We start from the raw sequence: 124,494 nt of genomic DNA on the forward strand, positions 1-124,494 counted from the left end.
CCGATTCCTAGTTCCTCCTAAGCAGCTATCAGAGGGAACACCGTGGAGAATGTTTGTATGAACCCTGCAGTGCGGGAGACCGGGATGAAAACCTGAGGGCTTTCCCAGACATAAATTAAAATATTCATTTTTTCTTACTTTCCGCTTTTAGAATAGGCAATATTTTTAATAAAACCCTTTTAGATAAGAGAAGAATTACTCTTCCTATTGAAATTTTCTATTCATTTGTGGTCTGCCGATGGAGCACCAGCTTAGATCTGAGGATTACCTACGTGGGTCAGATGTGAGTACCCAGCGTAGTTCTCCTGAGTCCCAGCACAAAAATATGTTTTTCCTGCATTTGCCAGCTTTATTTTCTGCCGAAATCCCTTTAATTTGCGCTGGCTGTCCACACGGTCGGTACTTCATTTAATTCACCAGCTCCTGCGAAGAACGTATTTCCATAAAAAGAGATAAAGCCAGCCCTCCGAAGACGGTTTCCTGTCATCGCCTGGCTGATTTGCCTTCTCTGTTCATGTGCTATTTATAGGGAGGGGAGATTATTCAGCGTTAGTGGTCTGCGTTTCCAAACCTGCTTTCTTTGCTGGGTCGGGGATCATTTTGTCTTTTTTTCTGTCTGTTTGCTTTGTCCCCCTGCCATCCATCCACGTGTGGGCTATGGTATAATGTTCTCAGCGCGCTCATGTGTTATTTCAAAGGCAAATTAGGCTTCGCCCAAAATAAAAACAGAAAGAAAAGGCCCGAGGCCTGGCGGAAGCCTGGCGCTCCGACCGGGCAGCAGGTCAGCAGGCCTGGGACTCCGGTGTTTGCCACACCGAGGCTGTTCCCCTCGGACCCGCTGGCTTCTCAGCCACACTCCCTGGGTCTGATCGGCTGCACCCACTTCTACACCTGCTGGGCCCCGTCTCTCTGACCGGGGTGGGAAAACGCGGAATGGGGACCTTGGAGAAGCAGGCGGCCCCGGGCGCAGGCTCACAGAGGCGCAGACCAGGCTAACGCAGCACGTCTCTCCGGTTCTCGTCTCACACGCAGGTTCACGGGCAGAGCTGGGCAGCGTCAGCGCCGCCGCTCTGAGCGTCTCTGAGCGACTGGCACAAGGCCATCTCAGGACACTTGAAGTAAGTTTCACGTGGTGGTAGTGGTGAGGAATTAGGAAGAGGAGGGGAGCAGTAGCAAAGACACCTGGGAATGTGGCCCCATTCACAATGACCTGACTTGTCACCAGCCTTGGAACGCGCAGTTCCTGAGTCTCAATGTCATGGCCATGGGCACTGGACTCAGCCCAAGGTCAAGCAGAGAGAGTCGATGGAAAAGAGCCTGCAGACCTCCCCGAGGCTTCTCGTGGGCGGCTCCCACAGGGCCCTTGGGTGGGTGAGGGCTTCGGAAGGAAGATGAGGTCCATTGTCCCCCAATTGTCCCTTGCTGGCGGTTGATCCGGGTGGTCACAGGTTTTTTCCATGGTCATGGGCCACCCGAAGGGCCTGCAAAGTAAAGCTTGTGCAGATATTCCAGTTACCATTTAATCAACAAAACGGAGGCAGGACAGAAAGAAGTTTGGGAAGAGGCCTGACGAGGGGAATGAGGAAATAGTGACGGACTTCACAGGCCTTGTGGGCCATCACAGGCTGATAAGGTGCAAGGTCCCCTCCACGCAGGAGCAGAGGGTGGTCGCAGAAGTCAGCAGCAGCAAGGGCCACCGCCAGGCGGCTCCGCTGGTTGGAGCACCGTCCTGTGCACCCAAATGCTGGGGGTTTGATTCCCGGTCAGAGCATATACCTAAGTTGAGGGTCCAATCCCTTGTTGGGGTGTGTACAGGAGGCAACTGGTGGATGGTTCTCACTCACGAAGATGTCTCTCTCTCATTCCTTTCTCTCTCTAAAATCAATAAACACATTTTTAAAAATTAAAACAATAAGAACAACAAGGACTGGCCAAAACCAGACCGATCCAAGATGGAGGAAAAGTTGACCAGAGAATGACTCCAAAGCTCATCATGCTATTATGACAATGAAAAGTGATGCCACAAGTGGAAGGGGCTGGGGAGTGATGGCCATGACCCTTCTGGAAGGGACCGCAGCAGGAACACGACCCTCCCCCAAACAAAGGTAGAGTCAGAATTTGGCACCAATGAGTTCAGAAACAACCCACCGTCGGAAACACATAAAACCCCAAGAACTGACTGACGGCGGGTAAACCTCACTCGTGAGCTCGCCCAAGTTCACGCAGATGCTTCTCTCACAGTGGGATGCCCTAGCTGTTCGTCCTCACCTGACTGGAACTGGCTTTCACTCTCACTTGGACTTGCTCTTGAATTCTTTCCTGCGTGAGCCAAGAGCCAGGTGGTTGGGGACCGGCCCAGGGCAGGGCCAGTGCCCAGCGTGAAACAAGTCCAGTTGCAAAACAGCTACTTTGCAGAACATGATGTTAAGAAAGAATGTTATCTTCGTACATTCTTTTCTTTAAGGATTCCGTTGGGTTAATTTCAAGTACGATATTTTATTGGAAGCAAGGAGTCACAGTCAGGCCTCTAAGATCAAGTTCTTCCAGTCAAAATAAAGTCCAGGGTTACCCCTATACTGTCTCAGACTTACTCTGTTTCTTTAGTCGGACATTCCATAAGTAACAAATAATTGATGAAAATACAAAGTGCTGGGTGCTCAGTATATATAAGGTGTGTCTGGAAAAAGTCCAGCCATTGTTAATATAACGAGAATGGTTTGTGTGACATAATGTAACCTGGCAGCCAAGGAGAGGGGACTGGAATGCACATGCGTGAACAATGACGACTTCACTGTACTAGTCAGTGGGGGTGTAGACAGCACTGAGTGGGCACATGCACTGTGTGGCCGTCGCATTCAAAATGACTGAGTGAGCAGAGAAATGAATCTGCATCCCATTTTGCGTGAAGCTTGAACATTCATTCCTCCGTGGAAATTATTTGGCTGATTCAGAAGGCGTAGCTGTGGGCAGCTGGTGACTGGCAGCTGCATCGTAACACCATTCCTGCTCACGTACCACGTCTCATGCAGAGCTTCTTGGTGAAACATCAGATCCCCCAGGTGACTCAGCCCCCCCACAGCACCGATTTGGTGCCCCCGCAACTTCTGGCTTTTCCCAAAACTAAAATCATTTTGAAAGGGAACAGATTTCAGACCGTCCATGAGATTCAGGAAAACCTGACAGGCAGCTGATGGCGACTGGGAGAACTGGGAGGTCCCAAGGTGCCCAATTTGAAGGGGACCGAGGTGTCATCGTCCTGTGTACAGTGCTCCTTGGACCCTGCACCTTCATCAGTAAATGTCTCTGTTTGTCACAGGTCGTGGCTGGATACTTTCTGGACAGGCCTCACACGCCTTCGTCGCCTCTAACCTGCCATCAGGAAGCTTTATCCCACTGATCCTGTGCAAACTGCCCTGGTGACTAACTCGCTCCTTGCAGCACATTAAGGGGTTGCGGAACGCAGAACAGGACCTTTTCCGGCCGAGACCCCAGAAGAGGGAACTTAGTTTGTGTGCCTACTTAACCCTTCCTTGGAAACCGAGGCATGAACTGAACGCCGATTCTGCATAACCACGTGGGCCGTGTGGACAAAAACATGAGCCGCGCACCAAACTTGATGGGCTCAGGAGAGCCGGCACGCAGCTCTTTCAAAGGCAGAGACTGAAGACGTACAGAGCAAGTGCAGATCGAATGTCTGGGACACCTTAAACAGTCGGCTATGGAGTCACTGTCAGCCGTGACAATCATGCCAAGTGCTAGGTCAAGACTGAGGAAATGGGGTGTTACGGGAATACCCTGAGGAGGGGCTGGGGACACCCACACGTGTGAACCCTTGGGTGAGGACGCCATCCGGACACCCATAGGAGTGGGACCTCCACCCCTGGTGGGCTGCAAGAACTCAGACTCTGGCCCCCTACCCTCGCGCTTGGCTGCAGCATGAGCCACACCGGGAGCCCCCCGGACTTCACCTCACTGCCCGCGGGCCACCGCTGCAGCCACCTGCCGAGGGGCCGGTGACGGGGACTCTGCCGGAATGCTCGCTCTCCTCGCTTCTGCCATGCAAGCTCCCTGCTCTGTGGGTAGCCTGCGTGGGCCGCTGCGGGCTTAGTGGCGAGGGGAAGGTCTTCCCGAGTGAACCTGGCATCGTGGGAAGATACAAACGTGTGTGAGTGACTCCTTTTGGGGAGGCAGCCTTGCTCACGACGGAGAGTAACCACATGACATGGTCTGAGACGAGAACCTCTTTACTGCAAGTGAGTCATGGTGGGCAGTTGTGTCCCGGGTCAGCTTCTTTCTTGACAAAGATTAGTCTGTCACCTGAATGCGCTCGTCTGGGGAGTTTTCTCCATTTCTGTAACTTTTTAGTCTCATACAATGATTTCACCCATTTTTTGGGGGGGGGGTGGAAATCCTTTCAAGATACTTTTAATGAATGCACTATTATTGATGAGCATTTCAGAGATAAAATGGGAATGTTTATATGAGGGATCATTTGCCAAATAGAAATTTTTCAAATTATTTTGATTCCCAACTAATTTGGTTGCTGCGGTTGCAGATTTACAGCCCGAGGACTGCGTCCTCTGAGAACAAGGTCGGGACGACACGGGGCTGTGCCTTCATGTCCTGTTTGCTTGTGCTCACGAGATCACGCTCGTTTGCTTAGGGACTGGAAGTGTCACAGGTCACTTTGTGTGTGCGTTTGTTTTGTTCTTCTCCAAACACAACCAAAAACCACTTTTATGGATTGTTCTACAAACCCTCCTAAGTCCAAATGCCAAGTCTTATGCCTAAAATATAGGTCCAACTAAGTCAATTGGCTTTAGCCTTCCTTATAGTCTTTGGTGAAAACTTTTAATTTTCGCTTTCTTTTAATTAGTTACTATTGACTACTTAGTAAGGGCTTAGAGCTCCGTCATGTTTTTAGAGTGTACAAAATGATTTTTCTTTATTTCATACAAATATTTTTGAGCTTTGGGTCCGTTAGAGCTCCTGCTGGACTTCTGTCTTAGTGATTGATTGAACACAAATTGCTTCTCTTGAGTTGTACATTTAAAAATTTTTATGTTTTTTTCTTTCATTCTTGTTGAGTGATTATCACTGAGAGCTGGTCAGCAGCTTGTTTTTTCTAGTACCACATTTTAAAAACTATTTTTTAAAAGGAGGTTTAGCCTCAATCTGATAACTTTCTTTCTCTAGTAAGAAGACACATCACTCCACTTGATGATCACAAATGTAAAAAACCTTTTCTGTGTTTATTTCTCCTCATTTACAGGAGAAAAACTATCATCAAGGCAAGCTCACAATTAATTAAATGCTCTTCTTTTAGTGAAATTATCTTTCAACTGACGAGCAAATCCTTTTTTTTCTCCAAAGAGCCTGATACTCTTGTTCTCCAAGTTAATTATAGTCTGTACTAGGGAAACATCATTCCAAATTTCCACTGGGACCACCCACCTGTGGTATAATTCCAGGATTATTGCTCCTAAACCCCTTCCCCAAGGAGTCTGTCGTCCAGATGTTGGAGTTACGACCTGGAATCTGAGACCACGCGTAGGGATGTGCTCCTTAAACCCAGCACCTCTGGAAAATCAATGCCGTATTGATCAAGACATATTGCAGAACTGGCCCAGGAAAGAAGATAACAAAGGACCGATAATTTCACTCAAGCCTTCCTCTCTCGTTCATCCAACCTGCTGGCCTCTGACCCCGCTTTTGCGGCGACCTGCGGCAGCAGCGGCTGTCAGCGCCGGAGCTTCCCTGCACACTCAGCTCACCGCCTCCCTCTTGTTTAATCAGCACTGACGTAAACTTTCTGTTCACACTTTAAAGCCGATCTCTAGCCCTGGCTGGTGTGGCTCAGTGGGCTGGAGCATCATCTCATAACCGAAAGGTCGTGGGTTCGATCCCCGGTTAGGGTGCGTACAAGAAGGAACCAATCAGGCCTCTCTCGCACATCGATGTTTCTCTCTGTCCCTCCTCTCTCTCTAAAAGCAATAAAAAATGTCCTTGGGTCAGGTTAAAAAACAAACAAACAACAAGCACCTGACCTCTAAGAGCAAACGGGCTCCCTCCACTTCCTCAGAGAGGCCTTCTCAGACTGCCTCACGGAAAGGCATCTCGTACGCGCCACGGGGGCCCCGGTCCCTGGGCCCACGCGGCCTTCACAGTGCTTGTAATGTTAAAGAATGATTTTACACCTGTGTTTACGTGCATATTTCCGTCTACCCCACGGGACAGGAAGTTCAACGAAAACAAGAATTGTATCTGCTTAGTTCCTCGTGTGACTCCGGGGCTGGAATAGTGCTTAGTACACAGTTAAAAACTCAATAAATATTTGTAAAATGAATTCACAGTCACCTCCTCACCCAGGACCAGTGGTTTGAGAGTTTTCCATAGAACTTTAAAAAGTGCCATTAGTCTTCTGTCCTGCTAAAAGATAAATCATACGAAGAAGTACTAGATTTTTATGTTTATTACCCATAAACGTCTTTCATGTTGGTTTACTTTCTTTACCACTGTTTCTTCCCAGAAATGAGCAAATTTCATCCTATGATGCTCTGTATATTTAATCTGACTCCAGCAGGTCAAGGCCTTGCTATTTAATTTAGATTTTTTTTTTTTCCTAAAGGAATAGACTATTTGCTTGATCCAACACCAATAATGTCAAGCTGCGATTTCCTTTCTGTTTGCGCTCACTCTGTGGACACTGGGTCTAGGGCAGTAGCTTAAATGTCACCGCTGGTGCTGACAGTGGCAGTTGAGTGGACTTTGGGGCCTTGGCTGGGATCCTGTCCCTGGAGATGTCACTGTGTCTCTGCTCTGAGGTAGGATGCCACCTAAGGCCGTGCAGAGCAGAGCTCGGCTTCTATTTTTACTCTCTTCAACGTTTCACAACATTTCCCCATAGGTTTTGCTAATTTCTTTTAAATTGTATTCCTATATATTTCACCATTTTTGTTCATACGAATGATCCTCAACTTAGGATGGGGTTATGTCCTGACAAAACCATCATAAGTTGAAAATACCAAGTTGAAAATGCATTTAACGCACCGAGCCTGCAGAACGCCATCGCACGGCCCGGTCTGCCCTGTGCGTTCCCAGAACACTTCTGCTGGCCTGCGTCGGGCAAGTCCACCTACCACGAGGCCTACTTTATAATAAGGCGTCAACTGTCTTGTGTTATGTATTATATTTACTTCTTTTGCATCATCATGAAGTTGAAAAATCGTAAGTTGAGCCATCGAAGGTCGAGGCTGCCTGTATTTGAAACGGTCTTGTCTTTCATGATACGTTCAATATAGATTTTTTTTACATGAATACTATAAATTACTGCATATCAATTGTGTACCTTTCTAATTCACTGAATTCTCTTTTTAAATAGCTCTTAACAGCTTCATTTTTATTGTTTCTCCGACAACATTCGTATCCCGTGCAAGCTGTAATACCTTGCCTTCTTATTTTCATTTCCTACACTTTGACTTTTTTCCTCCGCCAGGATAGCAGCGCCCACCACAGGGGCCGATGAGAGAACAGTCCCACCACTGAGGGTGGCTGCTGTGGAGCAGGGAACTGCTTTTTCCTTTGTCACTTGCTCTGCCAGCCGCTGTCCTTCCTTCCTTGTCAGGACTTCCACTTCATCCGTAGGAAATCCTCGGGCTCTCCTTAGAATTCTTCACTTAGTGCTTGCTGCGCACCGGCCCCTGTGATACGTTCCTCGGAGGCGTGTTACCGTGAACCACAGCGGCCTTCACGGAACGTGCGACCTGGCAGAGGACGCAGACGCCTGTCCCAGTCACGTCTTCATCGACCACGTCTCCCGCGTCGGCCACCCGTGTTCTTAATCAGATACTGGACCCATCGACGTATTTCTAGAAACTTAAGAGATTTCTGTCCTTTTCCTCCACAAACCTCCTGCTGCCACAACGTATTATCCAGCAACACCCTTCTTATTTTGCGCAGTGGGGGGTCAGGTTACCCAGACCCCTTTTTGTGTCGGAGAAGGAGACGCCTTCCAGCCTTCCTCGCGTCTGAGAGGTCCCTCTGCCTGGGCGGAAGGGGACCCTCCGCCTGCACACGGAGATGTGGCAGGAGCGGGTTTGTTATTCATCGCTTTTGTGCCCACGTGGTGTTGGGCGCTATTGGTACACGGTTCGGCTTCTGTGGTCGTGTTGATGGACTCCTTGATTTGTAAGTAAATGCCAGGTCGTCTATACATTAAAATCGAATGACCTGATCATCTCTCCGCCTTCCCCACAGCCGGCAATTATATTATTCTGCTTTTCATTGCATTTTTATTCCCAGTAGAATATGGCTCAACCTAGATTTGTTTTTTTGTCCTTTTCATTCGAGCACTCTGAATAATAAAGTAAAAAACGGTATAAAACAATCTTTAGATTCTTAGAGTCAGGTACCCTTCGTTTCTCAGGCAGAAAACCCGACCGCTTTAAAAGCAGCCTTGGCGAGAAGGGCCACCGAGCAATGACCACGACGCTCCCCCCGAGTGTCTTCCGGAGCAAAGGCCCCCGAACCCCGGCGCCCAGGCTTCACCGACTCGGTTCGCACGCCGCCCGTCGCAGGTGGGGTCCTGTCAGGTGAGCTTTTTTCCTCTTCTTACTTCAAGCCCCCGAGCAGGGGACGCTGACCCGCGGGCCGCTGTTCTGCGCAGAGGAGCCGCCAGCAGACGCTCCGGGGCCCGAAGAACCGCGCTGGGCACCGAGCGCCTCGCTGCGCGGCTGGGGGCCCCGACGGCTCCCGGGGCGGCGGAGCCTCAGGGGCCCGGCGTGTCCCTGAAGTGCGGGTGGGCGCACCCACCTGTGGGGCTTCTCCCAAAGACACGGGTGCCCAGCGTCTGCAGAGGCCTCGGCGCTGACAAGGCCCCTGGGCGCTCCAGGGCGCGCGCCGGGCTGGGGAAGGTCAAGGGCGCGCGCGCTTCGGGTCCCTCGTCGGGAAGGAAGAAAGGTCTTTTCTGTAAAAGCGATTTCCTTAATGTCCCAGAACTGGAACGTGAGTTCGCATCAATCTGACTGCATTTTTCCGCAAGTCACAGGAGAGAGAGGCTTGTTTCCTCTTCTCGTTCATCTCCAGCTGTCAGGATCCCTGGGACGGGCGATCGTTGGCAACAGTTTCTGGTCTTAAGCGCGTGACCGGACGTTAAGAGCCTCAGACTGTATGACTAACACGTAGTGTGACTTTGAAACACTCAACTTTCTTCTATGTCTTGGTTTCCTCATCATAGTCAATAAAAGCTATCCCCCCCCGCCCCCCCCAGAAGTGTATGTAAGTTTTTGAAGCATTCAGTGCTTAGACTGAGGGAAAATAAGACATAACACCCTCTGTACACAAGGAACTTAAAACTGAGATAATTGATGTCGTTGTACCATTAAGTGAAATAATAATAATAATCAACTACACGCTAGAAAAAAGTAACAACCTGTAGGTGGCACTGAAGCCTACCACGGCCCACACTGACCAGCTACTGACAGATTTTCAGTTTCGCTTATTAAAATGAGCTCCAATCATTGTTTCACATTTTATTGCAGTTTCTGGGGTACGTGTTGTTTTCCCGTGGAAGCTTGTCTTAACCAGCATTGTGTTCGACAGCTCACTTCAGGGTACAGAACATTCATTTGCTGAGACCGGTGTTGACATTTTCTGCGTCACCGAGACGCTGCCCAAGCACTGTTTAGAAGCGTCCCGCTTTTCCGAGTGAGCTCCTTAGGTAAGGGGCGTGCTGTGCCGTCGTCCAGACAAGAAATCGTCCAGAGTGATGAACGCCAGCGATGTGCCTGTAGGTCCGCCTGGCGTTCTGCCTCGCGAATCCCGTTTTGTTTCACGTCGCACAAACGGGTATCGTCCTCGAGCCGTCACGGGGGCGCTGACCGAGAAACGCTGAAAAGGGGAAACACTGGAATCCAGAGACACACTTGAAAGGAAGGTAGACCCATTAGCAACCTTGTCCCCCGCCCCCCAACCCCGTTCTCTTCTGCTTTCCTCGCCCTTTCCAGACCACCAAATGGAAAAAGCAAAACAGTCCTTCCCTCTTAAAAGCCTTGGAGAAGAACAGGAAGGAAGGCCCAGCTGGGGCCCAGGCAGGCTCCTCCGAGGAAACGGCTGATCACTCAGCCTCCTGCTTTATTGCAGTCATTAAACCATTAACAACTCAGTAACATGACAGGTGAAATCCAATCCCGGCCCATCACAGATGTCACTTTCTCCAGGTTCATAAAAAAGACTAATAGTTGGTTTGTGACACACACCCAGGAACACCTGGCAAACACCCGCCCACTTGATTCATTTGGCGTATTAAGCATTAATAGAAACCATCAGTAATGCTACAAAAAAAAGTCTTATTTAAAAAAAAAACTAGAAGAAAACTATATTCTGCATTAAATATCACAAAAATAATGTGGATCAGAATAGAAAAGAAAATGGGAGGAGGAGCCAGGCTTTATTTGGAGTTCTGACAGTGGGGCTCCACGCTCATTTTCTTAAAGAGGATCCAGAAGCGCCAAGTCCCTGGGGTCGGTCCCTGCTGGAGCGCGTATGAGAGGCAACTGACCGCTATTTCTCTCCCTCCTCCCTTCCTCTTCTGCTTTCTCTTAAAAAAAAAAAAAAAAAATCAATACACATATCCTCTGGTGTGGATTAAAAAAAATAACAACAAAACCTGCAAAAAAAAAAAAAAAATCCAATAACGTTTTTGAGGGTTTGTTGGCTTGAGAGGCTCGGCATGATTAAGGGAAAAGGAAAAGGAGGAAGTTTGTTCAACATGGGGACAGTCGGTTGGGCCAGAGGCTTCCCAGGGTCACCGTTCCCGAGACAGACAATGACGTCGCACCACGAAGCGTGTCTCCGAGGCCGCCAGAGGCACTGCAGCCATCAGTCACTTGTCCTTGGTCCTCTGCTGGACTCCATCTCTGGGCAGACTTTCCAGTCCAATTCAGGACAATTAGACACTCCCTCCCTCCTTCTCGTCACATCTGCCTCTCCAGGAATTCCAGGAGACAGTTTTCATTCCCATTTTACTGATAATTGACTGACGTGGAGGCAGAATGCGTCACTTCAGCAACATCGCCCAGTCAGGAACTGAGGCTGGAACGGGCTGCGAGTCCTCACACGCTTTCTCCCACCACACCCTGCTCTCTCGGGTGGTGAGGACTTCGGTTTGTTAGGGGAGAGGACCCCCATCTCAACATGGTCTCACAGAAGACAGAGACCCAAACAAACATCAAAAGCAAAATGCACTGCATCCCCTGAAGAGGACGGGCAGGTGCGAAGCTGCTCTCCTTCATGCGGATGTGGCTGCTGTCTCTAGAAATCTCTTTCTGGATGTTCATTTATCCCTCTGCTGTTATACACCTCCGTCTCCCTCTGTCTCTCCTCCCGAGGTCACGGAGACCGCTCATCCTACCGGAGAGTCACGGCTTCCCCCACCGGCCAGGGGACACCGCTCACAGCAGCTCTTGGCTTACATGATCTGACCCTGGAAGCTTCACAAGACAGGGAGACTTCCTCACTTTTCATTACATGTAAATTCTAGGGAATCGATTGCCGAGCCGGGGTCAACGGCGCATCCCTGGGACCCATCCCTAAGGCCAGGGGACAAGTGTCCTTCTCTGTGTTGGTAGTGGTGGGTTTGGGGGAGTTTCTAGAGCCTGTGAAAAGGAACAGTGGCTTCCATTGGAAGAAAACCATACGTTGAGAAAGTAGAACAGGACCATTGAATCTAGCCCTTCACTTTAATTCAATCGCCAGAGCTAAAGACAGAAATTACATTAAAAAATAGTTATTAGACAGGTTTTCCTTAGCCCAGCAAAAATGTTCTTGCTGTCCATGGGCACAACCAAATTGCAGCAATTATCTAGAAAATGCAGTAAAAAGGTACCGAATAGCATCCTACTCCAGGAAAAAGCTGTTTTGCTGAAACTCTAGTGAGAAAATCTTCTCGCCTCTGGCTTCCAGCTTGCCCTTTACATTCCATAAGCTGTCTAGACTGTAAAAATGACTCACCGTGGGTAGAAATCCCTTTTAGAAAAAGGGAACGTTTGATTCATTGTAGTCATTGCAAGAGTGAGAGGGGGTTAGCGGGGGAACTGCGTGGTTTTCCGCTTACAGAGCTTCCAGCAATGACTGCGCTGGCCTGCGTCCCCCTCACCACCCCGTCCGCGCCCTCATTCCCGCTGGGCCCTCTGTCCTTTCTCCTTTTTCTGGATACTTTTTATCTCCTTACCGAGTGCTCGTCTCTCTTCTTTTTCCTGTGATGCCTGAAGTGAGTTAAGATCTCAGGCGGGCCCTGGCCGGGTAGCTTCGTTGGTTTGAGCATCGTCCTGATGCCTCGAGATTGAGAATTCCGTCCCGGGTCGGGGCACCTGCAAGAAGCAACCAATGAGCGCACAGATAAGTGGCACGACAAATATATTCCTCTCTTTCTTTTCCGCTCTCTCACTAAAATCAATAAATAAACAGTTAAAAAGAAGATCTCGTGTGATTTATCTTGGTTAAGAAACAATTAGGAAGTAGTCTGTGTCCTTATGGATGGTTTGGCAGACATTTATTAGAATGGAAATTTAGATTCCAAAAGAAAGATGTATAAGTATTTGGCGTCTTAGAAGGGAAAAAAATGTAGGTTGAAGAACCTAGAAAAAATACTGATTTGCTACATTTAGCTGCTGGCGTTCTAGGGGAGGAAAACACAGTTTAATGCGTGACGGGTGACATTTTAACAAACTCTACTTATCGGGTGCCTCTTCGCTGTGATTTTTTTCCTATCTTTTAATTTTCGTGGAAAGGCCGCTCAGAGCTGAGAGAGTGAGACATTTCAGGTCACTCTGGGGAGGGGTCTGGAACAGGCAGGAGAAAAGCTTTGGGACCTGGGTGCAGAGTGGGGGCTGCGTGCCCCGGGCAAAGCCATCAGCGACTGAACAGTCACACTGCACAGCTGGGACGCTGGACGCCAGTGTCACATTTACATGAGGTCCTTCCAGTCGGATCTGCTAAGCAGCTGCTGCTGGGATGCCAGGCGGGCGATGGAGCCTGGTCTTCTCTTCCTGCAGCCGGGAGAAGCAGGAAGGCTCCCCGACACAGTGCCGCCATCTTCCCCTCACTCCCCAGCTTCGTCTCAATATAAACCGTGATTTAATAATCTGCTCCCTCCCACTACATAATTCATTACCCAGCTATTGCCACTCTTTTTCTATAGCAGATCCTTGCATACAGATCTTACGCTTCCTTTTCCTTTCATTAATGAGCATTAAATAGTCATACTATGAAAGGTTCATCATCTAAAACAATACAAGCTCTTTCTCTACATTTATGAAAAAAACCCTTTGAAATAGTTCGCTACACATGGTTCATCACCTTTACACAAAACATGTGCAGTAAAAGGTTTGCAGACTTAAATAAGTGCAATTAATAGCATGTAAGACAGACAGGCATGAGATGGTGTAGTTCTTTCTGTTTCGTAAGAATGTTTTACTGATTAAAAGGTTGTAGATTTTGTGAGACTGTCACACAAGATGCCATGACGTCTAAGTTACAGAGGAGAGACCTGAGATTCATGAAACCGAGCAAACTCGCTGAGACCACACAGGTCCCCGTGCAGGGCACAGACTGAACTTTGTCTGGGCCTTGACTTTATAGAAATAAGAGCTTGTTTTCTTCATACGGACACCTTTCAGCTCTCTAACAGGTACATACATTCTTTAGAAAGTCAACTGTTTACCTGAACTTTAAAATATTTCACCGATAAAATATATTCAAAACATGCTAACGCGCAATTTGTGGGTGGCATTCAGTCAACATCGGGAAGGACACAGCTCCTTTTGAAGAACAATTCTTTTGGTTATTCGCACATATACGAGGGGTGACCCCCCCCAAAATGGAATTCTCTCCTGAAGGGTGGGCCCCCTGTTCTTTCTCAGCAAGAAGCATCCCCCGGCCAGCACCAGGCTATGGTAAGACATGGCAGGGCAGCTTGAACTTGACACCAGGGACCTCCGGCACGAAACTGGCCCCACTGGTCTGAATCCACCATTAATTACATGGCCAAAGAATAATTAAAAGGAAAGATATTTCTATTACGTTCTTAAGGAGTTCAGGGAGTTAGCCTCACCAGTCAGGACTAAACAACCCCCAGGGCCTACAGACTGACCGACCAGGTTTTTCTCTCCCTCCTTCCCTCCTTCCCTGCCATCCTCTCTCCTCCTCTCCCCCTCTTCTGTCCTTTTCTCTCCCTCTCGTCCTTAGACGCAACCAATAACTGCTACGTTTTCTTCCAGATGAGAGACTGGCGCAATCAGAATAACTAAACAAACACCGGACAACAGCTACTTTGCCTTTGAATGCGGCTTTCGGCCCCACTACTCATACTGTGTAATTCAATTGAATCTTTGTTTTATTTTCATTTGCATTTCTCAACTTATAACTCAGAAAAGAAATAATGACCCCTCTCAGTCTTCAGCTAGCTTTTCATATTATACAGCATTAGGATTGAGTCTTCTTAATGACCTCGTTCTGATTAATGAAACGTAAAGTAATGTCTAGCTGCTCGGTCTTAACTTCAATCAGTGCAGGTCACGGGGCCAGAGCTCAGCAGTGAGATAGTCGTCAGTGAAAAAGAAGACAAAGAAATACAATGCAGGGTAGTCATTTTCTCCAGGGACACCTGCTTATAACCCATGCCCAGTAGCAGTGTAGATTAGTCTTAGCTTATTAAAAAGCATTACATGTTTTATTTCTGTTGTGGTGAGTCACTGCATACATACATGAGACAAAGAAATTTTTCTACTGTTATGTGAATGGGTTCTTGAGGCATAAGACAAGCTTTGAAAGCTTTTCCTCTAAGATCAGGAACAGGACAAGGATGCCCACGCTCACCACGCTTATTCCACACAGCCCTGGGAGTCCCAGACAGAGCCATCAGACAAAAGAGAGAAATAGAAGGCATCCAAATTGGGAATAAGAAGTGAAGTGTTACTTTTTACAGGTGACAAGATTCTTTACATAGAAAACCCTGAAGACTCCACCAAAAAACAATTAGAAGCAATAAACAAGTATAATAAAGTTACAGGCTATAAAAACAACATTCAAAAATCCATTACATTCCTATACGTTAACAATAAAATTTCTGAAATCAAAGTGAAAAAATTCCTTTTGTAATTGCAACAAAAAGAATAAAATATGTAGGACTAAAATACCTAGGATGTGAAGGACCATTATTCTGAAAATTATAAGACATTATTTTAAAAAAACTGAAGAAAACACACAAAAATAATGTGTAGGCTGATTGGAAGAATCAGCCTAGCTACAATGGACGTATTGCCCAAAGCAATATACAGATTTAATGCAATCTTCATCAAAACACCAATGGCATTTTTTAGAAAAAAATAAAACAAAAGTATCATCAGGATTTTACAGAATCACAAGAACCCCCAATATCCAAAGCAGTCCTGAGAAACAAACAAAAACTGGAGCTACCACCTTCCCTGACTTCAAATGATACCACAAAGGAATAATAATCAAAACAGTGGGTGTTGGCAGAATCACAGGCACACAGGCCAACGGAACAGAATTGACAGCTCAGAAATAACCGGACAGATATATGGGCAAATAATTTTTGACAGAGGAGACAAAAGCATACGATAGAGAAAAGAAAGCCTCTCCAACAAATGGTCTGGGAGACTTGGAAAGCCACCTGCAAAAAATAAATATGTAAATAAAATAAAAATGGGCTCTTATTTGTCCTCATACACAAATATTAACTAAAAAGTGGGTCAAAGTTCTAAATGTAAGATCTGAATCAATAAAATACATTAAAGAAAAAATAGGTACTAAGCTTACGGACCTTGGTCTTCGAGAGGATCTTATGAATTTGACATCAAAGACAAGGGAGGTAAAAGCAAAAATAAATAAACAGCACGATATCAAACTAAAAAGCTTCTGTGCAGCAAGTGAAACCAACAGCAAAACAAAAAAGCATCCAACCAAATGGGAGAAGATATTGGAAGCAATAGTTTGACAAGGGGGTTCATATCCAAAATATATAAAGAACTCATACAACTCAACACCAAACAGATAAGCCATCCAATTAAAAAGTGGGCAGAGGAGCTGAACAGACATGTCTTCCAAGGAGACATCCAAGGGGTCAACAGATAGATGAAAAGATTCTCAACTTCAGCAGCTACGAGGGAAATGCCAATCAAAACCACAAAGAGATGCCACCTCCTACCTGCTAGGATGTCTGCTATCAACAAGCAAGAAATAAAAGGGGTTGAAGAAACAGACAGAAAAAGGAACCCCCTTCTCTTCTGGTGGGAACATAAATGGTGCAGCTGCTGTGGAAAGCAGTCTGGGGGCTCCTCAAAAATTAAGAACGGAGTTGCCATATGACCCGGCAATCCCGCTTCTGGATAACTGCCCCCAAATTGAGAACATTTCTTTGCAAAGATCTATGCACCCTCATGTTCATTGCAGCGACCAAGACACGGGAACAACCCGTGTCCTTTGAGAGATGATGCATAAAGGCGACGTGGGGCGTGCGTGCCACGGAGCACCACTCGGCCGTCAGAAAACACAAGATGCTGCCACTCGCGACAGCAGGGAGGGACCTGGAGAATATCATGCTGCGCAGAAGAAGTCAGATGGATACAGTCGAGACCCATTTCACTCATATGTGGGATGTAAAACTGGAAGCAACAAACGGACAAAGAAGACAAAGAAACAGAAGTTCAGAGGCAGAGACCACGGTGTGGTGCGTGCCAGAGGGCAGGAGACAGGGGTGGACAGAAAGGGGCAGAGGGGGCCACACACATGTTTGCAGAGGGTATTTGACTTTGGGTGGTGAACGCACAGACAACATAAGAGGACATATCAGAGAACCGTACAACTGAAACCTGTATACTCTCATTAACCAGTGTCACTGCGATAAATACAAAATTTAACAAAGTTGATCCTTTTTAAAAACAAATAACATTGTCTAAAATTTTAACAATAAATAAAAATGAGCAGTATCTTCTATAAATATGGTGAGGGATTAATGTTCTTAATATATTAAGACCTATTGTGAATCGAATAGGGAAAAAAAAAGCCCCATTAGTATTGAAAAGGTCTATAACTCACAAGAAAATAGAGAAATAACAAAGCATAAAAAACATATTTTAGATTTTTTAATAATACAACTTATTACATTGAGATGCTATTTCTTAAAAATAAGAAGTCAGCAGAAACATAAAAAGAAAAGGGGGAAGAACCATGTATCCCCAGGTAACGAGCGCGCGGTGAAACAGAGTAACGTACATCATGAGTTGTAAGATCTTCCCGAGTTCGGATGCAGCGGCTTTGTTTCTAAGGGTCTGTTCTGAGGAGCTAATCGGAGGCAAAGACAAAGGTGTGTGTGCAAAGGCTCTCCCCCGAGTCTTACACCTGAGAACAATCCCATCTGCAAGATGAGGAGGACGTAAGTATTTCATAGAGATGTTTCTGAAGAAAACTTGGTACCATTGAAAATATTAAAATTTTTACGCATGCAGGCCAAACGCCGTGTTGGCAGTGCGGCTCAGGGAGATGGGACCAAAGCCTGGTCACGGCCGATGGTACATCAGGGGACGCAGACACTGGGACGCTGTCTATGGGACGAGCTGAGCAGGCGTCCCCGACCCCCAACCGCTACCGTCACCTTCAGGGAAAGGCCCGGGTGAGACTTGGTGCAGAAAAAGGGAAAGTTCGGGTCACAGAAGCAGAACACAGGTCACTCGGGCCTCCAGGACAGTGCTACCCTGTTTCCCAGATTTGCCTCATTGAACACAAAGTACTGCCGTCACCAAAGGGTAGCAGCGATGCGTGTGCCCAATACTTTCCCCTCCAGTTCCCTTAAGTCTGAGATAGCGCAGCTTTGGAATTCCTCACACGTTACTGATCAGCTCCCAGGTGTAAGAATAATACTGAGAAATAAGTTGCAAACTGAGTTCCTAAAACGACTATAATCTCACGTCCGTGGTATATTTTAGCCATGAATGAGTGTTATAGAGAATCCTCTTACCGCTCTCATTTCTTGGGCCGATTGTGTCTTGCTAATTTCAAAACAAGCATCTGACTAAGACACTAAAAGAAACTTTTCATCTGCATATAACATTTTACTATAAATTACTTTGACTTCAGTGAGTGGCATTTTAAGCAGAATGCAGGTTTGAGGAATAATACCACATTTGTATTTTAAAATTATAAACAAAGACAAGCCTTCCTCCTTCTGTTGCTAATGACCGTGGTACGTGCGGTTCACTGTGTTTTTAAATGTATTTCAAATAATTTTCCTCTAATTGCTAATAATTTTGTAGATGGCATAAGGTTAGCAATCAATAATCACATGAAACTGTTGGAAACACGGCTCCCCGATCAATAGAACAGTCTTCTTCCCATGGTAACAATCTGCTCAGACGGCTGCCCTCTGTTCCTTTCTGTTCTGTATTTATGGTACATGCACAGGCATATTTCCTCCTGGAAAAATAACAAGTTAGGGAAATAGATAAAAATGCCCCTCCCCAGTGTCGTGGCAGAGCTAGCATCTGTTGAAAAGAACGAAAGAACATAACCCTAAAAGGGGCGGGAGGGTGCGTGTAATGTGCTACAGCTGCTAAAGTTGCCAAGTGACATTCCTAGTCCCTCATCACTGGGCATGGCGCTCACCGTTCCACTTTCTTCTGAATGTACTTCAGAATGCGTTATGAAGAAGAATGCACATCTCAGTATGCGGCATTCTCTGGGGGGGGGCAAAAAGGAAAAAGGACTCAGGGGCATGGACGACCGTGTGGTGATGGGGGAGGGGCTACAAGGGGACAAAATGGTAATGGAAAAATACAGCAAAAAATAAAGACATTCGAACAGAATACGCAGAATAGTGCTTCTCAGAGCAAGACAAAACATTACATCAGTGCACGTAAGCTGCACTTGGGTCTCGTAGGGAAGAAAACAGTTCAGTTACCGATGATGAGTGAGAATACGTTGTTTCATGAAAAAATACAAAAATAGAGTCGCATAGCATGAAACAGATATGCGTGTATGTTGTCGCCCCTCCCTTGTTAGAAGGTGGGTTTACATGTGTTCCAAAGTTCACTGCTCTGTCTACAGAGAGCTATGTTCTTTCATATTCCATCAAAGCCACGTGTACCACTAAGCACACGTAAGAACAGTTGGGAGAGGTGGCTGCTCTCCGGTGGTGAAGAGTGAAAAGGGATTTGGGGGAAGGAAGAAAATCTTCTGTGGTTCTCCCTTCGGTTGTTTTTTGGGGAGATCTCATAGGAGCCAGCGTGGCTTCATGCACCTCGCTATTTGGAAGAAGACGGCCTAGAGGCCGTGCGCACGGTGAGAGCCGGGGTCAGAGCCGGGGTCCAGGCTGGGCTGGAGATGAACCCAGAAGGAGAGCCGTAGGCTGGAGAGAAAGGGAAACTCAGAACTAAGCCAAGCGGTTTGCAAAAAAAAAAAAACAAAGCACACGGCGCATCCACCAGCGAGCTCTGCTGCCATCCTCTTGAATCGTGTAAATACTCCCTGAACCCGCCACCCCTGTGACACGAGGAGGGGAAAAGATCATGGGGGGGGGGGAATTCATTAACCCTGCGCTCAGGGGTGGCGCGTGGGCGCCGGCTGGACGCCTCCCTGCCTCCCTCGGGGAATGAATGTTCCCGGGGAAGACGATGGTCCTGCTCGCAGCCGGCGGAGCGCCGCTTCCCAGAAGGTGCAGTGACGCCGGGCCCAGACGCCGGAGCCGCCGCCGCTCATCTGTTGCACCGGCGCGACGCTGGGGCCGCTGGCACCTGCTCAAGATGCCACGGGTGGCTCACTGCGTCCCGGGCGTTAGGAAAATAAAGAAAACCCAGCGGAACCCGAAGGGTCTTGAGCCGGAGAATCGCTAGCGAAGATGACGCGTGGGCGCCACTCTCTGCTGCACAATGGACGCAGGTCGGAGGATGGGGACCCGCCAAGCCCCTGGGAGTGACAAGCTGGGATCGGCGCGTCGCAGGTGCAGCGAGTGAGTTAGCGCCAACTTTGCCATCCCTGTAGCTCTGCCTCTCGGCTCTTGCGTCTCATTTTCATGCGTGAGCACCGGAGATGGGCCAGAAGGAGACCACTTTTATCCTGAAAGCCCAGGACGCGGTGCCAGCACCCACCCGGCCCCCCCGCGCGCGCGCGCACACATGCGCGCACGCAACACACACGCACGCGCGCACAACACACACACACAATACACACACACACGCACACACACACACACACGCACGCACACACCACTGGAAGCCACCGAGCCTCGTCTTCCTGGGCTGGTGCGCGCTGTGGGCTGTATTTAACGTTTGGAAACTTACTGATTTCCTCTGCCTTCTGGAAAGACCCGGCGGGCGGGGCCGGGAGGGACGCGGCGCCCCGCGTTTGTGCATTGCGACCGCCTCTATCGTGGGCTCCCGCGACAAGCCGCAGAACCCCGCGCTCGCAAGGGAAGCCCGACACCTGGAGGACTGCAGAGGGGGTGCGGGAGCCCCGAGGCGCAGGGCTGGGAGCAGCGGCGAGAGTTGCGGAGCGGGGGCGGGGGCGGGGTGACTTTTCCGCTCGGGCGACCTGCCTCCCGCGTGCCTGTTTACCGGGGTGGGAGCGGGGACCCAGCAGCGCCCCGGCGCGAACCGAGTCGGGGTCTCCGCAGAGCTCGCCGAAGCCTGGAGGGGTGTCTGGCTTGCTCCCAGGGCCACAGCACGGCTTCTGGCCACCGGCCCGCCTGGGCTGCGCTGGCCTGGGCTGCGCTGGCCCGCGCAACGGGCTGACCGCGAGGGGCGTCCAGACGCCTCCGGGACAGCGAGCCGGCGGGCCCCGCCAGCGCCACGCAGAGCTGGGCGTGGGACGCGCATCTTCGGGGACTGTCCCTTCCAAGCCGGGTCTGTGCGCACACGGAGTCGAACTGCCGCCCGGGACCGAGGGCGGGGCTGCTTCCTGCGGGCTCACCCCCTGTCATCCGTGGGAACGCTAACTTTCCCCAGAGGGACCGGTGGGGGCGGGGGTGGCGAGTCCCCCGCCCCCGGGGCTGCCCCTCCCCCTGCACGGCGCGTGGAGCATCTTCTCCCCGCCCAGTCGGTGCCAGCTGCGTGGGCTCCAGCTTCGTGCGTCTTCCTCGGACGCTTCGGAACTCGGCGCAGACGAAGGCCACCCGCTGGAATCCACCCGCTGCCGGAATCCTCGGACCGACCCCGCTTCAGCCAGAAGGTCGCAACTTTGCAGGTAAGGAGGGGGTCGCCGCCGCCAGCGTCCTGCGCCCCGAGCTGCGCCGCGCGCCCTTGCCGGGACCTCGGCGAAGTTTCTCCGGCTGCCTCGGAAGCCGGCTCGTTCCCGGGAGGCAAACCGGGTCCCCGGGGCTCGGGAGTTCCGAAGGCCCCGCCGCGCGGCTCCTCTTTGAGGCTCGACCGGCTCCGCGAAGCTCTCTGTGGATGCGTCTCGGCCTCTCGGCGCCCCCGGCGCGGGGCGAGGGCCTGGGGCGAACCCCGGTGTGACTTATATGGTAAACAGAGCGGCTGCAGCCGCGCCGCGGGGCCCGGAGCCGGGCTGCGTTCAGCCTTTTCAGCGCTGGGAGGAAACGGGCACCTCGGTGGCTGCTGGGGATGTGTAAGTGAGCCCTGCCTGTCCGCTCTGGGGACCTAACCTGGGGGACCGAGGAAAGGGCGGCCATCAGGGGAGCCTGTCGATCGATGACACTCTGCGTCACTTTCATTGTCTCTCAAGAAACAGAAACACTTCTCCCCGTGCGGCTGGAGCCACGCTAGGGCTTCCTGGTGCGCTTGGCAACCGAGGTGCCAGTGACTGTTTACTACCGGGCAGAGCGCTGGACGAGGGCGCAGCGTGTTCCGGCTGCGAGCTCGGCTGTCTTCTGTCGCTAGCGAGTGCCGGAGGGGGCAGGGAGCGTCAGGATGAGAGAAGGGGAGCCCTTACCTTGCCTGTACGCACTGTGCTGTAGCCCCGTGCACGGGGAGCTGGGGGGCCCCCCAGCGCAGTCCCGCACCCCCAGAACGCAGCAGGTGGCTCGCCGCGGAGCACCAAACCAGGGCGTGAGAGGGGCAGAAGCAGGACTTCCTCGTTGTAGGAAAAAGCAGTTCAGAACAGTCCGGTGACACGGAGAACACGATGCTCAGGTCTCTCGTCCTTTTGTACTTTCCTATCATATTACACGTTCTTTAAGAAAGAAAGGTTAACTGCAGTTTGTTTTTTTTTAAGTAAAACTTTGACTTAGTGGGAATATGAGTGGGTGGATGCATCAAAGCGTTGCGGCTGTCGCCCCTGCGGTGCGGTTTTCTTTAATCTGACGTCTGTGCTATCCGTAATGCCTGCTTCTGTTCACCCGCACGGCAGACCAGGAATCACCCTTCTCCCCACTAAGCATTTAAGGCAGAAAAGCCAGTAAGATTTAGGGCTAACTGGTACTTCAGGCATTAGAGTCCACATTGAATGACATTGTCAAAGGAGCCCTTAAAAACCATAGGAATTACTGTAGTGAATGCAAATCAGCACCTCAGTAGACACTAAATGGACTTTATCAAAGTAATTGCTGCAAACGCCTTGATTCATGATGCTGAGTACAGACGGAAAGAAAGCTCTTCCATTGCTGATGAGTAACAGACCACAGAGCTGGGGAGCCTTTCAACGGACCTCTGACCTCAGCTCAGCTGCTCTGCTCAGCTCCTGGTTGTGGACCGAAGAGCTCACAGATTCATGCCAAGACAGCGATGCAGAGAGAAACATGAACAGGTCGGAGAGATTGATACCTAAGAGGTGCTTAGTAGTCACTGAGTGAAGGGAGAGAGGGAGGGAGGGAGGGAGGAGAGAGAGAGAGAGAGAGAGAGAGAGAGAGAGAGAGAGAGAGAGAGAGAGAGAGAGAGATTAAAACAAGGCATAGAGAGATTTATAATTGCAAATTGAGAACATTTCTTCCTCTTAAGTAAGAACTTGAATATGGGCGTTCATCACAGGATAAAGTGTCCAACTCCACAGATACAACAACCTTGTCTCTTTAATAAAACCTATAAAACATTAACATGTTTCTAAAAAAATCTCTGATCTTGAAAAGTAAGACAAGTTTTAATTTATTTGCTTAATGGTCCTTCTCCAAGATTTGTAAATGGTGGAATGCGTTTCCCTTACTTAAAACCTTTAACATTCTGTCATTTCTGTGTCCTTTATTTCTCTGTTGTAGTTACTCTTGCAAGGTCAAGATCAAAGTGCACAGAGGAAACGATGAGAAAAATGAAAGTTTTCTATGAATAACTTTGTATACAAGAGAACCTTAATTAATTCAAACTTTACATAAATAGGAAACGCCAGAAACATTGCTTTTATTCTTTCTAATTCGGGAAGATTTGAATATCTTGTTCAGTACACACATATTAAACTTTTAAGTCCTGTTATTAACACGATTAAATATCTATGAAAGTAATAGCCATCAGGATGTGTGCTGATTAAACATACTGAATTAAAAAATAGTTTCACAAATATATGGTTGAAAACATTGTCATGTTTTTCTACTTGCACGTTTAACTGCCAGGATAATTGATGGTAATTCAGATAATCAACATTACATCTAGCAGCTGAAAACTGAAATAATCTACCTTTTCTACTTACTGCATATCTTGGAACAAAAATAAAGACATGCACACATTGGTTTACTATCCAATAATGTAAATAGCAATGCTGAAGAGAGGATGAGTTTTGCAAATGAAGACGGGTCCATAACAGGATGCTAAACAATACCTCAGAGAGTAAAACAGTGGAATACTTCCTTGTAAAAATGTGATTGTTTCATTTTTTAAAGTAAGCTAGATGAAGGAAAATAAGATAAGCTCTACGTCCTCCCCCCCCCAATCATTATTGCCAGGCATTCTACGAGCTTGGATTCTAAGGTGCATCTGCCTTGCCTTTCCACGCTGTCTTGTCTGGGCTGAAGTGAAACCAGTGGGACTCACCTCCTTAGTATCAGCAGAAAGCCCACCATCACCGCGGGGTGCTCCTTGCCTTTGAGGTCGGGGAGGCAGATCGCAATAAAAACCTTGCCTTTTCACCTGATCTGTGCCCTATCACCTCTCTACACCAAAGAAACATGACAACTAGTTCATTCAGCCCCGCTCAGTTGGACATTTACTTCTATCTAGTTGTGATTTTAAACAATTGCTGCGGAGCGCTTTCGTCTCCTTCTATTTTCTAATTCTCTCAGCGGCATCGAGACCTCAGTGTTTGAGGAGATTTGAGGACATTTGGATCAGGGACATACGTCATATCATGGACATGCCTGTTTAATCAGCACAGACAATGACCGGGTCTCTGAGAGCGTTCGTACGGCTGAACAACGTGGTGATGACAGGGCATCGAGGAAAAGACGCCGGCCGTCTGTGAAGTGAACACTGGACACCTGCACTGAAAACGTATCAGTTTACAGCTACATTGTTCTGCGAACTGTTTGGGAGATTAAGTGATCTATTTACATTTCTAAGAAGTGTAATGATCCTTCTGAAAGACCTGTTGCACTTAAATAGGATATGAGAGGACAGTTTCAGTGCTTGGTCTGCTCTGACCAGCTGTCCGTGACGTCTCATTAATATGAGTGTGGGTTTTCCCTGAAACACAGCGGTGTCACGGAATCACTGAGTGGTGACAGCGGACAGACACGTGGACGTGCTTTTACACTTCATGCTAGGAGTGGGTATAAACGTTAATGGAAAAGTGCGCCTCCATAGCTTTATCTAGCTCTGCATCGCTTCTGCGAACTGGTGGCCGCGAGGAAATGAACCAGATGTGCCTTCATTACCTTCAGCTGGAAGCCTGCTGTTACAATCTTGAAACATGTTGAAAAGGGCCCCATAAGTCCTTTGCTTGAACAGATTACCATTAAGAGTCAAAACTGACTCAAGACAGGAAAACAGGAGTGATTACGAAAAAGAGAAAAGAAGGATGAGAGGAGGGCCCGGGGTCTGTGGGCGGTGACTGGTGCCAGGCACTATGCTAGAGACAAGCCAACAAAAATTCACGTCCGTCTTCACATCCATTAAAACAGAAGTATTTGTAATAGAAAAACGATAAATAGATTTTAAAAAAACTGAAGTATCACTACCACCTTTAAAATAATTTGAAAAGGTTAATTTTCTAAAAATTCACAAAGGTGCTCTGTAGGAGGGTCAGGATCTGAACCCACGTCACTTGCGTCTAAAGCCAATACTCTTTGTACTTAATTCTTATAATTTCAAAGACAAGATTAGTAAGCTTTTAACATGATTCATTGGATTCTTGCAGCTATTAATTTCTTTACCTTTTAAGCTAATGTAACGTTGGGACAGAAACCCATTATGAGACCGGAACTGGAAACAATGCTACATTAACTAAACTCCGTAGGTTTTGAAGCAGAGAAAGTTGTTCTCAAAACGACTCCCTTTCTTACTCTTGACTGTAAATGTAACAGATGTGGAAAAGGAGAAAAGTTTTACTTTCATGGACAAAATTCAAGGTTATATATTTTACTTTAAATAATCATGATATAATGTCTAAATAAATACTTCCGTTCAAACCTAAAACACCTGTAGGCTCTTAATAAAATGTCTTTGATCGTAGAAATAGCAGTCATATCAAGACATGTTAGCTTTATATCGCACCATATCAATATCACATAAAATTCCTACACCGGTGGTTTTGGCTTAGTTTTATCTGAAATCAGTTGCCTGTTTATTTTTAGCATCCCTTGGTATTTAATGAAGGTAACTCCCATTTATACATCCCTGAAGACATCTATTACCTGATACACATTTTAAGAAATTTGCCATTAAAAAAAAACTTATACCTGCAGTTAAAACCAACATCAAGTGCTTAGGACCAAAGACTTGTTGATATTGAAGTTGAATACAGTCTTCAAATAAATTCCATTACAAAAATTGTCACTGAAGTAGGATCCATTCCGTAAACAACTGCTGACTGTTGGTAAATGAATAATTGAATAAGTAGATTAATGACACCTGACTTAGCGCTTCATCTTCACGTTTTCTGGTGAAGCTCCTCTGTGTTTCTTCCTGTCACAGTGTTCTCCCGCCCCTGCGCAGAGCTCAGCATTGCTGTCTCCTTGAAAATTTCCTTCCCGTCTCCACATGTCACCAGTAAAATAGGCAAAACCCTTGTTATGTGCGGCCTTGCAGGTGGGCAGATGTCTGCTCCTGAACGAGACAGTAAGTCCCTTTAAGAAACCCAGAGGATGCTCAAAAAATGCATAGTTTTCAACTGAATTAGATTGCCATCGATATTATGCTTTTGTAATTGACATAATTAATCTATTTCACAGTTTTGTAATATCATAGTTGGTGGAATTGGAGCATATTTATTTACATAATGAAACCAGGTATAATAACAACATTGCGCCTACGTGATACAGTGAGTACCATATTATCCTATGGATTGCACAAGGAATTAACCCCCAGTCACTCAGTGGCCGTAAGTTCCAGTCAACCAGTGACTCCACGGAGCTCGTTTCCACAGGATTACAGAGCCGGTTATTACTGTGCTTGAGTTAAGTGGTGCTGAGCTGGAAATCTTAAGGGAGAGCTTCGGTTCCGTTACATGGTGAGGAGTGTGGGCAGAGGAGGGATACGAGTATTTCTCAGAATGCCTGCTGGAGTAACGAGAGTAGAGACTTCTTTGGAGTGATTAGATTTGGCAAATTAGGCTGCGAATTGATGTCAAAGACTTGGCAGCCCCTGATGCCCAATTGTGGGTGGGACGAGCGTTTTCTGTTAAAATCTCTTCATGCCGCTTCATTGAGAGTAGAATCGTGAGTGAAGCTTTCTGAGAAGCGTGGAGACATTCCACTATGTTGTATACGTACTGTGGCTCTCGGTGACAGCGGAAAGCCAGCCCGCTGTGTAGGCGAGCGCTCTGTGTCCACCAGGCTCGTAGTCCGCGGCGCGTTGCGGTGTAAGTTTTAGTTTACAGAATCAGGGTAATTAGTGCCCCGTATGTGCTTTCTGAATGGATGAGTGGAACAAATGAACGCCTGGGTGATTGGTCTGCTGTCATTTAACTCCTTTATCTTAACACGCTGTTCTTTCAAGGAACAACAGCAGTCCCCCGGAACGCAGCGAGAGGACAGGCAGGACGCACAGCGCAGGCGGCCTGAAGAATGGAGAGTCTGCGTGTTTCCTCTGTAGTTGTCCCCCTACTCTGTGACACCACGGGTATCATTTAACAAGTTCCTCATGCTAAGTGCGGCACAACGGCCTACCCGGAAGGTCACACTGAAGGTTAAACTTGGACTGAATGCCCTTCCCCAGTAGCTGTAGTTTGGTAAGCACAGTTGGGCCTTGTTTAATTTCACCTACAGTCATGTACATATGTACATAGATTGCTGTGTAAGCAACACAGAATATTGAAGAGTGGAAGACTCCTCCTGGGTGATTAGCTCTCAGGTAGTGCCTGCAGGTCAGTACCAGCAACAGTGAGATACGAATTGTTAGCCAAGAGCCTAGAGTAGCCCATAAAGGACAGTAGAAGTTCTTTGTCAACACTTGTACCTACAGGATGGTTGGATGTAGACTAAACGGCCTAGAAGGTCATGTAGCTCAAAAGTCTGTTTTTAAGCAAGACTCATATCTTACTAAATGATTTTTATAATATATGATATACCTATATTATACACACACACACACACACAAGATGCTTTATTAAAGGTTTATTTAGCAGTCGCTAGTCTAGATGCTAAGAACACAGAGAGCTACATGCTTTCCTTTTTCGTTAAGATTTCAAACAAAGAACTCATAACCTCTTAGTATCGTGTCTCAGTATCCCATGTTGTTTTACAGGCATTTTGTTCTTTTGTTCCCTACCTTTTCTCACAGAAGTAGAGAACTCATTGAGGAAATAACGCAATTGTATTAAAATAAATTAAATGAAATTAGTCTGTACATGGATTTAAAAGAAAAAAACCAAAACATTGGGTCGTGTGGGAAGACATTAAAATACATCCTTATTGCCTCAAACTGTAGCTTCCTGTAAGAGCAGGACTTACGTTTTCCCGCTGCTACATAAATATCTATGTGTAATTTAAATAGCATTATTGGAATTATCAATGATGGTGGCTGGGATCCTCACATCCTACACTGTCACCTTGGGACAGGAAACATGTCGACTCAAGACATTCTCGGAAGGGTGAATCCACGCTGCAGCGTCTGGAGGTGTCGGTTTCCACTGTTTGCGTTAGTCAGTTCCTTGTAGAGCTGAGCATGTACCGAAGACCCAGAAATAAGCCCTCTTTTCATGGCGTTAAATATAGTGAACAAAGAAAGGACTGGCCTTGGTTGGTGTGGCTCAGTGGATTTGGCCTGTGAACCAAAGGGTCGCCGGTTCGATTCCCAGTCAGGGCACAGGCCTGGGTTGTGGGCTGGGTTCCCAGTTGAGGGCGTGTGAGAGCCAACCACACACTGATGTTTCTCCTCCTCTCTTCCTCCCTCCCTTCCCCTCTCTCTAAATGTAAGTAAAAACTTTAAAGAAAGAATAAAAAAAAGGGACTGAACCAGCAACATTCATCTTCTTAAAAATCATTTTTGGGACCTACGTTCCTAGGACTACCACCCACTCTGCCAGATTGTTGCTTTCTGAGAGTCATGATGTGAAATTATTAGAATGCCAACCTCTGGGAACCTTGACAATTAAGAAGAAAGAAATATTTCTAAATAAAATTCAAATTTTAGGGCTATTGTTGCTCTGTAGGATATTAAATAGTGTTGTATGTTAAAAACAAAGCTATGTCCTTCTCAGGCACTGTTTAAGAAGAAAATGTTGGCGGAGGTTAGACCTGTCTGCTTATCTGGTTTATTTTAACCTCACACAGCTTAACAGTTTGATTTGCAATGAGTGAGCTCAGAGAGCCGAACCGCAGATTTTCACGGGCACTTCGGCCCGTTCTCAGAACAAAGAGAACCAGCAAATGATTTTGCCCTTTCATGAGTGAAAGGAGCTTTAATGAAAAAGTATGTCATTCTAATAGTGGTTACAATAAAGAATTTTTCCTACATATAAAATATCAACAATTTTAACTTGAAGAATGAAAACTGTTTTGTATTCTGTTGTACTGAGCAGTGAACCATTAAAACCTGAACTTAAAGCCTAACTTTCTAATATACTTGAAGATTTTCTTACCAGTTACCACATGACTGTAACTGAAATATTAGATACAATTAAATATTGAAAACTCCCTCTTTCAACATAATAGTTCATGGTAATTTTTGGCAACAAAAAATGCAAAGGGTCTTTTTAATAGTACAATGTTTTAGCTCCTGATTTTTTAGAAATATGGATATCTAGAAAATAAAAATAGAGGCAGGAGACAGAATGATTGAGGAGATGTAAACCAGCTCAGTATTTGTAATGAGGCCGGCTAACCTAGATATGTCTGAGACATAACTTGTGTCCATTTCAGTCTCTTTAACAAACGTCGTTTGAAAGGTGAGCTCCATTACTATACTGCTATTGGTCTCGCGGGTCCGAATAAGACTCCATCTATAAAAATATACAAGGGTCATGTATCAAAATTAATGTGACTAAAGAGAATCTCTACTCATAAAATGAATTGTATTCCTGAGCTTTTAGAAGCGTTTCAGGATCTTTCAGGATTTAGTCTGATTATCTTCACCATAATGAGATGGATGTACAAGTAAAAAAAGTGGCTGCCCAAAGGGTGCCCCCTCCCTTGTGTCATTTCCAACGCAACATTCAGTAACATCTGCTGCTCACACCCCGTCAGTCCTCTGCCCACAGGCGGACGCCTTCTGGTGTCTACACGGGTCCTGAATTCAAGGCTCCTCTCTCGTGACCTGTGGCAGCAGATGCCTTGTAAACACCCACATTCTCTGCTGCCCCAACCAGAGCGGGGCACTTCCCCGGGATGACGGCCGGCATGATGAATATTTACTTTTTCTGAACATCGATAAAATTGTGCTAGGATGCTGTGTTCATGCTGCAATTTAATTGCCATCTATTATATTATGACCTGTAAAATACCATTGCTGGGTTCTTTTCTCTAGGTTAGAAATAGAAGGTTTTTTTCTTACCATATTTAAGAAAAATTAAGCCAAGAAGGGCTTAAGGGGAAGACTTGAAGAAAGGAGGCTTCATGTTGTTACACGTCCCTCGTGTACGGGAAGGACGCTGTGAATTTAATCTGTTGTGTTGAAGAAAAAGGGTCACTGCCCTCTCTGTTCCATGACAAGGAAAAAAATAATTACAGGACTGCTGCTGGGAGTTCTGGCCACTTTTGTGTTTGAAATAAATGAGTGCTCACTATAATCATAGGGACAAATACTAAAAATATCACTACATATATAGGTATTTTCAAATATCTTTTCTGAAACAGTAAAATACTTAAGATATAGTCCTGATTTATCAACCAGAGCTAACTATTTTAAAAAGAGTTTAAAATTTTACTGTTAAAAACTTTATTTTTCTCAAATTTTTAGCAGCACTTTAAAATTGCCAATTATTTGAAAAATAAATTAGTTGGCTGTAAGACCAACTAATACACAATATTTATCTAACTTTTGAAGAGTTATTTTTGCCTTTATTTCTTACTTTACAGCAGGTTGAATTAAATTTGAGGGATAGTATATTCATCTTTCAGAAGAATAAGATTTTATTCATGCCCACATGCATGCATTTTGGGGGACAGTGGGCTGAACTGGATAGATTTAGTTTTTAATTTTTTTCAAGAACAAGTGTATCTGCTTTATTTCTATGTTAGTATTCTTTTTCGATTATAATTGCAGATACCGCAATTGCTGTGCTTAGGTGCCTGTGCTCCCTCTAACCCAGCCTTACCTCTGTGGGAAGCCAAGAGTTAATATTACTCTATTTCATGTTAGTGGATTTTGTCCGTGGCCATGGATTTTCTAAGTTTTTGTTTAACTTGAAGTTTTGATTTTCACCTCACTTTTAAAGCTATTTTCATTGGGCAGCATATTTTAGGTTGGACATGATCTTCTTTAGTAAATAGGTCACTCAATTGACGTCTGCATTCCATCATTTCTGCTGAGAGGTCAGCCGTCAGTCTGCTCGTTGCTCCTTAGAGGGCGCTGTGCTTTTGCTGTGGGCTGCACCTACATTTTCTTTTAGTCTTTTGTTTTCAGTGGTTTTACAGTCATGTACCTAGCTGACCTCTTCGGATTTCCACTGCTTGACATTTGGAATGTTTCTTAAATTCGGCTTGATATCTTTCATAGGTTTTAGAAAATTCCTGGTCGTTATCCCTTCAGAGATAGTTTGGCACTTTCCCCCATGAGTCCTCCTATTAACATGTTTTTACCTTTTCACTCCGGGCCATATTTCTCTGTTAGTCTTTGAATTCTTTTTAAAATGTATTTTCCATTCAGTTTGCTCCCTCTGCTATAATCTAGATACTTTTAATAGCCTTTTCTTTCCATTCATGAATCCTTTTTATTTACCATGTCCTGGATGCTCTTAAACTTATTTAAGTTATAGCTTTTAGTTGTTGCACTTTTCAATTTAAGGTTTTCAACTTTATTATTTTTCATAGGTTTTAGATTCCTAATAAAAGTTTTAATTTTCCTGTCTAAATGCTGAATATCCTGGAATATTTACTTTGAAGCGTGAGACTGATAACTGATGACGGAGTTATGTGTTGGTCTGTCTTTTCTTTCTCTTGTTTGGAATGTCTCACACTTTTTCACTTAAAGGTAAATGAAAGGTGTATCAGAAGCTGTAGGAACTTTGCCACCCTTTCGCAGAGAGAGGATGCACCCTGTCCTGCAGCAGAAAGGCAGGGTGAGTAGATATGTTAATCCAGTTACAAGCTGCGCTGAAGAGAGGCTCCTTTAAGACTTTGTAAGGTTCTAGGAACCCCTGGTCGACCCTGTTGATACCTTAAACGCCCCCAAGCTGAGAACCCAGGCTGTTCAATGAGAGCACGTCTCCTTGCGGGATCCTGAAGAGTGAATTTTGTCTTGATTGATGAGGACTGTGCTCCAATGTTCAGCAGCTTTCTGATCAGTGTCTTACCTATTTTCCTGCAAAGCCTAGGGCTTTAACAAGTGTCTCAGGAGAAGAGCCGCTGAATGCGATGCTCACTTTCATCTGTCTTCCTTCTTACTGGGCCCAGGGACCTTGAGTTCCGGTGCCCGGGCCAAAGCCTCGAGGGGAGCAATGGTTTGTAGATCAATTCATCTTTCTCCAGCTGTTTTTCTCTCTCGGATCCAGCCTCCCTCTAAGCCCTAGTTAGCCTTGCAACTCCCCTTAGACAGAAGGTTGTTTATGGGATTGTTTGCTTATATTTGCTCACCTTTTCTGATCGTTACCAAAAGGAATTTTAGTCCCATACATGGTATTGCATAACAGTCAGAAATGAAAGTCCTTCGTGTTTTATTTTTTGACTTTAATGCTAAAACATTTAGGCAAAATTTTTTTGGAAGAAATTATACTCATGTTGTACAGGATAGGTACCTAATCATACCCATGGAGGTATAAATACAGCAACTATAAAAACAGTTTTGGAATCTTTAACCTGATTGTTTTATTAGCACCTAAGTAACATTATTCTTGCAAAATTACCAAGTCTTTGACATTGGAAACTCCATAACCACTTTAATGCTATTTCGTGTTAAATAATACATTCTAAATGAAACCCTATTAACCTGGCACAAATCAACTGTAATTAAGTTCTAGCTGACAGCTCTTCTGTATTGAACAGTAAACACACTATAAACCAGACAGAAGGCAGAGGCATCGCAATGCGGTGGCAGTTTGACCTGCCATCGAGGGGACATACTTTCCAGGATTGCAGCGTTTCTGAGCGCCCTTCCTCTCTTCCACGGGAGTCCGTCACAAACGGTGGCCAGTGGCCTGACTGCCGCTCGCCACACGGGTTGCTGAGCGCGCCGCAGGCCCCAGAGGACGCGTTTCCGTGGTGCTGCCCTGCGGCCGCGCCTCTCGCCCGTGTGGCGCTGGCTCCTGTCACTCAGGACACCATCTGAACCCACCAGTGAGAGAGGGCGGCTCTGGTTTTACCGTCTGCGTCCCAGCGGTGGCGGATGACCGTGTCTGCTGGTGGTTCTGCGTAACCCAAGTCAGACTTGTCTGCCCTGGTGTGCGCACGATGTGCCCTTTAAAATTACCCGCGTGGTAGTTTTTTAATCAGTGCAAAGGGATGCGGAAGTGGAGGGGGGCTGTCTCCCCAGTCCTGACCTGGCCAACGAGCATGCCCAGTCCCAGCCCCGCACGGTGAGTTAGGTTGTCAGCGCTGAACCTTTGGGGGCGGCAGAGGCCACGCTTCCCCGACAGCCCTTCCCGCTTCAACGTTGGCTTCACGTGCCCGGCAGCCCTTTTGGGTTCCATCAAAAGCCAGTGAGGAGTTCCATCAAATTCTAGACTCAGTGCTGGTTGGCCGTGTCCCAGACGAGAGAGCCACGTTCCTCTTTCGGGCTGACGTTCCTAACCTGTATAGCTGTGCAAAACCTGGTGTCATGGCGGAACCACGGCTCTCAGCACCACATCTGCCACCGTGGGGACAGGCCCATCTCATGGCCAACAGCAGCACGCCATCTCTGGGCTTCCGAGAAACCTGCCCTAAAGCGACGCTTCCCTCCCAGGGGGCCTCTTGGCTTCCAACCCCGAGACTCACCCAAGTGCCCTGTGCAGTAATCGCTGGTCCCTCTCGTAGTTCTCAGGACCGCTTCACGGTGCAGAGGAAACACAGTTTCCATGTCAGCGGGGACAGCAACACGGACAGGCTGGGAGGCCTGGTGACCCAGAATGTCACGGCACCCCTCCCAGAGCCACCTCTCCGTCAGGGGCCCAGGCCTCCGTAACTGCACACCCCGCCTCCAGTCCAGGAAGCTTGTAGATTTTGTCTAATTACGGGACACAGGCTTGTCAGTGGCTGGGGTGGCCAATCTCCGGGTGCGTCTGGAGGGAGGTAACCGTGCTCCCCTGGAGCTGTGAGGTGCCATTGTGGGCATCTGGGGGATCCTGGACACCCGAGATGTTTGGGGCTTCTCGATCCCCATCCGAAGAGCCATCTCATTTTTACTCCAAAGACTTGCGTCCTTCGTTCTTCCTGACTTGAGTGCTGGTTTCTTTTCCACACACCATGTCGATTTGCCAGAAGGACATCATGCCGCTCTTTTGTTTCTGGTCCTAAGGGCCACGTGCCCCTTTCCAGGGGTGTCCCTGGCTGCTTGGAGGCCCTCGGGGGTGATGAGGTCACTAAACTTTCAGCCACCTCCTCCCTGGATCTGTTTGTCCCCAGAGGATGGGTTGGGGCGATGGTAATATTGCAACTGCCTAAACATTGTCCCACTAACTGAGCTATAACTGACAAATAAATTGTAAGTTACCTGAGATGTACTTGTAACGATTTGCTATAAGTCTATGCCGTGAAAAGTTAGTTCTGGAACATCCCCATTACCTCATATATGTGTCATGTGTGATGAGAACATTTAGATTCTACTCTTTTAGCAAAATTCAATTTGCAGCACATTTTACCAACTCTCGTCATCATGTTATCCAGTAGATCCTCAGAACTTATACATCTGTTTAACTTTATTTTTATTGTTGACATCAATACAGATGTCCCCATGTCTCTCCACTTTGCCCACCTCCACCCAGTCCACCTGGCCATCACCATACGGTGTCTCTGGACCTGCCAGAATGTCTGTCATCAATACATTCACAAATAACACGTGCTGGCGAGGATGTGGGTGGGAATGCAGACGGGGCAGCCACTGTGGAGTTTCCTCAAAAAGACTTAAAATGGAGCTGCCTTTGACCCACTTCTGGGAATTTATCCTAAAATCAGAAAAACACCAATTTGAAAAAAATATATGCACCCCTATATTGATAGCAGTGTTACTTACAATCGCCAAGATCTGGAAGCGGCCCAGGTGCCCACCCGTAGGTGAGGGGACAGCAGAGCGGTGGCACATTCGCACGACGGAGTACTACGCAGCCGTGGCAAAGAAGGACACCTTCCCCTCGTGAGGGCATGGCCGGGCCTGCGGAGCATTGTGCCGAGTGAGCGAAGCCGGCCGGTGAGAGGCTGAAAGTTTGTGCCCCTTTTGCCGACATCTCCCCGTTTGCCCTGCCCTTACCCCCGGCTCCTGGCCACCACTTTTATTCTCTCTACCTCTGCGAGCTCGGCTTTTCTGTGAACTCACGCGTAAGTGACAGCCGGCAGCGGCTGCCGCGGCCTCTCTCCCTCGGGTCAGTTGACTCAGCGTAGCCCCTGCGCCTGCCTGGGCTGTCTCCCACGGCAGCACCTCCTTCTTTCTCGTGGGTGACACTCACTGCGGACCGTCGTACGTAGCCATTCCTCCACTAACAGACGCGTAGGGAGTCCTGTCGGGTGCGAATGCCTCTTCATGTCCTTTAAATGGGCACCAGAGCAGGATCGCACGGGGGTTCCATTTTTAGTATCTTTAGATGATGCTTATATATTTTTGAATATACACTTCTGACATCTTTCTAGAATAATAATTCCATCAAACATTTCTCCTTGTTAATAATCCTCTTTATTTGAAGCGCTGCCTTTCACACAAAGGGCCGTGCCTGAAAGGGCTAAAATATTTTTTCCCGGAGTAGCAGGTACCCGACAACAGGATCAGCGAGAGAGGAGAATTAAATAATTTATGTGTTGTTTTCTGGGGCCAGCCTCTCTTTTGTGGGCTTGATTTATATTCCCAGCGTCATAACTGGTATAATCTGTCAACCGAGCTGTGCCGCAAAACATAATATTAACACTCAAGGAAATACATATTCCTTCCTGCTTGCAAAATTTCCACTTAGGTAAAATTTGTGTCTGAAAATTAATTATTGATGAGCTGACTAATAAAAAGATCCCATTTCAGAGTCACATGGGATTGTTTTTACAGCAAATCACAGTCGATTACTCCAGGGGAGGGACTGTTCTGTCTGAAGGAATATTCTAGGTTCGCAGTTGAAAACGCTAGCACGCGACGCACCCTTTCATGTGGTCTGGCATTTGAATTGGGCGAAGTTGCTCCCGTCGCTTGGGAGGCCTCGAAGAAAAGCCTCAGGTTTGATGTTACCGAGACCTTAGTCTGGATGGGACCCTCACGTTTCCCAGCCGATGACCTTGAGTACATGACTTAGCATCTCTCACCGTCAGGCACGGTCCTCACAAGCAGGGCAGTTGGTAAGGCATATGATACATCACAGTGCTGGGAACGTCATAACCCCTCACACAGTGGGAGGATCATCGCTAATCATTCATTCCTGAAACGCTCTGAAAATCGCACTATAGTTCCAGGTTATTTCTAAGGCCAGTGATTGTAACCTTCGTACTGAAATCACGCTCTCTGTCTCGAGTGGGCAGAAGTGTAGGCTAACCCTGGCCATGCCTGCGCCGTAAAACAAGGAAGTAATGCCCTGGACTCTAAGAGCTGAGCAGGTAGTAGGTGAGAGGATGGTGCCAGCCTTACAGGGGTTTCCGGCTCTGCTCAGCCGCTGTGTCTCGTAAGACACGTTACGTGCTGAACTGAAGCCTCTGTTTCTCGTCCTGTAAACGGGAGCACCTTGGGTGATCCTTCTTATGGCTGAGGCTGTACAGAACGTATGTGCGCGTCTGGAATATGCGTCTTAGCATGTACACTTGTGCCCTCCTGTCAATACTTCTCTAAGAATAAAGGTGGAATTAAAACGGGGCACAGAGAAGTGCGCCTTGTCCTGTACGCATGACTGCATCGGGGCAAACGAAAGGTAGAGGCGCACTGAGTCATTTGCTACTTCTTCTCTTCAAACACGTAAGAATTCTGAACTTTCGCTAACAAGCAACAAGGGGGCAACACGTGGTCTGAGTTACTTCATTCCACTGGCATCTATTTGAGTAATTACTGAGCGCAAGAGAGTATTTATCTAGACCGTGTAAGCCGCGATCACTTAGTCAGGAAAAAGATATCTAGGCTCAAATTTAACTGCTGCTCTGACTTTGCAATTCAGTGTCTTAAAAAAAAATTGGGTAGTGCCCTGGCCGGTGTGGCTCAGGTGGTGAGAGCACCATCCCGTATGCGAAAAAGGTAGTGGGTTCGATCCCAGGGCAGGGCCCATGCCCAGGCTGTAGGTTCAATCCCCGATGTAGTGAAGGAAGAAAGGGGGGAGATAAGCCAGGGACGAGCCTCTTTAGTCCCTGTCATGGGAGAATCTATGTCTCTTCCTATTGACCAAAAGTGTGCCCAAGTCTCTTCTGAACATAGTAAAAGTCACATTTTGAAGTCAACAATTTACAAAAGTAGATTTATGACATTAATTGCAGATCTCAAAATATGATATACTTAAAAGACTTTTTCAGTCTTAGGCTGGATGTTTTTTCCTACTTTAAAAGTTTGTCATTTATTTAGAGACAGAATTGATACAAATGAGAGCAACAGTGCTCATGGTTCATCACGGAGGGAGGGAGAGATATTTTAAATCTGTTTCTCCCTGGATGTGCGGCGCAGTGGACATCGGCTGCGCGGCAGAAACCGATCGGTCCCCTGACGGTTTACATTTTACAGCGGTCCAGGCGGAGCCTTTTCCACAACAGCGGACGGCGGCAGAGAAAGAGGAACCCAAATATCTCGTTCTCCAGTAGCTCCTAATGTTTCCCATGTTATACGGCTGACTTGTTTTTCTCAAAAAAGACACTGAAATTATTGTGATTATGACTCAGGTGGAATTAGATGGAGGTCTTAATTGTCCACAAATTAAAGAACACTCCTGCTAACACTGATGATGTGGTGATGATGCTGACGATGATGATGGTTTTGCTGACAGAGACTGAAAGGGGAGCATGATACTGAAACAGTCACGTTTTAGGGGACCGTTTGCTTCGGATCAGCTCCCAGTCCCAGTGGCCAAATGCACTGTGTGTGCAAGAGCAGCAGCGCTCCTCTGCAGAGAGTGGTTACGAGCCCTACGGCAACCAGAGAGGCAGGGTTTTCGGGTCTAGTCGGCAGCCGTCCGTCTCGAGAGACGATGGTGTAGCTTCTTAAGAGTCTCTCTGCACCGCCGAGAATGGCTGTGCAGTCCGACTCGGGAGTGATACGGTATCTGTCTCCTCCCGTGTTGAATCGTCATCTTGCGATGGCGCTGGAGTGTCCTCTCCAGTGAAGCTGAAGCTACAGAGCCTGGGCAAGGTGATATGGAGGGTCTGCTGTTGCCCATGCAGCAGACCCCCCCTCTCTTCACAGCTGAAGGGTCCAAGGGAAAGACGGAGTCAATACAGCTTGGCTTCAGGTGCGCCGCAGGAGTTGCCGGTGTTGACTACAACGTCAAACCGCCTTAGGGACTCCGGCTCCGGATTTTCTGTCGGGGTTTACTTCCCTAGCCTTTCCCCTGAAGAGGTATGCCGCAAGGCAGCGGAGGTTTTTTGGAGTCAGAGTTTTCCTTCTCTGATGTGCCCTGACCGGAAGATCGAACCAGCGACACTTAGCTCGCAGGCCGACGCTCAATCCACTGAGCCAAACCAGCCAGGGTCTAGAGAAGTCGTTATGGCGTACTGACGAACTCTGCGCATGGAGAGAGGGGGAGGGGAGAGGACGGGGAGTGCGTGGCCCAGTTTGAAGAAGCTACAGCACCTGTAACAGCTACCACAGAACACCTGAGTACCTCAGATGCCCTGGAAATAACTTTTCTAGAAACTGATTTAGGGAATTTTCTTTTGTCTTCTTCATGAACACGATGGATATTGGGATTTTGATTAGACAGTTCTTCTGGAAGAGAGACCTAAAGTGCTAGCTCTCCTGCAGTAAGAGTGGTGCGTTGGCATGACCTCCTGCCGCCGAGTCAGAGAGGTGAGCGGGGACAGCCAGAGGGCCGCGGGCCAAGAGGCCGGAGTCTGCCGGGCAGCACGTGAGAGGGAGGCACAAGAGGTGTAGGTCTGGACTCGACATTGGCACAAGGACAGACTCCCCTTGTCCCCCTTCCATGATCAATCGGGAAAGAGTGGGAAGAGGGCAATGATTCTGAGTGTCTTACTGACCTCACACTTTGGCTCTGAAGACCACTCAGCCTAAATAAATCTCTTCATGCCCCAAACACAAAAGCGTTCATGGTTTATATACGCCACGTAGAGAGGTTCATGGAGACCCGAGTAAGCATTTTTAGTTACGTGACTCCCATTGCAGCTGCCCGAGGAATTGTTCACTTTTTGTGCTCTGAATGCCCCGTATAAGCGGCCGCAGCAGTGAATCTCAGCTTTGCTGGTATCACTAAAGGTTTGGTGAAGTGCCAACTAAGGCACGGGGGATGATGACAACAACCGCCTCGGATTTTACATCATGGCTTCTTTAGTTACACTCAATAGTTTTCTGCTCTGTCAAGTAATTGAGAGGCCACCTTTGGATCTGTGCTCACACTGAAGTTAGCATATAAATATCACGCTCTGTACAACACAGCTGTCGGCCACTAAAAGTGCTCCAGGAACTCAGTGGGGACTTCAACAGAGAGCGAGCAAGCGTAAAAGAGGGCATAGAGACCATGAAGAAGAGTCAGAAGTGAGGAATAAAATATCTGAAATGAAGAATACACTAGGGAAAAAATCAACAGAGAAGTAGAGGATTGAGTCAGTGATTTAGAACACAAGGTAGCAGAAAACACCCAATGAGAGTAGCAAAGAGGAAAAGGAATTTGAAAAAATGAGAATAGTTTGAGGGGTCCCTGGGACATCAGGGGTGACAACATCCACATCTTAAGGGTGCCAGAAGGGGAAGAGAGAGAGCAAGAGGTTGTGAACCTACTGGGAAAGGGAGTAACTGAAACCCTTCCTCACCTGGTGAAGGTAAAAGACCCACAAGTCCAGGAAGCACAAGAGTCCCAAACAAGATGGACCCAAAGAGGACCACACTAAGACACAGTATAATTAAAATGGCAAAGGTTAAAGATAAAGAGAGACTCTTAAGAGTTAATTAGTTATAAGGGAGCTTCCAGAAGACTATCAGCTGATTTATCAACAGACGCTTTTCAGGGCAGAAGGGATTGGTACAAAATATTCAAAGGGATGTAAAACGAGTACCTACAAACAAGAAGACTCTATCCAGCAAGGCTATCATTTAAAGTTAAAGGCGAGAGAAAGAGCTTCCCAGATAAGAAAAAGCTAAAGTAGTTCATCACCACCAAACCACTATTATAAGAAATGTTAAGGCGACTTCTTTAAGAAGAAGAAAAGAAAAAAAGAAATATAAGTATGAATTAAAAATGGCAATAATTCCACACCCATCAACAATCACTTTAAATGTAAATTAAGTGCTCCAATCAAAATGCACAGAGTAGCTGAGCGACTAAGAAAAGAAGACGCATGTATGTGCCGTTGACAAGAGACCCACTGCAGATTGAGAGACACACAGACTGAAAGTAAAGCGATAGGAAAAGATATTTGAGGTAAAAAATAAATAAAAAGGCGGAGGTACAATAATTATATCAGACAAAGCAGACTTCAAAACAAAGGCTTTAATAAGAGACAGAGGCCATTATATAATGAATAATGATAAAAATAACCATCAGACAAGAGGATATAAATCTTATGAACATTAATGCACAAAACCTAGGTGCACTGAAGTATGCAAAGTAAATATTGCTGAACATAAAGGGAGAGACTGATAGTAATACAGTCATAGTCGGGGACTTTAACACCATTGGTATCGATGGGTGGGTCTTCCAGGCAGCAAATCGACGGGAAAACGGTGGCCTGAAATGACCCACTAGACCAGGTGGGTTCCACGGACAGTTCTGAGCATTAGTTCCTGAACCCGGACCGCAGGGTAAGTCTGACCTGCTCGATGACTGAAATTACTGTTGAACTCGGGGAGCCTGCCTTGCCCTCTGTCAAGGAACTTCTCAAAATAACTTGCAAATACGAACCTCTTTTTACTCCTCTTAGATTAGGACATTGTAACTGTGTTTGCAGATACCTGAATAATCATTAAATCCTCGTCCATGGTTTAAGGAAAAGAAACTTCACTAGCTTTACTTAATAACAATGCCATGGTTATTGTTACGGATGTGATTGTGAGTTGTGTGATGCGTAATAATTAAAAAGTGTGCTAACGCTGATCCTTATGGTTCTTTCCTTCCCTTCTCTTCTCTCTTCTTCCTCTCCTCCTCCTTCTCCTCCTCCCCCTCCTCCTCCTTCTTCTCTCCCTCCTCCTCCTCCTCTTCCTTCTCCTTCTCTCCCTCCGTCCCCCTCCCTCCCCTCCTCCCCCTCCCCATCCCCCTCCCCATCCCCCTCCCCCTCCCTCCCCCCTCCCCCTCCCCCTCGCCCGCGCTCGCAGGGACGAGGGGCACTAGCATGGCATGAAGCATGGCCCAGTTCTACTACAAGAGGAACGTCAGCGCCCCCCACAGAGACCGCATCCCCCTGAGGATAGTGCGCGCCGAGTCCGAGCTCTCGCCCGCGGAGAAGGCCTACCTGAGCGCGGTGGAGAAGGGCGACTACGCGAGCGTCAAGAAGTCCCTCGAGGAGGCGGAGATCTACTTTAAAATCAACATCAACTGCGTCGACCCCCTGGGCAGAACGGCCCTCCTGATCGCCATCGAGAACGAGAACCTGGAGCTCATCGAGCTGCTGCTGAGCTTCGGCGTGCACGTGGGCGACGCGCTGCTGCACGCCATCCGCAAGGAGGTGCTGGGCGCCGTGGAGCTGCTGCTCAGCCACAAGAAGCCCAGCGGCGAGAAGCAGGTGCGCGCGCGCCGGGCTCCCTGCGGCCCACGCGCGGGGGTGTCCGTCCCCGCGTCCCCGCGTGTCCCCGGGGGCGCCGAGACCGGGCGGCTGTGCCGGAAGGCTCAGGGCGAGCTCAGGGCCTGCCCCGGGGGCGCACACCTGCGGCGGGACCACGCGCCCCGGGCGCACGTGTTGGCTTCCTGCCCGTGGGCGCGGTTCTCTGTCTCGCTCAGCGCAGCCGGTCGGTCGGGACTCACTGGGTCCGCGTGAGTCTTTTCCTCTTGCTTTTCTTTCTTTCTTCTTTTTCTAAAGATTTCATTTACTTTTAGAGCGCTAGGAAGGGAGGAAGAAAGAGAGGGAGAGAAACACCCCCAAGCGGGGACCCGGCCTGCAACCCAGGCAGCTGCCCCGACTGGGAATCGAACCAGTGACCCTCTGGTTTTCGGGCCGGTGCTTAGTCCACTGAGCCACACCAGCCTGGGCTGCCTTCCGTTTCCTAAAGGTCTCTGGGAGCAGGGCCGAGTTCTTGGCTGTTTTTCTGTTGAAACTGCTTTCCGTTTGGAGATTCTGTATCTAACTGCAGAAGAGAACGGTGCCATCAAATCTTGATACTGTTCTTTAGCAAACTCAAGGGGAGTCTCTTAAATTGAGACTGAACTTTTTAAAAAGATTGCTAGAAAATAACTAAACTCTGACTGTAAACTGAATATCCAATTTATTAATGACAAAATTGTAAGCTACATCTTATCATCGGTAGAAAGTAAACCAGAATGGCACACAATATGGTTTTTTTCCTTTGTAATCTCCCTGTTTTTACTGCTAATGAGGCAGAGAAATCACAGGCACAAATGAATAGGGAATCTGACTTTGTCTTTCTCGATCCTTCCCTTTGTTCCTGCCTGTAACTAAAGTGTCTATTTGATCTCTTTTCCTTCCACACTGAGCTCCTCACATCCTTGCGTCATGTCTATTTGACTGATTGCGAAGACATTGAATGTACTGCGGTGGCTCAGAATTTGTCTCCTAAAGTAAAATCTTATTAAGTGTGAGGGCTGTTATAGCCCTAGCAATTTCTGTTCTCTTCGATAATGCGTAGATCTCTATTTCTGCAAATGATGTTCTCTCAGGAAACATTGTATTCCTTTGAAGCAACAATTTTCAACCTGTGTGCCACAAGAATTTTGAAAACATGCAATACCCAACTATTTAGTCAGGGGCACTGACCTCTTTTCTCTTAGATTGTCACATAAAGAAATGACACCAGCCAACAGGGCAGTAGCTGTCTGGTGGGAATGCCCTCTCTTGAACCATAAGTACCTGGGTCATATAATAGAGCTGCATCTTACTGGTCATGTTGCATAATAAAGTTGCACCTGATTGGTTAATTTTTGGTACCAGAAAACCTTATGTGCAGGTATAAGCACCCGACTTTTTAAAAAGTCACTTAGGAGCAAAATGGGTAGGCAGTTACTATTATTATCTTTTTGTAAATCAATCAAAATTATACCCATTTTGTTGTTAGATCAACAAAATATATTTTTTGGTGTGCTGCAGAATTTTAGTAATTAGGATTTTTGTGCCATGAGGTTGAAGATCGCTCATTTAAAGCAAGCTCCGCTGAAGCTACTGCTGTTTTTTCTTTACTGGAGGGGGTGCATCAGACTCCTGGCCATTGTTAGGGGACGGAATTTGTGGCTGTGTGTCTCCTGGGAAACTGTCGCTGTTCTCAGAAGCCGGTGTTCTCTGCTCCGTTCCTGTTTCCCCTCCATACACCCTCCCCTTCCCTGACCCCGAACTGTGATAAAACAGCCCTCCGCAATAGCTGTCCTTCTCTGTTCGTTGCTTTGCTGGCCTTTCGTTGTTTGATTCCTTCCTCTCCAGGTGTGTGTGCATTCCCTTCCTATCATGTTGCTAAAATTTACTGAAAGAAAAACATCTTTGTTTTATTTGTCCTTTCAAAGTTGCACAAACCTGGACAGGGGTGGACAGGTGATGGTAATTCTAAGGACATACGTAACGTTCTATCCCAGTTTTCCAGCACGCAGGAACGGGCGGGCACTACGGAGTGACCGGGTGTCTGTTGCGATGGGTGGAAGTTCAGGGGCTACTCCCGCAGCTGGGGATTTTGAAATTCCTTCCACTGTTAACCCCTGAAGAACTGCGTTTTATACCAACAATGACCTTAAACTGTACGCCCTCTTATTTTGTGTCTCTCTGGGCAGCGCTGAGACAGGTGCTGTGCCTAGAGCCTCAATCATTTTAGATCGCAGCAAGTCCACCAAATTGCTACTAAATGTGTTTTCCTCATTTATTACAAAAGAGAGCCCTCTCGGTCCTGTTCTCTAGAGGACATTGGCCAGACACTTCACTGTGTCTTCCGTCAGGGGGCTTGGTGCCGGCGGGAGTGGTTCGCTGTCTGGAGAAGATATCCGTTATTATTGGCGTGTTTGTTGGAAGACGTTAAAGTTTCGAGCTCAACCCTCGTCTCCCAAGTGGGTCCTGGCTCCTTCGAAGCACTTGATCTAAACTGCGATCATTAATAAAAGGCAGTAAAGGCTGGAAACCTGCCGAGAGTCTGAAATATCCCAGGCCACGCGTTGCTGGAAGATTTCTCCTGTGTCAGTTGTCTGGCAAAGATTTTCCTTTTCTCTTGGTACATTTTAGGATTCCTCGTCTGGGCAGGCACTGACAACGCACAGAAATTGTATCTTTCTGTTTGAATTTTATAATTTTGAAAGAGCAGATCGAATCTCCCTACCTCTGAGAGCTTGGTCCGCTGCACGGTGAGCCGGGCTTGTGACAGCGTGACAGGTATACGGTGTCCAGCACACAAAAGGTGTCCTCGCGACTCAGAGGGACAAACCCATTAAAGCCTGGCTGCTGGTCTGTGATCTGCCTGAGAGACATGGCTCCTGAGTACAGCCAGCGTCTTCTGGGGCAGACCCCCATAAATCAGCGTGGTGCGGGCCGCGAGCATGCTGCAGGCAGGAATCTTTTCTCCCGGAAACTGCTCGTTGAAAGCCATCTTGCATATGATTATAATGGCCTGCCTCTCAGACTCATGCAGTGTCTCTCAAAGACTCTGGGACACATCGCCATGAATTTTGACGAGGTCATTGAAGCCAAGTGTCAAAACCCAACAGCAATGATATCCAAGTGGACAAAATACGCATAACCTGTCTTAAAATGAGTCAAGCAAGCGGGTCTAATAGAAAAACCATACCAACCTGATATTACCACACTTAGATCTTAAAATGTGACGCATGCAGATTAGCATATCTGTGCCTCTTTTACAAATTTGTCACATAATAGTGTCCTTCTCTGGAAAAAGATTCAGTGCTCGATGGCAGTCTGGGGACACAGGGCTCTGAGGTTTCCGTCAGCGTGCATGTGTTCTCGTCTGGTACGTTCGCCGGCGAAAAATCCGACCCCGCCCCTGTCCTCTGGAGTCTTAGGTCTAGTTATGAAGAGGGACCGGACAGATGCCCTGGGGGTGGGAACAAAGGCATGTCAGTGGGAAAGTGAAAGCGAAATAGGTCCTCAGGGACCTGGGAATGTAAACAGCCTGGACTCGGTAAGGACAGAATGCCACTGGGCAGAGGGTAGGAGGGAACAGAAGGAAAGGAACCTGAGGAAGAAGGAGAGAGAAAGTGGAAGGGTTTCTACCTGGGAAACGTTAACACCATTGACTGGCACAGATCCTGGGAGAAAAGGTTCAGGGACCTGATTGGATATCCTCACGTTTTGAGTTACTGAACTTCAGCAGGAGGGACTTAGGCATTTGGGACTTAAGAAATGGGTCTGAAATGGATATATAAATGATCGTGAGGATAGTGAAGCAAATGCGATCAGTTGTCTTCCTATCATTCTGACATTGTCTCTTCTTAGATGGTGTTGAAATGTTTGTGATCGTCAGTATGTTAAAAGACTTTCTCAGTGGAAAGTTTAATGAAGGTGTTTAGGTTTTGCGTGTTGGGCCCAGATCAGTAACTATTTCCTTCCATATTTAATACAGATCTTCAGATCGAAGTATCTTTATTTTCACTATCAGAAACGGAGAAGGAAGGGGTTAATTCAGTTCATGTCTAGGCAGCGTAGAGAACATGCTTCTGTACCCCAAGCAGGAGAAGGAAACACTGTGTTTTTACTGGGACTGCTCCCTAGAGAATCTCGGATCATTTCCCTGAGCTTTCCTTTCACATTTTTTGTACCTTATGTCTCTACAGGGAATAACCGAGGGACTTTTTAGCCTTTCTTTTTTCCCCAGTCAACAGACTGCTTACTTGACTTTTACTTATTCCTGGCAGGCCTTTCTCCTGGAGGTCTTCTAAGGCCAGACCCAATTCCCATTAGGGCTGCTTCGGTCAGTGCTGGTCAGACACAACGTCCCTTTCCTTTCTTCACTCAGACGGTGGTTCTCAGTCCTCAGCTCCGTCCCCGTCCCCGAGGGCTGGTGCACATACAGGTGCTCTGTCCCGCCCGGAGGGGCTGACCCCGCGGGTGGGGACGGGACCCTGGGACTTGCATTTCTGACCAGCCCCGGGTAACAGGAATGCCGCTCTGGTCTGCAGACTGCACTCTGGGGACAGCCGCCTTCGAGGACGTCGCCAGCTGTGGGGCAGGTGTGGTGGGACGGTGCTGGGACTTTGCAGTCACAGAGCCACCCTGGCGCTGCCTGGCTCTTGCCGCCGCGCCAACGCAAATGGCAGTCGTTTGCCTGATTGGTTAATTGTCCTCATGTAGGGTCCCAGGTAGGTGGATTTCCATGCTCAGGCAGTGTCTCTGTCTGGGTCACTGCACTGCCATTTACAATTGAGTTGCTCAGTGAATCCTAAGGAAGAGCGGCATCGTTAGAAGCCGCAGAGCCGAGGGGTGGAAATGCCGACTCCTGGCTGTTCGCCGTCGCGCGGCGGGACAGGTCTCTGCGTTGCTCTCAGCCTTCGTCTGGGGCAGTCAGTTAGGACTGCGGTGTTACAGGCCTGCTTTTCAAAGTCTGTCGGGGGTCAGGTTCTGTAGGAGTGCTTTGTAAGGAAACGTAAGGCCAGCCTAATCACTGTTATGACTCATTGCGCCAGAATCGCTTCCTGTCATCAAGCAAATGCCCTAACGATGTCCTATATGCTGAAAAGATACAGTTAAGCACCGGCGATTTACCCATCAGACGCATGATTCTTCTATTTTTTATTTCAAAAATGCCATCATTGGCAATAGAGACCCTACTGAGCTCTTAGAGAGTTATGGAGAATTTAATTCAGTTTACTCTGAAAAAAAATGTCAGTGCCCATAGGGGATCTTTAAAAAAAGATAGTTTCAATATATTTGCTAATATAGTTTGTGGCTCTAGAAATAGTATCTATTAAGTGATCAGACTATCAAAGAGTCTAAAATGGGAGGTTGGCATCAGCCTGTTAATGCAAATATGCCATCAACCCAAAATAGACTCTGCTGACTAAAAATAAAGAACATCATTTAATTGCTATGGATGCTAATAAATATAGCTCTGGCTACTGGCAAATAACTATGCTCTTCAGACAACCTAACATTTTCAGATTGAATCCAATTACTTTCTGCTCTAAAACTCAGATAACGCCCCAAATATTTACTCTGAAGTCCTGCGTTCCTTTGGTTTCTCTCATTGGGCTTCGGAAAAGATACCGTGCCTCTGCGTCCCGTGAGCTACGGCAGCCCTGCAGTGTCTGGTAAACTGCACTGGGCGCTCTGGACTTCAGGGGGGCCTCTGCAGACTGAAAACACTTCAACTTTCCTTAGTTGTGAACCCAAACTGGGGTTACCACTTTCTATTTGCTTTTATTCCAGCCTGGCCACGTACATTAGGTGACCTCAATATATGTGTAATTTTAGGTACTATAACAAATTCAGGGCAGAGAGAGAGAGAGAGAGAGAGAGAGAGAATTATAATAAAATATTAAGGATGTTCACCTCCCCAAAAGCTTATCTTATAGTTGAGACATAACTAGATAAATGATCCGTTTATTTTTTTACATTTTTTATATAAATTATCAATAGAAGAGTTATTTACAATATTGTCTAAGTCTCCCATTACTATGAAAAAGCGGAAATTATCTCCAAATATGATCTTTGTAGCATAAAGTAGCAACCAATGTATTTTTATTAATAAGTTCTTTGAATGTCCCCAAATTAAATCATCTTCCTACGTCACAACAGGAAGTTTAAAAGCTATTACAACATCGCATAGACTGTATTTAGTCAGTAGGAAAATGGCAACCAAAGATCTGAATGAATCTGTCCTAAATGGAAAAAATTTTTAAAGATGGACTATGTTGCACAATTTAAATGATAAAGTGGCTTGAGCTAAATGATCGTTCTGACTCATAAAATAATGCACCACTTAATGTCCTGAGTCACTTTGACATTTCGTCCTCTTGCAGGACATTTGGTCCTGCCCAGATGTCCACAAAGACATTTGGTCCACGCCAAATGGTCCTTGGTATTTGGTCTTGTCCAGAACACCCGTGGTCCACGCTGACTCATCCGCCTTGCCCCACGTGCCGTGACGGGCAAAGCTGGGGAGGCAAGAAGGGCCCCTTGCGGTAACACAGCCGTGGCACCAGAGCCGGGCCAATGAAACACAGCAGCGCCTCTCATGTACTCATTCTGTGGACCTGAAGTATATGTTAGCTTATAAATTACAGGCTGCGTGAACCCAGGGTCATTCTCCAAGTGTAGACGTGCTTGGGCAGGGCCGGGTATCAAGGACCATTGGACATGAACCCAATATGCTCAGGGACGTTTTCGTAGGACAGATTTCAAGGACCTTTTCGGGTGGGTCAGACGTTTCTCTGGGTGTTTGGGACAGAGCTAAGTGTCCGCTCATGTTTTATTCTTCTTGAAGATCAATAAATTATAGAAAAAAAGGAGTTTCTCTAAAATATGTTCTCTTGCTCATTCCTCTCAGCGTACCATACTTATGAAATTTTAAAAGTATATCATTAAATATGTTTGGACTCCATAGAGTAAAAGGTTATTATTCTCTTCTGAAAATCAAATGAAAAAAAACAAAAAACAAAAAAAACCCTCAAGCAGTAAGACAAAACCTCCGAGAACTGAGTCATTTTCATCCCACAATAAGAAAATACTGGCCAGGGCCCTGTGCTCTGGGTTTTTATTTTTCATTCCTCACTCTAGGCTGTGCTCATTGATTCTAGGGAGAGAGGAAAGGAGGGAAGGAAGGGGAGAGAGAGATAAAGAGACATCTGTGTGTGTGTGTGTGTGTGTGCGCACATGTGTGTGTGTGAGCGAGAGACACACATACATCAGCGCGCGAGAGAGACATCAGTCAGTTGCCTCCTGTCTGCGCCCCAGCAGGGATTGAACCCTAACCCTGTGGTGTGTTGGACGATGCTCCAACCAGCGGAGCCATGCGGCCAGGGCGAGGCATGTGGGTTTAGACTGAAGTCAAGCTGCACAGTGAAGAAGGTTGAGAGAGAGAGAAAGACGTCGCTCTAACTCCCGTTTGGTTTTATAATCTCAGTCTCTGGAGCCTGACTTTCTCTCAGATAAGAGGGGGATCATAGTCCCTGCTCACGAGGGAGATTCAAGATGGAACAGTTGACAGACTAAAGTGCCTGCCATTGAGAAAGCTCAATTCATGGACGTCCCTCCGCCTCGATCCCATCTGAGCATTTCACATTTATTAATTTTAACTTAATTTAAAAGGCATATGTGCTTGGAAGAGGCTAAATAGTCCTCAAACAAATGCATTGTGATGTGTCAGTGCTGTTTGGAGGGGTGATTTGTGTTAAAGAGAGTGAAATGAGTCTTTCAAACGTGAACTTTGGTGAAAGTGTTTTTGGGGCCATATTTATTAAAATCCCCTAATCCATTATCGATGTTGGGATTAAATAAAAATAACAATAACGTGACAGTAAGCAATAGACTAATTGAACTCCCTTAAATATATTAGTACTTAAGTAAATAATAATTAAGGAGTAACAATGAGCCATGTGATCATTGTAATTAATAGTAGGTAAGGTGTTAATATCATTGGGAATCTGAAAGCATATACGTTATAGTTAGAATGTCTCATAACCTAGGGAACGGGGGCAGCAGGAGGCAGAAGAGGGTAAAGATTCTGTGTTATAGATTGTACCCCCGAAACCTATATACTTTTATTAACTGAGGTCAGCCCAATAAATTAACTAAAAATTAAAAAAATTTAAGAAATGCCCTCTTCCTTTAGCTTACTCTATTTACTTATTCTCTGGTTAGAAGTAAAATAAGTAAAGCTTTACTGCATCTGAACACAAGGAAACAAGGATTTATGAAGCATCGCATTTTAAATGTTTTCAAGAACAATTTTGCAAGCATTTAGAAAGGAAGTGTTCTCTCTTTTATCTTTCTGCAGTAAAAATTCTCCAGATCAATTCGCTTCTAGATATGTCAATGTGCCAAGTTGCTATTGTCTGAATCATGCGTTAGACACACTTAACATTTCCAAACTGCGGAACTTAAGCCAACATAGCATGCAGCCTGTTGAGAAAATGGTCCCACCCACCCAGGAGTGGGTGGTTTTCGGAGGGTAAGAGAATATTCTAGTTGCCAATTTATCAACGGGATGCATAACTCTTTTCCCTTAAACGAGATCGTAACGGTGAGTGTTGAGGGTTTAGCTTCGCATTAGCCTCACCCCTCAGCTGTGTGCTGTCTCATTGTAACAGCCCTTAGTCTCTGGAATCTCCGAGGGAAAGTACATAGATTCGTTAGAATTTGAGAAAAAGGCTAAATTGTTAAACAACACTAGGGCCATCAGATATAAGTGTGATTTTTTACTACAAGAATATCACAATGGATAAAGTAGAAATTAGAAATAATTATTTGGACATTTGTTGAGGCTTCATATTACGTGCATTGCCCACTGTCCAAAATATCAGAAAATCCTCACGTAGCAGCATGTTGAATAATTTTCCTCAGAAACCACACCTAACTTGAGAAAAGCAAGTAGGTTGGCGTGCATTGTAAACTTCTGTTCCATTCGCCGGAGTGTGGTTGTAGCTTGAGGGACGTTAATAAAAATGGTTAACAAAGAGGGAGCGTTACAATGTACCCGGCATCCTTCTGAGACTGCTCTGTGGTCCCATTCAAACCTCATACCAGCCTTTGGGGTGAGTCCTTTCCTGTTCCCTCGCCCTAACCCTCCTCAGCCCCCGAGGCCGTCGGTCGCCTGTCTTCCCTCCCGCGACCCCGTGGACACCACCCGCAACGGCAGAGTCCCCTCTTATGGAGCTTGAGAGCGGCCTTGGGTCTTTGTCTAACGTTTGTCTAAGCTGTCGCTGCTAAATGCTAGGGCTTGAGCGAGGAATAACTGCATGAATACATGAGTGGGGAACACAGCACCCCTTCTCAGTGTGATTGTCCAGTGTAGTTTTCCGTTTGTCTCACTGATTCCTCCCAGTGGCCCCCAAGGCCTGTAGGTAAGGACACGAAAGCCAGGAAATGGAATAACGCCCGGGGAGGGTGGAGTTGCCACCTCGGTTTCCAGGGCCTTTATTAGCCGGTGGCCAAACTTCCTGCTGCTTCCGCCATCGGGTCAAGCAACCTCAATCCTTCAGAACAGGTGACGTGACCCGGAAAGCCTGGCCCTCGAGCAGGAGAGGAAGATCTCAGTGTGACTGTGCACAGGCGCAGCTGCCTGCGCAGCGGACGCCAGGAAGAAGGTTTGTTCCAGGGCCCGTCCCCTGGGGAGACAAGGGACTCCTGCCCCGAAGCCTTCCCCACCTCCCAGCGCAGGCGGAGGGGCTTGTGAGGACGGAGGGGGAGCAGGACAAGGAGATCGGGGGAGGGGCTCGGAGCAGCCCCCACATGCAAACCAGCACCCCGCTTCCGATAAGGCCAGTGACGGTCGGTGTGCGTCATCCTGGTCTAGTCACCTGGCTCCATGGCCTCCCAGCTTCACAGCTGAAGGTCAACAAATCTCCCGGAGCTGGGATGCCTTCGGGTCAGTGAGTTCCTAGGATTCGTATACAGACGTGCTATTTACCTGCAGCCTGCACACCAGTCAGTCGGAGCTTACAGACACCGTGTCCGAGGCGTGCCGGGTGGGTCCGGGTTCCCACGGCTGCAGCAGCACTCCCGTGACTCTGCAGGAGCCTCGTGAGACTCCTTCCGCCCGAGGCTCCCGGCCAGGTCTTAAGTGCTTCCAAGTTGCTGATGTATCTGAACTGCTCACTCTCTGTCCTCAGTGCCCCTGGGACTGCGGTAGGAAGAGATTGGCGACATGAAGGACACGGTCCTGACGTGTTGAGATGTTGCTACGAAGAGGGAGCGATGGAGCATGGGGCAGAAGGGGCAGGAGGTTACGCGCCTCGCAAAACACAGCTCAGTGTCTTCCTGTGGCCGGGCCTGACGCTCTTGGCTGAGGGACTCAGGGAGAAACTTGCCTCTGAACTTGGATCTGATGGCTGACAGTCTGCCGGGACAGACCCTGCTTCCCAGGCTGGAGGGGGCTATTTTGCAAACAGCACAAATCCTTTTCCTCACTTCTGTGTGGGATAAAGTATGGAATCCTGATGGAAGGAAATGTCCCTCCTCGTCGCCACCATCGTCATCTGTACCCCTTGGAATACACGCACACACACACACACACACACACACACACATGCACACATGCGTCTGTGTGTCTTACTAACCTATGCACTCCCGTGGGCACAGACTTGAGTTATAGGAGAACTTCAATTACGCGTTTTTGTCCGTATATACTCTTTAAAGGTTACTCACTGGTGGACCCGGCCATACACGCCTCTAGCTTTTAGGTTATAAACATAGTGGCCAACTCAGTGTTGCCTCCTTCTTCCCTCGGGATACGAACGGTGCTGTGTGCGTGCGTAATTTGGGGAGGGGCGGAGGGAGGGGAGAGGTCAAGGTGCGAGAGCACACGAGGCACCCGCTCATGATCGTCACCAGCTGCTGCGGGAGCCTCCGCGTGTCAGGGGCCCCATTAAAGCACCGGTGCCTGATGGGAGGAAACTTCTCTCTGCGGGCTTGGGTCAGAGGTAGCTCCCAGCCCAACTTCACTTTTCTACGAAGAAATCCTCCTCAGTGTAGGTATCGGCTCTCTCCAACGTCTCCATCCTTCCTGTTCTGCAAGTAGGTCAGAGACCTCTGCACGAGCCCAAGAGTTCTGAAGTAGGGACCGCTCCTGTACTGTGACGTACCCACGGAGACGTCCGCATCTACACCCCGTTACCGATATTAAACCAGCTCTCAGCTCGGGTACCGTTAGGTCCCTTCCCTGCTCCTACATGTCTGTACCCAATGGAGCTCCTAACACGTAGCATGTGTTCAATAAATGTTGGTTAAATTCTTGCTGATGTCTATTAGTAATTTTTCTCCTCCATATGTTATAAAATGAATCTTACTAACCCAAGCTGACTTTTTTGTACATCTGCCATCTTTCTAAACACACACACACACACACAATTGTGCATGTACCCACCCCCCTCGTAATAAAAGTAATGGAAAATTGAATTATTTTCCATGAAAGTGTAGGTAGTTTCTTAGGTTTGAAAGAGATTCTAAAGGCTGTTGGGCAGTCACACATGCAGAATCACGGTGTTCTCCTCGACTCAGAAGCCTGGCCTCAGCTCCACTTCCACGTGTCAGAGCAGCCAGGCCAGTCAGGCTGGAGAGACAGGTGGCAGAGTGGGCGGAACGGTTGGGGTGAGCAAAGCCTCATTTCTTCCCTGTATTTCGTCATCTTTAGAATATCCTTGGCTGCCTATGGCGACCAAAAGATTGTTAGAATACAATCACAAAGAAGCTCTTGACCTCAAGGAATGCAACCTAGCAATAAATTGCAACTTTCAGACAAATAAAGGTCGTCATCTATAACACACGCCCTTGTGGGTTCTGTTTTCTCTACAACATCGATATCCCAATTACACTGACCCCTGTACCTCTGGGGGAGTGGGGACTGGTGCCGGAGGTGTAAGAAGTACTCTGATTAGATTAAGCAAGACACAAAAATTGGAGAAACTCAACACCAATAGAGGAAGAGAGACCAGATCATTGTGTTTCTGTGAAGATGATGAAAGTGTATGAAAATAGGCATTCGGTGGATTTGGGGAAAGTGTAATATATTTGCATATTAGATGAATTTTTCATCTGCAATAATACGATATATACGCCTCACTCTAAAGGGAATCGATATGAAATATGTTTGCTTTACAGATGTATAACTCGTAGCTCCGGTTATAAAAATGCTACATAAATTAAATATATATTAGATGCTGCTAATTCATACCTTCTTTGCAAATTTTATCCTAGGGTGTCAGAACCCACTAATCCTTTACCTGAGGAGCTTTTGAGTCTTCTGCCTTGCCCTGAAATTAGTGGCCTTAGGGAAGGACATTTCAAGTGCACCCCATTTAGTGACTTTCCTGCCTAAAGTGAATCCCTGACTTACAGGTGGTGTTCCTGAACCCTGTGTGCCAAAAGGGCCGATTTCGGCTGAATTTTATATCATCATAGCTCGTTCGGCTCAACCCTGACCTAGGCTGCCTGGTTGGCTCCAGGACTCAATTAAAAAAGCAAAGGGCGGGGCGATAAGATGAGAAAATGGAAGTTTGGGGGGTTGGGGAATGAAGACTGTTTCCGAAGCACCCATGTTGGTGAGACCGTCACTATTTGAGCCCAGACACTACCAGGCATGAAACTTCGTCCTGGAGTTGAAGGCCTGTAACTTTTAAGAGGGGGACGGTGGTACACACTGGGGAGTCAAATTAGAAACAGAATCACCAGTCAGAATCAATATTTAATTCTTATAAAATTAGCTGGAAACTTGGCCCATTAGCTACGTTCCAATAAATAAAAGATTTTGCTTTGATGCCATTTAATAGATTTTCCTTCAATGTAACAGATATAAAGAGAGATCGTTTTAAAAATAAAGGTGATGTCCGTGACCCAAAGAATCTGAGAGTCGGGGATGATAACCCTCTGCTTGCTTGAGGAGGAAACCCAGCCCGAGCTGCTGGTGGTTTAAACCTGCTCTTTATCTGGTGTCTCCCAGGCATTGAATAGACGCTTTCGGTTCTTTATCCACGACACAGATACAACTGAATAGCTGTTATTTGTGACATACCTGTTGCCGTCCACAGTGAAAGACACGTGCAGCTTGAATTTTCGGTCACAAAAAGTACACGTCCAAAGGTTGACACCTCCACTTGCAAAACTGGCCCAGCAGGAAATCATTGTTCCGCCCTTCCCGTGAAGCGAGCCCTGTGATTGGGGGTGTCGCTGTGAGAATCGTCCGATGGATCTGGCAGAAGCAAAGGAGACCGTCCTCTGCTCTTTGTCCTACCAACCTCGGGCTTGTCACCAGCCCCAGGCACCTCCCTGTCACTGCGTTATTTTAAGATTCCCACACACGTTCCCGTTTAATCTTCACCAAAACCCTGGGGGAATTAACCCGGAGAAGCCTTGGGTATCTATTTCTCCGGTTCTTATTCCACAATGAGAAGTGTCTTGAATAAATGTCCACATGTCAAAACAGGAAAATGGAAAAGCAGAAAAGGGAACGGGCTTTGTCATTTTCACACAAATAAAACTGGTTTGGGCAGAACTTAGTGTCTGTGTTCTTGCCCTTGATGCTGAGCCGTTTCCACAGGAGACAGTCTGTTAATTCAGAATTCAGACTCTGGCGTCACGCTGCATGTGTTTCTCTGAGGCCAAGACAAGCAACTCAGGTTGTCCACGGTCATTCCCCTCATGGCAAAAAAGGGCTAAAAACAACAGCCACTTCCAAAAACGATTCTGAGGATAAAGCGAGGTGAGCTGGGGGGAGAACTAAGACATTTCCAGCTCCTAGCGTGGGCGGGCCCATGGCTAAGGGCCACACACGTGTAGTTACTGCTGCTGTCACTGTTGTCAGAGTCAAAGCCTGTTCTGTTGACAGTGTCAGTGAGACGAAGTGACCTTTGCCAGGTCTTTGTTGCTTTGGTTCAAGTGTGTATCATCCGTCTCAAATAAATTTGTCTCCCTAGTCATCATAGAGTGATATTTGCTATGTGCCTCGTGACGCCTGCTCGCCTCAATACAGACTAAATCTATTTCTGCCATTTTTACTTCAACGTCAACTTTAAATAGGATTACAAGACAAGACGTGATTTAGCTAATGCAACTTAAAGTGGTTACCTTTAAAAAGTTAAAAGTTATTGGTCTATTATTCATATTTACGCTGGCCGTATCGCTGACCCCCGTTGAGGCAAGTGGTGGGTAGTTTGTATGAGAGCCCTCCAAGGAGACGGGTGAATCGGGACCCGTGTGATACGCACGCCCCCTCCTTGCTGCCCTCCCAGGCTCCTTTCTGGGGAGCACTGGCTCCTTGTCTCTTCTTGTGTTAAAAAAACAAAAGAAAGCCTCCCTTTACCCCACCTCCACCTGAAGAGGAAAGGGAGTTTAACGACTCCGTTTATTCGAGGATGGCACAGGAATGATAAGACCTGAGCTGGGTTCCCAGCGCTTGGTACGCTGGCTCCGCGCGAGGAATAGCTCGGACTGAGAAGAAAACCACCGACGAGGAGTTTGGTGCCGGAGGGGCTGGGCTGCAGAGTTGATGTCGAGAGGGAGTAGGAAGCAGATTTTACTGCACGGGTGGGCCCGAGTATACAGGTCTTTGCGTATCAAACGAAGCAGTTAAGATACAGCTGTGTGATGCCAAGAGCAGTGTCTGGTCACAGAGTAGATTCTGGACTCAAGGACGGAGCCGTGATGTAAATAACCAGACTAACTCTCTGACGGGACGGGTCAAAGCCTCAGGACGTGTCTCCAGACGGATACACACGGCATTCGTTCTAAGTCAGATCCTCAGCAGCATCGCAATATTCCATATTAGTGATATGGCTTCATCCATTCGACTTTGCTATTTTAAAAATGTCCCGACGCACCCGCATTCTGTCATAGTGAATATAAGTAACAGTGACGAGAAGAGGCGTGGAGAGGCGTCCTCGGGGTGCCCGCTGTTCTGCGGGCAGGGCCGGCCCAGGGGAGGCTGCGGCCCTCGGAGTCGCTGCGCGCGCCAGGTGCGCCCAGGCGAGGCCGTGGAGCTCACGTCCCTCCGGCTCCCGAGTCGGCAGGGGCTCGTCTCCCTCCAGCGCTCCTGACGCTTGACAGTGCGATGGACGAAAATATTGTCGTTAATTTTTGTTTTAATTTGCCTTTCCTCGATTATTGATGTTCCTGCTTTTTTATTTTGTTCTGTGAAACACTGGTTTATAATTGTCCATTTGTCCACTGGGTGGTTTATAATTTTTCTTTCAGTTTATTAGTTCTTCATGTGATGTGGATATTAAGTGCGTTTTGTAGGCTGTAAATGTGTTTTACTGTAGTTTATTTATCTTATGACTTTATATTATCTTTGCAGATTCTACTTAAGAATTTTATCAAAAAATTGTAGTTTTCCGTTCTTTGTTTCCAAAATTGTGGTAAGAGTTCTCCCCAATCCTGGCTATTTTTAAAATGCTTTTCTAAAATGTATTGCTTTTTCTTTTTACATTTAAATATTTACTCCATCTCAAATTTATTACTATGAAATAAGATAGGAGCTAATTTTGTTTAGTTCTTTTGGGTAGAAAATTGTTTTAGTGCTAGTTGATAAGTGAACCACTTTTTTCAATTGAAAAGAAATTCTACTTTTTTCATATATGACATAAAGTCAGTAAAATAAAAGATAGTTATTTATTGACCTACAAAATATTATTAAGTATATTTTTGGTCTTATAAAATAGTTTCATTTAACAGTTATTTTCAAAAATTAAGGTTCTTATAAAAAATAAAATTAGAAATGTTCATATATTAAAATTATAAACTCACAATGACTTATTTACCATTAAGAATCATAAACAGAATATTTATTCTTGGTATATTATCATATATTTTAATCAATTATTTAATCTTATCCTTAATATTATGACCCTTTTTTTCTGAAAAAGTATGCTTTTCAATATGGTCATATTATAATGATTATTTTCATATAACTTCCTAAAAATTATTCAAAGTTGCATTTAATGGTTAATAAATTGTTAGCACTTTAAAGAAGTACAGAAACCAAAGATGAAATTATACTGAATCCAGAAAACCCCATTAAATTACGTCTGTCACTTAAATGTACTATTACTATGGGAACTTATTTACTTATAGTTACGTTTTCCCTAAATGTCTGCCATAGAAAATACTTAAAGATGACCTCTTGTTTGGTGTTGTTCAACGCATTTTTTTCTCTTTGTAATAGATGCGTAATTAAATTTTCAGTTAACGTTAGCTTAAAACAACAGATCACTTAAGACATAATGAAATATGTCTTGACCCCACGATCTCAAAAGACAGTGTGGTGTCCCTGATAAACACATTTTAAAAATCGTGGTTGTTAGTATCTTTTTCATCAACCGATTGCGTGTATGTCAAACAGATAATCTCATCCTTCTGACCATCACACAGTGTCTGTTATAAAACAGGTGGAGACGCCGCATTAAGAACATACAGGTTTAACTGCTCCTGTACCAGGCTTGTACCTCCCTGTGAACGCAGTGACGTGAACTTTCATGTCCGTATCGGCTTCCCCTGCTGGGGGTTTTCGTTTGATCCTGCTGCCGTTTCCCCCACATTTTACCAGCACCGCATTTTAATGTGACGTTTCGTTATTTTTTCCGCCACGCCTGCTTCACTCCTCCTTCTGTAGCTTTGGTTTTCATAGACGCCACGGGACGGTTTGCCAGCGGGGAGAAACGTCAAGCCAACACTCGCAGAGTGGCGTGGGCTGGGGTGAGCGGCGCAGGCTCGGCCGCGGGGGCCCTGTCTCGGAGGGCGGCTGCCCACCTGCTTGCCGAGGGTGCCCCCCCTCCCCCGTGGGAATGACGGGCAGTGAGGGCATCTGCGCCCCGCAGGTGCTTACGAGGGAGCGCCTGTTCATTATTCTCGTCACTGCCTTTCCTAGAGTCTAGCCCAAAGGGAATTATTCGCAGACACACTAGTGACCCGATTCACGAGGGAGCGTTTGCTTATTTCTGATAAAACAATGACAGGAGCAAAGGAGCCCCTGCCGCCGTCTGGAAAATGTGCCCAGAGGGTCAGGCACAAACAGAAGGTGAGCCGCTGCCTCTCCTCACTGGTTGGATGTTAGCACGCAGAAGACCAAAGACAAATTTTTAAAAACCTGAGAATTCAAGTACTTCTATACAGGGGAAAACTTGGTTTTAATGTAAATCAGTAACTATTTTTCAAATACCTTTCATCATTATTTAGGGAGTCAAGGTCTCTGGGACAGAAAGTCCAAGACTGTCAGCTAGGAAATAAGCTGGGAGCAAGAAAGTCTGTAATCAGAGAGTTTCCACAGCCCCTGATTCGAAGATTTCATAACGCGCCGTAATTCGGATTAAAGAAAGAATCGTGTTATTACATTGGAAAGTTATTTTTTTTCTGCGATTTCCTCTTTTGGGGACAAACAGCCATATATCGCCCGTGTAAAACCGGCCAAGGATTTAGGAACCTGCTCCGCCCGGCTCTGGCTGGCTGGCTGGCTGAGAGGTCTGGGCTCGAACGCACTCACCACCTCTCGTTCCTCTTTCTCGCAGGTGCCCCCCATCCTCCTGGACAAGCAGTTCTCTGAGTTCACCCCGGACATCACGCCCATCATCCTGGCAGCCCACACCAATAACTACGAGATCATCAAACTGCTGGTTCAGAAGGGCGTCTCGGTGCCCAGGCCGCACGAGGTCCGCTGCAGCTGTGTCGAGTGTGTGTCCAGCTCCGACGTGGACAGCCTGCGCCACTCGCGCTCCCGGCTCAACATCTACAAGGCCTTGGCCAGCCCCTCCCTCATCGCCCTGTCCAGCGAGGACCCCTTCCTCACCGCCTTCCAGCTCAGCTGGGAGCTGCAGGAACTGAGCAAGGTGGAGAACGAGTTCAAGTCCGAGTACGAGGAGCTGTCGCGACAGTGCAAGCAGTTCGCCAAAGACCTCCTGGACCAGACGAGGAGCTCCCGAGAGCTAGAGATCATCCTGAATTACCGCGATGACAGCAGCCTCATAGAGGAGCAGAGCGGCAATGACCTTGCAAGACTAAAACTGGCCATTAAGTACCGTCAGAAAGAGGTGAGTGTCGCCAGACCTAAAGCTGAATCACAGTGCAGTGAACTCGTACTTCGGAATTAGGTGTGAGCACTTCCTATTGAGCTGGATGTGGGTGACGCTTATCACTTGGTTTCTAGTCATTTGTCAGATTAATAACTGTGAAATACACCGAACAGTAACTGGTTTCGTAGTTGGTGACGGTTTTGGTATCTATTAGAATGGACACACTCACTTGGGCGTAACGACGAAACGCATGAATTTTAGAATTTTCAGACTGAGTGTGCTGCTTCTGTCCTTTACGAGTCTTGCTGCTGTAGAGAGTCCCACGGACCTCGGAGCTTTGGTTTTCGCATCTGCGTGATGGACTTAGTATTTATAACATTTGATCACATATGTGTTTATACATGAATGGACTTACTGGAACATTTGATTTTATATGTATTTATATCTATAAAAGATGTCCCTCAAGTTTTGTGTTTATCTGGGTATTTGCTTTAATTTCTGTTTTTCGTCCCGTGTGGACGATCTGGGTTTTCCTCTGGTACCATTTCCTTTTGACTAGGAGAGTCGCATTTCTTAGTTTTCTCTTATCTGAAAATGTCCCCGGTCCGCCTTTATTCTTGCAGAATGTTTTTGCTGGGAATAGAATTCTGGGGTGACAGCTTTTTTCTTTTCTTTATCAGCCTTTTAAGATATTGTCTCACTCTCTCTGGACTTTATAATTTCTAATGAAAAGGCGGCAATCATTTTAATTGTCATTTCCCTCTATGTAATATGCCATTTTTTCCTCAGGCTACTTTTAAGATCTTTTTCTTCATTCTTAGATTTTTAGAAATTCGACTGGTATGTGTCTTAACATTTGGGTGTCCTCATTTTTATCCTGATTGGAGTTTTCCTGAGCTTCTTAAATCTATAAATTTATTTTCTTCAACAGTTTGGGAAAAATTTAGGCTGTTATTTCTTCGAGTATTTTTTCTGACTCATTCTTTTTCTTTCATTCTTCTGAGACCAGTTATACCTCTTGATTTTGTTCCACAGATATTTGAGGTCCTGTTAATTTATTTCAAATTTTTTAGTTCTTTCTTCAAGTACAATAATTTTTATTGATTTATCTTCAAGTCAACTTACACTTTTCTCTGCTTTTCCATTATACTGTGAAGTTAATTCAGTATTTTTTTTTGCAATCAACACTTATTGAATACCTTCTTCTCTTTCTCATAGTGATATTTTTAAGTTTTAGATGTTTTATGTTCAGTTCTAGATTTTTATGTTTTTTTCTATAGTTTCTATTTCTTTGCTGAGCTTTCTAATGTTTGTATTTATTATCCCATATTTTTCTTTGTCACTTTGAGTATAGTTGTAACAGCTGCGCTGAAGTCCTTGTGTGCTACCTGTGTCATCTGGGTCACCGAGGCTTCAGCCATCATCGGCTGTCTCTTCTTTTGAGAATGGCTCACATGTCCCTGGTTCTCTCTCTAGGAAGGGATTTTGCATTACAGCCTGGATATTGTAAAAATTATGTTGTAGAGACTCTAGATGGTTATGATCATCTCAAGTATTTTCTTTTTTTAAAGTTGAAGCCAGTTTACTTAAAATCTCAGTTCAGCTCTTCCCCAGACCCCATTTAGATAGACAATCTACCCTACAACGACCTGGTTTAGGATCCAGTGCAGAATTCAGGAATCCTGACTTCTGACCTGCCCTGCTGGAGTTCTTTCTTCACTTTCCACCAGCTCTGGGATCCCTAAGGACCATCTCTGCTTCTGAAGACCAGAGTTCCTTACATTCTTCAGCCTTTGCCACCACATATTATAATATAGTATAGTATAGTCTCTTCTATTTTCCAGAATCTGCCTGTAAATTTCTTTTTTAGAACTATATAACAGTTTTTAATTTTATATAAAGGTACAGTTGGTCTTTTCAGGAGGTTTGATCTATGTATTAGTCTGCCGTGGCTGCCACAACAAGGTACCACAGGCCGGTGGAAACATACATTTAATTTCCCTCCGTGCGGAAGGCTAGGAGTCAGAGCAAGGGGTCCGCAGGCTTGTTCTTTCTTTCTGAGACCGGGGTCCTCAGCTTGTAGAGGGCTGTCTTCTTTCTCCTCCCTCTAAACCCAAGTTAACTTTGTTACCTCGTTAAAAAACGTACCGACAAACACAGTCACCTTTTGAGATATTGGGGGTGAAGACTCTAACAGGTGAATCTTGAGACAGCACCGTCTAGCCCAGAGCAGCGTAGAAGGACACTTAAGGCCGTGCCACACTGAGGCGCAGGCCATGAAAATGGGAGGCGCCGGACGGGATGCACCCCACCCCGGCTTCTAATTTGGTCTCAGCCTTCTCTTCGTGTCTGTTCCCAGCAATCTGTCACCCATCGGCTCATGCTGGCGTGCGAGAGGAAGCACACTTTGCACCCCCGCTCCTGTGCATCGGCAGTACCTGTAACGTCAGGTACAGCGCTCACATAGAATTAAGTCCGCATGGCTGCCTAAATGCAACCTGCCCTAGTGAACAGCAGCATCACAGCCGTGAGTGCGTTCTCTCCATTGTGCCTGATGTCCCATAACCAGCTGGGGTTGAGTTCATCTTCAAAATATTTCTTGGGTCTGCTTGGCCTCTGAGCCAAAGCCCATGGAACATAATAATGTCCTTGCTCAGTGTCCTAACGCATCCCCGTGGCTCTTGATTTCTCTCTGATGGGAGCCCAGACCCTAACAGTGCTCTTCAAGTCTGTAAACCCACGTTACAGAATTTGATTAACTCTATCCCATACTTGTGCATTATGTGTTCACTTTATTTAGTTGCCTGTGATCCCCAAATGGAAAGTAAACTACACTAAGACCTCTTCTGTTCATTGCAAGATCTGCGGCTCTAAAACGCAATGCAGAACCGGACGGACGGTTCAGCACAGTTGCCGCCTTAACCGCTAGGAGCACATGGAGTCACGGGAAAACGGCAGCTCAGAATAAAACACTAACCAGAAACACTGACGAGTTTTTAAAGGGGTACTCCTGCATGTTTAGAAGCCCTTTTAAAAGCACGTACGAGTCTTTGTATTAGTGGCAATGTTTTATATTCCATGATTACGGGCAACATTTTAACTGAATTATTTTAGCATTTTTAAATATAATATTAATGAACCAATAGTACTTAAAACATAGGTTTAAATACTTTAAGTTTGTAAAACAGAAGTAGTGCTCTGTTCTACAACTATTTTCTAAAGTCTTCATCTGTTAGTATTTCCTTTTCGTGAAACACTCAGTAAAAACGATCTTAAAACTCTAAGCCATGACAATTCGTTGATGATAAGTAAATGCTTTTATCAGTTTGAAAAATTTTTTTGAACGTATTTCTCCCTCTTTTCACTCCCTGTAAACTGTCGTGATTATGAACTGTCACCACGGAAACAAGCAGCTCCCTCCTGGGCAGCCGCAGTGGGGATGTTGGGGTTTTCTGCCCACACCTGCTAGCACGCCGTGCTCATCAGTCTCCGCCTCAAAGAGTAAAACTAGCCCGTGGGTGTGCGTATAAGCCCGTGGGCTCTCCGCGGCAGGTGGCCGTTCTCTCTCGCTGTATTCTTCTCCATGAACCTATTAAAAACCCCACAAAACCACGAAACCCAAGAGAAGCAGCTCCGAGGAAAATAAACTCACAGAGGACAGTTTAAAAATAAAATTTTCCAGCTTCCTAGTTTAAAAATACCCTGCTTCTTGGGACTTGCAATGATTAAAAATAGACCCGAAGTAGAAAGATTATGTTTTTTTAAGATCTGTTTATCTGAGATTTTATGTCCAAAATATTTGAGAATCAAAGTTTATATTTCATCAGTGATGTCTTACAAGCCCGCAGAGTAAACCACCCCCTCGCCCTCCCCTCGCCGTGTACACACAGTATTAATCACTTCCTGAATAAGCTATGCAGGTTCAGAGTTCAGCTTTATCTTGGAAAAGGATAAGTCAGTTTAGAAGTTTCTCTGTAAAACCCTTGGCTGGAAACTCAAAGCCAGTGTTCTTTTCCTAAACTGCCCCCGATTGGGGAAAGTATGGTAAAGGTCCCACACTCCTCACGTAACACAGTCTTTGTTATTTTTTGGTATTTATTTATTTATTTTCATTGCCAAGATTTTAAAAAATTGTCTTTACGTTTTTTCGATTACACTTTACAGTCAATATTATTCTGTATTCGTTTCAGCGTAGTAATTAGACAATCATGTATGTGTACTTTACATAATGACCAGCCCGGTATTCCCAGTCCCCACCGGGCACCACACAGCTCCCACAGCGTCACCGACTCTGTTCCCTGGGCCGGACGTCACGCCCTGTGGCCGCTCTGTAGCTACCAGTCTGTCCTCCTCAGTCCCTCTCCTTTCTCACCACCTCCACCTCCCCTCCCCTCTGGCAATCGACAGTCTGTTCTCTGTGTCCGTGAGTCCGTTCCTCACTTGCTCATTCACTTTGTTCGTTAGATGCCACAGATGCATGAAGCGATGTGGTCTTTGCCGTTCTCTGACGGGTCTGTGTCACTCAGCCTGCTACGCCCTTGGCCCATCCGTGCTGTCATGGATGGTTTTATATCAGGTGTCATGACACCTCCGATTTTGTTCTTCTTCCTCAAGATTGCTGTGGCTATTTGGGGTCTTTTGTGCTTTCATATACATTTTTAGATCATTTGTTCTAGCTCTGTGAAATATATTACTGGTATTTAAAAAAATGTATTGGGGTGATCTTGGATAATAAGATCGTATAGGTTTCAAGTGTGCATGTCTGCGACACGTGACCGGGGTATCACACTGTGTGTCCTCCACCCAAAGTCACCGCTTCCCCCATCACCATGTGTTCGGCTCCCTCCCCTCCCCCTTTTCCCTGGTAACCCCCACACTGTGGCGCGACGCAACAAAGCAGGCTTAGGAACTGCACAACTGTAATGGACGTCTACCAAAAACCACAGACGTTTTAACAGAAGATGGGTCGTGCTGTTGCACCGAAATCATGTCTATGTGACATTTTAGACCACTAACTTGAGAATTAATACATTCACAACCTCCTTTGTTTTACGGTTATTTTGTGAGGAGAATTTTTAAATAAAATCTCCATTTAGTAGAGTATAAAATCTACCTTTACTTGGTATAAGAGAGAACAGCCAATTACATGTTTTAGAGCATAGTACAGTCCTAGAAAGTGACTTCTCACAACATTACCTTGATGTGAAAGTCATAGTCTATCTTTTTCTTAAGAAATTCTTTGTTCACTTTTTCCTGCTGTAGGCTGAATATTTTGTCCCTCCCCGCCTGACAGTCCCTGTGTGGGACCCCAATGTGAAGCTGTCTGGGGGCTGGGCCTTTGCGGGGATCGGACATGCGGGTGGAGTCCTCCGGAATGAGCAGGTGGCCCTTAGAAGAAGAGACCCCTTCTGCCATGTGAGAACACAGGGACAACTGCTGTCTGAATCAGAACCGGGGGTCTTCGATCTGCTGGTAGCTTGGACTTGGACTTCTCAGCCTCCAGATTGTAAAAGATCAGTGCTCGTTGTGTATGAATCCACGGGTTCTGCCATGGCAGCAGGCCAGATGAGCTAAGACGGCTTCCTTACTGACAGAAAAATCCGTAACTTACACTGGAAACCTATTTAATTTTATTAACCAATATAACACAATAAATTCAACAAAAATTGTTTAAAAGAAACTCTACAACTAACGGAATCCATAGCCAGGTATCTCTGTCATACAAGTCTCTACTTTAGACGTAAGAGAAATTCAAGACCCATAATGAAGGTTAGTCAGCAGCTGACAAGTAATGGGATTGATAAGTAGAAAGTATAGTTAATAGTATATTTAGGTAGGAAACAATCATTTGATACTTATAGTTCCAAGCTGTATCTTTCTCTTTAACGCAAAAAACCATACCAAAGCTATAAAATTAATTTTACCATAGTTAAAAAATAGAAATGAGAGTATTTATGAACTACATTTTCTTGGGGGTGGGAGTAGTAACTAATCCCCTCAAAATCTGAAAAACATAAATAAAGGGCTTCTTTTAAAACTAAAACCAGCAACCAAAAAAAAAAAAAAAAGAAAGAAAAGAAAAGAAAAAGGTTTTGTGCATATGTATTTACTTTATTGCTTCAGCATTGCCTATTAAAACACATCCCAATCAATACTTATTTTGTTGATACACCAAGCCTTATACAGTCGGGGATGAGTACTTTATCTCAACGTTTATATAAATCAGCAAAGTGAGTCTAGTAATCCAGCAGGAGTAAGAAATCAGTATTAATTTGCAGCAAAATGAGAGTTGTTTTCCCATATGGAGTGGTCATGCTTATTTATTGAGAAAATCGTTCTCTTCCTCACACTCTGGATGCAGCCGCAAAGCCAGTTAAACATCTCTGACTCCCTCGGAAAGAATATCTCATCGTTGGCACGTCTTTCTTTAGCCGTCGGCCATCTGTTTAGACAGGGCCTCTTCTTCCTGCTGCGGAGCAGCGTTCAAGCCAGACAGTAACGGGGCCGCGGTTTTGAAGGTAGTAAAGTGTGTATTTCTGACGTTGCTATTCATATCTTATTTATCTGTTCTAAAAATATTTTCCACAATCTTCTTTGACCAGAAAGTATGCAAAGCATCGTAGAGGCAGAGATAAATAATGGCAAATGGGAGGTATAAATCTCTGTATGGAGGTAGAGATGAATATATTAACGAAGAGTTCTTGATTCTAACTGATGCTGATGTATGTTTCTCTAGAGCAAACCTACCACCGGGAAAGGTGTTTCTGTCCTGGAAGGAATGCTGGCCAGAGAAGCAGGGCGTGGGGACTGGGGTGGCGAGTGAGGAGGGGACAGCGTTGGGACGGGCTGCAGAGCTTAGAACACAAGCTTGAAGAGAGAAGAAATAATTTCACATTTTCTAGTCGCTTCACATGCAAGGTTTTGCCTTTCTCCATTAACTAGGGATCCTACAGCAATTCCTAATTAATAATAATGGTATTTTAAATATTAATTCTAAACTTTTGCAAGACAAGGTTATCTGCGTTTCCTACTTACTTGGCACCTCTCTGAGGTATCCAGCAGACCCTTCTGAGGTTTTATATTCTTTTCAAATCTGGGCATTGGGCAGCACTAGGTTGTGACATTTATACTAGGAGGTGCTGTCACCTCTTAGATAATGAGTGAATGAATGTCCCAAATCCTCAACTCAGGATTCTCAATCTTTAAACATTTAACTACACCCTGGCTGCTGTGGCTCAGTGGATTGGACGTTGGCCTGCAAACCAAAGGGTCGCCGGTTCGATTCCTGGTCAGGGCACAGGCCTGGGTTGTGGGCCAGGTCCCCAGTTGGGGGCACGTGAGAGGCAGCCACACATTGATGTTTCTCTCCCTCTCTTTCTCCTTCCGTTCTCCTCTCGCTAAAGTTAAGTAAATAAATCTTAAAAAACAAAACAAAACAAAACTCACTTAGCTACATATCGAGGTCAGTATTGCAGAGGAGACTCCCCATGTGTCCCTGCCCAGTGTGTCCTCCCCCCAGGTCCTGGGCTGGAGCATTGCCTCTTGGACAGGCTGCCATTAGAGGACATTTCCTGCTCTGCAGAGACTCGTAACTTGTACATATTAACAGAAGATGATTGTGGTAAAAATGAAATTGAGAGAATACGTCAATCCCAAGAAATTTTAATACAGAGTCTTCTTCAGCCTTTACTAAATGCTATTTTCAGTATGCTGAGGAGGGAGAGGCTACTTGGTTGCTATTTATTTTTACAGAGAAGGAAGAAGAAGTTCCTTTGCCATTGTTTTGACCTTCAGGTTTTTAATTTTCAGCTAACTTGATAAATGAAGTGATGCGCTGGAAATTAAGACTTCCAACTTTACTGTGATTAAATTCTGGGACTAGATATGAAAATACCCCCCTTTTGGAACTCCTGTTGTGACTTTTGAATCACTTGGAAACTTGGGAGTGAGGGACCTGTCGCAGGACTGAGAGTAGGATCATGGTCTTACTGAATTTAGGAACAGCAGAAGAGTGCAGACTGTCTTCAGCTTTCCACAATGTTTTGCGCAAAGTAAAATTATCCTGACGAAAATATAAGTAAACATCCTGACTACATTTCTCATACGTGTGACGGACCCAGACCCGCCCCGGGAATGCCTGCTGGCGGCTCCCCGACGCTGGCCATCACACGTCCCGACGAGATGAAGCAGACAGCTTCTGTTTGCTGTCAGGTGGACTTTCCACCCCGAGAGGAGAATTTAGCAAGACATTCACGAGCCTTTGTAAACGTCCTCATAGCTTTCCTTTGTTTTTACTGAAAGTCTAGGTACTAAAAAAAGGCATCCTGTATAATTACCACTATCTCTGTTTTGCTAAGACGGTGGCTTTGTTGACTACCAAGTATGGAAGCCTCCTGTCGGAACCGAAACCTGCATCCCTGTCTTAGGGCAGAGGAAGCACCGGCTCCGCGGGGCGAGGAGGACAGGAGGCTGCTTGCCCTTCTCCTCCTGGATCAGGAGACGCAGAGCAGAGGCCAGCGTTGTGGGAAGCCCCCGGGGGAACGCGTAGTTCCTTCAGTGCCGGCACCTACGTGTCTGTCATTCACTAATGCACGTGAAAGACCAAGACGGATCCAGGGAGCTGCGATTTTGTCTGACTTATTTTCATCTCATCATCAAACCGTTCCCCGTTAAGTACACGCAGCTCTCAAGGGGCAGCATTGCTTCTGCTGCTAAGAAAACAGGTGCAGTTTGGGTCCCAGAGGAGCAGAGGATGAAGTCACGCTGTGGTAGCTTGTCTGGGGGCGGAGGGCGGGGGTAAGAACGGCTACCGGTGCTGGCCTAGAAAACGTAACAAAAACTGAACTCTTTCTATATATTCGAATCCTGGGCTTATTAAAGAGTTTGCCTTGGACTTTGTAATCCGATGATATATGCATAACCGACTCTAAGCATTATGCTCACATCCTGTGATATTTAAAGAGAACCACTGAAAATTTTCTGAAGCAATCCCTAATCTACAGACAGATTGTGTTACAGAAATTTATAAATTGATAAAATGTGCTTTGGCTATCGTTTAGAACAGAGTGATATTAAGAATTGAATATTTAAGCCAAAACATATAAGTTGCTTTAGCCTGTCAGGATGTGTTGTCTGATTAATACCACCTGTTCAAAATGACGTAAGAGAACAAAACTTTGGATCCATTTTTAAACTGTTTCAATTTTATATGAGTAATAATCCTGACCCTCTGTATAGAGACTGAAAGGGATTTTTAAAAATATGAGTATTTTATGTGTATGTGCTTTAACGGTGATGTTTTCTTGCATGAGCCCAACATTGGTCCTTTCTTCCCAATGTTTGGACATCATCAACAGTTTTAAATTTAAGGAAACATGTTCCTTGGGATTGATTTATCATTTTCTTACATTTCCCATCAGACACGCATACTCTGATTGCACAAAAGAACAAGGCAGAGGGAAGAATACCATCGCCATCTTCCTGTGAGGCCATATTAAGGGGACAAGAGGGGACTGAACCCCCCATTTCCCTCTTTCCTGGTCCCGCTTTCACTGATTCAAGTGGGATTGGACCATGTTTCCACAAAATGCTTTTCCTTGGTGACCCCTTGAAATACTCCGCCTCTGCGCTCCTTGTATAAAGATGGATTTCCCAAGACAAACCCGATTTTTAGTAGTTTCTGAACACTGACGTCTAACCGGGCCTGAGACAGCTTTCTCCACCTCCACACAGACAACACGGGGGGACTCCGGGCCTGCCCGGCCTCACACACATCAAGACACTGATTTTCAACCTGTGCGCCCCAAGAATCTCTAAAGCACACAGCACCTGACTCTTTACTCAGGGGCACTGACCCTCTTCCCTGAGACTGTCAAATAAGAAGAGTGACACCAGCCAACACAACAATAACCGTCCAATGTGAAGGAATCGAAATTATACCTTTTTTTTGGTCAGATCAGCAAAAAATATATTTCGGGGTGTGCTGCAGAATTTTAGCAATTAGTTCATATGTGCCAGGAGATGAGAAATGTTGACAATCGCTGCATTAAGAAGGAACAGGAGCGGCTAATTTTGTGATTCCTGGAAATGAGGTCAAGAATGGAAAGTGTCCTTACTGTTGACCTTAAAGATGTCAACTCGGGCTTTTCCCGTGAATAATTAGTCCCTGATTAAATGGGCCCCTGGCCTTGAGAGTGTTTAGCAGCTCCTTCTGCTGCGTAAATATTCGCTGACGTCCCATGCCAGGTAGCAGAGCCAGGGGGCGCGTGGGGACGAAGGACAGGCCCTGGGAGAGGAGCTCACTGTGACCCATCATGAAAGTGCAGGAGGAAGGGGAGTCAGTGACATCATCAGTGTAGGTTCAAAGGGCAAGGCCAGTGCTGAGAAAAGGAACGGGTGACCCCGGGGGGGCCTGGGAGGATTAGAAGCTGTGTTCGAGGACCCAGAGGAAGTCACTGTGAGAAATAAGAGGCGGGTAAGCCCAGGCCAGCTTGTCAGCACGTGCAAACCTGCAACAGCACGGAAGGCCCGAACCTTCTGAAAACCGGGTGCGCCGAAGTGCCCGCCGATGTGCAAGGCAGGGGAAGCCAGGCCGCGACAGAGGGCCCGCGGGCTCTGAGGGGCTTGCCTTACACTGGGGCCTCTTCCTGGGGACTGTGAATACGGCACAGACTTTTAGATCAGGAGGAGGCCCAGGTGACTTCGCACCTGGCAGGGCTTTCCGCGGAGCCTTGCGGTGCACACACAGGGGGGCCCAGAGGCTAACGGCGTGGGCAGAAAGCAGGCCTGTTTCCCAGCTGAGACCTGCGATAATGACTTCTGAGGCGATGGTGACATCTCACGCTGATCGGAACTCAGAGGTGGTGTCGCCGTGAAATAAGGAGGCGAACGCGAGATAAGGAGCCAACCTGATAACCCCGGTCACAGACTGAGGTACATAAGTCATCCCGAACGTGCTTACGATGCCAGCCCCAGAGGGACCTTTTTAAGCAGCTTTATTTACTGAGGTGCAACGGGCACGCCATACGCTGGACATGTCTAAAGTGGACCCTTCGATAACGTGTGACCACAATTAGTATCGTGAACATGTCTCCTGCCCCCACAAGTTCCTTGGCCCTTTAGTATTTTCTCCTGGCCACGTGCCCCTCCCCCGAGGAAGGGTGTCCCGCCTCCTGTCCCTGCAGGTCGCTTTGCAGTTTCCAGAGTTTATATAAAGAGAACGGCGCAGCAGGTCCCCCTTTCCCGCTGGCTGCGTTCATTCGTAAGCATTTTGAGATTCCGCCGTGTGTGCACCTCGGTCGTTCCATCCCCTTTAAGCGCCGAGTGACCTTTCCTAGTAGGAGTAAACCACGTCCCGTGGATCCGGTCACTGCTGGCTGGAAATCTGAATTGTTCTGGTTTGGGCTATTGCATCCAACCTATTTGTGACATTTACATGCAAGTCTTTGAAGAGACATATAGGCCTTCTTTTCTTTTGCACTAATGCCTGGGATTGACATGGGTCCATTTTATGGCAAGTATAGGTTTAACTTTTTTAAAAAACCTGAAAATTGTTTACAAAAGCGATTGGCCATTTAACTTTTTTTTTTTTAAGTATATTTAATGATTATGTTGTTACAATAGTTTCAGGGTTTTTTTCCCCTTTGCTCCCCTCTGCCCAGTACCCCGCTTCCTTCCAGCAATCCCACCCCCCTTAGTTCATGTCCTCGGGTCGTGCGTATAAGTTCTTTGGCTTCACCCTTTCCTATGTTATTCTTAACATCCCCCTGTCTATTTTGTACCAACTGATTATGCTTCTTAGTCCCTGCACCATTTCCCCATTTCTCCCCCTCCCCCCTCCCAGCTGATAACCCTCCAAATGATCCCCACACCTATGATTCTGTTCCCATTCTGGTTTGCTTAGTTGGATTCTGTTTTCATTTTTTAGATTCAGTTGTTGATAGTTGTGAGTCTGTTGTCATTTTAGTGTTCATAGTTTTGATCTTCTTTTTCTTAAATAAGTCCCTTTAACATTTCATATAATAATGGCTTGGCGATGATGAACTCCTTCAGCTTTACCTTGTCTGGGAAGCACTTCATCTGCCCTTCCATTCCAAATGATGGCTTTGCTGGATAGAGTAATCTTGGTTGTAGGTCCTTGCTTTTCGTCACATTGAATACTTCTTGCCAGTCCCTTCTTGCCTGCAAAGTGTCTTTTGAAAAATCAGCTGATATTCTTATGGGGACCCCTTTGTAGGTAACTCTCCACTTTTCTCTTGTGGCTTTGAAGATTCTCTCTTCATCTTTCACCTCTAGCATTTTAATTATGATGTGTCTTGGTTTGGTCCTCTTTGGGTCTAGCTTGTTTGGGACTCTCTGTGCTTCCTGGACTTGTATGTCTATTTCTTTCACCAAATTTGGGAAGCTTCCCTCCATTATTTCTTCACATAAGTTTTCAATTTCTTGCTCCTCCTCTTCTTATGACACCCCCAGGATTTGGATGTTGGCATGTTTAAAGTTGTCCCAGAGGTTCCTAAGCCTCTCCTCATTTTTTTTTTTCAATTCTCATTTCCTCATTCTGCACTGGTTGACTGTTGTTTTCTTCCTTATGTTCCAAATCATTGATTTGAATCCCAGTTTCCTTCCCTTCACCATTGGTTTTGTGTGGATTTTCCTTCGTTTCATTTAGCATAGCCTTCACTCCTTCCCTTATGCATTTGCCGTACTCAAGCATATCTGTCAAGCCTGTGAGCATCTTTATTACCAGTGTTTGGAATTCTGTGTCTGTTAGGTTGGCTGTCTCCTCCTCGCTTAGTTCTCCCACTGGAACCTTGATCCATTCCCCCTTTTGGGCCATACTTCTCTGTCTCCTCATCTTGACAGGCTCCTGTGTTTGTTTGCCTCTGTGTCTTAGGTAGAGCTGTCGCTCCTGTTATGTTGTAAGGGACAGAGCCTTAGGTAAATGTTGTGACATTGTACGTGGGGGAGGGGACTGAGAGGAAACAATGCTGCTTGCTCAGCACTCCCCCTTTTTCAGGTACCTCTCCCACCTTCATATAGGACTGGCACCCCTCTAGCTGCTGTCCTGGCCATCGTTCCCAGAGTGGGTGGGTCTGCGGATGTTCTAGGACCCTGGGGGCCCTTTAAACAAGCAGACTCTGTTGAGAGAGCGGCAGTTTCTGCCTCCGCCCCAACCCCCACTGATTTGCACAGTCAGAAGCAATGAGGCTTGATTTTCCCCGGTGCTGGGACTGTGAGCTGCGCAGTCTGGTGAGGGGCTGGGAGGGCTCCCCAGGTGTCCCTCCCCGCTTTTTAAAATGTGTGACTGCGCTTTCCCCCAGCCTGCTGATGCCACCACACTGCATCCTCTCTGCCCTGGCTCCGCCCCTCCTACCTGTCTGGGTGTTTCTTCTTTATATCTTTGTTTGCTGGGCTTCCATGCAGCTTGGTTTTCTGGAACTTCTGGTTGTCTCTAGTTTTGAGGTAGTTGTGTTCCTTCTTAGTTGTGGAGGGAGACGCAGCATGTCTGTCTAGCTCTCCATCTTGGCTGGAAGTTGGCCATTTACCTTTTGATGGTCAATGTATGAGCATTCCAGTTCCCCTAAGTTCCTGCCAACCCATATCATGGCCCCTTTTATTTAGCCGTTCTAACAGGTGTGTAGTGGTCTCCCACTGTGGTTTTAACCTGCGTTTCCCTAATGGAAAGCGATACTGAGCATGTACAACATCGGTATGTCTTTTGATGGTATCTGTTCAAATCTTGAGTCCATTTTTTAAAGATTGGGTTGTTCTCTTGTTCTTGTGCGTGGGCAGTTGACGTACACATGGTCAGAGAGAATCAGAGCTAAACAACACAGTTTTCTGGATGCCAGGGACTCTCCGGAGCTTCTCTCAGGCCACGCGTGGATGAACAGGGCTTCCTGTCTCATCCGGGCAGGTGCAGGCAACTCAGCTGTGTATGCAGACAGGCAGATAAGCAGCTCGATGGCCCCAAATCATTAATTGTGGACTTCCTGAGTGAGTTGTACCTGTGTGACTTTCAAGGGATCATTTTCTGGTAGAAAAAAATATCTGCTGATAATTTAAACATAAGAATATGGCCCAAGCAGGCAAACCTCTAGGTGGCCAGAGCGTCTCTTACGTGGGAGAGTTCTGCCCCTGCCCCACCCAGACGTCTCTTCTCAGGCCAGTGCCCGCGGGTTTCCCCTGGGCCCCGACTTCCGCCCCAAGGCACGTCCTGAACCCGATCCAAGTCTCACGCCTCTCATTTTCTCCGGCCCCCAAAACTTCCTTTTTGAATCCCATCACCTGAAAGCCCCCTTTCGACTAGTGAACAACTGTGTACATGCCTCATGCCCTGCTTGTCTAAGTGGTGGAATGATTTGTCAGGTAAAATATACACTTTTCCAGAAAACCCTCGGGGAAAAGACTTAATTACAGCAGCAGACTGATATGGGAGAGGGTTTTATGGAGGGAACCTTCTTTTTTCAGAAAGTCTTAAATGCACATCCTTTTCCATCAGTCCTTGTGAGAAAATAAGGAAGCAGAAAAGTAGGGTAGGGAGAGGAGGGGAATTAAACATGGGGTGGAAGGCGGGGCTTTAAAAAATGATTTATGGATTTGGAATATATTTAATGCATTTGAAACAGCAATGTTTACGTAGACGATAGAACCAAAACCTATAGACGAAGGAGCTACGGGAACACGAGTCATTATCGATGTATGGTTTGCATGGTGTGCCCCCCAAATGATGCATGAAGCTCCTCACCCCAGTAACTCAGAATTCTACCATATTTGGAAAAAGGGGCAGGGGTCCTATAGATAAAAGCAGTTAAGATGAGGTCACGTTGGCGCGGGGTAGGCTCATGGTCCGGGGTGACCGGGGTCCTCACGAGACGAGAGGACGTCATGTGAAGTGAGCCACGGGGACAGAGTGCCACGTGACAGCAGAGGCGGAGATGAAATGAGGCAGCTGCCGGCCAAGGGGCGTCACTGCCAGGAGCCTGCACGGGGCAGGCACAGCTCTGCCCAGCGTCTGACGGGGAGCATGACCTTGCCGAACTTTGATTTGGGGCTTGACGCCTCCAGGACTGTGTGATAATAAATTTCTTCTGTGTTAAGCCATGCGGTTTGGGGCACTTTGCCTGGCAGCCCTCAGCTACTAATACAATGAGCAGATGTATTTCCATAAAACTTCGGAGATCAAATGGGCTCGGGAAAAAACCAACAGTGACGTCCGCGTCTGCCCTCCGCTGCTCTGGGCTGCGGGTCGCGTTCCCCGGAGGAATTCCCGCTGACGGTCGCAGGTCCCATGTCTCACACCCAGGTTCCCCACGCACCTGCCATATCCCCTATTTTAAGCCCTTCTTCCCACGCGCTTCGTGATCTGGCCCTACCCGCTGAGACGCGCGTTCACGCAGGGAGCTATCCTAAGGAAAGACCGACCGGGGTGTGAACGAGCAGCCCTGTGCTCCTGGCAAGCAGAGGTCCTGAAACGGACGAGGAGAGAGGGGAAATGGCCCCTCCCCCCTTCTGAAGGACATCACGTAGGTCGTCTTAGAGAGAGAGAGAGAGTGTGTGTCTTCCCAATGGGTCAAGGCCGTGGGTTGGATCCCCGGTCAGGGCACGTCCACGAAGCAACCGATGCATGCTGAAGGCATGGCTAAGTGGAGCGGCAAACGGATGCCCACCCCCACTTGCTCAAGTCAGTAAGTTTCCTTTAAGAAGGAGAGACAGAGGGGAGCTCATTATTCAGTAAGCCTCACAAGACATTGAGGGCAAGAGGCTGGAGAGGAGGACCAGCAGCGGTGACAGCCAGGTGAGGAGGGGGCAAGGGTGAAAAGCGACACCACGGAAGAGTCCCTTTAGCGGGCGCGTCCCTTCTCACGCTCCACGTGCAGCCAGGGGTGGCCGATGCGGCGGAGGCGCGCAAAGCTGTCTTCTCTCCCGGCTCTGCGGTGTGCGGTGTCCGCTCAGCCCTCTCTGGCATGTGCGGGCCGGAGCGGGGAGCCCCGTGAGCTCTGTCTGCTCTCCCCAAATCGCGGAAGTTTCCTCACTCCATCACAGACTAGCTAATTTTATCCCAGACGCCGTAAACAGATAATTAACAACGGAGGCTTCTTTTTTAGTCTGGGAAGTGTGTTAGCCAAGACGGTGGAAGGAGCTGCTTCAGGGAAGCAAAGGGTTTAGAGAGCTCAGACGAAAACGATCTTCACCCTCACCCCGAGGCTGGAGTTAAAATCTTACGTGCTTGTGTGATCTAACCTGTCTGAAGCAGGTATGACCCCTCACTGAAATGTACGTGCATACATCAGCAGGCAGGGGAAAGATTCTGTTCAGGGACATCAGCTGTTGATTCTGAAAAGGTGTAAAGCAGACCCTGTTTTACAGGGTCTTGTGCGATTTAATATTTTCAGAAATAACTGGCCTTGACATTATATGAGAGAGGAACTATATCCTTTCGGCTCGTAGGAATAACTAGTGTTCATTCCCATTGTGTCTTTTGTCTCTTCTGGGTCTTTGTCCTCATGGCAGAAAGCGCAGCGGAGCTTAGTGCTCCAGACCAGGAGGCTCTGAGTAAGAGTGGACACCCCTTCTGAACATGCCACTGCCCCGTGTGGGACGCATCGGTGGCTGGTCAGGGAAACCGGCACATTGGGGGGGGGGCCCAGACGAGGACCAAACTTTCTTCAGTTTCCCGTCTCCCAGTCTCACCTACATTCGCCTGCAGCCGGCAGTCACATGGGGGTACCTTAGAAACAACGTAATGTTCCGCCTTCACATTTGTCTTCATTTCTGAGAAAGCATCTAGGTAGCCACCTAGAAATGATAGTTTTTTCTCCAGGTTTTGTGATAGTTCAAAGCAATTCTTCATACGCACCCTGAAGGGGATGTCGGTGAACAGAGGTGGACTTTCTACCACCTGCTGCCCTGTGTGGTTTTCAGAGAATCCGCAGCACCTCCTGACCCTCCCTTCCCGCTGCCTAATCTGGGCTCTGTTTGTTGGCCAAGCTCAACAGTGTAATGTATGCAATGTTGGCTCTTCACCGCCCACCGTATTTCCTTTCCCTTTGTGCCCCCACCTCCCATTACTGCCCACTCACCAGCCCGGCTCCGTTGCCAAACCAGCTTTGAATCCAGGCCCAGAAATGATTTCAGGAGCTGAATCCTGCCCCCGCCTCCCCAGCCCTGTCAGATGGAGCTTGTCATCGTCCCTTCTGGATTGGTAGACATCAGAAGCGTGGTGGGCGCCCGAGGGCTGGGCCCGGGGCGAGTCCTTGAACTCCGGTCGGCAGGGCTGGGTCCGGCCTCCATGTCCAAGGAGAAGAGGCAGGCGGTCTGATACCTGGACGGGGGAGTCTTTGAACTTGCCGGAGCCGCGGGGTTTGTTAGTCAATCGTCTGTGGAGGACAGACTCTCAAGTTTATCAGCCAATCCTCGAGGCTGAACTCAAGCTTTTTAACCAATGTGCTCGCAGATGCGATTAAATCTTACTTTTTAACCTTTTAATAAGGCTGATGAAAGCTTAATTAGTCCACAACTTAATCTGTATGGCTGTTCTCTGATGCTTGATTATCTTTTGAATGCAAACTTCTTACAGAAATCTTTGAACGTTAACCCCCAACTTTGTGACACTATTTTAATTAAGATTAGGTTATGGAATATGTAAATACCTATGAAGTGTCATGGTTACAGTACTCTGTCATATGCTAAGAGGGAGAAGGACTGTATGTTGCGTGTAAGACTCCACGCGATCGCACGTGTAGATGGACGCAGTGGGCGTCCGCAGGTCCCTGTGGGTGGAAAGGGTCTGTGTGTGTGGCGCTGGTCACGCCCGGCGCCGACGGGACGCAGGGCAGGGGACGGTGGCGGAAGCCCGCGCACGCGACACTGACGCTCCCTCTGTCTCCCTCCCGCGCAGTTCGTGGCGCAGCCCAACTGCCAGCAGCTGCTGGCGTCCCGCTGGTACGACGAGTTCCCCGGCTGGCGGCGGCGGCACTGGGCCGTGAAGATGGCCACCTGCTTCGTCATCGGACTGCTCTTCCCCGTGTTCTCCGTGTGCTACCTGATCGCTCCCAAGAGCGCCCTGGGGCTGTTCATCCGCAAGCCCTTCATCAAGTTCATCTGCCACACGGCCTCCTACCTGACGTTTCTGTTCCTGCTGCTGCTGGCCTCCCAGCACATCGACAGGTCAGACTTGAACCGGCAAGGCCCGCCGCCAACCATCGTGGAGTGGATGATATTGCCGTGGGTCCTGGGTAAATGTGCTCCCATCGACCGTGTCCGCGCGCGCCGCTGCCGCGAACTGTGTTGCTCGGGGTGGAGTGTCCGTCCGCGCTTAGGACGGGGTGTCCCAGACAGGCCCCCGCCCCGTGGCCGCCGGCCTAGCCCCCAAAGCTGAGTGACCAGCTTGCAGCCTAGTAGGTGCTGGAATCCCAGAATTTGATGATTTCCTGTCCCACGGAGGCTTCTCTGGGTTTCCATGTTTACTCTCTTAAAGCCCTTCCACGGGAGCCATTGGCCGTTACAAGTAATCGCTCTAACTTTCCAGTAGCTGTGCCTTCTAACAGATACGTAGGAGTGGCTGCAGAATTAGCCACTCTGTACATAAAGTAACCATAAACGTTCTTCGACATTAATCCGCTGATCTTTCAAATTAGGTAGTAAATCAAAACAAGAGGAAAGTTAACAATAGGGCATCCTTCCATTTCTATCTGACGCTCATAGGAGAGCGTTTTGGATCTGCAGCAAATGATGGGAAGGTAGGAGCCCTTAAAGTTCTGCGTTAACACCCGATTTCCCTTCCTGCTGTTATTACAGACCTCGTTAAAGTTGTATTTTAATTATTCTTCCTTCTATCCTACTGTGGTTTTCGGAGAAATCACATTTTCTGAATTTTGCTCGTTATCTTAAACCTTTCTGGTATTCTATCCATCCCATCATTTGTTAATTAGAAAATATGTGACAAAATTGGTGATTCACAAACTCAGAAGCTCAGTTTGGGGGAACTGTCAGAAGTGCCGCCTGGGTGGCGGAACGAGGACAAAGCAGGGAAAAGGCAGGACCGTGTCTAAGTCTGAGATGGGTACACTTTCCCAGTTCAAAGACTATAAATACTCTAAGTGCCGACCACAAGGAAAGGTCACAGGAAAAAGGTATGTTTTATGTATCTCCCTGGAAGAAAATGCCTTCTTTGGTGAACTTTAAAATAGACCAAAAGGACGAGCACAAGATCATCCCTGAAGGAAAGTTTAGATAATCTGTGTTTTTTGAATAAAGTATTATGACGTTGCAGCTGAGTTTCAATACGAAATGAGCCCGAGAGTTTCTGGTTAAATTCCACGCCTCCCAGGAGGAGCAGGGACGGTGTGCCGTCCTCTTCACAGCGAACGGCTTGGGAGCCATTCTTAAAGAAGCACCGAGGAAACTAAGTTTCCCGTGGCCGACCGTGAAAATCCTGGCATCCCAGGAAGACTGCAGAATATTTCATTCTGAAAAACGCTATAGACACCCTGCATCATGAGCACAGGTACTGCTTCTAGTCCTTCCTACAAGACGTCAGTGAAAAAACATATAGAATATGTAGAATGCTTTCTATGTAGTAAGCATGGTGCAGGACAATGATGATGTGGCGGGGGAGGAGAAAACAAAAGAGAACTCTCTTATCCTTATGAAGATTAAATTTTATAAAGAGATGGATAATAAATAAGGAGAGATGTTATACAATGCCAGGAAATGGTAAATGTTTGAAATGGTAAATGTTTAAAATGGAAGCTTCAAACTTTTAATAACTTACAGAATTAAAGCAGTCATCAGCTACCTCCTGTAAAAGTTGTAACAGACTTTTCCATGAAAGCTGGCTAGAAAAATCATATTTAAACCACCACGGGATGGTTAAATGCTGCATAAATTTAACTGAGAGTATTATAATTCAAGCCGAAAGAAATATGTGTTAGAGGAAACATTTTCTTTAGATATTCTGACTTCAAGGAGTTAATATATCTAGAAGTTTTTAGGATGAACACAGATTTTCTAGAATAAAAATAACATATGAATGACTATCTTGCTTACATAACGAGGCACGAAAAAGAGTGTTGAGCTGTCAGGTCTGTTCAGGAAGCCTGGTGACTTCGGATGCCTCCTGTCCGCGTGCCCAGGGTTTTGGTGGACCCGGAGTTATGACGGCTGTTCTCTCTGTTGCCGGCTCTTGTAGCAAAGGCCCTGGATTTGAACCCACGCCCGGGTCCCAGCAGGAAGGGGCCATTCAGTGATGGGTGGGGACAACCTCTCAGGATTTTCGACGTCTTTATTAGTAACAGGAACAGTTTAGACTGATGGCTTCCTAAGCCCCACTGAGCCCCGTGTCTGCTGGGGAGCTATCTTTATTAGCAGAGAAAAAAATGGATATTTTTTTTATTGCTTTTCTATTATAGTTGCCCCATTTTCCCCCCATTGCTCTCCCCTGCCCCGCCCACCTCCCCCGCTCCCACGGTCAGCCCCCACCCCGTTGTCCACGTCCACGGGTCATTCACACCAGTTCCTTGACTAGACCCTTCCCCTTCTCCCCCTCTCCCTCCCCTCTGGCCCCCGTCAGTCTGCTCCTTGTTTCCATGCCTCTGGTTCTATTCTGCTTGTTTTAATTTTTTTTAATTAAAGGAGGGGCTGAGGAAGATGAAAGATGGCGGGGTAGCAGTGATTTCAACTTTTACCGAAAGGGTGACAGAGACAAACCAGAGTGGTCTGCCTGGACGACCGTATTAATGCCCCCTTTCTCTCTGCTCACCCCTTCCTGCTGAGCACCCAAGTCCGTGGGCCCTCCGTCGTCCGGGTTTGGTTTTGTAGCAACAGGACTGAGCAGCGCAGGGAGAACTGGGTGCTTAGACGCGTGGCCCTCGCCCTGCTGGTTTTTCCCACGCGGACGGAAGCGCCCCCAAGTCCTCCTGAGCCCACTCACGTCCTCAGCTAACGCCGCACCTGCGGGCTTCTCGCCGCGCTAAGGAGCCCTTTCCGTTCCCACTGCGTGTTCTGTCTTTCCGTATTCAGAGGGTGCTTCCCGGGCCTCTGACCCCTGACTTAGGAGACTGGGTTACTTTTATACGCCCTGCTCTGTTTGTCCTGAAAAAAAGGCTGTCATTTGTTTTATACGTTTATATTACGAATTTCCCCTTCTTCTGAGTAGAAGTTTTCTCTCTTTAAAGCCTGTCCTCTCAAATCCATCCCTTTACCTCCTTAAGAAGTATGATCTTCCTTGGGGGTTTCTCTTATTTTGTGTACATCTCTGGGTTTCAACAAGAAGAATTTAATCAGCCTTCATAGATCCAAATATTTTGTTTCTATGTTCTTTTAACGTCTTTCTTGCTGAAGTTCAACATCTGTTGAGTATTTACATTGAAGTCTACTGAGGTTTTTATTTTTGAGTCTATAATGGCTTCTGTATCTTTCCACTGTGCTGTCTTTGATCATTTGTAACTCATCTCTTGCAGAACTTTTTGTTTATATCTTTTCAGTTTTTAAAAAATTTTTATTTTCTATTGCAGTTGACATTCAATATTATTCTATGTTAGTTTTAGGTGTGCAGCAGGAGGGGCGAGCGTCGATAACACTGCGAGCTGTTCTGAATTATTCTCCCTTCAGACGTCCTCGTATAGGCTGGGGCAAAAGTGGGTTTACAGCCGTGAGGGCATGAAACACAGGCTTCATTTTTGTACCACTGGGGGTTAATTATTGCACTGTTCGCGTCTCCTTCTTAAAATTATATTTTATTGATTAGGCTAGTACAGTTGTCCTGATTTTCCCCCTTTGCCCCCCTTCCACCCAGCACCCCCCACTCCCTCAGGCAGTCCCCCCACCACTGTTCATGCCCGTGGGTCAGGCGTGTAAGGGCTATGGCTGCTCCCTTTCCTGTGCCGGCCTTTACGTCCCCGTGGCTGCTTTGTGACCGCCTGTTCGTGCCTCTTATTAATCTCCTCACTTCACCCCCACCCCCACCCCCTCCTGCCTGGTGACCTCTGTATCCATGATTCTGTCTCTGTTCTTGTCTGCTTGGTATTTTTAGATTTAGTTGTTGATAAATATGTATTTATTGCCATCTTAATGTTCATAGTTTTGATCTTATTCTTTTTCTTAAGTAAGTCCCTTTGACATTTCATATAATAATGGCTCGGTGATGGTAAACTCCTTTAGCTTCACCTTGTCTGGGAAGCTCTTTATCTGCCCTTCGGTTCAGAATGAGAGCTTTGCTGGGCAGAGCAATCTTGGCTGTAGGTCCCTGCTTTTCATGACTTCGAACATTTCTTGCCAGTCCCTTCTGGCCTGCAAAGTTTCCTTTGCAAAATCAACTGACAGACTTATAGAAACTCCCCTGTAGGTAACTCTCTGCTTTTCTCCTGCTGCTTTTAAGGTTCTCTCTTTATCTTTCACCTTCGGCATTTTAACCATGATGTGTCTGGGTGTGGTCCTCTTTGCAACCATCTTGTTTGGGGCTCTCTGTGCTTCCTGGACTTGCATGTCTATTTCCTTCTCCAAATTAGGGAAGTTTTCCTTCATTATTTTTTCAAATAGATTTCCAATTTCTTGCTCTTCCTCTTTTCCTTCTGGCACCCCTATGATGCAAATGCCGGTCTGTTGAAGTTGTTTCAGAAGCTCCTCACATATCCTCATTTTTTTAAAATTCTTTTTTCTTCTTGTTGTTCTGATTGGTTGTTTTTTGCTTCCTTATCTTCCTAATTATTGATTTAATCCTCAGCTCCATCCACTCTCCTGTTGTTTCCCTGTAAATGGCTCTTTATTTCAATTAGCGTATCCTTCATTTCTGACTGGATCTTTTTTACGCTGCTGAGGTCCTCACTGAGTTCCCTGAGCATCCTTATAACCAGCGTTCTGAACTCTGCATCTGATAGGTTGCTTATTTTTATTTTGTTTAGTCCTTTTTCTGGAGTTTTATCTGTTTGTATTGTGTTGATTTCCACGGAACGACTGTACACCTGCCTTTGCCTCACCTGTTTGAAGGTTATTGACCTGTCTTCTTTCCTGTCAAGCGACATTAAGAGATCTCACAGATGATTGTTGTCGGGATGAACTTGAGCAAATAAGTAACGGAATCGAAGGGCCTCACAGAGGAATCCAACTCGTGATTTCGGTCCTCTTGAGATAACAACAGAAAAGCTAACTAGAGAGAACTCAGTGGGTAGATACTAGGCAGACATACACCAACATTCCTCTCCGAGTACGAATTTGCCCCTTTAAACCGCAGTACAAAGGAAAGCAGGACGCACATGGGCCTGGCAACAGAGCTCTACTTTCTAAGTGCCTATCAAGAGCCACGAGAAAGACTAACTGGTGGGTTAGGAGGGGCCGGGGCCAGGCTGAGACCTCGTCACTCCTACCTTCCGCTGGCCAGGACCCCAAGGCTTTGACTTATTTAGGGCCTGCTTTTTACATACAATGCTGGGGTCCCACAGTGACTAAAATATTCATTTCAGAAATTCCTTTTTACATAACATTTACACATTAACTATGGCATGTGTATGTGTATAATATATACTATGAGAATTCATCTACATTATAGTAGCAATTTTATCTCAACTACATGTCATTTGCTTCTGGAGAGAATGTGGAATAAAATAAGAAGAAAAGTCCTTTTGATGCTAATTTCTAAGGCCTTCCCCAAAACTGATTTTTATTTTTCCACAGACATTGTTATGACTCAGCGATAATAACCCAGTCTGCAGCATAGCTTATTCCCATCAGAAAAAGTGCGCACATACTTGAAGTGCCCAGATGTAGACTTACATGATCAGTGTAGCCTCAATTATGAAACTGATACCATTTTATGTAAAATAAGTAGATAATAATGAAGGCTATATACGAATAAATCAGGAAGTCCTTTGTTCCCAATGTAAAAGGAAAGTGGCTGCTGAAGTGACTTGGTACTTCCCGGGGACCCAACACTGTATCATAATTATTTAGTGTCTGTAAAGCTGTGCACACTGAGCATGATGGGAAGGGTGAACTGAGGCAAAGACAGCTAACTCTGTTAAAAATAACCCCTAGTGCATTCCCAGGCAGAAGCCAAGACTGGCTCATAATATCCAGATTATACATCTCGCCTGCGACACATACTTATTTAACAGGTTTTCTCTAACAGAACTTGCCTCTCATTTCCGTGTTTATTTTATATTTTTATCTTTTAAAAGGTTGATATTAACAAATCTGAAAATTTCAACAAGGCCTGCCAAATTGGAAATGTAAAATAAAAAAGGGTGCTCACATTCTTATCCAGCTTTTTATGTATTTATACACACGTATACATGTATACGTTCTTCCTTTTTGTGACAATTTATTCATCCTTTGCCTAACGGGCATTAAGCGCGTATGGGCTCAGGTACTCACACCCTCCCAGCCTCGCCCCTGAGTGAATTATCTTCTCAAGTATCCCCAGAAGCTTTTCTTGTGGTCAGGAGAACTAGGTCTAGAGTCGTTCCCCACTGTCTTACCCAGCGAAGGGCGCTCACTGCCCCGGCAAACTAGCTGAAGACACACAGACACTCAATAGATCTGCAGAACATCCATTCATTCACTTGAGGGGATATTTTAATTTTAAAAAATACGATCATTGTTACAATATTGCGGATCTACCTCACTCTCCTGTTTATCTGTAGGGAATAACAGTTTTACACTCACTTGTACAGATTCATCAAGACTGAGACATTAAAATCTCAAACAACAACACACGTATAGATTTTTAATTGGCGGTCGTGCACATTGTGCTGCTGATCAAGCGATGTTTTTACTGGGGAGGAAATGAAGTCTTTAGCCGCGACAGTGCAACACTAACCAGACGCACAAGTCAGATCTAGAGGCCGTCAGAGGATGGTTGGCAACGGGGTTCAGATGCTTGGGGGGGGCAGGGGCGGAGACAGGAAAGAAGGGCAGAGAGCGGATGAGCAGAGGAGGGAGGGTCAGAGGAATAGCCTGGGGGGTGGGTATGCAAAGTGCTTTCATGAGCAAGAACGACAGTAGTGACCGAGGGGATGATGGTAGGAACTCAGAAGTCCAGCCCTGTGCTGAGTGACAGAAACATGTGTCTCCTGTGTCCCTCCTAGTAACTCCCTCTCAGTTCACTGTGATACCTGCTGCCAGTATCTCACGCTCCAGAGAAGAAATGGGCTCAGACAGAGGACATCGCTTTCCCAGGGCCAACACGCTAGCGTGGGGGCGACACTGGATTCCAGCCCCAGGGAGGGTCACCGCAGAGCTGGACCCTGCGCCCTCCCCAAGTCCTGCCCCAGAATCGCACGGAGTAAAACTCAGGGAGGCAGAACCAGCCCAGGCACTCAGGTCTCCAAACAGACCTTTGGTTCCTAGCGCCTCCACCTCTTTGCCAAAGTCGATCTCTACCCAGGCCCGGTTAGAATGGACCGTGTCTGTGATTCCTTAAGGATGCAGCCCACGCTCGGATGTGCACTTGACGTAAGTTACGCTGACCCTCACGCTTGCTAAGGAACCAGAGGAATCACTACCATCTCATGGCGTCACCCTTAGCTTCGTCACCATCCCCACCACCCAACCCCCGTCTGCAGCCTAACACACATGCCCCCCGTGTGGCTCCCTGACGGGAAAGAAGCCGTCTATCCCAGGAAAGAAAGAACAAAGTCCTTGGCCGTGACCTTCACATCTATTTTGTTGGGGGTGGTGTTTTCATGGTCACTTACCAAGACCTGAAGTCACATTTCCTGCCTTCCAAGGATACTGCTGATTTTTAAAATGTGCATTGATGTATGTGTGTTAGGGGCATCCTCAGGAAAGGGTAGAGTTATGTATATTTTCCTTGTAGATAACTGTTTTAAATATAGTCAGAGGTTTGCATTTGGTGAAAAACTGGGATTTTCATAATGACAACATTAATATTCGCTCTTCCAAAGAGATATGCTGAGAAAAAACGGCTTCTCATTGAAGAGGTGGCCAGATAAGAGGCGCCCCTGCGGTACCGCATGTTTCTTACGTGAAACCGGGATGTCCGACGTCCTCCTGCGTCCCTCGGCCTCCCGTGACGCGGCCTCACGGGGTGGGCCACTGCAGAACGCTCTAGCAGCCCTGACTGCAACTCCCGTGGGAACGCCGGGAGAAGTGGAGTCAGACCTTCCCGGCATCCATGGGAGTTTTTTAAAGGAAGTTGTCTGACTCACGTGCCCTCTGATCTGTCCTTTGTGGGGTCCCACAGTCTTGGCATCCGTGCTTGTCACGACACACTCTGAGGAATCACGTCACCCTTCCAACGTCCCCGTTGTGGGAACAGGACAAACATTTGGGGACAGCAGCTCCCTCTGGTTTTGTTCTCTTCAGGCTCTGCAGTTACCAGGAATAACCGACTATCTGGATGCACCACTTGGGCCGTGGATGCCACCCTCTCGCTTCTCGAAAGGCTTGTCTCTTCCGGTGGCAGCGAATGTGGCAGGAATGGAGAAGGCATGGCCTTTCACTAACGTGCTTGTAGCGCATAGAGACCAGTCACCCTCAGACAGAAACGTGGTGACCGCAGCTCTAAGAAGGGATCCTCTAACCTGCGCTTTGAAAACAAAAGATCCCCATCCTGTTAGCTGATTACCGCTCAACGAACGACAGTCTTATTTATAGCCCAGATTTTTAAAAATGACGGTGCGAGTCCTCAATGTCACCAGGATCTCTGTTTTTCCCATAGACTTGTGCCTTCCAAAGGCCAGAAGCAAAACTATTTTTACATCGTTAGGAAGGACGGATTTAAAGCCTCCTCCTTGACCCCCCAAGGAACTGTCATGTGTCCAAACTGTGAGTGTTTGCTGCTCCTCTCCCTTGGAAACCGCATGGGTCCTCTGGACCAGGCTTCTAACGGAGGTGTCCCGTCCTGGGACCCACCTAATAGGAACAGAGTCCCCTCGGGTATGAAGGGGCTGTCAGTTCAAACGCCGCCCGTCATAAGCTCCCTGCTTCTCTGTAACTCCCTCCTGGGGGCCCTCACTTGGCCCTTCAAGCCGTGAGCCCTGATGTCTATTCCTCTGCAGAACTGCCCACAAAATACTTGAAGTTGTCTATTTGGGTGACCGTTAATAATTACATTTGGCTCTCCAGTTTGGTAAGAGCAGAAAGAGAGACTCCCTTTACCTATAAAGGAAAATAAAATATCCACACTCTGGTTGGCTAGGCAGGTTTGAAAATATATTTCATCTTATGAAAGATGCACTTTCGAGAGCACCAGAACCACAGATGCGGGTTGGAATGACCTTCAGAGGTCAGACAGACCAGGTTTCCCCGCATCCCCGGACGGTGACCGATGGGAGGGGTCCGGGTGTGCACTAGAATCCCACGGGGTGATCCGCTGCAGTCTGGGAGCAGCTAGGACCCCCTTTGTCACCGTGGGCAAGAAGGCTCCTGCCTGGCTTTCCTATCAAAGCCCCAGCTTCTGCCTTCCGAGGCAGCCCGAAGCCAGCCCGCACCCTCGGCCGCAGGGCGTCCCTCACCCCTCACGGCAGCTGTTGTGATGGCTGATTGTAGACAGACTCTGAGAATCCAAACAGGAAGGAGCCAAGGCTGGCTACCCGTGTCGCTGGGCAGAGTGACAGTTCTTGTGTGATGCTGCATCTAGAGTTCTGTGTATCCAGCCCAAACCCCTCTGTCTTTGGAGTGAGATGACGGAGACCCGGAGAGAGGAGCCTCCGGGCCGAGAACACAAAGCTGATGCGGGCCGGACGGGGCCTGCCACACCGTCACCACGGTGCACCCGGAGGAGGGGCAGCTTGGCACGTGTCTGCCCGACGGCTGATTGCAGGCGCGCATCCCCTCCTCTCCGGGAACTGGGGGGTTTCAGGCAAAACGAACGACGTGGTGAGATGTCAGAACGAGCAAATGCTGTCCGGGAGCTCGGCTTGCTGACTGGCGGGTGGCCCTGGTCACGCTGCCTCTGTGGCCCCGGCGTCCTTTGTGTGTGTGCCCGTGTGCTGGGTTGTGAGACGGGACCCAGGCTCGGCAGCCCGAGGGAGCGCAGGCGTGCTGAGCAGGGTGCTCCCGTCGGACGCGCACATTCTGAGCTTCCCACCAGCTCTGCGCTCCAGTGTGAGCATCGTCCTCTCGGCAGTCCCGCTTCGTCCTTCCTTCACCGCGGAGGGGGCGGCCCCCGTCAGCCCCCGGTCTTATGGAAGCTCGCAGACGAGATTTAGTCATGAAAGAAACCTCAACGAGGAAGCTATGGTTTCACACCGAGTCAGGACCGTGGCAGCGGTCTACGGCGGACTTTAAAACACACACTCTAATTATTCAACTGATTCCGCCTTCATTTGTGTTATTAAGTTTTTAAACCTTAAAATAAATAAAACTTTACTTAAAACATTAAATAGCCATTGTTACTTCCCGACAATGAATGATAGACCATCATGTCTAACATACTTTTATTTCTCCCAAAGTTTGTGAAATTTTCAAACATACAGAAAATGCAGAGGACCTATACCTGGATGCATATATCACCTGCCACTAGTGCATTATAATTAGTTGGTATTTCTTTGTTTTTAAACTATCCTTATTTCCATTCACCCATCAACATCAACCTCATAAGCTTTGCTGCCTTCAAAATAAGCGATAGCACTATTCTTTCTTTAGAGGACAGTGATCTAAAATGTTGATAAACACATAGGGTCCTGTTGGTATCACCACACTCAAGCTACAGGACAGGGGCGGACGCACCGTGGCCTGGAGCCAGATCTGGCCCTTGGGTGGTTCTTCTAAATAGTTTCACCGTAACTGCCACCCCAGCCGTGAATTGCAAAGTCTGGATTATTGTCCGCTGGCCCTTTGCAGCAGAGGTGTGAAGGCCATTGTAGATTTTTATAGCTGTCCTTTACCAAATCAACACACTTTCCTTCTACTTACGCTTTGCTGAACGTTTTTCATCATGAATACATGTTAAATTTTTTCAAATGTATTGACTGCATCTATTGTGCAATCATTTCATTTTTCAAGAATATATTGATGATATATGTATTATCCTGATTAATTCTTCATTGTTGAAACCCACTTGCCTTCCTAGAGAAACCAGCACTTGGTCGTGATTTATTATCCATCTACATATTGTTGTATTTACTTGACTGCTCTTGGGTGGCGATCAGCTTCTAAACCGTACAGAAGTGTGCTGCCTGCTGCCTGTCAGCCTGGCTGAGGGGGTGGGGCGCAGGGAGACGTTCTGTTGTCCCGGTCTGGGGCCGTCTTAGGCACCGGGGAGGGAGTGTCTCCGTGTCCACGTCTCCCTTCTCACCGCACTGCAGCCTCGCAGGTCCTGGGCGGAGGAGAGGTCCTTAGCCTTCCCGTTGGACAGGAAATCTTTGATGACACCGGTGTCACTCTGGGGCCCAGGACTGTCTGCTGCTTTTCCCACAGGGCGGAAGTGGTTTGCCCCCTCAGCCTCCTGAGCCGTGGGTGGCTCTGTGGCAAAGACACGCCCGTGGGCGCAAATTCCCCTTGTGTCCGGGTGCCCGGGCTCCATCCTCACTCACATGCTCGCTCCCGCTCAGCCTGCAGTGGTTTGTCTGGGACGCTTCTGTGAGACCGTCCCATGTCTGCGTGACGCAGCACCCCCGCTCCCCTCGGTGACCTCCTGCTGCCCCACGTGGCCCTTTGGGGGAACCCGCTTTGCTTCCCGCGCAGGCCCCTTGGCTGCTTGTTTCTCTCACGGGTTCTGGGAAGTTAGGGTTTTATAGTTCGTTTGAGTTTCCTTGCTTTTCATGTCACATGGCTGGGAAGCTCTGTGCCACACATTTGCTTTTCCAGGCTGTGCTTGGCCTTAAAAGAATCTCATTGTTTGCTCGTAGTAGGGTATTTATGACATCATATTTATTCTTTTACTATTTCCTGGTTCTAGATACTTTGACATATCCTTCTCATCATTAGGCTCTAAAAACAGAATGATAAAATTTTAATAAGAGGATGAAAATAGAATAATGACGTGCAGTGATGTTTTACAAGTACTTCCTAGAATTAAAAAATGAAACGTCTTCTATTGCTAATACAGCTGTAACAAAGAAAAGGAGTGGTATTCCCTCTGGATGTGTCTTCTAAAGCTGTTGCCGGGTGCTCACGGGGGTGCTGTGAACGTGGTCACTGTCGCTACCCCTGTGGCGAAGGACTGTGAATGTGGTCCCGGCCTGTGGTCCGCGCCTGAAATCGGACCTTCCACGGCGCTAACCGCTTACAGAAGCACCACAGGGGCCCGATGTGTCGACTAGATACACTGCCTCTGACTCGGGATGAAGAATGTCCCTAAGTATTTGTTTACAAGTGAATATTATGATCCTTTTCGTGAAAACAATATGCAGTTAAAGAGGAGTTACATTTTGGCTCAAAAATTACACATTTGTCTGAATTTTTCAAACACCACGTGAAGGGAGCGAGCTGCCCGGACAGCATTCTCTGCCCCGAGCTGAGAGGCCGGGCGCTCCGCCCTCTGCCTGGGCCCCGTGTCGTTACCCCCAGCCCACAGCTGCGCGGTCTCTCCCAGCCCCACAACCCCGCAGTTCTTACGCCGTGAGTCCCTGTGCAGTCGCTCGATGGCAAACTGACAATACGTCTTCCTATCGTTGCAGGTTTCATATGGGGCGAAATAAAGCAGATGTGGGATGGCGGACTTCAGGATTACATCCACGACTGGTGGAATCTCATGGATTTTGTGATGAACTCCTTGTATTTAGCCACGATCTCCTTGAAAATTGTTGCATTTGTAAAGGTAACTCTTGTTTATGTGGTGGGTCACGTGTAAATTCTGATAGATATTGATGGACCTTCCACTGCCCTCAATTTCACTAATATTTCTACTTTATCTGGAAGTGACATTCACCAGCTCATGATCTATTGACAGGAAGGTATAAAATACATAGGCAATACATCATTTATAACCAAAAAACAAATTTAACGAACAATTAGAAGTTGTCACCCAATTTTCTTATATGTAAGTTGAATGATGCCTCAGAATGACTCACAGCTCCTCTCGTTTCTAATCCTTTCTCTTTCTAATGAAATTCTATCTCAAATACTTTAAATTCTGGCAAAAAAAAATCCATTTTTATGAGTTATAACTCATAAAAGTAGACAGATCAAAATATTATTCTTTCAGAGCGCTGAAGTTATTATTTCGGTTTAAACTAATATAGTTTGATAGTATTTGAGCAGAACATAATTTTTCTCCTTACCCCATTCATCATGACGGGGCCTGAAAGCTCACCCACCCACCACCCCCTAGAATTTGCACATCAGTCTTATCCCAAATCACGTAACTTACGTCACACAGTTTTGTTCTGCAATGACAGGGCGATTTTGTACTTTGGGGGATGCTTTTCCAACCAAAGTATTGTCATCCCCGCCTTCCTGCCTTTGTCCCTCGTCTCTCTTTTTAAAAAAACGTGTTTCAAAATAACAGTCAATTAGTCAAAAAGGAAGAGTGTCTAACTCCGCAGGAATGACTCACGCCGTTCAGTGATCTGAACTAGAAAACGCTATAGCGTGTAGGTGAGCAAATTCGTTTATTGGAGTTTCCCCAAGAGCGGCCTTGGTCCTCCTGTGCAGCGTGCGGTCCCAGCAGGGTCCACGCCACCGCCCGGCGGGAAGACCACGGTTTCCAGAACTTGCTCAGTTAAAAGGTTTCCAGCCCTCATCAAAACATCAAGAAAAAGCATTTTCTGCCTATTTCACGGGAAACGAGCTGTGTTTTAAGAATGAAAACATAAGTTGGGGATTCTTCTTACTGGGTGCAGGCCCCTGCCCCTGAAGGCCTATTGAGACAGCAGGCGGAGCCGTCTTAGCCACGGAGGCGAGCGCCTCTCCGTCCGTTTCCCCTTCTCTCTGTAAAGACCCTAAGCAAGTACGTGTATAAACTGGTTCTGACATCTCCACTAACGCAGGGTATACCTGTGTTTTTGTGGCCCATGCCCTTACAAAATGCTGCTATTATACGACTACAGCAGTTTTTCTTAAACTCCCAGGTACCTAAGAATTGCCTGGAGAGTGTGAAAAAACAGATTCACTTTCTTCACCCCCAGAAAGTCTAAGGAGGACTATTAGGGATCAGCCTGAATGTGCATTTCTAGCGACCTGGCCAGGGGACGCTGCTGGAGCCGGTCTAAGGAAGACCCTGTGGCCAGCCCCGGGCTGTATGCGTCTGCTCAGCAGCTCACCGCAGCGTGACACAGGGTCCAAAAGGGGCCGCTCGCCTATTTCTCATATAGAATATTTATACTAAGGGACATATTTTATATTTTATCATTTTATATACTGAGCTACCCGGGCAGGGCCTGGACTCACCCATTCTTACCTCCTGTTCTGTCATTCAATTTTTCATGCTCATTTTAAACAACTTATGACTTACTCTTTCTGGAAAAGGCGGCTTATTTGTGTAGAAAAACAGAGTGCTCTCTGTCAGGGAAACCGCTGTGACGTAAGCCAACCCACAGAAGGCGTGGGGCACAGGACACAGGTCACACTGGGACACCGGCTGCCGATGTGGTTGCGGAGGACGCAGCGGGGAAAGGGAAGTGCACCTGCGTGAGGACTTGGCACGGGAGAAGGGCTGCGTCCCAGGCCACGGCAGCATCAGGGAGGGAGCCCTGCCTGCCTGGCGGTACTGTCCTAGAGCTGTAGGGAGGACAGGGGCGTGGCAGCTGCCGTGTTCACGGACATGCGTGAGCATTCCAGGGAGAGAGACCCAGGGTGCCAAGTCCAGGTGTACGAAGCGGGTCACTGCGAGAGATGACCCAGGAGACGGAGCCAGAACAGGACGGGAAGGCCTCGCCACACCCTGCAGTAGAACGTTTTCCTGTAAATACAGAGGGAGCCTCGTGGTGAGGAGCCGTGGGGTCGCCACGGGCGTGCGGAGCCAGTAGAGGGTTGGGCTTGAAAGAGGTGAAGGGAAGACCCACAATATAAGAGGGTTATTAGTTATAGAGCAGATGAGCTCATTCTGACGCTGCGGCCCGGTAAACAGTTCCCCTGCGGTGGGGCTTCGGTCCCTGGCGGGGCAGTGGGGGTGCCGGGTTCTCGCTCTGCCACGGTGGCGGGCGCCACGGGCAAGGAGCCGGAGCGGCTGCATGTCGGGGACCCCCGCCCCCCCCCCCCGCCCAGGAGAACGACTTTCCCTTCCAGGCTAAACAAATGCCCTCCAGGGAGACACCGGCCCCCCGTCTGTTGTCCGTGGAATGTCAGCCGCTGGCTCCGGGACAGAGGTTTCCCGGCCTCTCGGGCGGTCTCTGTTCCTAACTTACAGGCTTGTTTGCCACTCAGACACGCCAGCCCCGGCGCCAGGCGCTCTGCTCAGGACCCTGACCCGCTGAAACGTGGGTGTGTTTGCGTGGCTCTGCTCCCCTACAGTGACCAGCAGTGCCGGGCTCTGAAGCAGACGGCAGGAAGTCTCGTGGGGCAGAGGCTCGCGAGTCAAGATTTGTGAAGCGGACAGCTTTCCTCTTGCCATTTTGGAAGTCCCAGCTGAGATCGTCACCGTCCCTGCAGTGATATCGCACCGCCCAGAACTGCTGTGAAGCCGGGAGAAGGGCGGCGCCTCTAACCAGACGTGCTAGTTGGAGGGTCCCCAACTGTGGACAGCGGAGCGTCTCTGGCCCCAGGCTGAGGCCCCCCACTTCTCCTCTGCCTTCCAGCAGCACTTTGTGTTCATCTCAGAGAGCGTTTTTATTACAATGAGTCGCCTCTGTCGTCCTCACTGGACGACGGACACGTGACGGGAGAACGTGTTTCCTGAGCAACGAGTACACGCAGGGCGGTGCTCAGCACGCCGAGGAATAAGCTTTACGGGGCCCTTCGTATAGCTCGACAGGAAGACGACTCAAAGCTGAGTTTTTAACTCTTTTAAAATAATTGCTGGTCAAATGTTAACATAGCAGATATTTTTCTCAAGTCACATGTTTTATATAATTTAAGGAGTGTTAAGTATCACATTGCATATTAACTATAAAAACTTAGCTATTCGGGGGCATCCAGGACGATTCCCTGTTGAGCTCCATCTACACTTAGGGGACCGCACACGCAAGGCACGGACTGCCATGCCCAGCTGCTCAGTACTGTTTCCAAGGCAACAGATCGCTGCTCCCACGCATTGTGCGTGATTTGTATCATATACGCGTTCCTCTAGAACAGGCAAGTGTGTCACACGTGGTCGGTACGGCCACTGATTACTTCGCTGAAAACTTAGCGCCTTCCGTTCATCACGGGGTTTCCTTTGTTGTAAGGATATCAGTTTTCCTGATATAAAACCAGCTGTTTTCCCCTACGTAACCCTTTTCTTTCCTCTTTTTAAAAATCCTGTCACAGAGGGTGAAAACCGATGTCATTCACGTGTAAACAAATACTCCGAGTGACAAGGCCATGTCAGGAAGGCACTTCAGTTGAAGTTTATAAATGACGCATGACTCGAATAAACTTCTGTACTCATGCAGATTCGTACGGCGGCCGTTGTCAGGGAGGCGTGGGCTTCCCTGGAAAGGCGCCCGGCCTGACCTTGACCTCCTCACAGGGACGTGCCTGTCTGACCTCCCCTTTGCTCCTTCCTCCTCTCCAGTACAGCGCCCTGCACCCCCGGGAGTCCTGGGACATGTGGCACCCCACGCTGGTGGCCGAGGCCCTGTTCGCGATCGCGAACATCTTCAGCTCGCTGCGCCTCATCTCCCTGTTCACGGCCAACTCCCACCTGGGGCCCCTGCAGATCTCGCTGGGGCGGATGCTGCTGGACATCCTCAAGTTCCTGTTCATCTACTGCCTGGTGCTGCTGGCCTTCGCCAACGGCCTCAACCAGCTGTACTTCTACTACGAGGAGACCAAGGGGCTGAGCTGCAAGGGCATCCGCTGCGAGAAGCAGAACAACGCGTTCTCCACGTAAGGGGGCACGCTCCTTGCGGGGCGTCGTGCGGGGCTTGGGGCGGGTCGCGTGAGGGATTGGGAAGGCCCGCGACACGCGGGCGCCAAGAAGGTTGTGCTTAAGGTGGGAGCTCTATATACTGTGCTTTTTAATATTAAGTTGGTAGGGGTGACGTTGCTTAATAAGAACATATAAGTTTCAAGTGCAGCGCATTTCCATGATGCATGACCTGTGTTCTGCATATGTGCCCCCCACCCAAGGTCAGATCTTCTTCCATCACCATGGGTTTGGCCCCCTTTGCCCTTCCCCTCCCCCCGCCCCTTCCCTCTGGGACCCACCTCGCTATTCTCTGCGTCTGTGAGTTTTGGTTTGTTTGTTCATTTTTTTGCTTTGTTTTATATCCCACACGTGAGCGAAATCGTATGATTCTTAACTTGGTTTGTATGACGTATGTCCCTAGGCACGATATTCTCAGGGGCCATTCAAGGTGGCGCCAACGGCGGTGTCCCCTTTCCTTACGGCTGAGTGGTGGTCCGTGGCACGTACGCACCACGTCTTTATCCAGTCATCCATGGAAGGGCACTTGGACTGTCCCCATGTCTTGGCCACCATGAATAATGCTGCAATGAACACGGGGGTGCATATATTTTTGTGAATAAATGTTTTCAAAATTTTCAAGTAGATCCTCAGAACAGGACATGTATTTTTAAATTAATCAAATACATATAACAGTATTCAGGCCTTATTATTATGTCTTATTATGTACGGGTTGTATCGACAGAGCCATGAGCGCTGTTCCCGCTTTGTTCCAGGTTGTTTGAGACACTGCAGTCCCTGTTTTGGTCAATATTTGGGCTCATCAATCTGTACGTGACCAACGTGAATGCCCAGCACGAGTTCACGGAGTTCGTCGGGGCCACCATGTTTGGGACGTACAATGTCATCTCCCTGGTCGTCCTGCTCAACATGCTGATAGCTATGATGAACAATTCTTACCAACTCATCGCTGTAAGCTGAATAATCTTATTTTAATCCATCATTTTCCCCAGAAGGCACTGTTCCCAGCTCAACTCCGTCCGAGTGTCATTGGAAATGAGGTTCGGAATTGGCTATCGATGAGACAGAGTGGAATATAACTGGTTAATTTGGAATTTGTAGGCGGCAGTCACCAGCATTAGCTACATGCTAATGTAGTGGTGTCACATGATGCGTGGTTATAAAATAAACTAACTATCTCGCTGGGCTGTCACTGGCTCTGGCAAGCGGTGGGTGAGGCAGGAATCGCACGCGGGCGCCAAGTGTCCTGCAGTGCCCTTGGGCCTTTCCATCGTCTCAGTCCCCTGGGTCCTCACTCGGAACGTCAGCGAACTCGGGCCACAGGGGGTCTGAGGGCGCGGTCACAGCGTTTTCAGTTTCTCCAAGCCTCGCGGAGCAATGCAGGTGTTGCCCTGAATTCTGTCGCAGGGTATACTGGACTCTACGTGCTTATCGGAAATTCTGGCATCGAGGCGCTTTGCTTAATTATTCATTCATTCATTCTACGAATCCTTCTTGTGCACTTATCTGCTGCCAGGTTCCATTCTAGGACCCAGAGATGCAGCCATGATGGGAAACAAAGCCCTCTCTCCCTCTGAACTTACACACGAGGGATGTGTATCTGTGGCCCGTTGCAACAGCGATAAAGTAGATTGTACAAGAATGAAACACGTTCCCCAAGGCTTTAATGCCTTAGACGAGCGTCACTCAGGAAGGACGGTGACAGGCCGCTCATTTGCTCCACAAAGAACAACACTTAGGTCTCAGCCCGGAGCCTGTCGCCGAAACTCTGGAATGTGGTTCTCGTTATTTTGAGAGGCAATGTTTGAATTTTACTTAAACCTGTCACAAACGAAAAATTGCATAATTAGAAGAAAAAGTGACTTTTATTTACGGATTCACAGTCTAACATAGTCCCACTCGGATCTCCGTGGGTCCTAGAATTTGCATCTGGATAGCTAAATTCATGAGCTTCATCTAAGCCTGTTATAAGTCTGAGAGTTTTTACATGGACCCCGCGTACCCGCTTCAGAACGTGGGCACGCCTCTCATCAGCACACTCCCGCAGCGCGGATTCCGTGTTCCTGACCACCCTTCAAAGACGCTAGGGAGCCTCTCAGTCTAAAGCTGCAGGCAGAGACGCTGTGCATACGGTCTGGGTTCTGTAAAACTTTAAATGTACCAAGTCCATCCAGAGAGTGCTATTCAAGGATAGTATGCCATTCCCTTCCTGCTTCTTTGTGGGGTGCGTCTTCCTGGGTTACTTCTCACAGAGAGGAGAAGGAGCTTCAGTTCTGTTTTCCTTTAGCCCAGACACTGAAACCACCTGAAGGGAGGGCGGGGGCCCCACGCAGAGCCGGGGTGCCCCCCAGCACCTAGGCAAGACGCCTCCCTGAAGCATGGACCTGCCCAGTGTTGTACTTCCCCGGGCCCCAGAATATCCGGGAATTACCTTGAGGACTTCTCCTTCCGTCCTCCTAGTCCTAACTCAGAGCTTCAGGGTAAAGCATAAAAGGGAGAGAAGTTTCACAGCAAAAAGGCAAGGTCGGTCATGCCGGCCGCATCTAACGCCTGCTTCCCGAGCATGTGTTCTTTGATCAAGTATTTACTGTGCACCTGCTAGATGCTTGATTTTAGGAATCCACAGACTAAGGAAGTCCCTCCCCTCGAGAGGAATGTGACATAGCAGAGACGAATTCAGTAAATAATGTCAACACGGCGAGAAGGGACTGGGGAGTGCGGCAAGGCCCAGGGGCGCGGGGCGGGGGCACTGGAGGCTGACGGCAGGCGGGCGGGCTTCCTCCGAAAGCAGATGCTAAGCGGAGGGCCAGGCGGGAACGTGGGCAGCACCAGGACTTTTAGTCACCACCAGCCCACGGCTTCTCACGTCCAGTGTTCTAACCACTGTCGGCTCTGTTAGACCCTCCCAGAATCTCAAGCAAGGCACAAAGGGAGAGCCTTCTTGGGCTGTTAGTAAGAGAAGCCTTCATGAGGTCAAGATCACCCCTGATCGGTGACTCCCTGAGAATCAGGAGGAGCAGAAGCTACTCACAGGCCATGGCTTGATCTAAGGGGCTGCCTCTTTATCCCCTTGAGTCCCATTCACTGTGGCTGCAGCAAACAATATATGCTTTCAGGTGTTGACTTTAGAGAGAAAGAGAGACAGACAGACATCGATTTGTTGTTCCACTCATTCGCACACTCATTGGTTGATCCTTGTATGTGCCCTGATCAGGAATCGAACCCGCAACCTTGGCGTACGGGGCAATGCTCCAACTAACCGAGCTACCCGGCCAGGGCCTACAAGCTTGTTTAGAAAGAAAGAGGAGAAGGGACCAGAGGAGAGGAATAGGAGGGAAAGTGGCTCCAATCAGACATTTGCTGAGCAGCCGCGGAGGCCGTGCGTCACCCAGATTCAGCAGTGCCTGTTGACAGCACCGTGCAGCCAGTGCCTAGACCAAAATTCACACCGTTCGCAGCAGAAGGGTGTGCACAGCACACGCCATCTTCAGGGCCCAGCAGCTGAGGCGTATGAGGGTGATGTCCAGTGTGACCCGGTCCTGCTCTACAATCTGAGTTCCTTTTGCCCGGACCAGTGGGTTACAATGAGCCCGTCTGCGCTCTCTCCCCGTACGTGTGCCTCGTCACTGGCACCTCCTACTTCTCCGGTTTTCCGCTCAAATCATGCGTGGCTTGTTTAGGAGGCGGGCCGCTCTCTGATGGCCACGTGTGTTCTGAGGTCTCCCCGGGGCATAAGTGAAGCGGAACGATGAGCACGTGACGCTGGGGGGTCATGAGCTCGGGCCTGTGGGCAGCACCAGCCATGCCCCTCTCAGCGGCCCTTAGGCCAGGGCGAGGTCAAGGTTGAATGTCGTGTCTGAGTCCCCACTCTGCCATTGTCAGGGAACTTCCCTCTGAGTTGACAGGGGGACAGTGATTCCCATGGAAGAGTGTCAGGTTAGGCTTTTCCTGGGAACCCACGAAGGTGACGTTCACAGAGGCGAGGTGGGGTTCAAGGCTCTTGGTGGCCAGAATCTCATGACACGGAGCCAATGCAACCCCACGAGGCACCAGGGAGAGGCTCACCTTCCGGGTGGGGCCGGTCACTGCAGGCTAACCTGGCGGGACTTCAGATGTCTGTTGTGTGGAGGGGGGAAGGATGGAGGTGACGAGGGAGCGGTGACTCGTCGCCGGAGGAAGCCACCGTGCGACACGGTTAGATGCTGAGGCAGGCGTCGGCGCTGCGCTCCTGGGCCGGGAGCCGGGGAGAGCTGGGCTGCGCAGCGCCTGTCGCTCCGAGGCCCGCCAGCAGCTGACTGTCCTTCTCCACAGGACCACGCGGACATCGAGTGGAAGTTCGCTCGGACCAAGCTGTGGATGAGCTACTTTGAGGAAGGGGGCACCCTGCCCACGCCCTTCAACGTCATCCCAAGCCCCAAGTCTCTCTGGTACCTGGTCAGGTGGATATGGACGCAGCTGTTTAAGAAGAAGATGAGAAGGAAGCCAGAAAGTTTCGGGACAATAGGGGTAAGCACCCAGCACATGCGTGCGCCCCGTTTTTGAGTCTTTGCGTGGACGGTATTTCGGGTGGAACGTGTTTGCGCTCTTAGCTGTCCTGTCCTTGCAGGTTACGTCTGCCGAGCAGCGGCCATATCTAAGGCACCATCTAAGTGACTGACTCTGTCACCCAGCCACTCTGTGCGGTGAGGGCTGCCCCTGTTCAGTAGGAGCCAGTCTTCAGGATGTGACTCCTAGTCCCCCCGCCCCCCGCCCCCCGCCCCCCCGTCATGGCCTGGGGGCAGCCCAGCCTCTCTCAGCACCGTCATGGCCCCAGCTTTCCGGAGCTGTGACCCCGGGTTATTTGCGGCATCTTTCCTGCTGTTTTCTCTCTCCGGACGGCCGTAGAAGGGGTCTGTCCCGGCATCACCTCGTCGTCTTGGTGCCGAACACAGGCTCCTCCCAGAGCCCGTGGTGCTTGGTTAAACTTCCTCGGTTAAGCGGCGGGGTGAATACTGCAACTAGAAAATTCTGGGCCACAGTGCGGCCCAGTGGTTCCAGAGCACGTTCCTCTGTCCAGCGCTCTGCTTCTCCTCTCCCTTGTATTCAAGGCCGAGAGGCTGTGTTTGTGCCAAATATCAGGGCTGCTCAGAGCCGTGCACCGCCGACCCGGAAGGTTCTAGTTGCTTTGGAAATTTCTCTCCTACTGGAAAGCGAGAGTTCAAGCCATTACAGCAGAAAGTACATGGACGCAGGTCTTGGTTCCCATCCAACCAGTGACAGGACAAGTCACTCCTCGTTTATTTCTCACTTTATTCCCTAATCTTCAAAGTTCCCACAGCGATGTCTGGGGAATCAACACCTTCACATCCATGAGACGCTTTGACCTTCTAAGAGAAATTGCTTTGGAAAGGGTTCGAATATGCCTTTATATTAGAATTACTGAGTCATGCTAGTTATTTCGTTAGAAATCCTTCCTTGGTTTTAACTTTATTGACCATAGTTTATGACTGCTCGTTATGAGCTCAGCGGCCCTCCGGCCAAAGTGCTGTCGCCGGCGTCGGACGGGGCTTTCTGTGCTGAACGTGGCCTTGCCGTCTCTGCAGGCTCAGGGGTAGTTCCAACTCTCACGAGCAATTGGCTGGCAAGAGAGTACAGTGAACGGGGACGGCTCGGAGGGGCAGACGCACGTTCTCCTCAGCTGCCGCTTCGTGAGCTCGGAGGCCTGAGGTCTGGGCTGTCTCCGACCTCAGGAGCAAACTCGGATCGCGGGTGGCCTTACACCGCCATCCTCACGCTAACGCACAGGCCTCAGCACGGACCCTAGGAAGAGTTAACGGTTTACTCCAAATGTCCCATTTCTCTTTAAAAAAAATAAGTTCAAATTATTTTTTAAAATATGGCTGTGAAATAAATGTAATGATTTAAGTCTAACAGGCAGCTATTGCGTGTGTTCTTCATGCCAGGAACTGAGCTGGGAAGTGGGGCAGCTGACTTGCAAAGGGTGGTTTTCGTGTTTCTAACATGGGCGCGGCAGGCAGGAGACTATTACTGTCATGCATGTTACATACACATGTAATATTATAGGGTCATTCCGTGCCATGAAAACAGTGCAAGAAATAATGTTTCCTTGAGACAAACAGGGAAAGGTTTCAAAGAATCCGCATCCTGGCTTGTTCCTTTCCACGTCAAAAGAGACTTGTCCTTTTCCCCATCTCTTTCTGAAATTCATAAGAAATGTATTTAATCCCTAAAAAGATATTAGTGAGCAATACCACCTTATGAGTTTTTAAAGAAATTTAAACAGAGTTTCTGGGCCCCAAAATAAAAGCCACACACAAAAGAAATTCTTCCTTAATATTTTAATTTTAGGCTATAACTGTGGGAATCTTGGGCTTTAAGATGCTACGGAACTTGTAAGAAGACATGAGGCTCTGCACTAATAGTTGAAGAAACCCGTGAATTCTGCCACCAGAGCCCTGAGGACTGCTCTCGGGAGGTGGCTTCCCGCCCTCCTGCCCCCACCCCGCAGAATCCCCCACTGCTGACGCTTTGGGAGGAGTGTGTCACCATCATGTCTTAGAGGCAAAGAGGGGCTTAACCTTCACTTTTCTATAAAAGTGAGGGTTCACTCCTTTCAGAGGAAGAAGGTCAGGTTTAGAAGCTTTCTTTTCTGTGCATTGCCTGGCTTGACATTTATTTTTATGTCTCCGTCTCTAACTTTAAACATTTTGATCCAAGGTGGGGCGCAGAAAGACAATTCACAATTAATAGTGACGTCAAACCATTTCTTTTTCCTTAGCCATGTTAATTGTACTAACCTGCGGGTGTTTTTATGCTCTGGGAATTGATGACGAACGGAACAAATATTGCGAGTCACGTCTGTCTCCTCCAGACTGGTCCGTGCTCAATGCTGCCCCTTCTCTGCTGAGCTAAGGTGCTGGGCAGGTCCCCCCCTCAGCAAACTCAAGGCTATAAATGTGCTCTTTCTCCAGACTGTGTTTCCAAAATGGGAAGAATACAATATTTTGGTTTGCATAGTCTTAGTTGAGTTCTATACACTTGTATTTTAGATGGAAATAAATAATATATATTACTTGTAAATATATACATATAAGGTAAATCAAAAGTCAATTAAGCTGATTCTAATATTAACAGAGGAATTGAGAAAATAACGTCAGAAATAATTGATTTTCCTATGACTTCCTTTCAGTTTGGATAATCTTCCTGACAGTTACTTGTGTAGACGGGAAGACAAGATCACGTACCCGTTAACGAAAAGGGGACGATCGTGGCTTGGACGATTGCGTTACACTTCAAAGGGACCCTGGAAATCATTGAGCTCAACCGCTTCCTTTAAAAGAGAGCTTGTTCCGTTGCCCAGTGTCTCCCGGGGACAGAGCTGGGGGACAGCCCGGGCTTTGTTTTCCGTCCCCTGTGCTTTGCTGTGCTTCTCCCACTTCCCCGCAGTGACCCCTTCCAGGCTGGGTTTCCTCAGCAGCTTCTGGGGGTCCTGTCACCGTGTCCAGCTGCTTTTAGGGTCCTGTCTCTCAAGGTTCTTGTTTAACAGGCTGGCTAACCTGCTCCCAGTAGTGGGTTCCCTGGGTCATAAGGAAATTCCATCTTTAATTTTTTGAGGAGCCGTAACACTGCTTCCTGCAGCGGCCGCCCCGTCTGCATTCCCACCAACGGTACATGAGGGCCCCCTTTCTCCACGTCCTCGCCAGCGCTTGCTGTTCGTGGGTTTATTGATGATGCCATCTGATATGTGTGAGGTGGTATCTCATTGGGGTTTTAATTTGCATCTTTCTGATAATTACTGACATTGAGCATTTTTTCATATGTCTGTCGGCTGTCTGTGTGTCCTCGTCCTCTGCCCACTTCTCTTCGTTTCTCTGGTGTTAACTTGTCTGAGTGCTTTATACATTTGGGATATTAACCCTCATCAGCTGTATCACTGGCCAACACGCTCTCCCATTCGGTGAGCTGTCTGTCCATTTCGCTGACGGCTCCCTCTGCTGCGTAAAAACAGTTTAGTTTGATGTCGGCCCGCTCGTGTGTTTTTTGTTTCCCTTGCCCGAGGAGATAATGTCAGAAAAAATATTGCTAGGGCTGTCTGCGCTTTTACTGCCTATGTTTTCTTCTGGGGTTTTCCTGGTCTGAGCCTTACATTTAGAGTTTATTCTTGCATCTGGTGTAAGAGGTGGTCTGGTGTTGCTCTTCTGCTCAGCCGGTGTTCAGCGGCCATTCGGGGCGAGTGCTCTGTAATTTAGTTGTAAATCCTTCAGTTCCCGGGGGCGGGGGGTGGGGGCTGTAGCTCCCCCTACCCCACAGCCATCTTGGATCCTTCTCAACAGGAAACATGTTTAAAGCCAGACTGGGTTTCTACATGCGATGCTTAAGCTCAGAGGATGCTGAACTGAAAAAAGTTATGATTTTTAAAAATATCATTTAAAATGATGTTTATTTCTTTAATGTAATGTTTTCCACTTATCCTCCCCGGGGCCTTTGGCGTCCCTCAGCTCTCGGACGACAGGGGGGACTCACGCCGGAGGAGCTGCCATGGACGTGCACCGGTGGGGCCGCCGCAGGGGAACGAGGAGCTCTGAGCAGGCCGGCACCCCGTCGTCACTCAGGGAAAGGATGATCACAGTGTGTGCCTTTCCAACGTCGTTTTAGGGATAATCTATCACATGGCACTGAAGTCATCCCTTTCAGGAGGCCCACCTACAAACCTCACGGAGATGATGGTATTGATCTGCGAGTGACTCAGATCCTAATTTACAGCTGGGAGATTTGCTGACAGGGACTTCTGATGAATTTTTCTTTCTGGAGTGGCTTTGGGAGCAATAAATGGCTTCCTAGTCTTGTTACTTCCAGAGTGAGATTCCGAATACTTGGTTTGGCAAGGTGACATTCAAGTATTTTATTTTGTTTCGTTTGTGTGCCCGGAAAGTGCGATCGTAGAGAACAGCAGGCAGACCCGCCTGTCAGTGGGCAAACCTGCAGTTTTTAAAAGCGGCCGCATCCTGGGACGGCCCCTCACCGCGTTACTTAGTTTTAAAAGGAGGCGAACACCTCAAGCTGTGTCCTTTCAGGAAGCCACCGAGCAAAGCAAAGAATAAAAGGCATCATTCATGGGCTTCAAATTCGTGATCAACCAGACCCCAGCGGGAAAGAGAGGAGGCGGCTCTGACCGTGGGCGGCGGGAGCAGCCCCGCGGGGGCCGCGGAGAGCCAGGTGCCCGCCGAGGGAGAAGGATGCCACGGCCGGTCCCCAGGGCGCTTTGTTTCCTGCTCCAAAGCAACCTGGCACTGCATTGACACGCAGCGCTGCCCCCCGCCGGGAGCTTCCCCCCGCGTGGGCATGTCCCTTGATCGTTAGCCCCGTGGTCCGGATACAGCCTTTGTCTCGCCCGAGCAGATCAGGAGAGGCCCGCGCCTGCGAGTTAGTGCCCGTGACGCCCGGGCGCGCCCTCGGCTGGTCCGCAAGCCGCCCGCCAAGGGAGGCCCCGCACACAGCGCTCGGCTTCTGAAATAAAGCACAAAGGAATCCGCCAGCTTACGGGCTCCGCTCCCTCCGAAATGCTCTTCCGCGGTGGCCTTTCTGCCTCGGGGTCCTCTGTCAGCGTCTCCAGAGCAGAGTGCTTGGCTATGTTTTTAGCGCACCAACATCTCAGCAGCTGAGCCGAAGAGCTTTGTCCCTGTGCCCCGAGTCCCTGCAGCCCCCTGGCTCCTGTCCCCCTCAGGCTGGCGGTCCCCTGTGACTCTTACTGTCCCCTCCCTTCTGCACACACCGCTGTCATTTCCGCTCACACCTGCTTCGCCTTCAGCTGCATTATGGGAACGGCCTCCCAACTGAGAGCTTCCTCTCCCGATTCTGTCCCACTTATCTTTCTCCCTGGCGTGGCTGCCAGGTGACTGTCACAGCGCTTAGACTTCGATCACATGTCACTCAACCAAAGGCCGCAGGTGCCCCCAACCACTGAACCCCCTGTGCCGCCGAGGCGTCGCCCTAAAGACCCCGTGCTGACCTCCCCAGTGACCTCGCCTGTACGCTCCTCGTCGGTTGCGTTGCAGCTGGACGGGCGGGCGTCCCCGGAGCACGGCTCTTAGTCTCTAACGCCGGCACGTTCGGTCACCCGTCCCAGGCGTCTGCGACACCGGTGCGCCTGGCCGCTCAAAGCCAGCGGTTCTCTCCTGTCCGACCTGCCATCTCGTGCCCTGTCTGCGGGCTGCTGCTCTCCTGAGCCCAGCGGGCACCCTCCTTCCTACACCCAAACGACGTCCTTACAGCACTGCCCGCGTTTTCCTTTGTATTCCGCCTTCATCTGTAGACACGTGTTCTTGGCGTTCCGTCTAACAGGCTGTGAGCCGCTGAAGGGCAAAAACGTCTCTTTCGTTCACCTCTGGCTCCTTGCAGCTCGTGGCCATGAACATGGAGGCGCTTAGTAAATAAACCTTAAATTGGCCCCGTGAGCTAAGATTCATGATAGAGAAACCCCAAAGGAAAACTCACAGAGGCTGCAGCAAAAATCCAATATCATGCAGAGACGCTCCCAAAACTTAGGGACCTCCCGACAGAGGACCGGCTGCCTTACAAGTCTCCCAGCGTGGCCGGACACTGGCACCCTGATGCCACCAGATGCTGGCGAGGACGCGGAGCGACAGCAGCTCTCGTTCATTGCTGGTGGGGGTGCACAGTGGCGCAGCCCCTTTGCAAGACTGTTGGGTGGTTTCCGGCAAAACGAAGTATAATTTTACCACACGGTCCAGCCACCACGCTCCGTGGTAGTTACAGGAAGGAGCTGAAAACCGATGTCTGCGATAACCTTGCACAAGGACGCACAGAGTGGCTTTCCTGTAATTACCCAAACTCGGAAGCGGCCAATCTGCCCTTCAGCAGGTGAAGGGCCATACGAATGCGGGTCCGGCCAGACAGCGGGATATGATTTAGAACTAAACAGGAACGAGCTACCAAGGCATGAGAAGACACGGAGGAACCCTAAATGCATATTGCTAAGTGAAAAAGCCCACCTGAAAAGGCCACCTACTGTGTAGTCCCCCCTACATGACATCCTGAAGAAGACCGAGTAAAGGCGAGGGATGTGCCAAGGTTGAGCTGGAGGGAGGGGCGCGCAGGCAGAGGAGGAGAATTTTCAGGGCGGTAAAAATACCCGTAGGGTACCGCCAGGTCATGCCATGGTGGTATGCGTCTGACCCAGCCCGCGGGATGTTTCGCTGAGAGTGAACCATAAGGCGCCCACACGCTTCGCTGTGACCCTTAAATTGCTCTAAAAAAATAAAGCCTTAATAAAACAAAATTGGCCGCCTAAAGGAATGTGTTACCTCCTTCCAGTTACTAGAACCAGACCTCACCCTTCTGCTTGCGTGCAAATCTCCGACCCCCACACCTCTCCTGCCCAGGCTGGAAGCACAGAATGCCGCACTGATCACACACAGAGACAATTACCTCTAAGCGGCACACCCTTTTCCTTCCTCAGAGGCGACCTGATACATGTCAGACTACCCACAACTCTTTTTGGTTTAGGGATATTTTTAAAAAACTATTAAACCATGTTATTAATCAGGAAAAAAAATAGAAAGATGATGAGAACTAACATGAGTTAGTGATAGATGCCTTAATCTATTATCTCATTTAATCTTCAAACTCACCCAGCGAGTCTGTCTTCACCTTGCAAAATAAAAAGTGGGGAAGGGAGAGAGCCTCAGGGGTCAAGTCTCGGTGAACTTCAAATCCAGGCGGGCCCCCTAAGTCTGTGCTTTCAGTACCACACCGGCCTATTCTAGAAAGTAAGAAGGCAGAAAACATGTAGACACAATGGTCACGGCCGAGACAAGGATCAGTCCCGAGTTGCTAGTCAGGGGAGAGCGTGTGCAGACGTGAGGACTATCCAAGCTGCAGGATTCAGTAATCATCACACGGCAAATTTATTGCATTTATTTTTATGTTTAATATCCAGAAGATATTTAACATCATTCTTATTTTCTGAGGATACTGAAGTTCAGTTGGCTGATATAATCTTAAAGACTAAAAATTGTTTTGTAGTATTAATCATGGAGATTGGGAAAAACTGGCGAGCAAGAATAATGAACTGTATTAGCCTTATCTTGGGCTCAGGCTATTGAGCAGACCCCAAAAGCCATCTTAGGAAACTTTTCCTGTGTCCTCTCTTTCTACCGGACTATTTTGCTTTGAAAAAATTTCCCCATTAAAATAAACCTGAAACTATTTTTTAAAAGTGTGCTCTTTAATCTTTTTATATTTGTATTAAAAAGTTTTAATTTGTATGTAAGTTTCTAATAATAATACACTGATAATTTTCACTTATTACTCATAATCATCTGATTTTGTCATCCTTATAGTTTTACATTAAGGAAATTTAAAGTTAAATTATGACTTCCAACTGCTTTTTGTTGACTTTTATGGGTTTTTTAAAGACTAAAATAGAATGCTGAAATGCTATAGACCCCTAAAATAATACAATTTGAGTTGACTAAATCCCATATTAAATTCAGTGTTTCTCTCTGTTTAAATCACGGAACACAGGTCTCCTGTGCGGTATTTGTCGTGAGAGCGTTAGAGAGGTTGGCACGCAGCTGGCGTTGGTGTCTGTTCACGTGAAGGAAACTTAGGGACCTAAAGGCCTGTTTTCCTGGATAAGGCCGTTTCCAGTCTCGGGGTCTGGCCCAGCCAGGTCTCAAAAAGAGTCACATACCTCCATCTGGTGGCCCCGTCACAAAATATTTTTTCAAGATGTTCTGCTTCTGTATCGTTTCCAATTTCCCAGTTTTTAATGAATACCATAATCACACTGAAAATTTGTTTCTTAAGGTTCATGTTACAGCGACTGGTATTCAAATAATTAGCAGCCTTGAGAAAGTTTAAGCTTTGCCTCTGCTGTTCCTGAAAGTCACTCTGATCATGAAACACAAATCCAGTCTCTTGGCCACTGAAAATACCATTATTTTCTATCCCTTAAAGAAATGCTTTCTTTTGAATTGTTTGATTTTTCCTGATGCCATTTCACAGTAATGTATGCGTAACTTTTCAAAATTCAGTTTTATCAGCCTATGATGAAATATTTAGTAAAGAACAAGATCAAAAGACTTATTTAAATCTAAGGTATGTTATTTCTTCTGCTTTCTCACAATTTACCAAATTCAGTCCTTTATTTCAGAAATATTTTTAAGATATTTTGGCTAGTTTTCTTCTTTAAGAATCAACACTGATATTTATTTAACAGATATAAAATAGGGATTGATAGATTTTTTCCCTAATATCTTTAGAATAGTTGTGAAGCCTGCAAATACACAATTTTAGTATCGTTTATTATGTAACTCAATTTATGATGGACGCTTTTTTCTATCAGGAAGCGTCTTCTCTCTCCAATCTGCACTCCAGACGTACTGTTCTAAGCTCACCCTCCCCTGCTTCCAGACCACCCTGGTCTCTTCAAAATGTTACCCAGGGCCCATATATATTTTAAAAATCAGTATAGCATAAGTAATGCTGTGTTTGAACAGAATCTTTTATTTGTTGATGTTTGTTAAATCCAACTATATAATTAAAATTGCAATCCTCCCTTAATGCACATCTAATTAAAATTAGTGTTGGGCGTTTATTATGTGTTTCTGATTACATGTTACATATCAGGGTTAAATACTTAATCTTGCTATGGTGACATTTATGAAAACCTTTATATTATTATAATGCGAGTTTTTTATTCCATCAGATTTTTATTTTATTTCCTGTTTCTTCTGTTTTTTATTTGACATGTCCTGTCTGTGTGTCTTAGCATAATTTCAAGTGATTTGGGCTACATGCCAAGTATAATTACCTAATTCTCCGTCACCTTATATTAGAAAATAACATTTCCACCATTTGTAACTTATTTTATATATTGAATGCCATAGAGAATATAACCTTGCACTTGGCTGTTTCGGTTCCCGCGTTCTTTGGTTCACACGAAGCCCGCCAGCTATCGTCCACTGTGTAGTTCAGTACCGACTCGGAAGAAATTAGGGAAACACGCTTGATGCAAAGAACAAACGAGTCGCTTTCCGGGAGGGTCGCCACTGACCGATGTAACTGAACGGCGCACATGCTTTTCCTTTTCAGAGGCGAGCGGCTGAAAACCTGCGGCGGCACCACCAGTACCAGGTAAGGGGTCCTCAGCGCGCCCTGACAGTCACGCGGACTCTCCAGCCCCGACCACGGGCGGAACCCTTCCGTGTGCCCTGAGTGGCAATGCCCTTGTCTGGCCCCCCAGGAGGTGATGAGGAGCCTGGTGAAGCGATACGTGGCCGCGATGATCCGAGACGCCCGCACCGAAGAGGGTCTGACCGAGGAGAACTTCAAGGTGACGCGTCCTCCTGGCGCGGGTGACGCCACGTGGCAGCCGGGTCCGCAGGCACGCAGCCCCGCACGCACGGTTAAAACCAGAGCCGTGGGTTCCAGCGAGACCGTGTGCCTGCTGGTGTTTAAATAAAATCACTACCGAATCATTAAAAAAAAAAAAAAGAAAAAGCTGACATTTCTCCCAATGCGTCGTTTTCCGATGCATTTCACCTGAAATGCCCAGAGGGCTTATCTGGGGTCGAGGCGGTCCTAGAGCCTGCACCCCTCACTTGCCCATCCCAACGACACTCGGTGGAGGCTTTACTTTTTGGAGCTTCAGTCTGATTTCTAATCCTGAAACGTTTAGTAACCAACGTGCTAAAGGCCACAGAAGCCTTCTCTGTGCTTTGCACAGCTCTGGTGGCAGGAGATTTCAGGTTTGCCCTTCACTGTAACGTACCAGCGTCGTGTTTGTCCCTGAGTTTAATCAGAGGAGATAGGTGGCATTCATGAAGTATAGAAATAAATATAAATATATGCATATAGATGCTCATATGGTGTATATAAAATACCTCTTGTCCTGCCTGAATTGCAAGAGAGTTTGGAAGTCAATGAGGTCTTATCGGCAAGAGCAAAGAAAACAGCCTGCAGGGACCTCGAACAGAGAAAAGCAGCCAGCGTGAGAGAGAGCAGAGGTAGCAGCCCAGCAGGGAGGGAGACGGACAACCCCCAAAACTTAGCGCGCGCTGAGAGGTGGCCCTTCACAGGCAGAGCAGTACGTTTCGGGATGAAAGGCTTCTTGGTACTTTGGGGGAGAGGTCGGAGTCAGGAGCCCCCCTCCAAGGCCCCCGTCGGGCTGGGACTGAGAATCCCCAGGCCCAAAAAGAGAAGAGAAAAGGGCGGACCTCAGAAGCGCCGCCTGACCGGAGGAAGCAGGGTGCGAGGCGTGCTGAGCGGCTGACCCCGAGGTGGGGGTAAAACGGCCGCAGTGGCCGCCAGCTCCGCGGGGGGCAGACCCCGCTGCATGTTGTGGGGTGCGTCCCTTTGGACGGTAACATGTGCCTACGTTAACAATCTTTCCCTAAGGGATCCCGAGCGAGTGTGAGGTGACCTGAAAGCAGGTGACTATCTGAAGACTAAGTATTTGAACATGTAGTGCCCCCCAAACCAAGACACTCACGACTTGGTGGTGAAAAAGAGAAGGCGCCCTGTTTCTTTTCCTGTTGACCTCGGGACGCCCCCTTGTTCCTACAGAACCCGAATAGAATAGGGCTGTCCCTGGGCCCCAGCAGGGAGGCCGTGCCGGGGGGAAGCCGGAAATTCTAGACGGAACCCCAGCAGCGTGGCGTCCTAGCTCTTAAAAACGCGTGAGAACTGTGGGACAGGGGCCCCTGAGGTCCATCTGTGTGAGTCACACACTCATGCCATCCTTTCACGTTTCACTTAGGAGCTGAAGCAAGACATCTCCAGTTTCCGCTTTGAAGTCCTGGGGCTGCTCAGGAGCAGCAAGCTGTCGCCGGTCCAGCCCACGGCGGCCACGAACTCAGCAGAGCTCGAGGCGCGGGGCGCTCAGGAAGCCCCCGGCAAGGACAAGAAGAAGAACTTCAGCCTCTTCGACCTGACCACCCTGATCCACCCGCGCTCAGCGGCCATCGCCGCGGAGAGACACACGGTGAGCAACGGCTCAGCCCTGGTGGGGCAGGAGCCCCCGCCGCGGGAGAAGCCGAGGAAGATGCACTTTGTGGCCGACATCAAACACTTCGGGCTGTTCCACAGACGATCCAAACACAGCGCCGCCGAGCAGAACTCAAGCCAGATCTTCTCTGTGTCGGAAGAGGTGGCGCGCCATCGGGCCGCGGGGTCCCTGGAGCGGAGGGGGCCCCTGGAGTCGCGGGGACTAGCGTCCCGGGGCGAGCAGAGCATCCCTGGGCTCAGCGAACAGTGCGTCCTCGTGGACCATCGCGAGCGGAGCACGGACAGCCTGCCCGTGCAGGTGGGCAAGAGGATCTGCCCCTTCAAGTCGGAGAAGGGGGTGCTGGAGGACACGGTCCCCATCATCCCGAAGGGCCGGCACGCCAGGGAGGAGGACTCCAGCTCCGACCAGGACGCCGCCCCCGCCGGCACTGCCGCCCACGAGGACTACGTGACCACCAGGTTGTGACGGCTGACGGCGGAGGCGCCTGTCACACGGACACGTGTTTCTCGTGGTGCTCGGCGTTGGGGGGCAGACGTGTCGCCGGAAACCAGCAGATGCTAACTGACACTTTATGGCATTTATCAGCTGTGGCGTAGTATGTGTGACGTGTTTCAATCAGGCAGAAGCTCTCAAAAGAAAACAAAAAGCCCTTGTCCTTAGCCCGCTTCGGCTCTCACACTTTGTTTTACAGTTTTGTCGTTGCTGTCAATAAATAAACTCACCTTGTATTCTCGTACTGTTGCCGTGACCACGGGGTATTCTTCGCTCTCGTTTTCAGTGAAAACAAAGGCAGCTGACTTCACGTGCTAGTGGACGCCTACGGTAGATATTTTTATATGCAAAGTTCAACGTAGCTGACCTACTAGTGCTTCTCTTCAATGTTTAGGGTCTCTAGAGATGGGTCCTCATCAAGGACTTGTCACTCAGCCCTACAGTTTAGCTTTAAAACACAAACACTAATAAGTTATTTCTTGAGAACATGAATAATTGCAAGGACGCCGTCTCGTGATCCTTCTTAAAGTGAGCGGCAGGGGTACTTCCTGGGGTCTGCTGCCGCGGTTGCCCTTTCAGAAAGTAAGGAGCTCTTGGTCCTCATCGATGTGGATGGCTGATGGTTTTTAACATCTTGCCAGAAAAATGTTCTACTTCAAGTTTTTTTTTTTTTTTTTTTTTAACGGCCCTTTTCAGATTAAATTGCTGATCAGTACAAATCTGAGGCTTTCTGAATAGAACTGAATTTCCAAAAGGTGGCAAAAGCTCTCAGTGCCGGAAAAAAATCACAGTCAGTTGGAATAGTTTAAGCACCTCAGACAGAGCAAGGTGATGGACCGCGTGCTCATAATATCCAGACAAAAATGAATTCTAACGATCTTATCTCTCAGCGAAATTAAATTCTATTTTCAATCAATGCAATAATATCAATTCAAAAGGTGTTCAAAAACCTAGCAGTTTCCTCTCCTTTCCTCCAGTGACTTCCCTATTTGGGGGCAATTAAAATTTCCTGAAAATAATGACTAATTTTAGCAGTAGATACAGAAACAGTTTCCCCAGTAGGGGCCGCGTGCTTAATTGCTTGTTTCTTCTATTGTTTTCAAGGTAACTTAGCTCCGTTCCACTCCTTCCCTGAACTACTGCAGGGAAAGTACTTTCACCTGAAGTCCTGGAAACTTTTAAAAGTTCAAATTGTATAACTTGTGTCTATTTAAGTCATCATGGAAATGCCAGAAACTTCCTCACCGCATGCAATCAGCATTTATTTCAAATTAATAGAAAAATGCTGAGTTCATTTTACTTCAGAAATTATTAATAGTTCCAGGGGCTAGACAAATTGCATATGATTTAGCATTAACCAAACACTGCATAGTGCTACAAAACGCAATTTCTGCTTACAATACATCAGAAATATCCTTATGACAGCAGTAACGAGGCCGGCCAGTCCTCTGTGCTGTAAGTTAGCATACGCACCGCTCAGAACAGCACTCGGAGGGAGCTGCCACTCCTACTGTCTCCACGGCACAGATTAGGGCCGTGAGGCAGGACTAACTAGGCCAGGTGCCCACCAAGTGACGGAGCCACCACGCGCCCTTCACTACGGCACCACGCGGCCTCTCAGAATGTAAACAGACCAAGAAAAACCATGTGCCTGTGACAATGCTGGGATTTAGCTGAGTGGATGACCGTCCGGTCCCATGACTCTTCGGGTTATCACTGCCACTTCTGAAATGCTGTTTTGAGAGACAGTGAATAAACTCCATAAATCTGTAACCCTTGTTATAAAGTAAGATTATGTGCCAAATTAAAGATGTAATGTATTTGATTCTTTAGACTCAATTATATTCTAGATTTTTAAAAATGTACGTGGTGTGGACTATCAAAATGCAAGTTGAAATATTAGAGTTAATTTGCAGAAAAGCCATGCGCTCATTCCTAAATCTGGCTTTGCCCTATGGATTTAAGAATGGGCCCAGTAGGTTTCAAGAAAACTATGATCCTAATATGTTCTTGTTTCAAACACAGCTTTCTCCCCGATGTTAGGACTCAAAACCAGCCCCGAGGACAGTGAAATGCCTACGTTGTTCTGAGCAGACCTACAGCAGTAGGGGGTTGTAGGCCTATTCTCAATACGTGGTGTATTTTCCAATGATTGTTCTCTTGTGTGTTGTTGTTGCTTCTGCTGTTTCGTTTCGTCCCCCCAAGTAAAGATCATACACACAAGAACGCAGTTTCCAGTTTTCTCTATTCCTTCAAATCCCACCACCAACAATGAGAGCACAACATTTTCTCCCCAGTAGCTTATCTATATTCAGGGCTAGGGAACTGCTCTTTCACGGGAGTATGTGGTGACCACGGGGGGTTCATTTAGGGCCAGCAACGTCTTGCTCCTCAGTGTTCTGGAGAAGACAGTTTCTCATCACACGCAGATGTCCCTGACGGATCGCTGGTGACGTTAAACACAGTGCTGGGTATTGTTAGTACCAGATGTTCTAGAATTAAATGTTAGTCTAAATACATATTAGGTAGCATTGAGGAAAATGAACCGCAGGGGAAAAAAAGAAGAAAACATAAAACAACAGCAGGCTTGCAGGTGAAGGGAGGATGTCTTTCTGAGGTGTTTTAACGAGCAGTTGGGGGTCTCTTCTCTGCTTCTATTCAGATTCCTATCAACAGCAAGTCTGAAACACCAAAGAGGGTTTGACGGCCCACTGTCGTCTGCATCATGTGCCTTGTGGTCCCGACTATCCCGAGCATGCTCTTACCCGCCTCATCCACTTACTTACTTACTGCCAGGGCTGGGCGGACGAGTGGCTAGGAAATGGAGTTTAACTTGAATAGAATTAAGTTCACTTTAAAGCGCCTCATTTACTATTGCTGTATCTTGAAAAACACACGTACAAGAAAGAATGCTATGAAGGTGTACCTCATGTTTGTGGGAGATGCGTTCCTGAAAATGTCCTTGTAAATGAACATATAGGAGCTTTCGTAGGGGAACTGTCTATGTAAAAGCAAAAAAAGAAAAAGGAAAAAAAAAAAAAGAAGTAGTGAATTATTTTGTAAAATAAGTTATTTTTCAAAGTGATAATCATCCTCCGAATGTTAATTGTTTCATACGCTGGATATTTGTATATCAAATTTTCTTAAACTAGATATTTTATTTACTGGCTGGCAATTAAAATACTTCCCAATCATTCTCATTTTTTCCCCTTGACCCGGATAGCAACTTGACAACGTTTAATAATCCAACACACAAATTCAAACGAAGAAATGTTTTGGGCAACTTTTGTGATGTAAAGAAGAAGAACTGATGAAGAGTTAAGAGTGGTCGACATTATATTGTTCCCAAAGAAGCAAAGTTTCAGCTAACATAGTATACAAATACACCCTTCTAGTAGATAATAATCCTTACTAATCCTTGGATTTAGTGGAGTAAATGTCCATTTCTAGGAAGAGAGAGAGAGGGGGAGACTCTGATGTGAGAGAGAAACACCAATAGGCTGCCTTCCTAATGCACCTGATGAGGAATTGAACCTGCAACCTTCTGGTGTTCTCCAGCCAATGAGTCACCGGCCCATGCATGAAAAGTATTTCTTTAGTTTAACTTTAGTACATCTTTTTTCTTGTCTTATATTCTCCAAAATTCAGACCTTCCAGTAATCATAGAACTTAGAACTTTAATATCTCTGACAGTCTGTTTAACTTCAACTTCAAAAATATTGTTTCACAAAATATCACAATGCACTTTGTTCATATCACACAACTTCTTTAAAAAATTAGAATCGAAGGTTGGATCCAAGATGGCAGAGGAGTAAGTGGAAGCTACACTAACCTCTTCCCATGACCAATTTGGAATCACAAGTAAATTGCAGAGAAATCAAACAGATAACTAACTGAACACTAGCTGGTAAGAAGCCTTATAACCACGGACAGACGGAAGAAACCGCGTCACCACCACGAGACCGGCAGGGGGTGCAGAGACGTGAGAACGCTGGCTGGGCTCCCACGGGCAGCAGCTGACGTTCCAGAGGGATATTTCAGCAGCCGGGGTTCCCCCTGAGAAGTGCTGGGTCTAAACCCAAGCTGGGCCCCCCAGCCTACAGTCCCAGAGCCAGAAAGGAACCCAGATAACATTCAACTGTGAAAAGCAGTGGGGTTTCTGCCTGCCAGGGAGAGACAGTTGGATACAGAGAGCCTCTCAGAGGGCCAACACACAAAATTTTATTTATAGCCACTTACCTGGGCTCCAGCAGGGGATGGTAGAGCGGACTAGAGGCCCGTGAGGAGAGTCCGGGGCTGGTGACTGCCGAGAGAACCGAGCACGCAGCCGCCAGGATCCCAGCGCTGAGTCCTGCCCCAGACGGCGGGCCCCTCCATGTGACATCAGCCTGGGCCCTCCCTGCAGGAATTATTCTGCCCCCCCGCCCCCGTGGTGCTTAATTAAGCCAGGCTGCTGATTACAGCTGGATTAGATCAACAACTGATCGGTTTAATGGATCATTAGTTTAACAACTAAGGTGGAAAATACAAAGGAGCAGCTGAAATGGGAAGACAAAAGAATCAAACCCCAAGTGAAAGAACAAGAGAATTCTCCAGAAGAACCAGATGAAATGGAGGCAAGCAATTTATTAGACAGTTTAGAGTAATGACTATAAAGTTACTTGATAGCATGAAAAAAAGACATAGAAACCATGAAAAAGGATCAGTCAGAAATAAAGAATGCAATATCTGAAATAAATAATATACTGGAAGGAAGAGATGAAGCAGAGGACCAAATCAGTGATTTGGAAAACAAGATAGAAAAAAACACCCAGGCAGAGCAGCAAAAAGAAATAAGAACTTTTAGAAAATGAGAGCTTAAGAAACATTGTGCACAACACGAAACAACACCTACGTCACAAGGGAACCAGAAGAAGAGAGTGAGCAAGGGGTCGAGAACCTGTTTGAAAAAATAATGACTGAGAACTTCCCTAATCTGGTGAAGGGAAAAGTCACACCAGTCCGGGAAGCTTAGAGAGTCCCAAATAAGTTGGACCCAATGAGACCTACCCAGAGACACATCACAATTAAAATGTCAAAGCTTAAAGACAAGGAGAGGGCCCTAAAAGCTGCAAGAAAAAGCAGGGAGCACTACTTAGACTGGCATCTGCTTCCTCACCAGAAGCATTTCAGGCCAGAAGGGAGCGGCAGGCAACATTCAAGGCGATGAAAAGCAGGGACCTACAGCCACGGCTGCTTTACCCAGGAGGACTATCATTTAAAATCAAAGGAGGAATAAGGAGCTTCCCGGATAAGAAAAAGCTAAAGGAGTTTGTTAACACCAAACTGGTACTGCACCAAATGTTAAAGGGTTTGCTTTCAGGAGAGAAAAGAGAGAGAAAGAAAAAAGGAGGAAAACAGAATAAAATAGCACTCCACGCACACCTATCAATAATCCCCTAAATGTAAAGGCTCGAACGCTCCAACCAAAAGGCAGAGGGTGACTGAGCAGGTAAGAGAACAAGACCCACGTGTGTGCTGCCTCCCGGAGACCCCCTCAGACGGAATGATACACACCGACCAAAAGTAAAGGGCTGGAAAAGATACTTCATGCAAACGGAAAAGAAAAGAAAGCTGGGGGAGCAGTGCTCATACCCAACAAAACAGGACTTTAAAACCCAGGCCACAGTCAGACAGAGAAGGACGCTGACAACAGCCCAACAGGAGGACAAAGCCGAGTAAACCGCGTTTGCACACCCAGCACGGGGGCACGTGAACATGTGACGCAGATCTGACGGACATAAGGGGGGAGCCCAAGAGAAACAGTCACAGTCGGGGATTTTTACACCCCACCGACTTCCATGGATAGATCTTCCAGAGAGGAAATCAGCAAGGAGACCGCGGCCTTAAACACACACTAGATCAAAGGGGTTCACTGGTATCTTCAGAGCGTTTCACCCCCAAGCAGCAGAATACACATACTTTTCAAGTGCACATGGAACGTTTTCTAGGCTAGACCACATGTCGGGACACAAAATAGGTCTCAGTAAAGTTAAGAAGGTTGAAATCACATCAAGCATCTTCTCTGACCACAATGCCATGAAGCTGGGAATCAATTACAAATTGCCATACTATCTAAAATTTTTCTCTCCAGAAACTTTTTTATTCATTGCTTCTCTTTGTATGTTCTGCCTCTTTCTCTAAAATACTGCTCCATAAAGGCAGGGTCTTTATCTGTCTTGTTCACTCTTATATTTCTAGCACCCAGAATAGCGCTTGGGCTATTAGGGTGTGCCTAATACAGAAACTTGAATAAAGTTGTCAACTGTTTCTTCGTACTATCAGGTTCTCTTGCTCCTTGAGTATCCGCCGTCGGTGAGTCAAACAAATAGAGTAAAATGCATATTAACTCAATTGTGTTCTAAAATTAAAATTTTTATAGAAAATTTAACAAAGAAATAAAGGAAGGAAAAGAAACCTCGTTTTGAACAGTTAGTTTTACTAGGAAACTTTCACACATATCTTTTATTTAATGTAACTCATAAAAGTTGTTAATAAATAAGTTATGTAGGTAAAGGAAAAAGAGATGGGGAAAGGTTAGTGTTTTGCCCTGTCTTAGAATGGCATGTTTGTGGAATAAGATTGATTTCAACCTATGCACATCACTTCAAAGGGACAGAAAAGGAAGAAAAGGAAGGAGCAGGAGGGAGAGGAGGAGAAGGGAGGGAGGGGCAGGAAAAAGAGAGGAGGAAAATCAGACACAAAAAGCATACAATTCTTGAAATAAACATTTACTCATAATTTTCACAAGAATTAGATACGATAAACTCCATCCCCCTCTCACTCAAAACTGATGATTATAGCAATTTTGTGATTTTTGTCCAAGTGACTCATAACTGGAAGATGGTGGAGCTAGGACTCAGACTAGGGTATTTTTAATCCCAATGCCTATGTTCTTCTGATTATATCACAGTTTTTCACAGTAAGAGAAAAAAAAAAAATCTGGCAGAATACTGATTTTGCAAAATACTATTTTTGGTCTGGTTCTTACACTTGAGAGACGTGTTTCTCCCTTTTCACAGGTCCCTGTGTTTCAGATAGCTGAGTTCCATTGTTTGCATTCACATAGTCATATTGTGCTAAAAATAAAACGATGAGGAAATTATTATTAATAAGCTATTATTCGTTACACAGATAATTACCATAATTGTTTCCTGACACATTGGAATAATGTGTATAAACAAAAAGAAACAAAGAGACCTTTTCCTTTGCTTTCTGCCTCTACAGGATATATACGTGTAGAGGCTTGGTATGAGTTTAAAGAAATCCACCCTGAAATCAACGCCAGGCGTGAGCTCTGTGATGAAAAACAGGGAATGGAAGGACCGTACGTGCGTTTTCCATTAGAGATCTATTCGAATGACTGCATTTTCAGTTCATAAAAGCAGAGCCGTTTTAGCGGGCTGTGTGCGCCGACCCAGCTTTGCCCGTCTGTTCTGTCTTCCTGAGAGAACACCGGTCAACACCTGCAGCCATCATTGCAGACGCTCATAAAGGTTTCTCCCCCCTGATTGTCGGCTCAGGGATGCACGCAAGAGCATCAGACGGGAAATCAAAAGCTGCAGAGGCCAACGTGAGCTTTGTGGGCAGGAAAAGGACAAGCAGCTGCATCAGCACAAGTCAAGGCAGATCCTGTTGTCGTGAGCTGATGTTTTGCAAAGTTTTACTGAATAAATTCAATCCAAGAACAAACTTAACAAGCGTCTTTCCTTGCAGTTTTTCAAACGCCATGTGTTAAAGATTTCTGTTGTGAGACGTTTCACCCACAGCTGTTGCCTGACTCTAAACTAAAACAAACGTGATATACCTGCCACGCCCGACGCCGAGTGACTTCAGCTGTTGAACAGGACTGGCTGCCGGCGGATGGGAGGAGAACAAATAGCAACGCAAACGCTCTCTGCCCCTCTCTCTCGGCGTTTGTCCCTTGTCAGGATCAATAAGACCTTTTTCTCCTCTCCGAATGCTCTCTGGGCTTGGCTCTCATAGAGCAGAACGGCAGTGGTCATCATTTTAACTCCCCTAACATAGGCCATTGCAATAGTAACCTATTTATTTTCAACTGTAACTGAGCGGGGGTCAGGCTGCCCACTGCTTTGGAAGCCAAGACGTGAGAGACAGGCGCTGGTGTAAAGGAAAGCGGTTTATTTTCGGGTGCTGGCCACCTGAAAAAGACATTGAAGACATTAGGGTTACTTCAGAATCCATCATTCAGGCCTTGTTCCAACTTACTTTCAGCAAGAGCTGGTTGCCATAGCAACAAAGTGGCATTAATCCTAGCACTCGACTTACTGAGTTATGAGCATCAAGTGAAGTCAGGTGTTTGAAAATTCTTTCAGGAGCAAAAATGTGGTAAACAAACCTAGGCTGAGCTCAAATACAAATGCCACAGCAGCAAGAGAGATTGAAGGAGGCCAGACTCTCTCTCTCTTGCTCTCTCTCTCTCTCGCTTCCAGACCAAATCTGAATAGTAGTGTCAATTCTGCCCCTGCTCTGGACAACCACAAATGAAAAGAGAAAATAAAATATAAATACACATTAATTTCTATTCACGTGGTCTAATGATGATGGTGGCCCTAGGAGCCAGCACACAGAATAAGAAAATTGCTAACAAGAGATATAATGATTACCTTTACCCTTCTACCCGAGTTACTGTTAAGGCTACAGACAGAAGAAAAGCATTTACAATTTTTATCTCTATTTCTTCTGAATAATATAAAAACAGCACTTAAGCAAAATAAGTCTTATCTAAGATGCAGGGAATCTATTACTATGGCAACATGATTCCCAGCAGAAATAGCAACACTGATCTTGGCATGTTTAGGGTTCGTTTTCTCTGGCTCTGCCAACGCGGCATGCAGACGCGGCCCGTGAAGACCTCGGGCACCACACCTATGCCATGTGTCACTGCAGTCCCCAGTGGGGTTGTATTGCATTTTACCTGCAGGGTCACCATGCTTACGAGACTGTTCACCTGACGTGTGAATAAGGGACACAGTGCTGCTGTGTTTTCAGGGCGCACAGCAGAGGCGAAACCTGTCAGGTGCCCCTGAACTTGATACACCCAACTATCTACGTCTCCTGGAGCCAACAGACAAAACAAACAAAAACCCTTTCTAGACAAAATACTAAAAAGGGATTTTTAAACCTCAGTTTATATTTATTTACAAACAAATGTGGAAAAATCATCATGTATCATCCTGACACACTTGACTAATACTAGGTCTGCCCAGAAAGTATCCAGCCACGTGCTATGAAAAAGAGGCATTTATTGAAGAAGACACAAGAAACACTGTACACAGGACAGTGACGCCTCAGGCCCCTTCTGAGTAGGGACCTTGGGACCTCACACAGGTCTCCCAGTCGCCATCACCTGCCGCGTTGTATTTTCCTGACTCTCATCGACAGTCTGAAATCTCTTCCTTTTCAAAGGCAAGTTCAGTTTGGGGAAAATCAGATCTAAGAAAGAGAGAAGATGAAAGCGTAATATTAGCAGCACCGCACAGGCCGGGGTGTGTGCGCGTGGGGGGAACCCAGGACCAAAGCCGGCTGCAGACGTGGTTATTTCCAGTCGTTCACTTGGAGTAGAAAACCTGTCACAATTTCTTGAGCACAAGTTTCTATCCTTGCCTCTCACCTGTGTCAGGGCAGAACAACAGCAGCAAAAACAGATAAAAAGTCGAGGGAGCCATTCTCCAGCGGCATACGCACAGAAACAAAAGCAGATTTTCCGCTTTGTATCTAGGACTGCCCTCATTGCCTGTGGTCCGTCTGACCCAGCTTGACCACATTTTATGTAAAAGACCATGATTCCTCTTCAGTTGTCTGGCATTCGTAGACGCACATAAAGGGCTTAAGATGACTTCAGATTTGTGTTTTAATCACAACACGCCGGATGCTGGCTGTGCTTCTGGAAGTGTGGCCTGCACTCTCTCCACTAGATGTCTCCCGAGACGCACACGTCCGGCCGGCCGATCCTCTGCCAGCTGTGAGGTGTCGGACGGCCCGGCTCCATCGGGGACAGACAGCTGCAGGGGGCACGTGGGTCAGGTCTGGGCCTGGGCGCGCGTCACCCGCAGTTACTGCTGGGCGCCCCGCGCTCTGCTGCTCCGGGAAGGAACGTGAAAGAGGTGCCATTCGGTGCTCACTCCCGGGTCGGCATAGGCGTTGCTTTCCCCAGCGCACTTCCATGGTCTGAGTCCTGCGGGGCCGGTGCATCCCTGGAAGGGCTCCGCGAGCAGAGGCGGGAACCCTCCGGGAATATTGGGAGTGGGGCTCCGGGGGTCCCACCCTTTTTAGTCTCCGCGAGGGGTCGGCCACCGGCGTCTGAGCCTGTACAGCGCCCTTCCGACCTCTGCCAGCTGGCCATCGTCGCGCGACGGTGTGTCAGCCGGTGCGTTGTTACAAAGGGAAAACACTGCAGACCTTAATGTTTGTTTAATCTGAATTCCTTCCACGGGCTCAGCTCAGCATAATCTCACGATCTGAAGGGCGCATTGTCCCTTCAGGAAGGGACCCAAGGCCGCTGGGTCTCTGTCAGGACCCCGGCCCTCAGAGCTGCAAGTCCCGGGGCCGGGCCGGGCGGGATGGAAGGGCCCCGGCACGTGCGGTGTCACCCACAGGCCCTCCGCAGGGGACAGACGGGCCGGGAAGGGAACCAGATGGCGCTAAGAAATGCCAAGACCACGTGAGAACAAGCAGAGTCTTAGAAGCGTGGGGCAGAGCACGCCTCGGGAACACTCAGAACCAGGGCCGTTTCGTTCCAAAGCCCAGCCTGGCCCGAGTTCCCAGGCCGTGCCCCGCGCTGACACGGGCTGCCTGCTGGTGACCGCTGGCACGGTGACGTCCCGGCCACCAAGGGCTGTGGGCCCACGGAAGTGCTACTGGGCCACTGGGAGCTGCTGGTGAGCTGGCGTCCTCGGAGCGAGCGAGCGATGTTTTTCACACACAGGCATGTCCTCTGATTGCAGAGCGACAATTTCTTTGTCATTAATGACTTACATTTCCGGGTCAGATGTGGCAACCCTGCACGTCCCAAGACTTGAATCGCCCTTCAAGCCGCCGAGAAAACGATGCGGCCGACGCAGGGGCAGCATCTTTCCATGAAGCAGAAGAACAGGCTCTTGGTGCGTGGAGAGGGGGCGGGGAGAGGGACCGTATTCCTCTCGAGATTGCTCACTCTTTTCTCTACGACTTAGACTCTCTGTGCTCCCCATTCTCTGGAACGGGCCATTCCTCCCCTCACGCTGCCACCCACGGTCAGCCGAGGCCAGGAGTCTGCCCGAGTCGTTGCTTGGACTCCCCCCTGTACCCCCTTTCTGGGCTGGACTCGGCTGCTGACGCTGCAGCGCTTTCACACGTTTTCGCCTTTACCCTGAAATGTTCCTCCTCCCGGAACGTCCTCCGACCTGCACCTGTGCGTGGGGCTGACATGCTCCTCCTGGCCGCGTCTCCAGGCCCCTCGGGACGGCGTTCCTCATCTGGGGGGTACATATCTGCTGAGGGCCACCACGTGTTGACTTCCACGGGACTTAGATTCCCAGAAAGATGCTCGTGGATGTCGTTAAGACTCCACTGTTGGAAATTCTAAAAGGAAAGGCTTGGGAAATGCCTGTCCACTGGGCCAGCCCGTCTCGAGTTCTCCACGGAAAGGAGCCCTGCACCTCCCGTCAGAAGGGGGCAGACTTCTCCCTGCTCATCTTCGCAACCGTTCGTTCGTCCGTTCGGACCACCAAATGGTAATGCTGTGCTCACCACGAACAGTGGGGCAACTTGTCCTTGAAAAGAATCAATGTATTCTCAATGTACTGCAGGCTCTATTAAGAAATGACTATTTATAGGGGTGATGTTAGGGAGATTTCTATATGTTAAGTTTGATTTATTTTTCTGTAATTCCAAAATCCTATTGTTATGTTTTAAGAAAGCAAGTGATCTACATTATAATGTCTAACCAGCCTAGAATTGAAGACTTTTATAACTATGTTATCAGTAATGTTCTCATAGATAATTTGTTGCAGTTAAGTAGAAATTATTTTCATAAGTCTTTTCATCCTACCCAGTAAGTAACTCCTAACACCACCTATTTGCCCAGCATAAGAGGAATAGAAGGCTACTGTAGAAAGCATACAGGTGGAGTGAGAATAATTGCATCCACAGAAATATAAATTACAGGTTAATTCTCTTCTTCCCACCAGGGAGTAGGGAAAGGAAATAATTTACCTTTAATGACATCTCTTCATCTCTCCTTTTTTTTTTTTTTTAAATCCTCACCCTAGGGTACATTTATTGACTTTAGAGTGGGGGGCAGGGAGAGAAACAGCAACATGGGAGACAAACACTCATCCATCTGTTGCCTCCCGTACACGCCCACACCAGGGACTGAACCCGCGACCTTTCCTGTCACGCAAACCAACCAAGTGACCAGCCAGGGCTCCGTCTCTCCTTTGACATTACTGTCTTATTTTCTATACCTGACTCCCAAAGTTTGCAAGCTGAGAAGAAGTTTCTGGATCACATTTCAGAACTATTGTTTCGTTGCATGCTTTCTTGATAAACTAACAGCAGGTTGAAAAATTCTTTATTGCCTGTAGCACGCTCCATAGGATTCTCCCAATGCTTGGAATTCTCTCTGGTCCAATCCAGCCACCCCCCGCCCCCCAACAACTGCCCTGCCGACGGGACAACATGGGGGTCTGGTGTCTAATTTCTCGGTATCACCAGTGCGGGAGACTTCGCCACGAGAAATATCTGAACTTCCCTTTGACTTGAGGATAGTGTGGGACCTGTTTATTCAAGGAGACTCATTGTAGTTATCATTTCAGCTCCTTGTTGATGTCTGGAATTCAGATTTCTTTCACCCAAGATGTTCTGAAGATTTGCCAGGTTGTATGTGGGGTGCTGAGGGCGCACGCCCCCTTGGCACAGAACCACGGAGCAGAACGTGTAAAGACGTGAGCTACTCTTGACAACGTCCGAAGGCTAATTCTGGCAACCCCCCCCCATTTCTGAACCTCCAGTTACGTGTTCCTTTCAAGTTCTGTCGGTGATACTGCTTTCCAACAGGGGACGTGTCGGGCCGGGGGTTATCAGGGGATGAGCTCCCTCGAGATTCCCAGCATCGTGGGAAGAAGTATGTCACGGGTAAACAGCCAAGCGCACATGTTTTCCTTTTCTGCTTTGTTTCAAGAGTTGGGGAAACTTGCCAGAAGCAGATTAT

General features: G+C 47.5%; 1 protein-coding gene across 1 annotated transcript; it reads left to right on the forward strand.

The window, feature by feature from the left end:
• The first annotated feature begins 21,081 nt into the window (after positions 1 to 21,081).
• TRPC4 (transient receptor potential cation channel subfamily C member 4) lies at positions 21,082 to 111,483 on the forward strand. Its single transcript, XM_090258497.1, has 11 exons — positions 21,082 to 21,252; positions 41,316 to 41,722; positions 59,308 to 59,826; positions 77,708 to 78,044; positions 90,390 to 90,529; positions 94,364 to 94,677; positions 95,473 to 95,668; positions 99,029 to 99,223; positions 108,836 to 108,877; positions 108,987 to 109,076; positions 110,502 to 111,483. Exons 2-11 carry the CDS (start codon positions 41,345 to 41,347, stop codon positions 111,213 to 111,215), a joined length of 2,925 nt encoding a protein of 974 aa, XP_090114623.1. The 5' UTR covers positions 21,082 to 21,252; positions 41,316 to 41,344; the 3' UTR covers positions 111,216 to 111,483.
• The last annotated feature ends 13,011 nt before the right edge of the window (positions 111,484 to 124,494 follow it).

This window comes from Furipterus horrens, unplaced genomic scaffold (assembly GCF_987537825.1).
Source record: "Furipterus horrens unplaced genomic scaffold, mFurHor1.1.pri manual_scaffold_12, whole genome shotgun sequence".
In the NCBI taxonomy this organism is placed as follows: domain Eukaryota; kingdom Metazoa; phylum Chordata; class Mammalia; order Chiroptera; family Furipteridae; genus Furipterus; species Furipterus horrens.

Coding starts and splice junctions, on each gene's coding strand:
- TRPC4 (XM_090258497.1), top strand. CDS start 41,345: ATGGCCCAGTTCTACTACAAGAGGAACGTCAGCGCCCCCCACAGAGAC. Junction 41,723..59,307: donor AGCCCAGCGGCGAGAAGCAG/GTGCGCGCGCGC, acceptor TCTTTCTCGCAG/GTGCCCCCCATCCTCCTGGA. Junction 90,530..94,363: donor AAATTGTTGCATTTGTAAAG/GTAACTCTTGTT, acceptor CCTCCTCTCCAG/TACAGCGCCCTGCACCCCCG.